At 39.9% G+C, this 144,179-nt stretch overlaps 2 protein-coding genes across 8 annotated transcripts; one reads left to right on the top strand and one right to left on the bottom strand.

The window, feature by feature from the left end:
- Nucleotides 1–3,023: 3,023 nt before the first annotated feature.
- LOC141511026 (uncharacterized) lies at nucleotides 3,024–77,078 on the top strand. 3 transcript variants are annotated; one of them, XM_074220370.1, is made up of 5 exons: nucleotides 3,024–3,208; nucleotides 8,979–9,134; nucleotides 13,964–14,090; nucleotides 14,999–15,091; nucleotides 22,506–24,946. In XM_074220370.1, exons 2-5 carry the CDS (start codon nucleotides 9,102–9,104, stop codon nucleotides 24,743–24,745), a joined length of 2,493 nt encoding a protein of 830 aa, XP_074076471.1. In that variant the 5' UTR covers nucleotides 3,024–3,208; nucleotides 8,979–9,101; the 3' UTR covers nucleotides 24,746–24,946. The 3 variants fall into 3 exon arrangements, with proteins under 3 accessions (XP_074076471.1, XP_074076474.1, XP_074076467.1); XM_074220373.1 differs by having other exon boundaries at nucleotides 9,046–9,134; XM_074220366.1 differs by lacking the exons at nucleotides 3,024–3,208; nucleotides 22,506–24,946 and adding exons at nucleotides 68,683–68,778; nucleotides 70,947–77,078 and having other exon boundaries at nucleotides 3,819–9,134.
- A 13,846-nt stretch (nucleotides 77,079–90,924) lies between these two features.
- LOC141511181 (uncharacterized) lies at nucleotides 90,925–138,063 on the bottom strand. 5 transcript variants are annotated; one of them, XR_012475287.1, is made up of 7 exons: nucleotides 137,987–138,063; nucleotides 130,049–130,136; nucleotides 129,211–129,371; nucleotides 128,777–128,909; nucleotides 117,374–117,500; nucleotides 108,208–109,948; nucleotides 90,925–105,880 (listed from the first exon to the last, which is right to left on the bottom strand). XR_012475287.1 is itself a non-coding variant. In XM_074220436.1 (6 exons), the coding sequence occupies exons 4-6, from the start codon at nucleotides 128,858–128,860 to the stop codon at nucleotides 108,453–108,455; spliced, it is 1,707 nt and encodes a 568-aa protein (XP_074076537.1). In that variant the 5' UTR covers nucleotides 128,861–128,909; nucleotides 129,211–129,371; nucleotides 130,049–130,136; nucleotides 137,987–138,063; the 3' UTR covers nucleotides 90,925–108,452. The 5 variants fall into 5 exon arrangements, 3 of the variants coding, with proteins under 3 accessions (XP_074076537.1, XP_074076543.1, XP_074076550.1); XR_012475286.1 differs by having other exon boundaries at nucleotides 90,925–102,380; nucleotides 105,091–109,948; XM_074220436.1 differs by having other exon boundaries at nucleotides 90,925–109,948.
- Nucleotides 138,064–144,179: the final 6,116 nt, after the last annotated feature.

A 144,179-nucleotide genomic window follows, 5' to 3' on the forward strand; every position in this document is an offset into this window, starting at 1 on the left:
ATGGTTTGATAAGCTGGAGGAGGATCCAGAGGAGGAGGAGTCAGGGGTAGGAGGAGAAGTAGGAGAGGCTGCTTCCCCAAACCCTGAAAGGACATGGCGGAGAAGTCAGTCAGAGAAATCTTCCTTTGGGGCGGTCAGATGGGGACTGTGCAGCAGAGTCAGAAAACAAGGAAGCTTCAGAGGCAGAAATCCTCGAGGCCAGGTTTCTGTCCAATATGACCTTTTGGAAAGGATGGCCTAGATTGGACCAGCCCTCAGAGGGGTTTAGCATTGCAAAACATGCCAATCCATAGGAGGCCACCTGAACGCTGGGGGTCTCAGAGCTGCTGTGACTAGCTGGAGTTAACTTTCGTGATGTGAGGATTCCAGGCAAGGGGGGTATTTTGGAGAGGAGGAGGAGGGCTGGAGTCCTCGAGCAGGGTAAGGGAATAAAGGTGAGGAGGAGATCTCAGAGGTAATAAAGCTGGTAGGTGTGGCCCAGGTGGCATTCTAGCTCTGGGATGGAGTCTGGAGACTTGGGAAGAGGCCAGAGGGAAAGAAGGGGCCATTCTAGTGACCAAGACATTCCACGTGATGGAGCACATTCTCTTGGGAAGGAGAAGCAGGCAGGGTCCTGAGAGCTTGAGTATAGTTGGAAGGAAAGGGCCCATTATGAGGGTGGGGTCTTTGGGACTAGGAGGACCTCCCTGAGTGTGGAGGCTGGAAGCAGGAAGTTTTGAATATGTCACTGTGCCTTCTTCCCCTGAAGCTGAGAGCTGGGTCTTGTCTTCTGGAAGTTAGCTTTGCAGGTGCAGGTAGGTGTGAGAACCCTTGCTCCCTCCCCACTCCCTTTTCCTGGCTGCCCTTTGCATTAAATCCCACGTTCCCCTGGCTGATCTTGGGGAGTATCTGCCAGGGATGTAAGGAGCAGCCCTCCCTTCCAGGTCTGACACCCAGGGTTGCTTCCTGTGCCCGTTCTGTGTCAAGGCTCCCAAAGGTGCTACTATCCCCAGATTTACTCTTGGGAGCTGCCCCATCTTCATCTATCACCCATAGCATTATTTGGAGAGAGAGTTCTGGGTCCAGGGTCATTGAGGTTCTGCCTGATCTCCTCCCGTGTGGGATCCCAGAGCCCTTCTGCCCCTGGCTCTCTCTCTCTCTCTCTCTTTTTAAGGTTTTTTTGGCAAGGTAAATGGGGTTAAGTGGCTTGCCCAAGGCCACACAGCTAGGTAATTATTAAGTGTCTGAGACTGGATTTGAACCCAGGTACTCCTGACTCCAGGGTCGGTGCTTTATCCACTACACCACCTAGCCGCCCTGCCTGGCTCTCTTTAGAAGGGCACTAGAGAAGGAGGTAGAAGAGTGTGGCAAGTTCTCTTCCAGTTCAGAACAAGTGCCCTTCCAAGCCTGACTCTCCTTGCTGCCCTTCTCCTATGTGGGGGTCTCTCCCTCTGAGACCTCACCCTCTGTAATCCTGAGCAGGTCAGCCTCTACTCCAGGAAGAGAAGGCAAAGACAAAGTCTCCCTGACTCTGCAATCCTTCTCCCTCCCCAGGTCAGCTTGCAGAGGGCCAAAGTCTGGAGCCAGGGACAATGGCTCCAGGGATCCAGAGATCTCCATTTCAGGGGAGTGACCCACTTCAGCAAAAGTGGAATCCCAGAGAGCCAGAGAGGCTTCCAACCATCAGATGCAGGTCGTCCTTGGCAGGGCTGTCAGTGGAGCAGAGGTTGTCCTCCCCATTCTGCTCTTGTCCTTCTGCCTCAGTTTACACACCTCTTCCCAGGTGTCTTGGAATGCCTCTCATTGGCCATTTCTTAGGTCAGGTCAGCAAGCATCTGGAAAGTGGCTCCTTGCTTCCCAGCCCTGTTCTTCTGACAGATTAAAAAAAAGTCCAGTTTTTCACCACTAGAAAGAACCACCAGGCCCAGGTCTCCCAGAATGAGCCCCAGTGCCTGTCTCGGGGAGACGACAGGTCGGCAGCTGGGTCCAGACCAGCTGGAGACTGATCAGACGGGGACACACTCAGAGGTTTGGGGGACAATTTGTTCGCAGAAGGGAAGGATTTAGGTGACATGAGAAGGAAGCCAGGAGACCCTGGGGAGGAGGGAGAGATGGTCCTTGGAAAGGCTGTCAGGGTGGAAGGGGTCTTGATCAGGAGTCAGCCTGGATCAGAGGGAAGAAGAGGACACCGGGGTTGGACAGGAGGGTTTGGGGCAGGTCCTATGGCGTCTGCTGTGGGCCAGGAGCCCAAGGATGGGTGTCGCCTGGGCCCCTGTGAGACTCATGAGGGTCCTTGCCAGGGACCACCAGAAAGGGCAGTGCAGCCAGATCTGCAGGGCTGGGCCCAGGATTCTCTCCCCCCGGGCACCAGGTTCCTCTAGTAGGGATGGGTTCTCCGCCTTAGGGTGCCCCCCCCTGCTCCCCCCAAAGGAAAGGGTCTTTGGAGAATTTCCTGAAAGGCCCAAGAGGGACCTGAGAAGGGATCCTATGCCTTCGGGGGTCCGCTGTGAGCCGCTGCCTCAGTTTCCTTCTCTGGGAAGGTGTCTGTCCTTGGGTCTGGAAGACGGCGACATCAGGCAGGTGGCCCTGGGACAAGCACTGGACTGGATTTGGGGGGGGCTGTGCTATGTCCCCAGCCCCACCTGCTCCTCCCGAGCCACCTGCGTCCAGTGGCCAGACAGGAGTCAGGAGGACCGGAGAGGGCCCGACGGGAGGCCGTCTGGGCGACGTGCCGGGGCGCACAGCTAGTGAGTGGCGAGTGTCTGGGGCTGGATTCGAACTCCGGTCCTGCCTGGTGCAGCCGCCCCACCTGGGCCCCCTAGCTGCCCTTCTCCGAGGGAGTGGGAGGAAAGCAGCGCCCCCTGGGGGAGGGGTGGAGGAGCCAGGGGGCACCTAAAGAAGCCCCGCCCCCAGCCGGAAGCAGAAAAGTGGGGCTGGGGCGGGGCAGGCGGAGGATGACGTCACCGCAGCCTCCGCCCCTCCTCCGGCGGCCGCCGCAGAACCGCAGGGCATGCCGGGAAGCTCGAGCCGCGCAGGCGCAGCTCCTCCGGCGCGCCCCGGCGGTGGAGCGGGCTCTTTGTTCCTGGGCCCCGCTGGGGGGTGGGGGAGGGGAGGGAGGCGGTGCGGAGGGGCGTCAGTGCGCAGGCGCGGCCGCAGCGCCGCCGCAGGGGAGCCCCTCCTCCTCGCCACCCCCGCGGGCAGCCCGAAGACGCCCGCGGCCCCGGCTCGGGTTAGTGGGCGTGGGGGGCGTCCGCGCGGGTCCGGCCGCGGCCCGCGGGGGGGCGGGGGCCTGGCCGGGCCCGAGGGGGAGGGGCGGGGGGCGGCACGTGCGTGGGCGCCGGACGCCGAGGGGGGAGGGGCCGCCGAGTGGCGCCACTGCGCGTGCGTGGGCGCGGGGCGGTTGTGCCGGGGGGAGGGGCGCCCACGGGGTGCGGGGGGGGCCCCGGGGGGCCGCGGGGGCCGGGAAGGAAGGCGGAGGAAGGGCCCGAGCGTGGGACCCACGGGGGGCCCCCGTGCGCCCCGACCTCCAAGGGGGCTGTTGGGCCGGTTCCGGACGGCCGAGGAGGCCCGGGAAAGGCCTGCGGTGACCGCGGGGGCCCCACAAGTGACCGCGGGGCCCCACAAGTGTCCGCGGGGCAGAAGCGATAGTGCATGAACTGCCCCGATCTGGGGTCAAGGGACTTGCCCAGGGGCCCCCAGCCAGGAAACCCCTAAACGTCCAAGGGCAGATTTGAACCCACGCCTCCGGCGCCCCGGCCGCCCCCCACTCATTGTCGTCGGCGGTGTTAGCGGGAATCTCGTCGTCGCCCCGGCCCCCCCGAGCCCCCCGACCCCGGCCCCGGCCCTTCCCCCCGAGCCCCCCGACCCTGGCCCTTCCCTCCCCTCCGAGCCCTTCTGGGCCTTGCAGTCAGCTGACTCAGCTCGGGGTGCGGGGTGCGGGCCGCTCTCGTAAACCAAGGAGCCCCCATTTTCTGAGAGGTGGGGGGCGGCCCCATGTGGCTGTAGAACAGCCAGTCACGCCGCCCTGCTCCCACATACTGCCTGGACCCTGACACCAGTGACTCCTTCCCCATTAGGCAACTCCAGGAGGCTGGACCCTGCCTCGGCTTGTGGTCGTCAAGAGACCATTGCTGCAATTGCTTGCGAACTAGTCACCTAAGGAATAAATTGATCATGCTAAGACAATTGTCTTAATTTACCTTAATTTTCAAACATAGAACATAAGTTCAGGTCCCAATGAGTGAAAGAAATCTTCCCATCCCATTGAGTGGAAAGTCAAGCGATGTTTGGGTCCTGAGACTTTCCCAAGTCAAAGGTCCAGAAGTGCCCATCAGGCCTGCAGAGCCTTTGGAGGGGAAAGGCTTGGGCTTTACCTCTTAGCTTTTGCATTCCCTTTCCTCAGGACTTCAGGTTGCTGAAATTCTTCCCACCAAAGTTACCAGCAACTTCTCTTTTCTCAGAGCTTTTAAGGGCTCCATACATGCTGCCAGTATTAAGTGGAGTTAACTCTGTCAGATACCGTATCCATCACGTTGCATGAACATTTTTGGGTCCTCTGTAGCTGCTATGTGATTAAGCTGCTTATACAGATAGCCAGGTCTAGACCCTCAGGAGCATCACACTCCATCAGTAGGTAATGGCCATGTGCCTTAAATTTCCCTAGATGATACAGAGGAGACTTCTCCGGAGCTACATGACCCATAATTTGGGTAGGATCAGTGAGGCCTTGTAGGCAGGCTTACAAAATATAGGGGCTTCTCTTCTCCAGAGCTACATGACCTATAATTTGGGTCAGATCAGTTAGGCCTTGTAGGCGGGCTTAACAAAGAAGTTTGGGTAAGATCAGGTTAGGCACTTAGATGGCAAAAGAAAAAGGATATGGATTCAGAGTTAGGGTTACAAAGGTCTGTTACAAAGTAAAGCTATTTTGATTGGTCTGGAAGTTAGTAGCTGCTAAGCCCTTTGTACCTTATTACACAGAATAACAGGATATAAGTGAATCCCATGAGTTTTCTTAAAGTGATTGGAGGAAGGGGACAATCAGCATATTAATAGAACAGCCAACAGAGCATCAACTTTTCACAACCATTTCCCACTTGCTTATGAAAGCCTTAGTGCTAGGTGGTGAGGGATATGATTGAAAAAGATGTGCTTCTGCTTTCCAGAGTTAAAGGAAAGTGGGAAGGGATGGTGTAAAGAGTTAAGAGAGTAGCAGTTGGGGGAAAAGGATTGAACTGATTGAGAACTCTCCCCATTCAGGAGAGCAGTGCCTCTAGACGGGAGCTTAGAGGGCTGAGTGAAACAGGAAGCAGAGTGTGAAGCTGCCATCAAAACCACTCCTCTGTTCTTCCCTTTAGAGGGAAGGGAGGCCATTCTCACCTCTCTGACTTCCTGGCTCAGGACCTACCCGAAACCTGCAAGCACAGGGTTTCTAGGAGATAGTTATAGCAATGGCTTTCCACCCAGGACATCTGCCAGGAGGAAAAGTCCAAGGCAGAGCTTGCCTAGAAAGGTGGACAGTGTGGGAAACAGAGGAGGCTGTAGGAGCTTCAGTGGGTCAAGCCATATCTGGGAGGATCTGTCTATGGCCTGAGGCCATGCCTTTTCTCCATCTATACTCAGAACCAGGAGCTCATACCCATCTTCTCTGCCCTTACTGCTACAATGCCTTGGCCATGGAAATAATCCCTCTTCTGGCTCGGCCTTCTAGCCTACCTTTTAAATCCGATTTAAATGGAAAATTCTTTGGAAGAATTTACCAGGGTCCTTGAGACCTTTTTTAAAAGGTTGAGGTCAAAATCATGTCAGCTTGGGAAAGACATTGCTATGTAAGGAGTAATATAGTGATTTGTAAAAATTATAAAACTCAACATAGAAAATCATGTATTGCAATTATATGTTTGAGATATATATATATATATATATATATATATGTATAAAATTAAGTTCTGCCTTAGGGCTTAAATTCCACATGAGCCATCATCTACTACTCTTTCTTTTTTCATTCTACTCTGGGACTCAGACTCTCTTCTATTTGAACAGAAAGACTGCCACAACAGCACTTTGGCAGTAGACTAACCCAAAGTAGTGGGCCCAATAATTTGAACTCTTGGCAGCAAATGACCCTAAGGGAAAGTTGAGATTCTGTTCAATACATTTGAACTGTAAATCCAGTTCTGACTAGGACTGAGTTTGTCCTAAATTGAATTATAATTTAATGATATAAATTATAAATGAGTAATTATAATTTTAAATTATAATTTAGTCTCATTTAAAATTCCATTTATTCTCCTTTTAGGACATGTGATATTTGACCCTCTATAGGTAGATCATACCTTTGTGCAAAATACAATTAAAACTTGTTATTAAGGCAATATGTTTAGAACAGATAAAAGAATTAAAAACATCAATGGATAAAAATTATTCTAGACTGATATCTGAATGCAACTAATTTACAGTGTCAAATTGATAAATGGATAAAGCAGTTTTCTAGGTAAGATAATTCAGAAATGTATTCAACTTAACTGATGTTATTTAATTAAGAATAAGCTTTGTTTCAAATCTGTTTTGACAGACCATTGAGATTCATTTTAAATCTATAGCATTGTTATTATGTTTCTAATTTTTCTTTTATCATGATTTTGGAGAATTTATATAAGAAATTCTGTCTATTTTAAACATTCCTAGAGGCTGATCCATTTGTTTAAGAAATTAGCTCTTCTTTTGACCTAAATGTGTTGAAATGATGAATTAAGCTGTTAGAAAATGTAGTAATAATGGTTAAAGATTGTTAGGTATGCACTTAGGGCTATTTTGCTTTAAAAATACAAATAATAATACCACCAACTCTCCATTTGGGAAAAAAAGGCAGAAAAGACCTTTTAAATCCAATTCATGTGGAAAATTCTTTGGAAGAACTTACCAGGTTCTTTGCATCCTTCTTTTTAAAAGGTCAATCATTTATATGTTTGAGCCAGCTCAATCTCAACAGACCTTAACCTTGAAACAAAATCTAACCACTTCCCGGCAGCTAGGTGGCGCAGTGTATAGAGCACCAGCCCTGGAGTCAGGAGGACCTGAGTTCAAAATCGACCTCAGACACTTAATAATTACCTAGCTGTGTAGCTTTGGGCAAATCACCTAACCCCATTGCCTTGCAAACCCCCCCCCCCAAAATCCCCCAAAACAAACTAAAAATCTAACCACTTCCCTTGAATATAGTTGATATTGTCAGATCTTAGAATTCATAAAAGAGATTTCCTCCAATCCCCATGATCTGGAGACTCATTTATTTAGCACAATACTAAGAGCTGAGTATGTAAAGCAAGGTGAAACAACCCCTGCCCTTAAATTCCAATGGTTTAGACAAGTAAACAAGTCAGTGAGTTTTTATTAAGCATCTGGTTGGGAAGCTAGGTGGTACAGTGGATAGAACTGGGAAATCCAACCTCAGACAATTGACACTTACTAGATGTAAGACCTTGGGCAAGTCACTTAACCCTGATTGCCTCTCCTCTAGGGTATCTCCAGACATCCTGATTCATATCTGGTCAGTGGATCCAGATGGCTCTGGAGGAGAAAGTGAGGCTGGTACCTTAGCACAGCATCCCCTCACTCAAATCCAATTTACTTGCTTGTCATGGCATCACCTCCCTAATGTCTTGGTCTTTGAGAGTGAAGGACAAACATCATTAAGCCTCTGGTATGGACCAACCAACTCAGAGGTTCTTGGGATTCCAAAAATGGAAAAGAAAAGGGAGGCAATCTGTAAATTGCAGCAGTGGGACCTACAGATAAGATAATATTTGCACATAGTAGGACCTTAATGAATGTTTATTTCCTACTAACAAAATATACATATGGAAAATCTCAGGGAAATCAAATAGAGAAGGTAGACCAAAATGTAGAAGACGCAAAGGATATTAGTGATATCAGGAGGCAGAGACAAGGGAGGACAGAGTGGGAGGATCTAGTGAAAAGGCAGTCAGGAGATGAGAGAATCACCTTTAGGAACAGCAAGATGACCAGTGTCACTGGATGCCAGAACATGGAAGGGAATAAGGAAGCGAGAGGGAAGAATGGGGAGGGGGAGCTCTAGGAATGACCAGCTTTGGGCATGGTAGCCAGTAGAATTCAAGCCTTGAACTGGAGTTTGGCAGCTTTAGAAGAGTCCAGCACAGAAGAGGGATCATTCCAGTGGCAATGGCATTCCAGATGATGGTGAACAGGGTTCTGAGGTCCTAACCTTGGGGGTCTTTGGAGGAAAGGGGATGGTAGAAGCAGGGCAGAGTAGAGCGGCGATCTTGGGATGAGGAGGACTAACTCCAAACTGGAGCCCTTAAAGTTGAGATCCCTTGACCCCCTTTCCTTGGAGTGGGATTCACTCTGCCTTCCCTTGGAGATGAGATCTCTTTTTGCCTTCCCTTTGGGTTGAGATCTCCCTGCCTTCTGAGAATCAAGTCTGCATGTGCAGATCCCAGGTAGACCATATTAAGGAACCCTCCGAGCTCCTGCAGCTCTTCTTTTCACTGGATCTCATCTTCTCTGTCTCTGATGGACCTCTTACTGAGGGGTTTTTCCAGATATTCCAAGAGCAGATCTCCCTCCCAGCTCCCTGCCCCTGCTGTTTACCCAGGTTCCTTGTCACATCTCAAAGATCCTGGGTTGCTCTCCCCAACCTTACAATTGGTTGCTATTAAGTGACTTTTCCTAGAGCAGCCCTACCATCCATGGAGGGAGAGTCTGATTTATGGATCATTGAGGCACTTGACAGTTCTCATGCCATCTGGAATACTAAGTCTTTTCTACCTCTTGGGTTTCTGTAGGAGAATGGGGCATGAGGGTGGGACAGAAGGGAAGGAAGGAAAGACAGAGAGTAAAAAAGCATCTTTGTTTTGAGACCTAACTATCCTAGCCTGACCCTTCCTGCTGTCCTCCCCTGAGGGCAGGGACAGGGCCTCTAACTCCTCTGAAACCTCCCCCTCTGTAAATCCCTGTAGGCCAGCCTCCTGCCCAGGAAGAGAAGGGAAAGACATCTCCCTCTCTGTGATCCTTGTTCCTTCCCAGCCCAGCCTGCAGAGGACCAAGACCTGGCCCCAGCAGGGAGCTTGGAGGCAGAAGGAATGGCCCCTGGAACTCAGAGACCCCCACCCCAGGTGAGTGCGGTCCATGCCCAGACCTTACCATCATCATCCAACAGGACCATTTCCATTGACATACTGTCGTTAAGGTTGGCCATCTCTCTTATCTATAGATCATTTCTTCACAAAAATTGATATAAAATTGAATGGTGTAGCATCCTACTCTCTTCTTCTGTTTTTTTATATGTATAAGTGGCACTTTTTTATGTGGAGCACTAACTTTTCTTCCTACCCCCCATCCCCCAATTGCTGCCCTCTGTGTGCTTTTTAGGTTCTTCTCCATTACATGTGACTCACAAGGATGATCACTTATTCATTAATTCCTATCCAAAAGCATCATGGCTTTACTTTTTTTTTTTTTTGGTCAAATATGACACTTCCCAAAGAATTGGTCTCACTTTTCTCTACTGTAAAATGGCGGCCTGGCCTTTCTCCCCTCACATGCAAGTTCTCCCCCTTCCTCTGATTCTTGTGGTCAAGGTCTCCCTGTAACAACTGAAGGTCTAGGTGAATTCCCTCCACCTTGGAGTCTTGTCTGGACAGTCCTGGAACAGAGCCCTGAAGGCTTCCCCAGCTCTTGTCCTTGTCTGTGTTGTCCTCAGAGCAGAGATTGTCCTCCTGGTGCTGCTCATATCCTTCTACCTCAGTTCACACATGTCTTCCCAAATCTCTCTGAATCCCTTTCCTCGATCATTTCTTTGGGTAGGTCAATAAGCATTCGACAGTGGCTCCTCTGGGCCAGTCACTGTCCTGGGTATTGAGAATCAGCCATTGTTATGTGTCAAGACTCTTTGGTTTTGTTGATTTCCTAGACACGAGTGTGTTGGTCATGACGAACACCCTTCAATGTGTGTTGTGCTTGCACTTGTTTCTTCTCAGAAAACTGGCTGTTTGGTCTTTACTAGCACCTTCTGCCTGGTTCCCTCCCGCCTTATGTTTCTGTGCTCTAGGGAGGCCAGTAGACCCCCTTCCTTTCTCTTATGTGATGATCTCAGGAAAGCTGCTAATCCCTTGTGACCCAGACAAGAGGGAATGGGAGCAGTGCACGGAAGAAGTTGAGAGAAGAAAACTGATAGCTCCCTAGTGGAAGCAAAAGAGGGATGGGGTAAATGGGGGAACTGGTAAGAGAGAATGGCCACATACAGATCTAGGCCCCAAGGCCAAGGTCAACATTTGAGAATTAAGAATGGGAAATGAGGAAACAGTTTAGAAAAATGACCCAGTCAGTCATCCAGTGTTTCTGTTGGGGCTACTCTGTGCCAGACATTGTATTCATTATGAAGGAAAAAGCAACAAGTCAGGAGTGATGCTCCTACCCCATGCTGTCTTCTCCAACAGTTAGCATTGTCAATCATCCTTACCTCCCCAAACCCCTAGCTTAACTCAAATTGTTGACCTTTCTATATCAGCTGGTCCTTTCCTATTGAGTTCAAATATTCCTGCCTCCTCCATTCTTGTTTGTTTTTACAAGGCAGTGGGGTTAGGTGACTTGGCCAAAGTCACACAGCTAGTAAGCATTAAGTGCCTGAGACCAGAGTTGAACTCAGGTCCTCCTGACCCCAGGACTGGTGTGCTCTATCCACTGTGCCACCTAGCTGCCCCTGTCTCCCCCATTCTTTTTTTAGGTTTTTGCTAGGCAATGGGGTTAAGTTGCTTGCCCAAGACCACACAGCTAAGTAATTATTAAGTGTCTGAGACCGGATTTGAACCCAGGTACTCCTGACTCCAGGGCCGGTGCTTTATCCACTGCACCACCTAGCTGCCCCTGTCTCCCCCATTCTTAAGGAAACCTTCACTTAACCTTCCCATCCACTCAGCTATCATTCTGTCTTACCTCCTTTTCTTAGCCAAACTCCTTGAAATATCTGTCTTAGCGTTTGTATTTTGAGTTAAGATAGGGGTTTGGGGGAGGTAATAATGACTGACTATGCTAACTGTTGGAGAAGACATGAGGTAGGGGCATCACATGCTCTTCTAAATGATTGGCCTTTACAAAGACCAGGGCTCCCATCTTCTTTGAGAATGGATGAAAGAAGCCTCTGTCAGATCACATCAAGAGAATGAGGAGAGAATTGAGGCAGTTATTCAGTAGACATATGTAAAATCCCTCTTGTGTGCCAGTCACTCCTTAGTGATCATTTAGTAATCTACAAAAAAGAGGCAAACAGAAGCCTCTGCCCTCAGGGAGCTTCCAGTCTAATGGGGAGACAACAGGCATGCAAACTTCTTTCCACAAGCTATGGACAGGTCACCAGAATGAAGAGGAGCTAAGAAAGGCTTCTTGTAGAAGCTAGGGTTTTAGTTAAGACTTGAAGGAACCCAGGAGATCAAAATGAGGAGGCAGAGAATTCCAGGTATTTGGGAAGCTAGAAAAAATGCCTGGAGCCTCAAGATGGAAGGTCTTATTCCTGGCATATGAAGGGGTCTGGTGTCATTGGACCAAATAGTAGATGGTGCGAAGTAAGATGCAAGAAAACTGAAAAAGTTGGGAATGACTAGGTCGTGGTGAGCTTTCAAAGGAAAGGAAGAGGCAAAATGCACAGAGGAGAGTGTTTAGATAGTCAGTAGTCTGCAAGTCTTTATTATGCACCTACGGTATATCTAGCACTGTGCTGAGGCCTGGGGAATTCAACTTCTCCCCCTCCCCCCCAAAAGCTCCTTGACCTCAAGGAGCTTATACATTCAAGGGGGAAGACAACATTACCTCCCCCCCTTGGAGGCAAACGTGAAGTATGTTGAATGATGGAGAAGGAAAGAGGTTTGGAAGAACTCTTCTGAGCAAGTTTAGGGTTCAGTTACAGATGAAATCTCAATAAAAGATTGGCCTTTCTGTAGACATTGCTCACACTGAGTAAATACCATGTAATGAATGATACAGGAAACTATTGAAAAGGAAAGTTCTTGGAAATCTCAAAAAGTAAGAAAATTGTAATAAGTTCATTAATTGTTCAGAAGCTCAATAATAAGAGTAAAAGAAGCTAGGGTGAAATTTGGATTAAAAATAGAGGAAATCGGATGTCTTAAGGAAAAAATCAAAATGATAAAAACATGAAGATTTTATCTGCAGGAAAGGGGGTTACTCCAAAACAATAAAACATCTGACAAAATAAATCATATCATTCTTCTAGAAATGAAAAAAACCTAAAGTACCAAGTACATTGGCCAAACATGAGTTCTTCATGTAACAGTTTGGCAAAATAGATGTCCCCCTCTCAAATAGCTTGATCTGGCCATTCTCTTGTATAACATCCATTAGTCTACCTCTTACCTCATTCTTTTTACACTTTTTCTTTAATATTTTTAAATTTTTTTCCATTACAACAAAAGGTAGTTTTCAACATTCATCTATTTGCAAATTTAGGAGGTTCACATTTTTCTACCACCCTCCCTTCCCTTCCCCCTCCCCATGACAATGAACAGTCTGATATAAATTGTATATGAACAGTCATGTTTAACGCATTTCCATATTAGTCATGTTGTAGGAGAGGAATTAGGACTAAGGGGAGAAAAGACCATGAGGAAGAAAGAAAAACCAAAAAAGAAGTTTTAAAAAAGTGAAATCAGTAGGCTTTGCTCTGCATTCAGACTCTATGGGTTTTTCTCTGCATGTGGATGACATTTTCTATAACAGGACTCTCAGGATTGTCTTTGATCACTGAAATGCTGGGAGGAGCTGCATCCATCCTAGATGATGCATCTTACTTTATTTCTTTTAATATGTACAATGTTTTGGTTTTGCTCACTTCACTCAGTATCAGTTCATGCAAGTCTTTCCAGGCTTTGATAGGCATTCCCTCAATTCCCAATTCTTTATTAGTCCAAAAAGAGCTGCTATAAATATTTTTGTGCATGTGGATCATTTCCTCTTCATTGTCTTGACTCTTGATCCCCTATGTCCTAAGGTGTTTTTTTTTGCAAGTGACTTGCCCAAGGACACACAGCTAAGTAATTATTAAGTGTCTGAGGCTGGATTTGAACTCAGGGCCTCCTGGGCCGGTGCTCTTTTTACTGTGCCACCTAGCTGCCCTGATATTTTATTTTTTAATTAAAAAAAGTCGATGCTTTATGAATTAGCCATTCTCTAAGCCCAATTAATAAAAAAAATTGCATTTTTCATAAATGAACCATCCCTTCCCATCACAGTTACTCTTATTTCTAAGTAAAAATTAACTAATGAATATATTTCATTAGCAAGTGAAAACATTCATAAAGCCAAGATATAAGTGATCTCTGATAATGTTCTTTTCCCAGAATACACACAACTTGCTTGTTTCTCACACACTCTTCATAGAATTTTCACAGCATATCACTTCTGACACTTTTTTATATTTTAAAGATTTTATTTATTTTGAGTTTTAGTTTTTCCCCCATTCTTACTTCCCTCCCCCCACCCCCCACAGAATGATTTAGAGCAATTTTTCATATGACTATGGATTGCTTTGATCTCCTCATCTGTAAATTGCTTTTGTATATCCTTTGACCATTTGTCAATTGGGGAATGGCTTTTTTTTTTTTAATTTGACTCAGTTCTCTGAAATGAGTCCTTTGCACTTCTGACACTTCTAATGAGGAGACATTTCCCATCACCTTCTCTTATCTTCACAGATTCTCATACCTCATTGATAAAGCAATTGCCTTCTCCCTGATTTGGTAGGGAGAAGTATTTCTTACAAAGACATTTTCCTAACCTTTATTATTCCAATATGATACTTCTCTAAACAGGTTATGAGTTTAGGGTAGATCTCTTCAGTGCTTCACTTTCTTTCTGTAAATGGATGCAAGTTGAACTAGATGAATTCTGGATTCTCTTTCAGCTCTAAATCTTGTGATGTTTGATGATTTAGGAGTTGGTGACATTCCAGGATGTGGCTGTGGACTTCACCCTGGAGGAGTGGGGCCTCTTGGACCATTCTCAGAAAGAGCTGTACAAGGAAGTCATGCTGGAGACCTCTCAGAACCTGCTTTTCCTGGGTAAGAACTACTTCCTCTGGTAATTCAGAATCTACCATTAAAGGAATGTCTTCATTCTTACCTTTTTTTGCTATCTATGTGTTATGTGTTGAATAATTATTCAAAAAACCTGAAGTGTCTCCACATCAGCCTCCTGGTACCTGGTTTTCCTAGGAAAGATCTTTGAATGACATGATATCCATTGTTGCTCCTGAAATTCCTATTACAGACAGCTTCAGTTCAAAACTCAAACCAGGTTCCCAGTCTTAGAGCTAATTTCCGAGTTATCCAGTCTAACTTTTGACTGGAAAGGAATTTTTCTGCAAAATCCTAAAAAAACTTTCCCTTGAAGAGGGCAGTCAGGGGCTGAAGAAGGTCTTTGGGATAGGTCTAGTCATTTGAATATTCTTATATAAACATTTATATAAACTTTTTCTATGTCTCAAACTGGGCAAAGTGCTTTATGATTATTTTCATTTGACGCTTCCAGCTCTTCTGTGAGTTTGGCTCTGTTGCTATCCCTTTTTATAGTTGATGGACCTGAGCATGCAGAGGCTACATAACCATCCCGGGGTGGGGTGGGGTTCCCAGCTACCATGTGTCTGAGACTGGTTTGGACCCTTCTCTCTCACTCCAGATTCATACCTTTACCATGTAGTAAGAGCATCCTCTAATATCTAGATATAAAGAGCAGTGAATTGTGTCCATCCTTTTATGAAAGACGAATAAAGATGGAATTTTCTGACTCCAAGTGGACCATGTGATCTCTACCCTATTTCAAAGATCCCAAACCTGAATGTCATAGGAACTGTCCCAGAGGCATCCTGGGAACCATCCTGTGGTCTTTCCTTGCATGTCCTGTTTCCCTAAAAAGGACTAAATTGTGTATTTTTCTTTCTCTTCATCTCTTCCCTATTCTGTATTTTTAGGGCTTCCAGTTGTTAGAGAAGATTTGATCTCTCCTATGAAGCAAGGGGAAGCACCAGGGATGCTAGAGCAGAAAGGCCCAAGGACCTGTCCAGGTGAGTGAAATGAAAGCAGGTATTTGAGGGCTGTTACGGCAGTGGTCTCTATGTATGTAATGAAGGGTGTGCTAGACCTGGGGACAGACAGACCTGACTTGGGATTTGTTTTTAGATATATTCCAGCATTGTGATCCTATGAACCTCTGAGCCCCAGTATTCTCTTCTTTTACATGGTGAGAAAGCTATGATCCTTTAAGAAGTCATTGTTTAGAGCATGGAGTTCTCCTGAAAGCATCAAAGAGGGGCTGAGACTGGCCAATAGGAATTCTTTCCTTGGATTTTTTTTTGCAAGTGACTTGCCCAGTGTCACACAGCTAGATAATTATCAATTGTCTGAGGCCACATTTGAACCCAGGTCCTCCTGACTCCAGCTTTAGTGCTCTATCCATTGTACCACTTAACTGCCCCCTTTCTAGGCTTTTGTTCAAGTCTGTAAGCACCTTCTGCATTCTAAATCCTGTGCTGAGCACCAAGGCTACAAAGAAAGGCAAGGGGACAATTCCTGCTCCCAAGGATTTCACAGTCTAGTGGGGAAGACAACAGGAAAACATCTTTGTATTAACCCACTTCATCCAGGATCAGTTGGAGCTAATCGATAGAGGGAGGCACTAAGGTTAAGGAGGACTGGAGTAGATTGTAGAATGAGGGGTTTGAGGTGGGACTTCAGGGAAGCCAAAGAGACTGAGAGGGGCAGCCACAGAAAACATGGAATTGGGAGGTGGAGTTTCCTTGTTAAGGAACAAAGAGGAGGCCTGTACCCCTGATTATTAATATGTAGAAAGGGAGTAAGGTGAAAGAAGCCTGGGAGATATGAAAGGGATAGATGATGCAGGAATTTAAGAGCCAAGCATAGAATTCCATATTTGATCCTGGGGATAGGGAGCCAAGAGAGTTTATGGAGTATGCAGGGACATGATCAGGAGTGCATTTCAGGAAAGATGAATTTGATAACTGGGTGGAGGTTTGAGTGGACTAGAAAGAGACTTGAGGCAACAAAGACAACCAGCAGGTGCTTGAAATACTCCACATATGAGACGACTGGGGCTTGATCCAAGAAAATGGCAGGAGTGGGGGCAGCTAGGTGGCATAGTGGATAAAGCACCAGCCCTGGAGTCAGGAGTACCTGGCTTCAAATCCGGTCTCAGACACTTAATAATTACCTAGCTGTGTGGCCTTGGGCAAGCCACTTAACCCCGTTTGCCTTGCAAAAACCTAAAAAAAAAAAAAATGGCAGGAGACCAGGGTATATATGGGAGAGATGTTAAAAAAAGGAGAATGTTTAATATGAGTGGATGTGAATGTGTGAGAGATGATGACATGTGGGTGACACTTAGGTTATGAGCCTGGAATTCGAAGGTGGTGCCCTGGGTAACAGTAAGAAAAAAAGAAGTCAGGAGGGTTGGGAGAAAGGTAATGAATTTTGTTTTGAACCTTGGTGGAGGAGAACCAGGGAAAAACCTGGAGAGGGAAAGGAGAAGATTGGCTTTGTTAAAGGTTGCAGAAAGGCCAAGAAGGATGAGGATTGAGAAAAGCAATGAGGAGAATATTGGTAACTTTTCAGAAAGCAAGTTCAGTTGAACAATGAAGTTGAAGCCTGGAATATATGGCATTTGAAAGAGAGGAAGACAAAAGGACTTGTCCTCTCTAGGGAGATATTTACTACCTGAAAGGAAGGAAAGATATAGGCCAATATCTAATAGGGATGAATGGACAATGTGAGGCTTTTTCAAAACTGGGGACACATCATTTTATTTATGGCAGTTGAGTAGCAGTCACTAAACAAGGAGAGACTGGACATTTGTGAAAAGGTTGGGATGGTACCAGAGGGACTATGTTGGCTGGGATATGAGATAGATTGGGCTCATCTATGCATGTCTTGGGGTTTGCCTGGCAACCATAATGGTCATCTTTTCATAGAAGACCAGGGCTATTGAGGAAAATGAAGACATCTGATTTATGTGAGATGAGGAATTAAGAACTTTTGGTAAGTGTACAGCTTTTTCTTTCTTATGTAAAATATGAGGCTAAGGGTTCAGCTTAGAGTATTAGGGGAAGGAAACCAAGTTAGAGAATTAGGGAGGAATAGAAAAATTTGGAAAAGCTTCTGTGGTGAAGGAGATAAGGAGTAAGTTGGGGAGTTTGTCCAAGGATTGCCTTGGTACAGTGAGAGCCCACCAGAGGTCATGTAATCAAAAATTTATAGCTGACCCAGACAGCCCAGTTTTATGATTTTCTTTATTTCCATTCAGTACCTTGTAGGTAGCAAGGAAAACCACTGGCTTACTGGGAGTAGTCATCCAAGGCTGCCATTGTTGCAAGTCATCAGCCCAAGGTTCCTTCCCTGATCTCTGTGGCCCAATTTGTATCTCCATGCTCAGTAAATAAAGTGAGATATGTAGGTGACCATCCTAAGTTTAGGGAGTTGAACCATAATAGAGACTTCCAATCATCCCATAGAATCAGACCTTCTGGGACCTTAGAAACCTTTGTGACCTCCAGTTTTGATCCAGTCAGGTCCCATCAGGTTTGGAAGCAGATAACTCCTTGTAGGTGATAAAGGGATAAGAAAAAGACAGTAGAATTGAGGCCAAAACCTGCTTTTGAATACTAAGGAGACAGTGTCCAGGAAATAAATTCAAGGTTGGGGCCCCAAGGGGTTGTCACCTCTGGGCCCAATCAATCAATGTATAGATAATATATAAATGTCTATTGTGTTCTAGGCACTTTTCAAAACCTTGGAGTAGAAAGGAAGGCAAACCATGGTCCCTACTGTTGAGGAGCTCACCGTCTGGTATAAAACATTTCGGTAATTTTGGAAGATGCAAGTGATCTGTTAGCTAAGCCAGGCAAAAGAGAGTGTTTTGGAACAGAAATGAATAATTGCAAGAAACAAATAAGTAAAAAGGAGAGAAAAGAATAGTTGTTTAAGAAAGAAACTTTGGTGAGGATATAGTCAAAATTACAACAATAATGATATCTATATATTATCTCATTTAATCCTCACAACAAGCCTGGGAGGTAGATGTAAGGGACTGTTGTGTGTGGGAGTACTGTAAACTCTTACCATCTGGTGTCCTCTAGCATCAGAGCCTTGTTTTACTGGTTGATTGTAGAGTGTCACTGGAGTGGGAGTGGACCAGGAACTGGGGAGGATATTTAAGCACTTGTATTTGGGTTTAATAAACAGAGATCTTGGAGAACTTTCCATCCTTGTCTCCTGCCCCTTCAGCGTTTGCCTGGGTAAGGATAAGCTAGCCAGCAGGAACCTAACACTTACTGAGCAGCTAGTCTAATAGAAATGTAATAGGTAGATGCTATTATTGTCCTTCTTTTAAATATAAGGAAACTGAGGCAGAATGTGACTTGCTTAGTATCACTCAAGTAGGAAATATTGGAGTCAGGATTTGAACTCAGGTCTTCCTGATTCCAGGTGTAGTGTTCTGTTCTTCATGCCAACTGACTACCTCAAGGATGAAAATGACTGCACCTTAAAGGAAGTTTCAAATAAGGGGAATAATAGGATAGGAGATTTTTAAGATAGGGTTGCAACCAGTCATCTGGGACTGGGATGGATGAAAGGTAAGGTGGGGTGATGGGTGGGCAGCAGGCCACTTAAAAAATGAATTTCTAATATTGATCCCTTTCCCTTCCCCCCAAATTTTTTTTCTCTTTTTTTAAAAGGATTGAGGCAAGTTAAGAAAAAAAATAATAAAAGGATATCTTGGAGAAAATAAAATTGTCATAATTTGCATGCGATGAATCTACCCATAAAATTCAAGAGGAGTGGAATGCATTAGAAAGCAGAACCAGACAACATTAGGCATATAAGAAAGAGCCATGTCACAAAGATTCACAAAGTATTATAATGAAAGTTTGGCACTCTGTAATATCTTGGGATTCTGTAATATCTTGGAATTATGCTCCTATACTCACTTCCCTTTGTGCCTTTTGATCTAGTGATAACTGCTAGTCTTATAAAGGAATCACAGAAAGAGGAAAAAGATCCATATACACAGTGCGAAATGACAGATGCTGTTTTTTTGGTAATGCAAAGATCTGGAGACAAAGATGATGTCCTTATATAGGAAAATGACTGAACAAACGATGGTTTAAGAATATAATGGAATGTTATGGCATTACCATAAGAAATGATGAAAGACACAATGTCAGAGAAGCCTGGAAAGAGTTGTCTGAACTGATGTAGAGAGAAGTGAGCAGAACCAGGAGACAGGTTTATACTAAAATACATGAATCAACCATGACTCCAGACTCCAGAGCAGTAGTTCCCAAAATCTTGTGATCTTAGATCTTATTTAAAAAACCCAAATAGAGTGTGTCATAATGCTCCCCTCTCGTCCTCCCTCCACCCCCACAGTCATTTATTCCACTCACAATATTTCAAATTTATACATCAGGTCATTATAATGACTTAGAAAACTTTTACGTCACAAAGATCCAAATCAATCCTTTCATCCCCCTTTATAATTATGAAATATAAAATTTTATTCTACTTTAAATTAAGGAAATTTACTGGGTGGGTGGGGGCTTCTGTAAGAATTTTTTTAAAATCCTATAAGACCTTACGTCTCCTATTACCTATAAGTCTTCAATTCAAATTCACCTAATGGATTTTGTTGAATAGGAATAACATTTTTAACCAAATGTTGAACATAATAAATGAAATTAATTACAAAGTCATACCTTTTTCACTGAGCAAAAGTTTGTAATACTTGGTTCAAGACCTGGAAAATTCAATCTTCACTTTGGTTCTGCATCAGGTTAAATAATAATAATAATAATAATAATAATAATAATAATGATAATAATATCTAACACTAATATTATGCCTGCTGGTTATTGTGCTAATATCTCATTTGATCTTCACAACTGTGTTGAGGAAATAAGAGATAGGTTAAGTGATTTTCTCAGGGACATAGTGCTAGTATGTTTCTGAGGCAGGATTTGAACTGGGCTCTTCCACACCGTTAGGCCCAACTCTGTATCTACTGTGTTACCAGATGTACAGATAGTCCTTGTTTTATACAAATTTGACTCCCCATGGGTTGTAGGACCCTTTGTTGCCCTGAGACAGACAGGGGACCCTCTAATCTAGGCACTGGAGCCCCTCCCCCCCAGCTTGGGGGCTGCAGAGTAGCAGAGTCCTTCAAGTGGAGGGGAAAGTCTTCAGAATAGTCCACCTATGTTAAGTGAGAGCTGGCTGTATTTTATTTCATAGCTTGATTACAGTATCAAATGTTTCCCTTCGCGTAAATGAGATGAAAATAGCTGCAGAATTTTATAAGCTCTGTAGTGAGATAGAAATTCTTGTCTGTTTTGTTTCATTTTGTTTTTAGACCAGCCAACAAAATGAATGACTAGATTCTATATAAAAGATAATTTTCTATTGGCTAATGACAAATGGTATACTAAATGGTAACTTTAGTTGAAGTTGAATTGGTTTTTGTTGTTGTTTTGGGGTCATTTCAGTTGTCTGACTCTTCGTGATACTGGTTGGGGTTTTCTTGGCAAATGTGCTAGAGTGGCATGCCATTTCCTTCTCTAGTTCATTTTACAGATGAGAAAACTGTTGTACATAATGTTAAGTGACTTTCTCAAAGTCATACAGCTTACTAAGTATCTGAGGCCATATTTGAACTCCTGAAGATGAATCTTCCTGACTCCAGGAATATTTTATGTACAGTACCGCCTAAGCTGTCATTTGGTACAAACATACATATACATACAAGCATAAAAATATACAGACATATGAACAGCCATATAAACACACCCTTTGTTTGGAAAGAACATAACTTTTATTTTTTTGTTTTTGCAAGGCAATGAGGTCAAATGACTTGTCCAAGGTCACAAAGCTAGTGATTATTATGTGTCTGAGGCCAGCTTTGAACTCAGGTCCTCCTGACTCCAGAGTCAGTGCTGTATCCACTGCGCCACCTAGCCGCCCCAAGAACGTAAATTTTAGACATAACTTTCTTCTTTCTGCCACTGGTACACTGGCTCCCCTCTCACAGAAACTATAGAATGGCTGACCTGGGTTGCCAAGCTATTCCCTTGAAAATCTGTCAGATAAATGAACAGCAACATAAGCTGGAAATAAGTTCAAATTATAAATCCTTGACACTCAGTGAGAGGTAATGTAAGGAATGTTTCTGTAGAATGTGTGTGATGGTTTATGATGGTTTCAAGGTGGCAATGATTACATTGCTAAGACAATGAAATTACAAGGTGGCCTTTGGAAGGAGGCAGCTACTCTTTTGCAGCATACAGAAAATAAATAAGGATCTGTGTATACCTGTGACCATCCACTGGGAGTTAATTTGTGCTTATATATCAGACTCCTATGACAGTGTAGAAGCAATTTGAGGACAGTTAGAGAAACCAAAACTTAGTTAGAAGTGCCCAGTGATTGATCATGAACACCAAGCACCAAAGTTATTTTATGCCCCTCCATGATGATTTGGAATCACTGCACAAAGAAACCTATTATGCCTCAGACATGCATAAGATTGTTGTCCAGGGGACAACAAAACTGGACAATTCTTAGCTGCATAAGGTGCCATCAGAGAATTTTTAACTAAAACCTCTTGGATATCATCGTGAACTTCCCAAAGTTTTCATGAACTACTAAAAGGGCCATGTGCTAGAGGAACAATAGGAACAATAGCATGCCCTTCACTTCCTGACCAAAGGATCATGGACTCAAGATACCGTATGAGATAAAATATAATTGATAACTCATATTAATATTTACTATATGTGCATCAAGTGGCATAATATCTTTGGATCTGAATAGAAAAGAAGAAAAGTTGAATGTAATACTTTTGACAATTATTACATGAGAGTTAAGAAGAGTAAACTTATTTCTCCACGTAGCATATAAAATTGACCAAGAATAACCATGTGGTAGTTCATCCAAACAGAACAGTACAGAATAGCAGGAAGATGACCTGAGGCTGACAAAACAAAGTACAAGTATAATCAACAAGATGCCATTTTAAAAAAGGCAGAAAGTGCAAAGGAGAAAGGCCTTCTGGTACTGTGGACAGAGCATGCTCAGTCACAGGGTTGGAGTTCTAGTTTCAGTTGCAGGGAGACTGGTCAGTTCACTCAGGAAGTTGTGGCCTATTTGTGAAGGGTAATGAGAATGCTGAGTCTGCCTTTGCTATAGGTTTGTTATAATGATCCAATATTGTATGTGAAGCTCTTTCTAAAATAAACCATCCAGGGATGTGAGCAAATGTTGTTTCCAAAGATTAATTCTGCCTGTTTAAGTTTTAAAACTTTTTTTTGACTACGGAAATAGAAATAAATCAGTTTATTTTTTGCCTTCAGAGAAAAGAACATATATTTATATGTATATGTCTTTCTATATATGATTGTTTGTTTTCTTTAGATGTAGAGACCAGGTTTGAAGTAAATGAGATGACTACAAAACTGGGAATTTTTGTGGAAGAATCTCGCCAGCAAAGATTCATGAATGATGGTGCCTGTGACTTGAACTTGAGAGAAATCTGTGACTCTAATATTATGGAAAATAAAAATCCAAAGAATGACTGTGAATTTGATGAAGTTGGAAAGAAATTCAGACAGTCTTCAGTCCTAAATCACTGTAACAAAATGACCTCAGGGAATGACTGTTTTCAGGATAGTGAATATAGCAAATGTTTTACTCAACAGGTAGACCATTTTCAGTCTCCTCCCAAGGAGCCTTCTGGAATGCAATTATATCCAGGTAATCAACAGGAAACAGCCTTGAGCTGCAGTTCAAACCTCATTAGAAATCAGAAAATGTTTTCTGAAAGTTGTAAAGGTGGCAAGGCCTTCAAGCAGAAGTCTAAGCTCATTAATCATCAGAAAATTCACATTTTAAAGGTGCCTTATGAAAATAGCAAATATGAACCAACCTTATTCTATCACTCATCTCTTCCTTATCATCCTAAATTTCATACTGGAATGAAAACACATGCATGTAATCAATGTGGGAAAACCTTTGGTCAGAACTCAGATCTTATTGAACACCAGAATATTAATACTGGAGAGAAGTTTTATAAATGTTATGAATGTGAGAAGAGTTTCTGCTCTAGATCACTCCCTACAGGACATCAAAAAATTTACACTGGAGAGAAACCTTTTGAATACAATGAATGTGGAAAGATTTCCAATTCAGTTTTACTTCAGAGAATCCATAGTGAAGAGAAAATGTATAAATGCAATCTGTGTGGAAGGGCTTTCAGATATAGCTCCAGTCTTGTTTTACATGAGGTAATCCATAATGGAAAGAAACCTTTTGAAAATAATCAATATGGACTGACTTTTACAGAGAGAGTCAGTTTTGCTCAACATCAGAGAATCCACACTGGAGAGAAATCTTTTAAATGTAATCAGTGTGGAAATGCTTTCACACATAAGGACTATCTTAATTTACATCAAAGAATACACCTCAGAGAGGAACCTTATGAATGTAATGAATTTGAAAAGGTTTTCACACCAAGTGTCCATCTTGCTTTACATAGAAGAATCCACACTGAAAAGAAACTTTATGAATGTAAACAATGTGGAAAGACTTTCAGATGCCGCTCCCGTCTTACTGATCATGAGAAAACTCATACTGGAGAGAAACCTTATGAATGTATTCAGTGTGGAAAGGCTTTTACACAGAGCTCTAATCTTGCTGTACATCAGAGAATCCACACTGGAGAGAAACCTTTTGAATGTAAGCAATGTGGAAAGACTTTCAGATACAGTTCCAGTCTTGCTAAACATCAGGGAATTCATACCGGGGAGAAACCTCATGAATGCCATCAATGTGGAAAGACTTTCAGAATCAGCTCCAGTCTTGCAACCCATCAGAGAATCCATACTGGAGAGAAACCTTATGAATGCTGTCATTGTGGAAAGACTTTTCGAATCAGTTCCAGTCTTGCTAAGCATCAGAGAATCCATACTGGAGAGAAAGTTTATGAATGTAATCAGTGTGGAAAGACTTTCACACAGAACTCACATCTTGCTGCACATCAGAGAATTCACACTGGAGAGAAACCTTATGAATGTAAACTATGTGGAAAGGCTTTCAGATCCAACTCCAGTCTTACTGATCATCAAAAAATCCATAGTAAGGATAAACTTTATGAATGTAATCAATGTGGAAAGCCTTTCACAAAGAGCTCCACTCTTGCTGTACATCAGAGAATTCACACTGGAGAAAAACCTTTTGAATGTAATCAGTGTGGAAAGGCTTTCACACAGAGAAACCATCTTTCTGTACATCAGAGAATCCACACTGGAGAGAAACCTTATGAATGTAATCAGTGTGGAAAGGCTTTCAGAATCAGCTGTAGTCTTGCTAAACATCTAAGAATCCATACGGGGGAGAAACCTTATGAATGTGATCAATGTGGAAAGGCTTTCACGCAGAGGGCCAATTTTGCTAAGCATCAGAGAGTCCACACTGGAGAGAAACCTTATGAATGCAGTCAATGTGGGAAGGCTTTTGCAAAGAACTCCAGTCTTGCTATACATCAAATAATCCATACTGGAGGGAAACCCTATAAATGCAATCAGTGTGGAAAGGCTTTTACAAAAAACTCCAGTCTTGTTGCACATCAAAGAATCCACTTTAGAGAGAAAACTTAGGAATTTAATTAATTTTAGTAATGTCTTCAGACAACAATCATCTTTTATTTCCCCTTGGGGAATTCATATGAAATAGAGGTCTTATCACTGTCATGAATGAGTATTAGAAATCAGTATTAGAAAATTCATTCTGAGAAGCAACTACATAAGGATTCCATGTGTAAAGGATTTCAAGCAGAAAACATCTCTCTTATATCATAGGATTCATTGTGGAGAGAAGTCATATGAATATACTCAAGGGGGAATGTGCTTTTCTCTGGAGGAAGGTGATCAGTATAGAGAAAAATATCCATAATGGAATGACACAGCATATAAAAGGAGAGGTTATGGAAAGGGTTTCACCTAGAGGTCATACTTGATTGTGTATTGGAGAACTAACACTAGACGTGGATTTTGTTGCAGAACAGGCTTAATTAGATTTCTCAACAGAAGAGACTTCATTAAACATAACAGATTTCATGCTATGCATAAAATCCTAAAAATGCAGTGAATTTTCTCTGAAATCCTAATATTTGTTATTCTCAATATTTCCTGGTATTCATATACTCTAATTTCTTTAGCCATTCCCTAATTAATTGGTATTCATTTTGTTCCTATTGTTTGCTGGCATGAAAAGTTCTTGTATTAATGTTTTAGTAACTGTTGGACATTTATTTCTCTCATTCTTTTCTTTTGGGTTTTGGTTTTGTGGGGCAGTGAGGTAAGTGACTTGCCCAAGGTCACATAGCTAGTAAATATCAGGTTGTCCTCCTGCCTCCAGAGTCGGTGCTCTATTCACAGTATCATCTACCTGCCCAATTCTCTCATGCTTTCTTTAAGAAATGAGGTAGCCTAATGGATGAAGTACTGTGCTTCAAGCCATAAGACCTGAGTTCATTTTTTTGGTCCCTGGAACTTACTAGAGGTATGTCCTTGGGCAAGTCAAGTAACCTTTTCCTTATTGAGTTTTCCCATCTGTATAATTGGGTGGGGGGAGAATTTCTACTTCCCAAGGTTGAGGTGAGGACTAAATTAGGCAATATTTCTAAATGTTTTGCAAGCTTTAAATCATCATGGAAATACTAATTTTATGATGATCATTCCTTGGATCATTAGTCTCATAGTAAAGTCAATTGACTAGAACATGGACAATTCAAATGGACATTCAAGAACAGTAGAAAATATTAATTGCAATGGATAGGGCATTTAGAACTTGGGAAAATGGGTTCAAATCCTGACTCAGATACTTCCTAGTTCTATAAATCTGGGCAAGAAACTACCTCTCTGCCTCATTTTACTCATCTTTAAAATGAGATTGGATTCAGTGGTTTCCATGGTTCCTTGCAAGTCTAAATAGGTCTTCTTGTAAAAGGATTACCATATGTCTCTTTCCCCCAGCCTCTTCCAGTATTCCAGGAAGGAGATTTGGCAGAACCAAATCTGAATCCGTATCAGAAAACAAGTCATCAAAAAATATTTTGTCCTACTTAAAAGTAAAGATTTTGAGAAACTGAAGAGATCAGGTGTGTAATATATAAAAGAAAATTAGTATAGTTACCTTGTGTACAATCAATTCAGAGATCTTCACCATGTGCTTAGTACTTGCTAACTATTACAAAATCCTAGAAACAGTGGAAAGTAAGTTACCAGAAAATAAATATGAACCAGTATCTCACACTGTACATCAAGGTTACCTTCCAATGAATACTTGACTTAGATAGAAAAGGTCATCTCAAATAAATGAAAGGAACTATGAGTAAGATGATTATGGATCATTAAAGAGTTCCTCCCAGACATGAGACAGAGAGAATCAAGAAAATAAAATGGTCAATGTTCAGCACATAAAAAAGGCATCAAAAATTTAAAGGGGAACAACTATGATGCAGCTTTGAGGCAAGTTGCTCTCATAAAGACCTCATATCCAAGGTATACAAAGGATAGGTGTTGATTATATACAGACATATAAAGAATGGATATGATAAACATTGGTTGATTGGTTGTCCTTTGATCTCAAAGAGGATCAAAATGACAGTTAAAGTGTGTCTGACTGGCTGAACAGACCAATATGAGCTCAGAATGCTCTACCACATATCAGGAAAAAATAGTCCATATGAACATTTAGGGTGGCTTCTCTAAATTTGTGCATCTCACATTTTTTCTGCTTTGCTTATCAAACATAGTACCACCTTTGCTGTGAGCAGATCATACTGGGTGGTTCTTTTCTGGTGTCTACCATATCATGCAATCAGTTCCTTAGTTTTTTATAATAAGCATATAGTCAAAAGCTGAGAACTGACATTCTTTTGATTTTTTTTGTTACTTTGTTATTTTAAAATTTTGCCCCAGTTACATGCAAAAACAAGTTTCAACATTTACTACCAAAACCTTGAGTGACAAATTCTCTCTTTTCCTCCCACCCTACTCTCCCCATTGAGAAGGTAAGTTACTTGATGTAGCCATAAAATACGTATCCGTGAAAAACATTGCTACAGTAGTCATGGTGTAAAAGTAAATACAACCCTCCCCACCCAAAGAAAAAAGAGAAACATCATGAAAAATAAAGGGGGGGGAGTATGTTTCAGTCTGTCTTCAGATACCATCAGCGCTCTCTTTAGGGTGGATAGCATTGTTTATTGTAAGTTGATTAGAGAAATCACTTCAACATTTCCCCCCCCACAGTTGTTGTTAGCTGTATTTCCCTCAATCCTATTTGCCCCCACCCCCATTCTAGTCTCTCTCGCCTTTCACCTGTTCCCTGCTTAAATGTGTGTTGTATCTGACTGTTCTCTCCCATAATCCCTCCCCCCTTATCACTTACACCTCCCTCCCCTCTCCCTGTCCTCCCCTCCCATCCTTTTCTCTCCTATTTTCCTCTAGGCTAAGATAGATTTCTATACTCAATTGAATGTGTATGTTATTACTTCTCTGAACCACTTGTGATGAGAGTAAAGCTTCACTTGTTCCCCCTCACCTTCCCCCTCTTCCATTCCACTGCAAAAGCTTTTCCTTGCCTCTTTTATGTGAAATAATCTACCCCAATCTACCTCTCCTTTCCCCATTTCCTAGTACATTCTTCTCTCACTCTTCCCATACAGGAATACAAGTTCAACCTCATTAAGTTCCTTATAATTTGCCCTTCCTGTCCACCCTGAATCCTGTACTTGAAGATCAGATTTTCTGTTTAGCTCTGGTTGTTTCATCAGGAAAATTTGAAATTCTCCCATTTCCTTGAATGTCCATCTTTTCCCCTGAAAGAGCTGGGTAGTTGAATCTTGGTTGTAATTCAAGTTCCCTTGCCTTCCAGAATGTCATATTCCAAGCCCTATGAGCTGTTAATGTAGAAGTTGCTAAATCTTGTGTTATCCTGACTGTGGCTCCATGATATTTGAATTGTTTCTTTATGGCTGCTTGTAATATTTTTTCCTTGACTTGGGAGTGCTGAAATTTGGCTTAATATTTCTGGCAATTTTCATTTTGGGATACCTTTCAGGAGGTGATTGATGAATTCTTTCAATTTCTATTTTACCTTCTGCTTCAAGGATATCAGGGCAGTTTTCTTGGAATTTTTTTTTTGAAAAATGAAGTCTAGGCTTTTTTTGCGGTGGGGCTCATGACTTTCAGGTAGTCCAATTTTTGAATTATCTCTTCTGGATCTATTTTCCAAGGAGTTGTTTTTCCAGTGAGATATTTCACATTTTCTTCTAGTTTTTTATTCATTTGCTTTGTTTTATTATTTCTTGATTTCTCACAAAGTCATCAGTTCCCCTTAGCTCCATTCTACATTTGAAAGAATTATTTTTTTAGAAAGCTTTTGTATCTCCTTTTCCATCTGACCAATTCTTTTTAAGGTATTCCCCTTGTTGGCCTTTTGGATTGCTTTTTTCCATTTGATCCAAATTAGTTTTTAAGATGTTATTTTTTTCAGAAATTTTTTTTGTGTCTCTTTTAGTCTGGCTGCTGCCTCGGTTTTCATGATTTTCTCACATTGCTCCCATTTCTCTTTCAATTTTCGAATTTTTCCTCTACCTCCCTTAATTGACATTCTTAATCTTTTTTGAACTCTTCCATAGCCTAAGACCAATATATGTTTTTCTTGGAGGCTTTGGATTCAGAATCTTCGACTTCGTTATGTTCTGAGTGTATTTTGATCTTCCATTGATCAAAATAATTTTTTTGGATTTTTTCCTTCTGTCGTTTGCTCATTTCCCCAGCCTATTTTAACTCTTTGTTAAGGTGGGGCTCTGCTTCTAGGGTGGAGGAAGCATTGTCCCAAACTTTTTAGGGTTTTTGAAGCTGTTTTCACGGATACCCCCAGGGACCTCAATTCCTCCAAGGATTTCTAAGAGATTCTGACTGCTCTTCTGGTCTGTGTTCTGATCTGTGCAGGACCACAAGCTCTCCTTTATGTCCTGGAACTGTGAGGAGAGTCTCTACTCATCTTTAAGCCATGAGGACTGGAAAATTGTTAAATTCAGTCTTTCTGTGGATTCTGCCACTCTAGAATTTGATTAGAATCATTGTTTAAAGGCATTTGGAGTGCTTTGGAGGGAAACTCTAGCAAGTTCCTGCCTTTACTCTGCTATCTTCAAATTGACATTTTTGAAAGAAAGAAATACATATTGTCAATCACTATATGGTAAAAAGTTATTCATTTATAATCACTAATTCAAATCACTACTAATTAGAAAGATTTAGAGGCATCTAGGTTGCTCAGTAAATAGAGCAGTGATTCTAGAGCCAAAAGGACCTGTGTTTAAGTCTAGCTTCAGACATTTAATAGTTGTGTGACCCTGGGCAAATCACTTAACCCCAATTGTCTCAAAAAAAAAAGGTTTTCAGATTGTTAAAGGTGATTAGAAAATGAGCATTAGAAAGAATGTAAGGAATTTGTTTTCCTCAATTGTGTTTTTGTTACCAGAGGTTTCTATTTTTTTCTTTTTTTACTTGGGAGAGGACAGATCAGTAGGAGAGAAACTAATTTTTAAAAACAATTCAGTCTTAAGCAGAAATACTTCAAACCAGTAATTAGATAAATGCAAATCAAATCAATTCTCAAGCTCTACCTCAGCTGCATGAAGTTGACAAAGATGGCAAAAGGAAAAAAAAATTAGGAGTGTTGGAAGGACTGAGGGAAAATGAACACATTAGTTAATTTACTGTTAATAAAGTTGTAAAGCCATCCATTGGATGTGCCCTTTGATTCATTTGTAATACTAGATATTACATTCCCTTAAAGAAAGGAAAAAGACTGAGGTATACAGGAATAGTGTGATCAGCTTCTTTTGTTATGACTTAGTGAGATATAGTACCTAATAATAGGGCAACAGCTGAATCCATTTTATATTTCAGTGTTATAGAGCAATAATAGGCCATAAAGTACAGGCAATTTCTATGAATCCTGGGAAGATGGGAATGGATTAAGGCATACTATAGCAAGTAATTGGAAATAGCAATTCTGAAGGTCAACAACATGGCAAGATGTCACACCTCTTATTATTGTATACTATTTCACAGACATCAGAATATGTGCTACCTGCCTCCTTACCAGGAGGGATAGATACAAGATACAGAATAAAAGTACATTTTGGGAAATGGACATTGTAGGAATTTGTTTTTCTTCTCTATGTGATTTAATTAGAAATATTTTAATTGTTGATTTTTTTCAGTTTTGGATAGGAGAGGATAGCAGTATGAAGGGAACTAAGACTAGAACCACCCTTCCTACACCTTTCACACACCAAAATAATAAGGAAGAAGAGTGATGGATTATAATATTACAGACAGTAGAGCAGAAGGAAGACCAGATGGAATGTGAACAGATTTGAAAGGGCCATGCTGAACTTTTTATCACTCAAAAATAGTTAAGCTGCACATATTATAATTTGCTTCATGTATAATCTTTTTTATTTTTCCTCTTTCATGGTATATATAAGATGTTCCTTTACTATGATATTCATGAATTTCAAAATTTTTAAAAATTCAAATATTGATGGTTGCCTTTCTTCCTTGTCACCAATTTTGAGGGAATAACATGAATTGGCATAATTATTTTCATACGACTTTTTTTCCAGTGCTTTGGAACTTTGTCATTTTTAGATATCAAGACTTAGAAAATTTCCAGCATTCATTTATTGCCTATGGCTCCTGGTACGCTTGAATGTCAGTTTTCTACTTATCTTGAATATAAATCACTATTTTTCATTTTTTCATGTAGTTTTTACATATTCTCCATTCTATAATCTCCTTTCTAATTTGACTTTCATTTATTTTATTCAAACATTTAAATTTTATGCAGTTATTTTTAAAAATTTTTTAAAAAATTAGTTAATTTAAAAAAAACTATATTTTAGATTAGGAATTCTTTTAGCCAAGTTGTTAAAAGTCCTTGAATGTTTAATTTATTAAAAATTCAATGTGCTTCTCCTACTTACAACTCCTATTACAAACATATATATATATATATATATATATATATATATATATATATATATATAATTAAGAACAACATTCTTACACTTTCCTTTCCCAAAAATTTATATATTTGTAAAATTTCTATGTGGTGCTGAGAAATACATATATTCTTGAACAATTCTCATTTAGACACTGCTGTAAGTTTTTGTTCTAGGCTCACTGGCATATTGTTCAGGTCTAGTTTGTTTTTCCACTTAACTTTCTGTGAGATTTCTCTAAAATTGAGATAAGGACATTGAAATATTGTCATTTTGCTACTAAGTCTTCTTACATCTCAGCTGTTTACTTTATTAAATGAAATGTTAAAACATTTTGGTATTGCTATTAGTTGGATATTTCTGGTTCTTTGTAGAATGATCTAACTTCCTTGCTTATCTCTTTACGTGTTTTTAATGATTATTTCTACTTAGCTTGATAGCATTATTGCAACTCCTGCTTTTTGGATTCACCTAATGATGCTTCCTCTCCACCTCCCCAACCCAGACCATGATCTTTAATCTATGTCTTAAAAAACTTTTCATGTAAGCAGCAGACTATAGGATTTTGTTTTGTCTTTGTACTTAGTAGTATTTTGATCCTGCCCCCCCCATTGCATGTAAAGAAAGTTTTCAAAATTCATTTTTGTTAGATTTGAGTTCCAAATTTTTCTCCTTTCCTCTTTTCTTCCCCCTTCCCCAAGACAACAGTAATCTTATATATGTTATACATGGACAATCATGTGAAACATAATTTCCATATTAGTCATATTATGAAAGAAGAATTAAGACAAGAAAGAAAAAATGAAAAACAAAATTGAAAAATTGAAAATGTGCTTTGATCTGCATTCAGACTCCATAGTTCTTTCTCTGAATGTGGATGACGTTTTCCATCACAAGTCTTTTAGAATTATCTTTGATCACTGTATTACTGAGAAGACCCAAGGCTAGTTGATCATCACATAGTGTTGCTATTAATATGAACAATATTCTGGTTCTGCTCACTTTACTCAGCATCAGTTCATGTAAGTCTGTCTTTGTTTTTCAGAAATCTGCCTGCACATCATTTCTTATAGAACAATAATATTACGTTCCATTCACATATCACAACTTGTTCAGCCATTCCACAATGGATGTGAATCCCCACAGTTTATAATTTTTTTGCCAGAGGTTTTTTTCTGATTTAGTCACTGTATTTTTAATTATACTTTCATGAGTTGGGGGTTATATCTCCCTCCCTTTCCCACTTGTTAAACCTTTCTCTAGATCCAGATATTTGTTTATTCATCCCTTTTTATTTTTTACTCTTATATAGGTATTTAATTCTTCCCCTTTTGTTTTCAGTTAACAGTCAAGAAGAATCTCCCATTCAAATTATTTTTTAAAAATTATTTTATTTTTTTAAAAGTTATTTTCATTTTCTGTGCTTTTTCCTTGAAATGAATTTTCCCTATTTCTCTATTTTTCAGACTTTTCCAATCTTTTGTTTTTGGATTCATTACCTACTGAGTTGGTCCTTATTTTCTTTATTCCTTATATATACCCCCAAATTTTGAGGTATCTATTTGGATTTCTTTCTTCTAAAGAGATTTTGCTATTGCCTTGGAGATGTTTTTCTTGGCTCCTATTTTTCTGTTATATCTCACTCTTAGCAATAGGAATTCTTTTTTTTTTTTTCAGGTTTTTGCAAGGCAATGGAGTTAAGTGGCTTGCCCAAGGCCACACAGCTAGGTAATTATTAAGTGTCTGAGGCCGGATTTGAACTCAGGTCCTCCTGATTCCAGGGCTGGTGCTCTATCCACTGTGCAACCTAAATGCCCCAGCAATAGGAATTCTTGATGAGCTAATAATTCCCCATTGTAGGAATCCTCCTGTCCTTAAGTGTTCAGTTCATTATTGACTATTTCCCTCCTCCTGGTCATCTTTTCCATTTGCCTTGACATTTTTCCCTGAAACTAAACCTTTTGACTATGTCTAGGTCAAAGCTCTAATTTTCCTTTCCTTTAGACAAGAGGAGTGACCACTTTAAGCAGCAAATCCCTGAAGAGAATAGATTTTATAACTTCACAGTTTCCCTTTAGAAGATATCACGCATCCCATAGATGCATTTATCATTGGTACTCCCTCCAAACACTGAAACAAGATTTCCCCTTTCTCCCATTTCAGTCTCCCTCCCCCTCTTTTCCTCATCACCTATTCTTCTGTAGACTCTCTTATTCCTGGAAGACTACAGGGGCAAATTTCCTTTTATCATAATAAAAGGATTGACTTGATTTGATTAAGGTACATTACACATTCCCCTCTATGAACTTCTTTCCCCTATTTTTAAACCTCCTCCCATTTTGCAATTTAGTTCCACAGAAACTTTCAATTCATCTGAAGGATGATGTGAGGTTTTTAGTCCATGATCTTCCAAGTCGATTTTTCCCACTTTCACTTCTTTTTTTGATTTTTACTTTCACCTTTATCTCCATATTTACCATTCTCTAATCATTTTTTGTTGTTAAGTCATGTCCAACTTTTTGTGATTCCCATCTGGGGTTTTCTTGGTAAAGATATTAAATTGGTCTGCCATTTCCTTCTCCAGCTCATTCACAGATGAAGGAACTGAGGCAAACTGAGTTAAGTTGCCCAAAGTCACACAGTAGTATGTGCTGTTGGATTTGAAGTCATGTTTTACTGACTCCAAGCCTGGCACTTTATCCACTGTACCACCTAACTACCCTCTAATCGTTACTTTGGTTTTTTTTTTCTTATTTTTGTTGTCCTTGGTTGCTTTGTGTGATGTAATTCTGTTACCTCATTGGTTTGAGAAGCACATAATTTCTCCCATTATGGTTTTCTTTTTAGAAATGTTTCTGAATGCTCCCTTCAATCAATAGATTGTCCATCTTTTTTCACTTATAGTTTGACTTTCACTTATAGAATAGGTCATCTTGGGGTTCACTTGCTTCATTGTAGTATATGTAATGATCACCTGAATTTAAATTCACCCATTCCCATCCATTTATATTCACTGACATCCAAGATATCGAAATTTAATCTTTGACCATTCTTTTAATGTACCATTGAGTGAAAAAAAAGAATTTGAGGGTATTAATTACTTGTATGTTAGTATTTTAAAGGAAGCCTAATCTCACTGGTATGGGCATACCCTATTACACCCATGTATTTTGCCACCTCTCTTCATCCTGTGAATTTTTTTTATCCGAGTCTTTGAATAAGTCCTCCATAGAGATGCTATCCAATTCGTAGAAGATATCCATTTAATTTTAAAAGAGTATTAGTGAATCTAGTCTAAGACCTGCTTCCTTAGCCAGTCCTTATTATTCCTATTTTAAGGAGTATTAAGATAAAATTTGTTGATAAAACTTTATTTTGACATGTAAAATGAAACTGTCTTTCCTTTTTGAAATAGAAAGTCAGATCAGTTGCTACTAATGTCACTTCAAATGATGGAAAGCTAGTCAATGGGAGTCCCATCCAGCTCTAAGGTAGAGAGTGAACCTTCCATTACAAACTCCTTTTCTCTTTAGAATACATTATTTTATTCTTACTTGTGATTTCTTTTGGGTTACAAAATAAGCTTGTGTTATTGAGTTTATTTTCTTTTATATGTGATGGTATTTGTTTTGGTCATTTTCAGAATTTGGTGTCAGTGGAATTGTTACATTAAGCTAAGGTGTTTTGAAGTTTACAGTTTTCTTTGAACAATTTTGAGATCTGAATTCTCTTCCTCCTTGCTGTGTTACAAAAAAAACTAAGGAAAATAAAGTGAGTGAAAAAAATTATACTTCAGTCTGTACTTAGAGGGTATCAAGTTTCTTTCTGGAGGTCACTAGCATTTTTTCCTTATGAGGTCTGTGGAATTATCTTAGATCATTACATTGATGAAAATCTTCAAGTCCTTCACAGTTGAACATTATTTGAACATTATTCAGTATTGCTGTTGTTGTGTTACAATGACTGTCTGATTTTGCTTATTCACTTTGTGTCATTGTTCAAATGAGTCTTCCTGGGTTTTCCTGAAATCACCTACTTGTAGCATAATAGTATTCCATCACAAGCATATATCATTCCCCCAATGATGGATAGCCCCTTAATTTCCAATTCTTTGCCACTGCAAAAAGAGCTGCTATAAATATTTGTACATATAGACCCTTTTCTTTTTTCCTTTGATCTCTTTGGGATATAAACCTGTTAATTGTATTAATGAATGAAAATGTGTCCATAGTTTGATAATCCTTTGGGTATACTTCCAGATTCTACTCCAAAATGGTTGAATCAATTCACAATCAATTCATAATTAACTAACAGTACCTCAGTGTTCCAGTTTTTCTACATCCTCTCCACATTTGTTGTTTTCCTTTTCTGTCAAATTAGCCAATCTGATGGGTATGAGGTGATACCTCAGAGTTGACTTAATTTGTATTTCTCCAATCACTCATGATTTTTAGAGCATTTTTAACATGACTATTGATAACTTTGATTTCTTCTTCTGAAAACTACCTGTTCATCTCCTCCAACATTTGTCAGTGAAGAATGACACATACCTTGATGCAGTTCCCTATGTACTTGGGAAATGAAGAAAGGAAAAGACTAATTTCCTGCCTCAACCAATAAACCAAGGAAAATGAGTGAAGCACTGGAGAAGGTGGCCTGGGAGGTGAGACGTAAGGGAAAGCCATGTTTCAGTGAGGCCTGATATGTTGAAAAAGTAGGTGAGGAATAGATTTAAGGTAAAGGGAAGCTTATTATGGAACAGGCATTGAAGGAGGTACAATCAAAAAACTGGGTGGGGTTAGGATGAAACTTTCTTGTGGATTGAAGAATCTGGTTGGTAGGGAATAGGGAATGGAAATAGAGTTCTTTTATTGTATGGAAATCATTTATCAAGTGTTTCCTTGTTTTTAATCCTGTGCTAAGGAAGATACAAATACCTAGAGGACAGAAATCCAAAAGATAAGATATTCTCTGTGCTTCTGGAGATTATCTTTCAAAGAAACATGGAGGGCAAGGATGGGTCCTTTGAGTGGAAAAGTTATTGATCTCATGAGTGGGGCCTTAGGGCATAGACTGGCATCCTCTAGGAAGAAGAGCTCATTTGCTCTTGGTTCTTGTTAACTGAATTGGAGACAGAAAGGAAAAGTTTTGGATGAAAAACAAAGTCAAACAAAGAGTGATCAGGCCAGGTTGAGTGGAAAAATATGTCTTGAGAGTGGAGATGCTTTGGAACTGAGGCTTTCCTTTACCATTAGTCAACACTAGTGAGAGTACAAGGGAGCTACATGGGAAGACCTTCACCTTCTACCTCTTAATGGCTGGACCACCCTCCTTTCCCAGCACTTTTTTTTTTTTAGATTTTTGCAAGGCAAATGGAGTTAAGTGGCTTGCCCAAGGCCACACAGCTAGGTAATTATTTGAATCCAGGTACTCCTGACTTCCAAGGCCGGTGCTTTATCCACTATGCCACCTAGCCGCCCCTCCCAGCACTTTCTTATGTGGCTTCAGATCTCTCTGTTTGATTGAAATTGCTTTCAAAAGTTACCAGTGACTTTTCCTTTTATAAAACATTTAAGGGTCTCATAAATTCTCACTATTATTAAATGATACATCAACATTGATACCACATATATCATGCTGCAAGAATTTTCTGGGTCCTTACTAGCCAATGCAGGAATAAGCTAATATAATTATAGATAGAGAAACTGCAGTTTATTTACCCACTCATGAGTGTGACACATACAATCAGTTGGTGATGTATCTCACAATTCTACAGGTAACATAGATAATCTCTCCTGCTGAGAATCTTGACACAGGTTTGGAGTAGGATCAAGTAAGTCATGCAGGCTGGTTTATAAAGCAGTTTTGAGTAAAATTAGATTTTATTAAAATTAGATTAGGGCACATAAGGTAGAGAAGAGTATGTTTGTGAGGGGAAGGATGCTTAAACTGTTACTAAGACCTTTAGCATAGCCATTTATACCAGTCCAAAGAGTTGAGTAGTTAATCATCATTTGTTAAGGTCTTACTCTGTGTCTTATAAGACTGAATAAAGGGAAGTGGGTGAGTTTCTGTAACTACAAAGTCCTATGTGATTTATTTTTTGTTTGTTTTTTGCAACCTTAAAGTGATTGGGAGAAAGGAGTACTGAAAGACATTATCTACATTTATATAATGGCAAACAGCACAAAATGGAATCAGGCATATTATCTCAAAAATTCGCTTTTTACACCATTATTGACTTGCTATTGTGTAAAATTAGTCATTGATATGGACTGCGTTAGGGTTCTGGGGAAACTGGATATGGTCAAAGATTAAATTTTGATATCTTGGATGTCAGTGAATGTAAATGGATGGGAATGGTTGAATTTAATTCAGGTGGTCATTATATATATATACTACAATGGGCAAGAAGTGTAGTAGCTCTCATAGTCAATAAAAGACTGAAGAAAACAGTCTTGGGGTATAAACCTAAAATGCAGAATGATATCTGTTTAATTCCAAGGCAAACTATTCAACATCACAGTAATACAATTCTATTCTACAACCATTCATGCTGAAAAGAGGTCAAAGTTGATTGATTCTATGGAGATCGAAGCATCTTCTAGAAATAATAATAAAAAATGTTACATTTATCATAAGGGATTGGGATGTTAAAGTAAGAAATCAAAACATAGTTGGAATAATAGGTAAGTTTGACTTTGGAGAACAAAAGGAAACAGAACAGAAAATCATAGTGTTCTGTCAAGATAATTCATTTGTCATAGCTAGCATGTTTTCAGCAACCCAAAATGGGACTGTACATATGGACAATAACAGATTGTCAATATATAAACCAGGTTGATTCGATACTTTGTGGCCAAAGGTGGGGAATCTGTATATACAGTCAGTTAAAACAAAACTTAGAATTGTATGTGACTCAGATCCTGAACTTCTATTGCAAAATTCAAACTTAAAGTAGGAAACCCCATAGAGGGCCATATAGGGATGACATCTAACTAAGATCCATTATGAATGTGAAGTGAAAGTGATTAATAGATTTAAGGGATTTGATCTGGTAGAGTTCCTGAAGAAATGTGGCCAGAGGTGAACCATATTGTACAGGAGGCAGCAACAAAAAGCATTTGAAAGAAAAAGAAGTGCAAGAAAGCAAAATGCCTGATGAGGCTTTACAAATAATGCCTGAGAAAAGAAGGAACACAAAAGGTAAAGGAGTATTGGAAAGATACACTTATCTGGATGCAGAATTACAGAGGATAGCAAGGAGAAAGAAAGTTTTCTTAAATGAAAAATGCAAAAAAATAGACGAAAACAATAGAATGGTTTTATCCATGGGATCAGGAAGATTCGAATAGGACTGAATGACTGAACAACAAGGCTTTTGAACTGTGGAACCCTCCTCTTTTCTTTTTCTTTTTTATCCCTTTTATTTGCTAAAGCCTTTGTTTTCTGTGTATCTTTTTGTTTCAAATGTGTTTCATGTGAACACCATATTGTAGGATTCTGGTTTTTAATCCACTCTGCTATCTGTTCCATTTTATGAAAGAGTTCATCACATTCACATTCAGTTATGATTACTAACTCTCTATTTTCCACTAGCCTATTTTTCCCCATTTTTTACTTTTCTCTCCCTTTTCACCTATCCTTCCTTGCCAGTATTTTGCTTTTGACCACTATCTCTCTCAAACTGCCCTCTCTTCTATCAATCCCCCATTTTTCCTTCCTCTTTTCCCTCCTACTTCTTCCTTCCCTTCTGCCCTCTTCTGTGAGCCCCTCCTTCTCTTCTTTCCTTCCCCCCCTCCCAATGGGGTTGTATATTATTCCCTCTTTTAATCAAATCTATTGAGATTAAGATTCAATCAGTACTCTTCCCTTTTTTCCCTCTACTTTAAAAGGGCCTTTGTAACTTGTCATTAGATGATATTTATTCTAGTCTACCTCCCTCTTCTCCCAAATCAATTCTTTTTTTCATGTCTTGTTTTTTAAATATTTCATCAGAATCAACTTATACCCACACCCTCTGTCTAAATATACTCCTAACTGTCCTAATAGAAGTACAGTTCTCAGGAATTACAAAGTATTATCTTCCTGTGTAGGGATGTAAAACAGTTTAATCTTAATGCATAACATGTTTTTTTTTTCTTTCATGTTTAACTTTTTATGCATCTCTTGAGTTTTGTATTTGAAGATCAAATTTTCTGTTCAGCTCTGCTCTTTTTAACAGAAAAATTTGAAAGTTCCCTATTTCATTGAAAGTCCATCTTTTCCCCTGAAAGATTATATTCAGTTTTTCAGATGGTTGATTCTTGATGGTAATCCAAGCTCCTTAGCCCTCCAGAAAATCCTATTCTGGGCCCTCTTATCCTTTAATGTTTCTAAATCCTGTGTAATCCTGACTTTGGTCCTTTGGTATTTGAATTGTTTCTTTCTGGCTGTTTATAGTATATTCTCCTTGAACTGATAATTCTGGAATTTGACTACAATATTCCTTGGAATTTTCATTTTGGAATCTCTTTCAGGAGGTGATTGGTAAATTCTTTAAAGGAATATTTTACTTTCTTGTTTTAGGATATTAGGGCAAGTTTTCCTTTATAATTTCTGGAAGGATATTGTCCAGGGACTTTTTTTTTTAGGATTAGGCTATTTTCTTTTTTGTCTTTAACATAGTAATGTCCTTTTTTGTTTATTTTATATTATTACAATAATCTTTTTCTGAGAATAGTCATAAAACCCCCTCCCCCCACAAAAAAGATGAGAAACTTCAAGAATAATGAGAAAAAAAGTGTATTTCAGTCTGTGTTCAGATTCCAATGGCTCTGTCCCTGGGATGAGTTGCCTTCTGCATCATAGCCACCAGAGAAGTTGCTTTAATATTTTTCCCTTAGTTGTATTGCTAGCTGTATTTCGCTCCACTCTATTCCTTCCCACTCTCATCTATTCCATTCTCTCCTTTCATCCTGTCCCTGTTTAGAAGTGTGTTGTATCTGAGTACCCTCTTCTAAGATCTTCCCTCTCTTCTATCACCTATTCCCCCTTTCCCTCCCCCATTCCCCCTTATCCTGTTCCTTCTCTCATTTTTCTCTAGGGTAAAATAGATTTCTATACCCTATTAAGATTTCTATACCCTATTAAGCGTTTATGTTATTTCCTTTCTGAGCCATTTCTGATGAGAATGAAGGCTCACTCATTCCCCTTCACCTTCCCCTGATTTACTCCATTGAGAAAGCTTTTTCTTGACTCTTATGTGAAATATCTTAGCCCCTTCTTCCTCTCCTTTCTCTTCCTCCCAGTACTGTCCTTTATCACCCATTGACTCCATCTTTTATTATTATATATAATGATATTATATTCAGCTCCTTCCTGTGCCATGTCTATATGTGCTCCTTCTGAATGCTCTTATGAATGAGAAAGTTTATATGAGTTATCAGTGTCTTCTTCCAGGGACCTTTTTTGATCATAGCTTAAAGGTACTTCAATTATTCTTAAATAATCTTTCCTGAATCTATTTTCCAGGTTAATTGTTTTTCTTGTGAGGTCCTTTACATTTTCTTCAATTTTTCTGGTTTTTTCTTTGTTGGATTTTTGATGTCTCATAGAATCATTGACTTCCACTTGCCTAATTCTAGTTTTTAAGGTTTTATTTTCTTCAGTTAGGTTTTGAACTTCTCTTTCCATTTGGCCAATTCTGCTTTTAAAGGTATTGTTTTCATCAGTGGATTTTTCTCCCTCTTGATTAGTTCTGTTTTTTAAGGAGTTGTTTTCTTCAATCAATTTTTATGCTTCCTTTTCCCAAGCTGTTGTCTTTTTTTTCATAATTCTGCATAATCCTCATTTATTTTTCCAATTTTTCTTCTACTTCTCTTGGATTTTTAAAATCCTTTTTGAGCTCTTCCAAGAGAACTTTTTATACTTAAGACCAATTCATAATCTTCTTTGAGACTTGACACGTGGGCATTTTACCATTGCATTCCTTTTCTGAGATGGTGTTTTGATCTTCCTGTTGCCATAGCTTTTTGTAATTAGAGCATTCTTTTGGCTTTTTGCTCATTTTTAAAAATTGAGCTCTCCTCTTGGGGCACAATAGGCACAGGTCCAAGCTTCTTGTGCTGAGGACCAGGGGTTTAGTCACTGGCTTTCTGTACTGGGGCCCCAGTGCTGACGGGGTTGTTTGCTCACTGTGCTGGGGTAGCCTGTGGCTTTGGTGTTCCTGGGCTCGCGATATGCCGTCTGTCCTGGCTCAGGCCCTCACTGCTGGCCTGCTAATCTTCAGTCTCTCCCTGCCTGTTGACTTCTTCTTAGTATGTAGCTTAGTATGTAGTATATACAGAATTGGATAGTTCTTGTCCTAACTTCTTGAAGCAGACCAAAATGACATCACTTTATGGGAGTCAAGGAACAGTGTGTCTTGTCTGGTTGATTAGACCAATACAAACTTGGAACACTCTGCCACAGGTTGGAAAATTGTACATATCAACATTGGCAGTAGAGATGTCTCTGAATTTGCTCAGCACATTTGAGCTCCTGCAATCCTACTTCACTTTTGAAGCATAGTGCCTTCTTTGAAGCAGACATGCCATGTGTCTGCCATGACAAACAATCATTACCAGAATTTTTCAGAGCAACCTGAGCATGTCCTTGCATTATTTCTTCTGAGCTTCATCTGAATACAACAGCTTGGTAGACCTTGAGCTTGATAAGCAACTAAATATATCTTCTCTGCCACCATTTCTTTTGGAGCCTCTCACAGTGACCTAGTTCTGGAAAAGCATGTGTCAACTTCATCATTTGTGTGTACATATCTGGAAAATACACTGCCTAGGTAAGTGAACTTGTCTACAGTGCTCAAAACTTCTCCATTTGTTGTAACTGACGGTTCCATATATGGATGATGAGGTGCAGGCTGGTGGAGCACCTGTGTTTTCTTGGTGCTAATTGTTAGACCAAAATTAGTCCAAGAAGCACTTCTACCACTTTATCCTTGGCTTTGTAGCCTTTTCAAGTTAAACAAATTACCATCAGTGAAGTAGCTGATCTGGATGCCATTTTCATTCTTGTTGAGGGCAACATCCCAGAAAATGTTTAGAAGCTTGGGAGTAAGCACACAGTCCTGCTTCACTCCATTGGTGACTGAGAAAATGTGAGAGCATCTTCCAGAACCTGGAGTTGTTGAATATCACATCGACTATTTCTCAGCCCTTTCTGAAGCCACCATGCCTCCCAGTTAGATAACTCTCACATTCTGTCTCTTCTCCTCAAAAAATCCTCAAAATCATATGGTCTAATAGATGTCAAGGTTTGCTGTGAGGGTACATCCACGAATTTTAATTGTATTTAGGTAAATGGAAGACAGTGTTGGTGATGAGAAGGTCATGAGATGCACAAGCCTTCAGTAGTAAGTGACCATGCTGATGCTGTTCAGGAGTCCTCATAGTATGTGTCAGCAGGAATGTTGATTTGGTGATCATGAAAAGTCACTAGGTCCATTCTCTATTTAAATTAGGCAGCCCATGGTCAGGACACTCCTATGGTTAGGCTGGCTCCGTAGCAGTCTCCCAACTTCATAGGATGAGTAAGTGTTGTATCAGCATCCCGTAAATAAGGCAAATCAAAGGTGGGGCCTTCTAGGTATCAGAAATAAACTCAAGTCTAACACTTTCCCACAATCATTTCATTTATTTTTCCAGTAACTTTTATCTAATATAAAAATGGCATTGTTGGTTATATATTTTTCCAAATCCACTAATCTTGTTGGAATTCTCTCCCATATAAATTATATGATGTTTAGTAAAATTCCTGCTTTGGGGGTAAAGGCCTACCAATGTTCCTTCCCTTTGTTTGTTTAATTGGTGTCTTTGTCTTTATGCCAACACCGTTTTAGAGGGAAAACAAGCCCACTTTCTTCCTCCAGATTTAATTCTATCTTGTGACAAAAAGGAAAAATAATTGGTAAGGGAATTCAGTTTCCTGGACACTTTTACGTTTATTCATTCATTCATTCATTCATTCATTCATTCATTCATTCATTTATTTGTTTATTTTTAGTTTTTGCAAGGCAATGGGGTTAAGTGGCTTGCCCAAGGCCACACAGCTAGGTAATTATTAAGTGTCTGAGACAGGATTTGAACCCAGGTACTCCTGACTCCAGGGCCGGTGCTCTATCCACTTTGCCACCTAGCCACCCCCTGGGTACTTTTACAAGTGGACATACCCTTCCATCCTAGTAGGGAATCCCAGGGACTCTTGGGGAAGAGGGAAGTCTCTTTCATTATCTGATCCTAGAGATTTCCACTATCACATAACCATTTCCACTACCACATAGCATCTTTTAGATTCTAAGCTGAGAAATATCTTTACTCTTTTTAACTGTCATGAATTAATATTCAGTTATATCCAACTTTTCTTATAATCTATTAAGACCTCTAGATAGTTTGCATTTACTGCATATATATACTGAATGTTTATTTTATTTCATTATTAAATCACTAAGCATAATAATTAATCTCATAAATCCTTTTAATCTTTTTTCTGTTTCTGTGCCTAGGACCACAACACAACTGCCAACCAGTTTTTTTTTTCTATTTTTCAGGGGGAATAACAGATTTTCTTTTGGCCCATCACTTTTTTAGAATAGCCATTATCCATATTTTTTTTTAGGTTTTTGGAGGGCAGTGGAGTTAAATGACTTGCCCAAGGTCACACAGCTAGGTAATTAATAGGTATCTGAATCCAGATTTGAACTCAGGACCTCCTGACTCCAGGGCCAGTGCTCTATTTATTATACATATATTTTTAAAAAATTTCTATCCTCATTCTAACATGTCATGATTAGTCATATAAAGTGTATGATTTAGGGGATTCAGACAATGATGACAGCATACTCTCTGCTTCTAAATGCAACAGAATCTTTCTGTTTAATCAAACTGATGGCATGTTTCTATGCCATCAAATTGTTTCCAGATTTGCCAGAAAGATTTGACACATAAATGCATTAGTATGCCCATGCTGCCCGTACTCTCTGGACCACTACCAGATTGCCTGCCTTGTTCCAAGGTCCCATTGCAGTCTCATCTCCTTGGTGCTCTTGAACACATTGGGATGTTACCAGTGTTGGTTTTCTGTTGGTTAGTGTGCATAGCGGGATCTTTGGAAATGGTTTCTAGGAATACTCATTGTAAGTCACCTTGAACCCATCATGGATCATCACCTACATTTTACAGTCAGACCTGACATCGCCTCTCATTGCAGGGCTAAGGCTGACCTTCTGAGTGGAATTTATTTTCTGTATATGTTACTGTTTTACTATCTAGAGGATTTTCTCTTGGGTAGCACAGTAGCACAGATTTCATTCCATATTTTTTTCTGAGAGTGTGTAGCCAGTGGTGAAAAAAGATCAGTCAGAAGAGGTCTTTCCTTACAGAGGTTGTTTTATCCACTTAATATACTGCTAGTCATTAGCCAGTAGGAAAAATACATCTTTTTTATAGCAACTTGTCATTCAATTTGTTGGCTGATGTGGCAGATAAAAAAAGGAAAAAAAAGAATTTTCATTTTTCACCAGGAGAGCTGTAAAATTCTTCCCTCATTTTCTGCTTTGCTTGTGGGTAAGGAGTATTTTCTTTCTTTTTTTTTTAAGGTTTTTTTTTGCAAGGCAATGGGGTTAAGTGGCTTGCCCAAGGCCACAGGGCTAGGTAAATTATTAAGTGTCTGAGACTGGATTTGAACTCAGGTCCTCCTGACTCCAGGGCTGGTGCTCTATCCACTGTGCCACCTATCTGCCCCGTAGGGAGTATTTTCACTGTATTCTGGTTATCAATGAAAAAACAGTTGCTAGCACATTGAATAGAGTTGGACTTAGGAGTCAAGAAGACATGAGTCCAAGTTCTAACTCAATTACTTGCTAGCATAGGGACTCTGGACAAGTAAAAACTACTGCCATTTGCTGTTTCCTCAATTATATGAAAACATCTATGTTGTGAAGATCAAATGAGGTAATGTCTGTAAAGTACTTAGCCCAGTTTTGTTCAAGCTATTCCAAGTTGTAAATTATGTTTGACTTAAATGTTTTTCCTATTCAACAAAATGTAGAGGGTTTTATTTTGTTCTTGAAAGGAATTCTAAAAGCTAAAGATTTAGAGTACCGTTGGTCTGGAGTTATGATTGCTCACTGCATCAGTCTCTGTTGCTACAGAATAAACTACTTCTGGCTCACTTCTCTACCTCAGTTCAGACTATTCACAGGTTTTCCTCCTTTATGTAATACCTTTAGTGTATAGATCTATTGGCTCTCAGGGACTCAAAGGACCCAGAGTGGAGTGATTTAGGGGCATAGTTGCAAAAGGTATCACAGAATGCCATCCTTTCATTTTAATGCTTTATGAGTCTTTTGTATCTGAGGTGTTTCTTCTATGCAGCATGGGGTGGGGTGTGCTTTCTAATGCATTCTGCTACCCTCCTCTGTTTTTACAGGTGAATTTTCCCCATGTATGTTTTATTATGAGAATGAGTGAGATTTTCTTTGTGATATCAACTGACCTTTCTTCTTTAACCCTGCCTCAATGCATAGAAACAAAAATAGGGAAGGAAATGGAATCAATACCAGTATTTGAAATGTTCTTATTTCCCCCTCTTCAACCCACCTTGTTTCCCATCTACTCTAATCCCGGATGACTTGCAGTGGGGTTAAGTGACTTGTCCAAGGCCATACAGCTAGGTATTTTTAAAGTGTCTGAGGCCAGATTTGGACTCAGGTACTCCTGACTCCAGGGCTGGTGCTCTGTCCACTGCACCACCTAGCTGCCCCTTTAACACTATCTTAAAAGTCTCTTATCCTTTTATCTCCCCTCTTTGAAGTTTCCTTAGTGGAGTGGTTATTTTCCACCATGAGACAGTGAGGCAAATGTGATGGACAGAACCCCTCAATTTGAGTCCAAATCCAGGCTTAGACACTTGTTACCTGTGGGATGCTAAGCAAGTACCTCTGTCTGCCTCAGTTTCCTTATCTGTAAAATGAGGATAACAATAGTAGCTTCCTCCTGACCTTGTTGTCAGGATCAAATGAGATATTTGTAAATTGCTTGGAGCATAGTATCCCTATATGAATGGTAGCTCTTGTTATTGTGGTTTTGACTGTTTCTTCATCAACTTTATTCTCTGTAAACTACTGTTCTCTCTCCTTTTATTCACTCATTTCCCTCTTGAACTTAATATCTTCTGATAACAAAACATTCTTTTGGGTCTGGTCAAGCTAAGAGTGAGGTTTATGATCTCTAACATCTTCCTAAGTTTCCTCCATGTTATTTTATAGATGGTGAGCTCCTTTTGTCTTCCTTTGAATCCCAGGGTTTCCTGCCTAGTAGTCCTAGAACCTACAGCTGCTTGATTAATGTTGATTGACTGACTGATTGGCTGAGGGCTGATACCACACCCCAAGCATTACCTCATTCCCCAGATTCTGGTCTCTTTTCTAGTTTTCAAATGCAAGTTCTGGCCACATCCCTATTTTTATCTATTTTTTTCAATACCTTATCAATTACGAGGAGTTACCTTTGTCCTGTTCCAATCCCAATGAGATATGACCAAAATAAATTCTGGCAATCACCTAGGCTTCCAAATAGTCTGATTCCAGGGGATGCCTGGGAGCCTCTACCAACAAACTAGAGTGTGCACCTACAGGAATATGACCAACAATTTTTTGAGAAAGGAGACAGAGATTGAGCCAGAGAGATCAGGAAAGGGACCTTGGGATGATGACTTGTCCAAGTCTCAGCCTTGGATTGCTACTTCCAAGTAGGGCAGTAGAATTCATTCCTATCCACATAGTACTGAATGGAGACAGAGAAAATCAAGAAACTGGACTGTTAGCATTCACTACAAATTCAGGTTACACAGTCTCCTCTGGGTCCTCATTGTGAGAATGACATCTCACTAACTGACTCCCACTCCCACTCTTCATTTCTCCTCAAACCTCTTATTTTTGTTTCTACCCATTTACCCAGCTGAATACCTGACCTCATATTTTACTTAAAAAATTGGATACTTAGCAAGAGTTTTCTCATCTTACCTCACATAAATTAGAAATCTTTTTTGTTTTTCTTTGTCCTGGTCACATACAAAAGGTGGCCTTTCTAGTTGCCCTTTCAATGCATAAACGAGCCCATTCCATCCCATCTTCTCCCTCAGCAAATTCTTTTTTGTATCATCTTCACTTTTTCTCTAATTTTCAGGCCCTTCATATTTAGTGACTCTGGCACTACTGCCATAAATAATTGTCTTCCCTGTCCTGGAAAAAAGCTTCATGTGAACTGTTCATTCCAATTACATATTGTCCTTGATTTTTTCCCATTCATGGTTAAATTTCTAGGAAGGGTCTTCTAGAATTGGTGTTTCTAACTTCTTTTCTCTTCCTTTCTTCAGAACTTTTATTCCAGGTTCCAAATTCATTGTTCAGTTGAAATTGCTGAAATTCAAGGATCTTTTCTCAATCTTCATCCCTCTTGGCATCTCTGCAACCTTCAATGCAGTCAATCACAGCTTTTCCTTGAAGTTCTCCCTAGGCTTTGATGACAGTACTTTTTTCCTGGTTCCCTTCCTGAGGTGTCCAAATCTAAACTCATTATCTTTCCCCCAATCTTCCCATCTTCTTCCTTTCCTATCACTATCCTCCCCATTGTCCAGACTCAAAACCTAGAAGCCACCTATTCCTCATTATCTCTCCCACACTCAACTCGTCACACCCCATTTCAACCTTATGGAAAGTCCTAATGATTTTGCCTTTGTAGCATCTCTCCCACACATCCCCTTGTCTTCCAACACTGAAACTTTCTTAGTTCAGTCCTCAGTTACCCCACACCTGATGATATTTGTTCTTTTTTCTCAAAGAGGACTATGACATTAGGGTGATGATGCCATGAGAAACACATGAATTGAATTTGAGTGAGGGGGATGCTGTGCTAAGTCACCAGCTTCCCTTTCTCCTCCAGAATCATCTGGGTCCAATGGCCAGATATGAATCAGGAGATGTTATTGCAAGAATATTTTGGTTGGCTTTACTGCATTAATTCTTCCCCCATATCCTCAATCCTCTACCTAGTTGTCCAGTTAGTTCATCTTCCTAAAATGGACTTCTCTTAAAGTCATTAGCTATTCCCTAAATTCCCTTGACTCTGAATCCAAGATCCAATAGAAAATTCCCTCCTTGACTCTGTGAGCCCTTTATCATCTGCTGCTCTCCTACCTCCCCAGTCTTTTTTTCACCTTATTCCACATGTGTAGGCCTCCTCTTTGTTCCTTGCCCAGGATGCCCCACCTTCAGTGGCTGCCCCCATGCTCACTCTGGCTTCCCTGAAGTCCTCATTCTACAGTAAGTCTCCTCCAGTCCTCCAAGCCTTGGTGCCTCCCTCTTGATTGGCTCCAATTGATCCTGGATGTAATGGGATGTTTGTACAGAGATGTTGCCTGTAGTCTTCCCCATTAATCTGTGAAGCCTTCAGAGCAGGGCTTGTAACCCCTTGCCTTTCTTTGTATTTATTTCTGGTGCTCAGTACAGGGTCTGGAATGCAGGAGGTGCTTAATAAACAAGCTTGAATGAAGCCTAGGAAAGAGTTTGTGTTGGATGGCCTCAGCCGTTGCTGAATGATTTCAGGAGTTCCATGTTCCATGCCCCAAACTTGTAAACAATGACTTTTTATAGGATCATAGATATCACTGGAAGGAAACTGAAAGACAGTGTCAGACACCTCACTTTATTTTGTTTTATTTTTTTAATTTCTCTTAATAGTATTGTATTTTCCCCCAATTACATAAAGTTTTCAATATGGATTTTTGTAAAATTTTGAGGTCTAAATATTTCTCCCCCCCCATGTCATTTTACAGATGGGTAAACTGAGGTTCCAAGGTTCAGTTACTTACCCAGGATCATATTGCTTAAGTATGTAAAAAGAAATTCCAGGTCAGGTCTTCTTGTCCCCAAAGCTAACAACCCTTTCCTTTCAGCTCATAAATGCACTGTGATAACTGCCTTCAGACATCTCTTTTTGGCTCCAGAACCTAAGATGCTCCCCTTCCTAAAAATAGGAGGTCAGATATTCTCTGGAAATTCTAGGCATGGGGAAATCTGCACAGGATGATGACTGAGAGAAATTTATGATTTGGTTCTCTTTAGGGAAGGGGAACATGCAAACAAGAACCCTGGGATGATACCCAGGATTCGCCAAGGGGTCTCCATGGCATGGATTGTTGGGTTCTTTGCAGAGGGGATCATGGGATCAGAAAATCCCATGTGTTCACCTCCTCATAGAAAGAGGGGCAAACTCCCTTGGCTTCCACTCTTTAGACATTAGAGGCAGCTGATAGTAATAAGAGAACTGGACCTGGAGTCAGGAAGCCTCAGTGCCTTGGTGGCCGTGCACCCCCAGGCACATCCGAGAAAACATTAGTTCCCTAGCATAGTACTCACCAGTGGAAGTTTGTCCCGATGCCTCTGGCCTTCCCTTCTTTCCATCACCTGTGCTGAAGGAAGACTTAGGATAAGCTTGCTCCATTGCCAAGATAGTTAAATTGACTCCGGCTCATTTTTCTTGGTCCCATCCGCAATTACTTGATGCTTCTTTCTCCCAGAACTTCAGCTGGCCTGGAATGGGTTGACTGTGAAAATACAGCTCCCTTGCCTCAGTGCATCTAGCTGTCCTTTAGGGATATGTGTGAATTCAAGAGTGTTGGGCTGAATATGTTTAAGCCACCAAGTCACCTGTTTGCTGTCTCTAAGACCCTGCAAATGCTCTAAAACAGTGACCACTTCCTAGTCACAAGGACAAAGATGGGTTTACTGCTAGCCCCTCCTTCCCAGACCTCTACCTGTGTCTCAGCTTGGTTACCAGTCCATGATGTCATCTCCCCGTTACATTGTTTGTTCTGGGTGGCCCAAGCCCATAGAGTGGGAGCTGCTCAGGGACAGGCCTGAAGCAGAGCCAGGGACCCTTTTGTTGGCCCAGGCCCTGCTAGTGAAGGTCACCTTGCTCAGAGAAGGGCCTCATTTTATTGTTTGATTTCACATGTGACACTGGGCAGGATTAGGAGGCAGTGAGCCCCAAAGGTAGGATGGTCTAAAGTCTGGAGCCCCCCTAGAGAGGAAAGGGCATCCTTAGCAGGTGAAGAGCCCCTTCCGTGCCCGTCTGAAGGGAACGCTACATGGGCAGTGTTAAGAAACTTTAGCAGACAAAATTTCCCTCCAGTTAGATATTAGACTAGATATGAACTCTTAAGGATAATACAGGATAGATGTTTGACCTGAAGCTACCAAAATAAAAAGGAAACCATTTGTGGAGTAACAGGAATGTCCCAGCATCCTATCCCATAATTCAAAGAACCTTCTCAGGAAAACTCCACATAAGAAGTCCCTGTGGAAAGACCAACACTTTGACCTTTTGACAATTCATCTATGCTCAAACACCGCCCCAGAGGTAGGGAGGGAAGCCCTTGCTCTTGGGCTGATTCTGAGTTACTAGAGGACATGGCCTTTGCCCAGGGCATGACCTCCTTGTCCAGCTCTTTCTGAGAATGGTGGTCCAAGAGGCCCCACTCCTCTTGGGTGAAGTCCACAACCACATCCTGAAATGTCACCAACTCCTACACCATCAAGAGTCACCTGTTCTAGAGGTGGAGGAGACTCCAGAATTCATCTGGTGCAACCCTCACCAAAGTGGAGGAAACTGAAGCCAGAAGGGACTTGCCCAAAACTCATGAGTCGGATCCAACATGTGATGCCATCATCATCAAAGCCCCAGGGGAATAATGGGGAAAGCATTTTCTATTTGAAGTGAGAATGGTGGATTAATAAAAACAGGGAATGTCTTACTATGAAATGCGTGTTTTGATGGAATCAGGGAGAAGTTTTGTGTGCGCTCTGTTAGGGAGTTGTGTGTGGAGGAGCAAGAGGGGATGGGAAATTCCTCTGCTCCAGGAGGGTCTTAAGTGATGGGGTGAGACACTCCATAAAGAGTTTGTGAGAAGCTGGCAAAGAAGAGGATTCTGAAGAGTGGTCTGGGCTGACCTGGGCAATATGGTGAAGAAGGGTTATCTGTTGTTTTATCTAGGGTTCAAGGTAGCAATGGGGTGATGGATCATGAACAAAACTGCGTCTTTCTTTGCTTTAAGATGGTTTTCACTTATTAATGGCACCTATTCCTTACCTTTCATATTTATATGGAAATGAGGACCTGAGTGTATGGGGGTGGGTCGGGTGCAGGTCTACATTGATTGTGGCTGGAGATCGGGGTAATTTGCAAGAATGAAATTGGCAGCATCTTTATGAGGAATAAATAATGTCCCTAGATCTCTAAAAGATTGGGAATGAGAGTCAAGGAGGCGGGCTGATGGCTACAAGAGCATGTCCACCTCTGCAGAGCCTTGATACTTGGGAGGGGTCATCTATTTTTCATGTAGACCTTGGCCCCAAACCCATTTCCTGCCTTCTTTGACCTTACTCCCTTCCTCATCCTCTCTGACCCACTCAGGACACTGGCCTCCTGGCTGATCCCTGACCAAGACCCTCCATCCCCAGCTCTTGAGTCTTTCCAATGACCATCTCTTCGGCTAGGAAGGTCCCCCCTCCTACCCTGGGCCTTCTAGCTTCCTTCCTGTCTCAGCTAGAACCTCAGCAGGGTTTCCTGGGCCCTGAACCTGCTGGAGCCTTCCCTCTCGGGAGGCTCCCATCTACACTAGAAAGCTGGGAGCTCTTGGAGGGCAGGGACTGGTTTTTCTTTACCTTCCTTTGTAAGCCACTTTCTAGATCTCATTGATTTGGCCTAAGAATTGGCAAACGAGAGGAATTCAGAGAGACCTGGGAAGATATGTGAGCTGAGGTCGGGAACAGACCTAGGTGGACAACTCTGCTCTGATAACAGCACTGCCAAGGATGACCTACATACATCTAACAGGAGGGGGCTTCCTTGACTCTCCTGGATTCCATATGTGCTGATACTGGTCAGGTCTAGGGATGTACTGCACTTATGGGAGGAGGGTCTCCTGGTCCTGGGGGCCAGCCTGTCTGGCTCCTCTTTGATCCACTGCACAGAGATGAGGAGGGACTTTTGTTTTCTATTTCTAGACTGGATGCTGACCTCCAGATTTTAGAAGGTGAGGGCTCAGAAAAGCTACAAGAATCTACCCTTTTGAGAGTCCCCACCACAGGAGAAGGGTAGCAGAAAGATTAGACTTGGAAGTGAACTTGATCTGAACAGGAAGAAGACTTAACACCCTCTCTTTCTCCTTCTCTTTGACCCCATGCCCCTTCCCCATACCCTTACAGACACTCAGGTGGGAGAAGGGTCTGAAGATCTCAGATAGACCAGGCTGACTGCAGACCCAGAGCCCTCCCTCCATCTGACACAGCAGGAAAATTGGGTTTGGCACCTTAGGACCTTTCACTGTGAGAGGGACTTCAATATGAAGCAGCAGAAGAGAGCAGAGCTGAGAGCCAGGCCTGGGGTGGGGGGGAAGGTTTGCTAGATGGGGAGGATGAGGCCCAAGGGAAAGGGCAGCCAGTAGAAGCGAGGTACAGAGAGGAGCTCCTGCAGAGTTGGTTTACAGCAGCCTGAAAGATCTCAATTCCGAGGGAAGAAAGCAGAGCTGTCTCACCAGTTCCTGTTTTCAGCCTGCTATCCCAAAGGCCTCACCCTGCCCAGCCCCCAGGCCAGGCCCTTTCCTCCAATTACACCCCGGACCCCAGGACACAGCAGCTTCTCCCCAAGCTCTGCCTCCTTCACGTGTCATGTCCTGGCCACTGGAATGACCCCTTCTCCTCCACTCCACCCAGGACTTGGATTCCACCTGGGCTACCTCCACCTGCCCCCAGGCTGGGCATCTCCAAGATCTCCTCTTCCCCATCCCTCCCCCACCATTCCCTCTCCTTCCCTTACCCTTCTTGGGGTCTTAGACACCCCCCCTCAGCAGAATCTCTCGGCCTGCTTCCAGCTCTGTTCCATCCACCTTCCTCACAAGAATGTGCCCAACCCTCCAGCCCTCCTAAAGTTCCCAGATGATCCTCCCTCCCTTGGGGAGGTTTCATGTCCTCTCTGCAGCTTGGACCCCAGCCCTGTGCTCCAACCTTCTTTTTCACCACTCTGGATACATTTACCATCCTGTCCAGTCTCCATTCTTGACCTGCCACATCCCACTGTGAATACTAAAGGTCCTTTATCACATTATTCTTCTCAGAGAGATACTCTCTTACTGGAAATCAGCTGAGACCAAGAAGTCAACACATCTGGAGCCCAGGACGTAAACCTTCTCTCCTCTTCCCACCTTCGCAGCCCTTCACCCCTCTAAGAGCAGGGCTTGCTTCCCTCCCCCCCCCCCGAAAAAAATCTGGGTCCCCATGGGAAGTGGAGAGGGCAGGACGCTGAGCATCTTGGTCCTGGGCCACAAGGGTGGTAGGATCCAAGATGAGGCTGTTGTTGGTGGTGGAGGGAGCTCAAAATCCCAGAACAGTATTGTTATTGATCTTTCTTGCAGTTTTTACATGATTAAATACAATCTTACTCTCTTAGACCTTATCTTGTAAAGGGAAGTGGTGGGCAGGAGGGGACATTTTGGTTGAAAAAATTACTGGACTGGGGAGTGGGCCCAGACTGACATACATTATCCAGTTTTCTGGTGTTTTTTTGTTTTCTTTTTTGATTTTTATTAGCTGAATTGGACAGATAAGGAAAAGTTTGGGGATGAAAAATGAAACCAAAATAATGAGTATGCATTTATCAACATATATGGATGTATATAAATAAACATATATATATATATATATATATATATACACAACACACATAGGCATAAATTATATATGTGTGTGTGTGTGTGTGTGTGTGTGTGTAGTTTCTATTCTCTTCAGAGAAATGTTGTTAAAAGATTTTTTTTCCATTTGACCACTTCATCCTTCTCTTAGATCCTTTATTATTTTCTATTATCATCTTTTTTAATTTCAAGTAAGAATGTGAAGGAAATGGAGTCTGTGTAGGCATTGTGATCACAAGGGAAACAGCACTTATTCCTGTTTAAAAAAAAACCTCTTGGAAGCAATGTGGCTGAAACTTGGTGTAGACCAACATCTCATACTGTAAACCAAGATACAGTCAAAATGGGTGGGTGGTTTAGAAATGGTTGCTAATATCATAAGCAGATTAGCATGGAATACTTTACCTGATAGATCTCTGAATAAGGGAAGAATCTATGACCAAACAAGAGAGAGTACATTGCAAGATTTAAAATGCATAATTTTGACCATATTAAAATAAAAAGGTTTTGCACAAACAAAACCAATGCAGCCAAGATTAGAGGGAAAGCAGAAAATGGGGAAACAATTTTTATAACCAGTTTCTGACAAAGGCCTCATTTCTCAAATACATAGAAAAATGAGTCAAATTATAAGAATATATGATATGATATGATATAAGATATGAATCATTCCCCAGTTGATAAGAGGTCAAAAGTTGTGAACAGTTTTCAGAAGAAATCAAATCTTTCTATAGCCATATGGAAAAATGCTCCCAATTGCAATTAAATAGAGAAATGCAAATTAAAATTAATCTTTTCTTGAGAAGATTTAGAGAAATGCCTTCTACTAGGAATTGGGTCCAGGATACAGATGGCCTGCCAGATACAAGTGGCATAGTGGGTAGAGCACTGGCCTTGGAGTTAGAAGATGGGAGTTCAAATTCAACCTCAGACACTTGTCACTAGCTGTGTGACTTTGGGCAAGTCACTTCACCCATCTCCAGTTGTCCTGATTCATCTATGGACTCAGATGATTCTGGAGGAGGAAGTGGGGCTGGGAACCTATCCAATTCATGTCCTTGTCATGACCTCACTTCCCTCATGTCAGGTTCTTCTTTGAGAATGAAGGACAAAACAACAGCTTTACACAATGCAAAAATTATAAAGCTAAAAACCCTGGTTCTTATCTAAGATTCAGGCATAGCCATAAGAAAACATGAATCATCATGAGGATTCTCACAAAGCTTTTTTTTTTTTAACAATGAAAAGAACAGAAATTCTTTGTTTAAATATTGCAGTCTGACATTTCTCTTAGTCATAAAATTTGATGAGAAGATAGATCCACAATCCCTTACTTTCCTTCAGTGTCATAAAAGTGGAATAAATTTATTTAAAAAGTCATAATCTCATAATTACCTAAAGAAATAAACCTGTCAAACCATAGGTAAACTAAGACAGGTTAAAGATGAACCAACATTTAGAAGGCCCCAAAGAAGCTAATTAATGAGGATTTACATGTAGCCAAGGAGTCAGGGACAGTTGAGATTTATGTGGATAATTTTGATACCCCCTACTCAAATTAATCAGCATTTACTCAGTTGGCTGGACATGAGTGATTGTATTAGTGAATTGTTAGATATGTAAATGCTTTCAGGACAAGATTTATGCGCACACACACACACACACACACACATATATGTTAGAACCAATTAGGCTCTTATTAGTGATACTGATATTATGTGTTAATGGTATTCTTATAGATTGTAGGATATAATCTTAGGACTGTTTGTTATAGAAAAGCACATTTCCTTTACCCCTGAAGGGTAAATGCTGATTGTGGCATCCACACCCCTCACTCCTATGAATCGCTGTCACCACTCCATCGTCACCCTTCCTTTTTTTCCTACCATTTCCTTATGTCCTAGAATATCACTGACCAAAACTCTATATTGGATTAACTTTGGTGAGATTGGTGCTTGTTGGACCTGCAGTTCATGACTCTAAAGTCTGCTGAGAAAGTGGTGTGATTATTGACAAGCCCCTCGACCAATCATTTTCCCTACTTCTATTTTTGTTTTTAGTTCTCCCAAATTTATAGAAGTAGCTAGCACTCAAGGATATGGGTTCCTGATCTCAAGAAAGATCTTGAGCTCAAGTTATTGGGTACCCCTGTGGATTCCCCAATAAACTGGAAATGCCTCGAGTGCCTTTGTGTCCTTGTGTTGCCTATTAGTTTAGAATTTTGGGGTCACAGTCCAGAATCTCAGAAGGGTCTCCAAGTATGGACCCTGGCTGCCTTTAGGCTGCCTCTCCCCACTCCTCAGATGAATTTTCCCCCCTGGCTGCCCAGAGATGGCTCTCCTGGGAGGTTGAACTTCCCTGTGATCTTTCACCACCCAGATCTCTGAGCCACCAGAAGTTTCTCTAAACTGCAGGTGGCAAGTTTCCTCCTGCTTCTAAATTTGTGAGTTTTGAAAGGGGTCTCTTATTTGACTTGAAATGGACTAGCCACCTTTGTCTTAAATTTGGAGTTACCATGCTAGATTCTTTTAGTTCAAAAAGTTCTATTGCAGGCAGGTGAATTTGTAATTAGGCAAAATGGAAAAACTCTAGAAACAGTCATCAATATTAAAGTTAAATGCCAGATGGATTCCCCTCCCCCTTTTCTCTCTTTGGAAAAGAGGGGCTAGAAAAACTCTACTAGTTCTTCTGTAATAGCCTTTACTTCCCCTTTTCTGCCAGTCAATTATCTCAGGTGACTGACAGGAAGAACTGGGAAACTAGTCTGACTAGTAAGCCTGCCAACTCTAGTAGTCTGTGGGGATTCCCTCTTTTTCTCTTACAGGTTTGGCTATAGGGGCTTGCAAAAAAATTGATTCTAATCTGAAGCTTTCTCTCCACAAGCCCCCTCCCCCATCTAATAATCTTCCTTAATTCAGAAGTTGTCTCTGAGTCTCTGTATAAAAACGCCATTTAAACTTTAGTTAAAACTGGGGCACCAGGACTAGGACCTAGCCTGCTGGTCACCTCAGTTATCAAGGGATCCTGTGTCCCCTTCAGGAGACTCCCCAGCTCCAGAAGTTGATGCTCAGGATTGAAAAGTTAGGTCCATGAACCAGGAGTTCTACCTGAGCATAAGCCAAATCCTATCCATGGACCACCTGTTCAGGACATCAGGGGTCTCCTTTGCACTTAGGAACCAGGATCTGTGACCAGACTTCTAGAGGTATCTGCCATTGTAAAAGGGTATACTGTTGGCTTGGCCACAAAATGATTGGGACCCCTGGGTTGGGCAGGCCTCCTGGTCTGATTACAGGCTAGTCCATTAGCCTACTGGCAGCAACCAGAGGTTGAAGTACCCCTAGAAAAACTAGAAGGGATTGGAAGAGAGGATGGAGTTTCACTGAGACCTCCTGGAGCCTGCCAAAGCTCCCAAAATAACTCTGACATCTTTTAAATGGGAGAGTCCCAAAAGCCAGGGGACTGCAACAAAGAGGAGAGAAATGAGGGCAATAGGACAGCCCCTTTTAGACAAAGAAAGAGAACTCTATCTTCTACAAAAGAGAGAATCTCTCTCAGGAGAAAAGTGACATTTTAGTCTCCTAGAGAGAAGTTTTTCTGAAGGCTATTTTTTTTTTTAGGTTTTTGCAAGGCAAACAGAGTTAAGTGGCTTGCCCAAGGCCACACAGATAGGTAATTATTAAGTGTCTGAGACCAGATTTGAACCCAGGTACTCCTGACTCCAGGGCCAGTGCTTTATCCCCTATGCCACCTAGCCACCCTGAGAGAAGTTTTTAACAAAATTTAACAAATGGTAATTAATTGATTGATAAAAGGATTTTTTCTGATATAAGTAGTTAATACTAAATAATTAGTAATTTAGAAAATGTAAAGGCATTTTGACTTTTTGGAGTAATTCAAAGAAATAAGCAGTAATGTTTGGGAATACCACCATGAATTCTTTGAATATAAGCCAAGTAAAAAACAATGAACCTATGTGAAAAATGAGGTTGAGTTAGTGCCATGAGTAAACAAAAGCCAAGAATTGATTGGGTAGAAAATGTTATAATTGCAGTTAATTAGAGAATTTAATCAGTCTTTGTAAATACAAGGAGATAAATATTTGTATCCACTTTCCAGAGTTGTTGGGATAGTGTAGAAGTATTAACTTATTACTTGGCCTGTATAAAGAATCAATGCTCTAATGCTCAGACCTTGTAGAAAGTGGACAAAAAATGCTCTCCCCCTTAAAAGTACTTTTTCCAACTTATTAGAGAAACAAATTTAGTGTTACATTTTAGAAATTCAAATTATAACTGAAAATTTAAAATATTTTAAAATACAATCAAAGACAGACCTTTGAAATTCCTTATACCAATTTTTAAGACCTGGAAAAGCCTGACATGTGGAGAACATTATATAAACTATGAAGAAATGACTTTCTGTTAATTGATACATTTGAAATACATTTGATTAGATTAATATCACCTATGAGTGATATTTTAAATCCATGGTATCTGATGGGCAAAATTTTGATGAAATTTAAGAAATTGTTTTTTGACCCAACTATATTCACTGCATATGTAGACTTGTATGAATACAAGTCCCCAAACTCAATAAGACAATAGTATCTGTAATGCTGAAATGAAGAAGTAGAAAAAACAGTACAAGGTCCCTTGGGTCTGGGTGACTGAAGAAGCTAAGTCGCTCCTGCCCTAGGTTTTCTGTCACCACATTTATCTTTGTAAAGGGAGCCATGGCACATGAGGAGAGGAATCACTTAAGCAAGGATTTGGTTGCTCTTGGAATCATCCTGGTGGCAGTCTACATAACAGCCACTTAGCCAACTTGCCCAACTTTTAATCAGCTTGCTTTCAGAGTTGCCTCCACCGGGGACCATCTGTTCCATTACACCCCTTTTGAGCCCTTACAGAGAAATAGTATTAATATGGCTAAGGCAAGTCATGCTGGGCAGGGTCTGTTGACTAAGGTTGAAGCGTTCCCTGGTTCTAAAGCCACAGCTTCGTTTATTATCAAAGCTCTCCCCAAGGAAATTGTGCCCAGGTTTGGCCCACCTGCACTCCCAGAGTCTGAAAGAGGGCCTCATCTCATTGATTCTTTTCTTTCCAAGGGTATTCTAACCCTGGGATAAAATTCCTCACCCCCATACCACCCTCAAGTTCTGGTCAAGTTGAACTTACCTGAAGACTATGGTTGGTAGATTATGCTTTGAAACCCATTTGAAATGGCCAGATGTTCTCCATTTGACTTTTTCCTATCTGTGTAGCAGACCAAGTAGTGTGAATAGATGAACTTTGAGAAGTTTGATGCTATGTGAAATTTTTCCAAGTTATACTTGAGTTATTGTGATAGTCTTTGAAAAATTATAATGTGAAGTGCCTATTGTCTTAAAATGTAGAATTCTTATGATTTAATAAGAGGTCTAAGGACTAAGTCTGTTTTCCTGGTATGCTCACTAAGAAATATTATTGAGCCAATGATCTATGAGGCCAGCAGCCAATGGAAAGACATCTGTAAACTACTTCAAATGGAATTTTGTCTCAGTTTTGGCATGGACTGAGGGAGGGCTCCTGATTTCCTCGGTGTAGAGTTTCCTCTTGAATGGAAAATTTTGTGATATTTTGTAGGTATAATTGGCTACCTATTATGATTATTTCCTGGAATTGACTTTAAGTTAGGGGAACATTTTTTCCTTACTACAGCTATGTCCTTTTTCTTTCTATGGCAGGTGGTCAGTAGATTAAATCTTTTATATCATAGTCTTATACATCTTAATTACCATAAGAGAGGCTGGCTAGGTGGCGCAGTGGATAGAGCACTGGCTCTGCAGTCAGGATACTTGAGTTCAAATCTGGCCTCAGATGCTTAATAATTACCTAGTTGTGTGGCCTTGGGCAAGTCACTTAACCTGTTGTCTTGCTAGAACACCGAAAAAAGCAAAGCACATTACTTTTAACCTTGAAGTTTGCTGATTGCAGCATCATCACCCTTCATCTTCATGATGTTAGCTATCCAATGAAAACCTCTCCTGAGGTGGCAGGTAGAATTCCTTTCCTGGGTCAGACTACTCAAAAGCCTGTGGAGAAAGTGATAGTGACTGACCCAAGAGTCTTCTCTGTTTCTGTTTTTGGTGCTCTCCCAGGTATATAAAAGTCGCTCACACCCAAGGGGAAGGGTCCCTGATCTTGGGGAAGACCTTGGACCCAATTAATTTGAGACTCACAAAACTCCTTAATAAACTGAAAATGCTAATGCAGGTCGGAGGGCAGATTTAAACTCGGGTCTTACTCGCTCCAGGCCAGGTGCTCTACCCACTGGGTCACCTCGATACTCCTCAGTAGATGAAAAGGACAAGGGGGGGGGGGATATTTCCAGACCTTAAACTACACTGCAAAGCATCAGTCATTAGAACCATCTGGAATGCGTTAGAAAACCCCAGATAAATGTAAAAGACTAGACAAGAAAGATTTGGTGTTTGATAAGAAAAAACAGATTTCCTAGGGAAAAATTCCTGATTTTGATCAAATCTTTGGGAAAGTAGGAAAGCACTCAGTTCCAAAGTGAGCTCAGCAGAACATGCAAGTGGATGGGCAACCTTAATATTAAAGATTCTCCTATAAAATGAGAGGAACTGATCCTCACCCTCTCCCAGCTGGGGGAAGGAGGCAACTTGTTAGCCAGATGAGACCCAGGCAGTGGCAACAGATAAAAGGTGCCTCTGTTGACCTGACCCTGGAGAGCTTCTGAATAGAAAACATTAAGGGATCTAGTTAACAAATGGCAAAATTTCTCCCAAAAGGGTTTGTCAGTTCAAGATACAGAAAGAATTGAAATACATAAATATATAGAGGTATGTATAGGCATGTTAACATGCACTGCTACATACATGTGTTTGTGGGTGGTGAGATATCTATCTATCCTCATTATTTTGGCTTCATTTTTCTTCCCCAAAGTTTCCTTTCTTCCCAGTTGAGGATCAAGCTCTTGGGCCCCTACCCCTTTGGAGCCCCTCCCTGATGGCTAGATATGGTCTCGGAGGGTGGGGACTATCTTTACTTTTGTTCATTCTTTAAGGATACTGGCCTTGGGTGGTGAGCTGCCTCCACCTTCAGCCCTCCTCTGGCCTCCTTCCTGCCCCAGGACCCACTGGACTGTTTCCTGCTCCTCGCCCCTTCCTTAGAAGCTGGGTTTTGGGAGGTGGAGAAAGAAACAGGGACCTCCCAGGGGACAGATTGCAGTGGCTCCATCAGGTAGCAGCCCTTAGATATAGGAAGAGGAGAAGTTGATATGGGGAGCTGGCAGTCCCCGGGGGCAGCCCCCCCCCCCCAGCTCTTCCAATGAGAGAATGTGTCTTAGGGAAGAATAACTTCCTGTTGAGGTGAGGAGGGCAAGTCAGGGTAGCTGGTGGACAGAGTGTCAGGCCTGAAATCAGGATAACAACCGTGGGTACCTCAGTTTCCTCCTCTGTAAAATAAACTGGAGAAGGAAATGGCCAACCATTCCAGTGTCTCTGCCAAGAAAAAGCCCAAATGGGGGACACGATCGGCATGGCTAGGCAAGAAGGAGGAGAGGGCCAAGCTACCACATGTTTCCAGGTTGGAGGAGAGTTCGCTTGGGGGGGTGGGCAAGTCCTGGGGTCCCGGCTGGAGGGAGGCCAGGGACAACTACCTGAGGGCAGCAGGGGGAGGGAGGCTGAGGAAGAAGATGGATGGAGCAGGGGCAGAGCTGGAAGCAGGCCAGGCCAGGCCAGGCTGCAGAGAAGGAGGGTCTGAGTCCCAGAGCAGGCCAAGGGAAGGAGGGGGGAGAAGTGGGGGGAGGGATGGCCCAGCTGGAATATGAGCCCCGGGGTGGAGTTTGGAAGCCTGGGGGGGGAGGGCAGAGGGGAAGAAGGGTCATTCCAGTGGCCAGGGCTCTTCACGTGATGGAGGGCAGGGCTTGGGGAGGAGAGGTAGACGGGCTCCTGTGGTCCTGGCCCAGGGTATGATTGGAGGAAAGGGCCCTGCCTGGGGGGCCAAAGGGCTGAGGGGGGTGGGGCTGGCTGGAAGCAGGAATTCTTGGACCTGAGAAGTCTCTGCCTTCTTGTCTGGGAGCTCGCAACTCCCTTCCTTATCTGCAGCTGAGATTCTCTCTCTCTCTCTCTCTCTCTCTCTCTCTCTCTCTCTCTCTCTCTCTCACTGTCTCTTCCTCTCCCTTTCTCTTCCCCCTCTCTCTCTCCCCTTGAAAGTTAGATCACACGGTCTCATCTTGGAGCTAGCACATTCAGGACCCAAGGAGGGCCCCCCTGCTTCTGCTGGCTTCCTTTTCCATCGGGCCTCATCTTCCCCTCTTGGTGAGTGTTGGCCAGGTAGGCTTATGAGTGTGCCTCCTGGAACTGCCTGTGACCCCTCCTTCTTCTCAAAGCTCCCATCACATCCCCACCATCCTGGGGTGCCATCCCCACCTTTACTGAGGGTCAGGTCAGAAGAAGGAGAGCCCTAGTCAGGGGTCACTGAGGCTCTGCCTGCGCCTTCTGCCTCTCGCTTTCTCTTCTGTTCCTCCCAAGTTCATTTCTTTCCCGCCCCTTCCTGCTTGCCTCCTGGCCTGGAAGACAGAGCAGGTAACTCCTCTGAGACCTCACTCTTCATTCCAGCCAGGTCCACAGCCAGTCTCGGAAGAGGAAGCAAAGACAGAGTCTCCCCCCTTCGCCATCCTTGTCTTGTCCCTCCTCAGCTCAGTCTCTGGAGGAGCCAAGCCTGGAGCCAGAGCAAATGGCCCCTGAGACCCAGAGCCCCCTGCTCCAGGTGAGTGCAGTCCATCCCCAGACCTGACCAGTATCTGCAAAGGTGGAACCCAAGAGAGCCAAGGAGACTCCTTCCTGTTAGACATTGGTCGTCCTTGGCAGTGATGTCAGTGGAGCAGAGATTATCCTCCTGGTTCTGCTCTTCTCTTTCTGCCTCAGGTCACACAAAGTCTTCCCAGGTCTCTTGGAATCCCTCTCATCTGCTGTTTCTTAGGTCAAGTCTAATTGTGCCGACCTATTGGAAATACAAAGAAAGGCTTAACAAAATACCAGTCCCTGCCCCCTAGGAGCTCACAGTCTGTTGGGGAGAAGACTTCTCTTTCCTGCCATTTCCGAAAAACTCTACAGTGGAGTGGGGCTAGGGGGTGTGTGGCTCGGGCAGTTTTGGGCATGAGAAGAAGCTAATTTTCAGTAGGTGAGATTTTATCTAAGATGGAAAGGAAGCCAGGAGGCCCAGGGGAGGGGAGGAGGACCCTCCATGCAGGAAAGACAGTCATTGGAAAGACTCAGAGTCAGGGGCTGGAGGGTCTTGGTCAAGGATTGGCCAGGAGGCCAGTGTCCTTGGGTCAGAGAGAAGAGGATCCAGGGGGAAGAAGACTGGAAGGGTTCAGAGCTGGTCCTATGCTATCCACTGTTTCTAGTGTCCTTCTGGGTCTGGGTGAGAATTGTCAGTCCTTACTAGGGACAGTCAGAATAAGGAGGCACAGGTTACAGATGGACACTCCAGAGTGTGAGCCCCCCCCCCCCCATGGGTGGGTGCTGGACACTAGGCTTCTACAGTTGTAGAGATCACATATGCATGGAAGTGGGTATTTATGTCTGATACGTGTGTGTGTGTGTGTGTGTGTGTCTGTCTGTCAGTAGATTCAATCTTTTGGAGCTTACTGAACCAGAAAGACTACAGCAGAGTTTGGGGGAACATTCTGTAGGTCCTTAAGCAAGAAAAACTTGGAAAGGGGACATTTTTGGAGAAAAAGAAGAGAAAAGAGAGAGGCCTTTAGCATACCACTTTGCACCAGCCTGAAGAAGTGGAGATCTCCTTTATCCATTAGTTGCTTGTTTAGCATTTGTTAAGCTGCTCCTCCTTGCCTTATTTCAGAGGATAAAGAGAAGCAGGTGAGTTCCTGGAACTCTTCCTACTCCTGAATTTTATTTTTGTAGTTGGGGTTGGGGGAGGCTGTGAAGGAGATATTTGGTTCCTTTCAAAGGGGCAACCAACCAGTTTTAAGACCTAGGATTACCTTGAGAATATAAATAGAATGGGTTTGTGTTCCTCAGGTTCCACTATGGACCTATGAAATGATTGCCCTTATTTTATTTCACAGTTGAGGAAACTGAGGCAAACAATGGCTAAGGGTCTTGTGCAGAATCACACAGCTAGAAAATGTCTGAGGCCGTATTTGGTCATGCAGCTTCCTGATTCCATCCCAGATTTCTATCCCCCAAGTCACTAGATTTCTCTAACTAGGGATAGATTTTGCCCCTTCTTCCTTTGAGGGAATGAGAATTGTTAAGGATTTTTCAAAATACCTAGAAGGGTCAAAAGGACTTTTAGAAAACTAAGCAAACTTGAATATCTTTGAAAGGAAAAAGTTGAAATTATATACGTTTAAAAATTAATTGTTAACCTCTGTCTCAGTTTCCTTTTCTGTAAGATTTTTTTTTTGAGATGGATCACTATTCGTTAAGAGCTTACTTTGTGCCAATCACTGTACTAACCTCTGGCCATGGGAGAAAAAGCAAAAGACAGTCCCCTCCTCAAGGAGCTTACAGTCCGATGGGGTTGACAACATGTAAACCAATATATAGAAAGTAATGAATACACGGGATAAATAAGAAATCATTAAGGATGACAGAAGAATTAAGAGGGAAGGCTTCCTTTAGGAGGTGGGGTTTGAGTTGTGACTTGAAGTCATCCAGGAGACGTCTGTCCTTGGATCAGAGACCCAATGGTGGAAAGTAAGGTAAGAAGATTGAAAAAAACAGGTGATGTGTAGGGCATGATGGGTGTTGAATTCAGGAGGTTTTGTGTTTGATGAGGTGATAGAGAGCTGCTGGAGTTTACAGAGTAGGAGTAACTGTAGTTTGGACACTAAACACTGTTGGCTAAATGGATGCATTGGAGAGGGGAGGATCTTGAAGCAGGCAGACCCATCTGTTGGCTGATGTCATAGCCCAAGGGTAAAGTGATAAGGGCCTGCTCCTAGGTGGTTTCAGTATCAACAGAGAAGGGGATGTGGTAGAGAGAGAGATTGCGAAGGTGACATGGGCAGTATTAGCAATAGATTGGATAAAGAAAGGGGAATGAGAAAAAGGAGTCAAGGATGACACCTCAGTTATGAGCTTGAGGGATTGGGGGATTGGTGTTGCCCTCTACAGTAAATGGGGAAGGTGGGTGGGGGGAGGTTTTAGGGGGAAACATAATGAGTTCCATTTAAGATATATTGGGTTTAAGAGATCTATTAGAGATCCATTTTAGATATCTTTGAGGAGAGGGGTTGCTTAATTTTCATGGCCTCAATTTTCAAAGCCAAATAAGAGGCAAGATGAATGTTTGGGTCATCAATGGTCAGGAGGCATTTCAGCACCCATTTTGTGTCAACCATTTTCCTAAACACTGGAAATTCAAATTAAAAAAAGGTCCATCCCTGCCTTCTTGGAAGTTAAACTGTAAATGAGGAAGACTAACAGAACAGGAAGTTTGAAAAGGGGCTAGGATGGGGATGAGGTTAGGGGACAAAGAAAACACCAGGCCCTGGGTCATAGTGGAGGATTGGATCAGAGGTTCTTAGAGCAGTGCTCTCATCAGTCAAGCTTACAGATGAGGTCAAGTGTCACGACTGAAGAGATGTTATGAAGGATGAAGAGGTTATCCTAGCAATAAACTTCTTGAGGAATTATGGAGAAGTAAATGGGGGAAGTTCCAAGATTGTGGAACCAGGCAAGAAATGAGATGTGTGATCTAAACTCTTTGCTTAAATGGACATTTGGAGTTCGTAGCGTCATCCCATGGAAGTTAGAAACTCAATGGATCAATTATTACTCAATGAAAAGAAGGTCTTACCATGCTTGTCCTCGCTAAGAATAAACATTATGCAATAAAGAATCATAACTCATGAGACTTTAAAGACAAGGAATAGTTTGTAACTAATGAGAAATTCAAAAGTGTGTGTGGGGGACCCAAATTCTTTGATCATTCAAACATCCTTGATAGTAATAAAGGAAGTTACCATATAAATCTGGCACCCTAGTAAGTGCTTAAATGTTCACTGGAACAGCTTAGTGTCACAGTGGATAGAACACCTGCTCTAGTAGCAGGAGGACCTGAGTTTAAGTCTGGTTGCCCTGACTAGCTATGAGACTCTGGGCAAGGCACTTAATTTGGTTTGATTTAGTTCCTTGTGTATAAAGTGAACTGGAGAAGGAAACAGCATACCAGGCCAGTATCTTTGCCAAGAAAGACTCAAGTGTGCTAATGAAGAGTCAGATACCACTGAAACAGCTGAACAACAAATATCATAAACAGATATTTAAAAGAAAAAAGCCAAATGATGAAAAAGTGAAAGGAGAACTCAAGCTACATGATAGAGAATATTAAAAATAGAACTGAATAGTAAAATTTTTGGAGAATGGCAAGGGATGAAAAAGGATTGACAACTAGGTTCTAAGTTTGAGAGATTCTAAAATAGTAGAATCTCTGAAAAAGTGAACCTTATTATTCTATTAGAAATAGAAGAAGAGCATTAGAGATCAAGTACATTGGCCAAACACATAGTCTACATGTTTCAGGTTGGAAAAATGGATGACTCTAACCAAGTATCAAAGGATTTGCAGATGTGACCATCAGGCTGCCCATTATTCTCTCTTGACTCTTGATCAGTGTTCTCAAGATTCAGGGATCTATTTAGATAATTTATTCCTCATAAACATATTCTGGCTCTTTCATACTTCCTTGTTTCTATGTAACTAAATATGAAAATTAAGGAATAGGTGCCATTAATAAGGGAAAGCAATCATTATGCAAAGATAGAAAATGCTTTGTCAATGATACATTGTACCTGGTGTCCCTCGAGCCCTCAGTAAAACAAACTCTTCTTCACTTGACTAGAAATAGTCCCATACCACCTGGATGAGCCCAAGTTGTGAGTATTATCTCTTAAAAATCTTCTTCATACTTTCATCTAGATAAGACTACTTCAGTCTTTTAGGCTAGATAATTTTCTTTCTTCAGTGATCACAGATAACATTTTCTCCACAGAATACACAGTGCCAGCTTCTCACAAACTCTTCATTGAACTTTCTTATCACATCACTTATGATGAGGAGGAGTTTCACATCACCTTCTCTCTTTCTCCTTCACAGATTCTTTTACCTCACTGATAAAGCACAAGTCTTCTCCTCAAATCCATATGGAGAACATTTCATATTAAGACAATTCTACAGCTTTTATTAATCCAGTATGATTCTTCATTCAGATATAAAATGCTTATCTTGGTATTCATTGGGTTCTTAGTGACTGTAGTCTCAAGAATGGTCTCTGACACTCAAAGGTATGTGAGTTTGGGGCAAATCTTTTCTGTGCTTCAGTTTCCTCCTTGAAGATGATGAGAGTTGGACCAGGTGCATTCTGGAGTCTCTTTCAGCTCTAAATCTTGTGACATTTGATGGTTTAGGAGTTGGTGACATTTAAGGATGTGGCTGTGGACTTCACCCAGGAGGAGTGGTGCCTCTTGGACCATTCTCAGAAAGAGCTGTACAAGGAGGTCATGCTGGAGAATGTCCAGAACCTGCTGTTCCTGGGTAAGGACCATGTCCTCTGGTAATTCTGAATCTACCATCAAAGAATGTCTTTATTTCCCATCTAGTGTGCAGGATGTGAGCATTTATTATTTACTCCAAAGTCAAAAGTGCTCATCTCTCCCCAGCGTCCTCCTGTTGCCTGGCTTTTCTATGAAAGTCTTTAAATTATGTGATGCTTAGTTCAAATTTTCCTTTGTTGCTCCTGAAATTCTTTTCCCTATTTTATATAATTTCAGGTCAAAACTCAAGCCAGTGAGAAAAAGAAGTCAGTTATGAATTTGAGGGATTGGGGGGGGGTGCTGCCCTCTACAGTAAATGGAGATTTTTCAAATTCTTGGTCTTGTCATCAGTCTCAGAAGTTATCTAGTTTAACTTCTAGCTGGACATGAATTTTACCTGCAAAATCTCTGAAAAGCACTCAGGTAGCTTTTCCTTGAAGATGGACAGGGAAGGGAACCCTGAGTTTGCCAAGGCAACACCATTCCTCTTTGGAATGGGTCTTGTATTTAGAAAGGTCTTCTTGTTAACGAGTACAAATTGGTAGCTCCCTGCTCCTGCTCCGGCCTGGTATAGCAAATTTATCCTTTTCTTCCCTTATTCTTCCCTTAAATTCCAGACCAGATGATGGGAAAGGATGGAGAAGAATAAGCATATGCATACTCTGTGTTGGTTATTGTGCTAAGAATTTATAAATATTTTCACATTTAATCCTTGGAATTTCTAGTTTGGTAGCATTATTATCCCCATTTTAAAACTGAGGGACACACAGGTAAAGTAATTTGTCCAGAAACACATAGCTACTAAGGGTCTGAGGCTGAATCTCTAATCAAGTCTTCCCAACTCCAGGCCCGGGGCTTTTAGGACTGCACTACTAGCTGCCTCTAATTTCTAAGTAATGACAGTTATGGAGTGTGCCCATCCTTCTATGAAAGAAGGAAACAAAACCAGAATTTTTTCATTCCCAATTGGTTGCAAGACCCAATGATCCACTTCCCAAGAGTCCAATAATTAATTCCATGGAAACCATTTTTGAAGAATCCTGAGCACCCATCCTGTGGTCCTAGTTTGCATGTCCCTTTACCTGAAAGAGGATCAAATTATAAATTTTTCTCTATCCTCATCCTTTTCTTATTCCCCTTGCCTAGGACTTCCAGTTTCCAGAGAAGATATGACCTCCCATTTTCAGGAGGGGGAAACACCATGGATTCTGGAGCCAAAAGGCCCAGAGGACTTTTGTCCAGGTGAGTAAGATGAAAACAAGTATGTGAAGTCTTTTATCATGATGCATTTATGTGTTCTAGTGAAAAGCATGTTAACCTTGGGGACAGGAAGACCTAACTTGGAACTCCTTTTTAGATGCTTTTTAGCAAAGGGACTTAGCATAGCACCCACTCATTCAAATCCAATTCATGTGCTTGTCAGGGTGTCACCTCCCTGATCTCCTGGTCTTCTTCCAGGATGAAGGACAAACATCACTGTCTCTAGATATTTAGCCATGAATGGAAGAAAAAGTAAAAGCCATTATCTGGTGAAGATGAATGGGCCAAGTGTAGCTTTTTTGATGGTCAGAGAAAAATGGTTTTATTTATGTCAGTAGGTAAGGAGTCAGTAAACAAGGAGTGATCAAAAATTAGAGAAAAAATGGAGATGGCACATAAATATAATAAACTGGAATAGATTGGAATCATTTGGGTGTGTAAAGGTGTTTACTATGGCAACCAGAAGGGCCACCTCTTCATAGGAGACCAAGGTAATGGAGGACAAGAAGGCCTCTGATTTAGGTAAGATGAGGAGACAAGGGGGCTCTTGGTCAGTGTCCAATTTTTTTCAGCAAAATAAAAAGCCAAGTGTTCAACTGAGAGGGTGCAGGGAAAGCAATCAAATGAGAGAGTTTGGGAGGAATGAAAAGATCTGTTTTTATAGAATGTGTGTGATGGTCCAAGATGGTTTACACTGTCTAGTGATCATGTTTTTCAAAGAGCCTGCTACCCGCACTGCATTTGTAACATCTTGATGTGGTCACTATAGCACTGAAGAGTCGAAATCTCCAGAGAACCTTGGAAGGAGACAGGCAATCTGGTAATGGGTACAGAAAGTACCAGTGACCATTCATTGGGAATTGATTTGCACTTGTATGTCAGACCTTTCTGGCAGTTTGAAAACAATATGATGACAGGTTGAGAAGTGGAAAGACTTTGTTGCACAGTCAGAAGCAGAAAGTTTGATGTCATCATTGTGTGAAAACTGAAATCATACATTATAGGCCTGATCATGACATGTTAGAATCTGAAGATTAATTTTTAAAAATATATACGAATAAATGACTATCCTAAAGAAGTGATAGACCAAAAGGAAATGTTATACCTTAGGAAAAATAGAAAAAAAAAATGGTTAGTAGTTAAGTTGTAGCCCTAGATATGAAAGCAGAAAAAAATAAGTTTAAAATGGTTTCCCAATTTAATTATTATGCTTAATGATTTCATAGATAATGATATAACTGACCTCAGACGCTTAATACTTACTTAGTTGTGTGACCTGGGGCAAGTCCAGTAATGCCATTGCCTTGCCAAAAAAAGAGATAATGAAATAAGGTGAACATTTAGTAAATGTGAAGCAAATGCAATATCTCTTCTGATTTTACTAGATTATAAGAAAAGTTGGATATAACAATATTATTATATGACGAAATAGATCCATTTCTCAGCTTAGCATATAAAACTTATGAAGAATGACTGATCAGTGTAGAAGAGCAGAAAGCTTATCTGAGATTGACAAAATAAAAAGTTTTTTAAAAAGGCATTTGAGGACAATTTTGAAAGTTCAGTGGAGAAAATAAGTCCTGCATCACATGCTTAAGGATTGGATCAGGTCATTCGACCATTCTCAGCTCATTTCCTGGAATGTGATGTTGGGATGCACAGGTCATAATGATACCAGGGAAACTGGTAATGACTGCAAGGAAAGTAAGGGACTTCCTCTTTGTTCCTTTGTTTGAATGATTTGGGGCCTGTCACTCAGTTATCCTGAGCTTATGGTCTGAGTTGTGAAGTATAATGAGAATCCTCTCCTGCTTATATTGTAGGTTATTGTGAAAATCCAGTGTTATTTTATGTGAACCCCCTTGTAAATTAAATCATACTGCAGATGAGAGCTAATGGCATTTTCAAATGATTTCTGCATATGCAAGTTTGAAAACTCTTCTTTTTTAGCTGACAAAAGAGGAAAAATCAGTTTCTTTTCTATTATCTGAAGAGAGAAAACATAATTATATTTGTGTCTGTCTGTACCTGTGTGTATATATATATATATGTATGTATATATATATATATGTCTATATCTATCTATCTATCTATCTATCTATCTATATATATATGTCTACATATGTATCTTTCTTTGTTTTTTTCTTCAGATTCAGTGACCAGCTTTGAAGTGAATGAGATTGCTGCAAACCTGAGCATCTCTGTGGAAGAATCTTGCCAACAGAGATTCATGAATGTTGATGCCTGTGACTTCAATTTTATAGAAATCTGTGACTCTGATCTCAAAGTAGATAAAAATCCAAAGAATTCCTATGAAGTTGATGAAGTCAGAAAGAGCTTGACAGAATTTTCAGTCTTAAATCATTGTAGGGCAATGACCCCATGGAATGACTGTTTCCAGTATGATAAATTTCCTGAACAGGTAGAACTTATTCAGTCTCATGAGAATCTTCCTGAAATGCAAATATATCAAGGTAGTACATGGAAAAAGGCCTTTAACTTGAGTTCAGACCTCACTAGACATCAGAAAAGTTATACGGGCAAAAAACTTCATATAGGTAATGATGGAAGAAAGACCTTCAGTCAGAATTCTAAGATCAGTAGCCATCAGAAAATTCACATTCGAAAGAATGTGATGAAAGAATGTAATGAAGATGCAGCAACCTACTCCTCTCTTCCTTACCATCCTAAATTTCATACTGGAATGAAAACATATGCTTGTAATCAGTGTGGGAAGACCTTTTATTGGAAGCCAGATCTTGTTAGACATCAGAAGATTCATACTGAGGAGAAACCTTATAAATGCAATGAATGTGGTAAGGGCTTCTGCTATAGATCACTCCTTATCGGCCATCAGAGAGTTCATACTGGAGAGAAACCTTATAAATGTAATCAGTGTGGGAAGGCCTTCTGCTACAGATCACTCCTTGTTGGTCATCTGAGAATTCACAGTGGAGAGAGACCCTATAAATGTATTCATTGTGGAAAAGCTTTCCAAAGCAGCTCCCGTCTTTCTTCCCATCAGAGAATCCACACAGGAGAGAAACCATATGAATGTAATCAATGTGGAAAGGCTTTCACACAGAGCTCTCATCTTGGTGCACATCAGAGAATCCACACTGGAGAGAAACCTTATGAATGTACTCAGTGTAGAAAGTCTTTTAGATTCTGTTCTGGTCTTGCTTCCCATCAGAGAATCCATACTGGAGAGAAACCTTTTGAATGTAATCAGTGTGGCAAGGCTTTCCAAAGCAGCTCCCGTCTTGCATCCCATCAGAGAATTCACACAGGAGAGAAACCTTATGAATGTAATCAATGTGGAAAGGCTTTCACTCAGAGTTCACATCTTGGTACACATCAGAGAATCCACAGTGGAGAGAAACCTTATGAATGCAATCAGTGTGGAAAAGCTTTCAGATTTCGCTCTGGACTTGCTACTCATCAGAGAATGCACACTGGAGAGAAACCTTATAAATGCAATCAATGTGGAAAGGCTTTCCAATGCAGCTCTAGTCTTGCTAAACATCTGAGAGTTCACACTGGAGAGAGACCTTATAAATGTAATCAATGTGGAAAGGCTTTCAGATGCAGCTCCAGTCTTGCTGCACATCAGAGAATCCATACTGTAGCAAAACCTTATGAATGTAATCAATGTGGAAAGGCTTTCAGAAAGAGTTCCAAACTTGTTATCCATCAGAGGACCCACACTGGAGAGAAACCTTATGAATGTAATCAATGTGGAAAATCTTTTAAGTACAGCTCCCATCTTGCTGCACATCAGAGAATTCACACAGGAGAGAAACCTTTTGAATGTAATCAGTGTGGAAAGGCTTTCCAAAGCAGTTCCAGTCTTACTATACATCAGAGAATCCACACAGGAGAGAAACCTTATGAATGTAATCAGTGTGGAAAGGCTTTCCAATGTAACTCCAATCTTGCTGCCCATCTGAGAATCCATACTGGAGAGAAACCTTATAAATGCAATCAGTGTGAAAAAGCTTTCAGATACCGCTCTGGTCTTTCTGTCCATCAGAGAATCCACATTAGAGAGAAACCTTAATGTAATCATTATGAAAAGACTTTTAAGCTGAGCTCCAGTCTTGCTTAGCATCAGAGAATTTAAACTGAAGAGAAATTTTAGAAATATCATCAATGTTGCAAAGCCTTCAGGCAATAGTCATTCTAAATTTCCCATCAGCAAATTCATAATATAAATCTTATCACTCTAATAAATGAGGATAGGCATTGAAATGAAATACAAAGCTTGTTCAAACTTAAGAAAAAATCATTCAGAGAAGCTCTGTATGGAGACTGGAGATCAGAGGATTCCTAATGGAGAGAGACTTAAGAATGTTGTCAGAGGAGGCAGGCTTTTCTCTGGAAAATCAGTAGAGCACAGAATATTTTTATTGCAATGAAAATATATAAAAGCAATGATTGTGGAAAGGGCTTTCTTCGCTTAGAGTTCATACTTGATAGGACTTTGGAAAAATCATGCTAAAGATGATCTAATTACCAAGTGAAGATTTCTTACTGCAGCACAGACTTCATCAAATCTCCCCAAACAAGAGGCCTCATTAAACATACCAAATTTCATACTATGAATAGAGTCCTATAAATGTAATGCATTTTTTTCTGAAATCCTGATGTTTATCTCTACATCTCAGTAGTCCCTGGCATTCCTGTACTGTAACTTTTTCAGCCATTTCCCAATTGGTATTTACAATATTTCCTGCTTTTTGATGGCTCAAAACATCCTCTTACAAATATTTTGGTGACTGTTGGACGTTTGTTTCCATCATGCTTTCTTTAAGCAGCTAGACAGCACAGTGGATAGATTATAGTGCCTGGAACCACTTGTCCTGATTTCAGATTCATTCTCTGAGAATTCCTGTGTGAACCTGGGCAAGGCACTCAATCTCTTCCTTCCCGAATTTCCCCATCTGTAGAATGGCAATACTAAAAGCATATTCTTCCCATGGTTGATGGGAGGATTGAATGAGACACTATTTGTAAAACTCTTTGTGAGACAAATTGCTATGGGAATGTGATTATTAGTACTTGTATCATAAGTCTCCCAGTAGAGTCAGTAGGCTAAAATATGGACAGTTTGGTCACTTTTCCTTTAATGCAAATTGATATTCAGATTAGAAAAGATGAAGACATTAATTGTAATGCATAGGTCACTAGTTTTAGAAGCAGCTCTCTCTAGGACTCTGAGCAAAGGAACAACTTTTCTGTGCTTGAATCATTTCTAAAATGAGGAGGTTGGATTCAATGGTTTGGATTTTCCCTTTTAGCTCTAAATGTGTATTTTCGTCAATAGTACATTCATAAGTCTCTTTCCCTCAGCCTCTTCCTATATTCTAGGAAGGAGGCCAGATCTGAAAGTATGCAAAAAAGCAGTAGTGATTTAAACTATTTTTTTACTTTAAAAAGAAAAAAAATCTTGAGAAATTGATCAGATTTGTACTATACAAAAGATGAGTAGTGTAACCTTATGTCCACTCAAAGACTTCTGCTCTGGGGCTTGTACTTAGTAATCACTCCAAAGTACTAGACTGACTCAAAAGTAGTCTGGCAGAAAATAGATACGGAGAAGGAATGAGGACAGCTTTGAAAATATGATGAATTTTTGAATTACTCTTAGCAAATCAAGATAACCATATTAGTAACTGATTCATGTGCAGTCCTCTTTTTATTGGATGGTGTATATAAAATGTTCATTTTATTTCATGTTTGTGAATTTCAAAAATTAAAAAGATCAAATATTGATGGTTTCCTTTTTGTCATTTTCATCAATTTTGAAGGCATGCCAAGAAATGGCAAAATTATTTTTACTATTTTCTCTTAACAGTGCTTTAGAGTATGTTTTCATGTGTCATTTATTGTCATTCATGTATCAGGACTTTGGAAAATTTCCTTTCCTTTTAGCCTCAGAGCAATAGTTCTGGATCCACCATTGTCACTTCTCTTCATAGCTTAGATATAAATGACTTGGTCATTTTTGTGTAATGTTTGATACATTCGGCATGCTCCAATTTCTCACCTATTTTGAGCTTCACTATTTTAATTCAGACTTTAAAATTTTTCTAATTAGAATTATCTGTTCCTTAAATTGATATCTCCTAGCCACAGTTGTGAAAACTACCTGTGTTTCTGTTTTAATTTTTTGGATAAGCAAAAATTTTCTCTGCCTTCCATCTACCTTGGATTGAGAAAGGAAAATAAAACCCTATTACAAGGACAATATTCCTGCATAGCCCAAAAAATATTTTGCTCTGCACTCTTGAGTTTGTCATCTCTTAACTGGTGGTGGGTAGCATGTTTCATCACTTATTCTCAGAAGTTGTGGTTTACTATTGTAAACTAGGAGTTTTTTCTTTTTTTTTTTTAACAATATTTTTGCTTACATAAATTCTACTCATTCTGCTCATTGTACTTTATCAGTTAACACAAGTCTTCCCAAGTTTCAGGGAAGCTATTCCTTCTAATCTCGGTTTCATTGATTTTGCTTGTGCAAAGTCTTTAATTTAATAGAAGGAAAATTATCCATTTTACATTTTATAATGCTCTTTCTCTTGTTTGGTCATAAATTCTTCCCTATTTCTTAGATCTGACAGGTAAACTAGTTGCTCTCCTAATTTGCTCCTAGTATCTCCCTTTAATGTCTCAATCATGTATCCATTTTGACCATATCTTGGTATAGGATGTGATTATATTGGTCCATACCTAGCCACTCTCATACTATTTTCCAGTTTTCCCAACAGTTTTTTGTTAAAATAGTGGGTTCTTATCTGAGAATCTGAATCTGGAGTCTTTGGGTTTCTCAAACAATAGATTACTATGCTCATTTACTACTGTGTCTTATGTACCTAATTCCACTGACCTACTGATCTATCATTCAGTTAACCAGTGCCAAATAATTTTGATGATTGCCACTTTGTGATATAGTTTAGACCTAGTATGGTTAGGCTACCTTCCTTTGCATTTTTTTCCCATTAATTTACTTGGTATTCTTGAATTTTCTTTTCAGATGAATTTTGTTATCACTTTTCTGAGTTCTATAAAATAATTTTGGTAGTTTGATTGGTCTGACACTGAATAAGTAAATTAATTTAGATAGAATTGTCATTATATTAGCGCAACTTATTCATGAGCAGTTTAAATTTTTTCAGTTGTTTAGACCTGACTTTATTTGTGTGAAAAATGTTTTGTAATTGTGTTCATATAACCCTGGGTTTGTCTTGTCAGGTAGATTCCCAAGTATTTGATGTTATCTACAGTTAGTTTGAATGAAATTTCTTTTTCTATCTCTTGCTGCTGGATATCATGCTCATTTTATAGATGAGGAAACTGAGGCATGCAGAGGTTATAAGTATATTCTGCAATAGTCTATCTCTGCTGGCCCTTTGCTCTTTCTCCAACATTTCCAGACATAGAAATTCTTAAGTGATACAATGTGCAATAATCTCCCACAATTGTCCAATTCCAGTCAGTTAATAGTAAGTAACAGAGACAGTTAACAGTAAGCAACTTGTCCTCATGTAATCCCTATTACCCTTAATTTCCTAAACTGTCATTTCAAAAACTCAATCTCTACTAAGCCATTAACTGAATCTTAAGCTAACAGCCATCTTATGGAACTGCCCTCTTCTGATCTCCAGATCCTTCAGACTGTCTAAATGAAAGCTTTAGTTGATGACAGGGGTCTTGGCTCCTTCCATTGACATCTTCAGTAGTTTTCATGGCCTTTCTGCCGGGCAGATTTCTCTCTCCATTAAGATATATTGTAAATCTCCCTATTTGACAGACAAATTATTTCTATCCGCTTGTGGTCTTTTTGTCTCTTCTTGCCTCCCTCAGAGAGCTTGTTGTTGAAAAATATTTGAATTATCATTTAGTGTCCATTGGTTTATGATGTGTCTTGAATATGTCAGCTTTCTTGCTGAAGAGGTCACAAAGTAGATGCCCTGGAATCTGCCTACCTGGACAGTTGCTTGGACAGGAGTGGGTCCTTGGTGTTCACAGGAGATTAATTGTCTGATTGAATACAGTGCTGACTAAATAGATCATCCTGATTTCCTTCTAACAGGACAACAATTAGACCCTAGCTCCTCACAAAAAAAAATGTTTTGGCTTCTTCAAATCCTTCCCCAAGTGATTCAGAATCTCCTGGAGTGTGTCCTCTTGGTAAAAAGAAGACTGATTTTCTAACAAAAATTTAAAGGCTAAACCTCAGCACTCTAACCAAAGAGATTCAGGTGATCAGAATTTCCTCGGTGCCCTTTTTTGTGGGGGTGGGGTGGGGGAGGGATGGAGAATTAAGTTATATTATTTCCAAAACTTCAAGGAAGAGTTTATTGAGTGGTGGTCAATAGGAGGCAGTCATGGAAGTGGCAAGGAATGTTTCCATCTTCCCCACCTTGTCCAGTGAATAAGCCAAGCAGAATTACTGAAGGTGCAACAATTACTGGAAATAATGTCCAAAGGACTGTCATTGGCTGGGAGTCAAGGTTTTTTGTTGACTGCTAGAAGATGAATGGGAAGAAAATGTGTTTAGCATGAAGGAAAGTTGGATAGACATGCCCAAGAGTTAGTGTTTGGTTGGGGTTTTGGGGAGGAAGGATTTAGGGAAGTCAAAATAAAAAATAGAGTGGGTGGAGGGGGGAAAGGGGTTTGGGTGCTGAATCACCAGAATATGTAAGGGCCTGAGCAAGTAAGGGAAGGTTTTCTTCTATGGTAGGTATCATTCATCTTCCTGGAGGAGGCTAGAGATCAAACAGGAGACAGGCATTTTCAGTTCCCATTGAAATTCTTCCTCTTCCCTCAAGGAACAGGCTCAACAGTATATAGAAAGCCCTAGATCTATGAAAAGATTGCTCTCTTTACATGTTGAGGGGAGATCAGGCTGGTAGAAGAAGGGAGAACTTGCCTTGGGGTGATACAAATGGAAGAAATGCTACAAGCAGGAGATGGAATCGAATCTTACTGTGTTGTAAGAAATTGGAAATGGGATTAATATAAAAGAAGCATGAGAAGACCCATGTGAACTGATGCAGAATGAACAAGAGGCTCCCCCTCCTCCAATGCACAAAGACCACATCACTGTACATGGAAAAAGCAGCCACACTTGCCAACATTGCAAGAAAATATTGCAGCAAAGTTACCAGTTCCAAAATAAACCCATACAAATGACCAACATTTCTGTATATTATCAACATAATTCTACAGGTCAAGAGAGAAACTGAAAGTTCATTTAAAGTAACCACACAAGAGAGAAAATGTTTGGAATACACTCTACACAAATAAAGACAGATCTAAAGATATCTGCTCACGAACAAACCAAGCCAACATCATCATAGATTTCCTTTGCTTACATTTATTTCCCTATTACAAGCTTCCATCTAGTGCAGGGCAGACTTATGAAGAATGAAAAGTCATCACAAAGGAAAAGAAAAAGCATGGAAGCATTTCATACCACAAAATATCAAGACTGTAGCTTCTACACTTCCTTTTTCAAATTGGGTATGCTCATAATTTAGACATTTGTAAAATTGAGCAAAAATTCAAAAGTCTTTTTAATGTTAAGCAAAAATATCCAAGAGCCACTTTATTTCATTGGTTTGCTGAGGCAATGAAACAAGACCATGCTAGAAGTCACCATCACATAGCCAGCCTACCAGTGAGCTTGTCTTGTCCTAGCCTGATCGTTCTAAGCCACAATCCTTTGGGAGCTGGATCACCCTTCAAGCTCTTCCATATAAATAGTCCCTGCCAGGGTTGATGCTTCAGAGACACATGGAAGGAAAGTAGAAGCAAAGATCATAGACAAAGGATACTATGTGCAATGAATATGAGGGATCCTCCAGGGTCTGAGATCACTGAAGGAAGTCTCCCAATGTACAAATGGCTTCTATTATAGATCCAGTAATGGATCATCTATTCTTTGATCAACAAATTCCTTTGACAGGAACCCACTATCAGTCCATTTTGGATAGTTCTAGGTTTCACAAAATTTTAGCTTAAACTCTTGTTCCTTCCGACATAATCATAACTGGTTAAATCTTTCTCTCACCCAATACAACCCATCAAATACTTGAAGGTAGGAATTGTGTCCTAAAACATCTTTCTTCAGACTAAACGTATCCTTTTGCTTTAATCAATGTTCTTATGTCAATCCAAATATCCTTCAATATGCTATACAACCTCATATCCAATTATTCTAAGTGTGGACTTCCATGATCATCATATCCTAATCAAAGGTAGGATACTTCGTAACAGAATCAATAAGAAATCAAAAAGCCTGCCAACTCCTTAAATCAATTGAAAGTATTGCAACAGAGACTTGGTTATCCCCTAAGGAACCTGTATAATATGGAGGTTCTATCTCAGAATCAGATAAATATTAGAAGGATCTGCAAATAGGTTGAAAGAAGTATGATCATATATACCAGAAGTGAAAAGAACAAAGAGAAGGTAGGATTGAATTAACATAGAGAAGTGAAGTATCTAAGAGACCCATCAGCCCACTAGATATCCCAGAGCAGAAGACTAAGGCTGATATCACTTGTAGCCACTTAATTCGAACAATGAAGGATTTTCCCCCAGAGGACCTCCCTTTCTCCAAATTTCCCTCCTAGTGTTCTTTTTATTTTTATTTTATTTTATTTTATTTTTTTTGCAAGGCAATGGGGTTAAGTGGCTTGCCCAAGACCACACAGCTAGGTAATTATTAAATGTCTGAGGCCAGATTTGAACTCAGGTACTCCTGACTCCAGGGCCAATGCTGTATCCACTGTGCCGCCTAGCTGCCTCCCACCCCCAGTGTTTTATCTATTTACAGATACTATAAAATAAACTCATTTCATTCTCCCAAAGTTTCTGAAAATCCAAAACTTGCTTCAATCACAAAGAGGCAAAGGATTAAGTATAGAAATCAAGCCTCTTCCTAAAAGTTAGTCTCTTTCTATATTATGGGTCTGGAGCAGTTATTCTGCTCATAACCTGTCTGCTGGAATAAACTCAAAACCAGAGAGGAGGGAACCTTTGGGACATGAAGGAACATTGTATTATCCCAGGGCTAAAAATTAGTAAAACATTTTCCTAAAATTTTGCACTGGCACAAGGGTCTGAATATAAAACATGATATCATCAGATCCTGATGTATACTACTCCATTCCTAATTGCAGACATGCATAATTAGTCACTAAAAATCAAGTACACAGACTTTGAAATAGATTATGAATTTAGTATATTAAATAAAATGAGCATATCAATTTACTGACTAAACATCTATTATGGATCCCTCACTTTCCCTTTAAAGTACATGATGATTTTAATATGGAGCAAGCTTGTCTTGCTTGTCAGCATTTCCTTGTACCTATTCTCTTCTGTTTATTCTTTTTTCCCAAATTAACCTTATTATGTTAATATTATTTTTCTCCTATGCCTCATTTGTTAGCATATATGCATAATAAACAAATTTCTACACTGAATATCCTGATCAAATCTGACATATGAATAATATAGTTATACGCACATGTTAACATACTATGCATAAATATATATATATATATATATATCATTTCAGTTGGGCTATGCATAGCATGTTTTATCTTAGACTCTTTGGGATTAGATTTGGTGTTTTCAGTGATCAGAATTCTTATATTTTCAAAGATGTTTTTTACAATGTTGTTTTAGTAAATATTCTCGTGTTTCTACTCACTTCACCCGGCATCATTTTATATGATTTTTTTCCAGGTTTCTCTGAAACCATCCCTTAAATCAGTTCTTAGGGATCAATGATATTATGTTATACCCATATATCACAATATGTTTATCCCATTATGCTCATATATCACAATATGTTTATGCTTATCCTAATTTATAAATATCTCCTGAGATTCCAATTCTTTGGTATAAGAAACAGTTGCTGTGAATATTTTTATACTTATGCAGCTTTTCTGCCTTCCTTTTTCCTCTTTGGGATCCAGGACCAGTAGGGTGGTATTGCTAGGTCAAAGGCATGCATAGTATAGTCCAAATTGCTTTCCAGAATGTACTCAGCACAATTAGTAGTGGATCAGGAAGTGGATCCATTCAGTGTCTAGGATTGGAATCATAAGCTCAGTAGAACAAGCCATTGTGCTTAATTAGCAAACCTTCAAGAAACCAATCTCACCCTTAAGGCACAAGAAAGAATCAGAATTCAACAATTTGGCAAGGTGATTGCAGACAAGAGATAGGGCCATCAGCCAAGTTCAATGGAAAGATGACCAAGCAGCAATGATAATCCTGTGACGGTTAGGCATCATAAACAGATGCATAAAACCATCAGCAATACATCGGTTTTTCCAGGGACCATAAGCAACTTTAAAAAGAATATACTGTGGCGGCTAGGTAGTGCACTGGATAGAGCACCAGCCCTGGAGTCAGGAGTAACTGGGTTCAAATCCGGTCTCAGACACTTAATAATTACCTAGCTGTGTGGTCTTGGGCAAGCCACTTAACCCCATTTGCCTTGCAAAAAAAAATAAAAATAAAAAACAAAGCAATAAAAATATCAGTTAGTATAGGGTTGACAAACTAAAGACACAAAACCAAATGGAGAAATGCTAAATAACTAAATGGGTCAAAGAACAATCATAGAAAAAATAATATAAAAGAAAGTGATAATAAAACAAACTACCAAGATTTCTAGCATGTAACTCAAGATGTCCACAACAGGAAAACATTTTAACAAAAATAAATTAGCAAAATAGAAAAAAGTTTTATAAATTGAATTAATATTATTTGAATTAATTTATAAATTGAATATACTTAACAAGTAGAAATCCAACAAAGAAATAAACTCAAAACAAACACAAAGAGGCAGCTAGGTGGCACAGTGGATAGAGCACCAATCCTGGAGTCAGAAGACCTGACTTCAAATCCAGCCTCAGACAATAAATAATTACCTAGCTGTGTGACCTTAGACAAGTTACTTAACCTCATTCATTGCCTTGCAAAAACAAAAGCAAATAAGCACAAAGAAAGAGATATTAACAATCAGAGAAGAATAGAAGAAATTTATAAATAAATTTAAATCCTGATTTTTTTGAAAAGACTAACAAAATTGATAAAGCTTTATTCAATCTGATTAAAAAGAGGAAGACAAAAAAATCAAATCGAGAAAATAGCAAATGAGCAAGGTGAAATCACCACAAAACAAAATAAAAATAGCCATAATCTATTAAACACAATTATTTGCTAATGAAACAGAAAGAGGAAATAACTTCAAATATATAAAACATGCAACCTGATAATACTCTTTTCAGATACCTTAAATAATCTAGTTTCAGAAAAGCAATTAGAACTTTAAAAGTGCTGTTAATGGAAAAACATCTCCTGATCTTAATGGATCAACAGTAGAATTTTATCAGATTTTTAAAGAAACAACTAGGGGCATAGTGGATAGAATACTAGACCTGGAGTCAAGAGGACCTGAGTTCAAATGTGACCTCAGATACATGTCACACTCTAGCGTTTGACCTTGGGCAAGTCACTTAACCATGACTGCATTACAGAAAAAGAAAAAGAAAAAAAGAAACTATTAGAATAATGCTCATAATACATGTTATTCTAAAAAAGGGTGAGAGAATAGTACCCTACCAGAATTACTCCAAGACATTTCATGTCTAGAGACAGTATTTATACAAAAACCAGGGAAGGATAAAACCTAGAAAAAGAATGGTAAAGTAACATGATTAATGAATATTTTTATGAATATTCAAAAATTTTGATAAAATCCTATTGAACAGAGTCCAGATTCTTAGACAAGAAATTATTCATCAGACCAAACTGATTTAATATAAGTGATGTAAGGGTGGTTCAACATTAAGGAGATAATCAATGTAACATTAAAAACAAAAAACATGACAATTAACATGATTATCTCAATAGATTTAGAAAATGCCATTGACTCACTATAAATCTCATTTCTGCTATTTTAAAACCTACAAAGTATCATCATAGATATTTTAATATTTTGAGATACTTTAACCTTTTGAATATTATGAAGATCATCAATAGCCAAAATAAAAAAATAAGTAATAAGGACTCATAAACATTTTGAAATAAGTATTTTATTTAAGCAAAGATGCCCATTCTCCACACTATTACTATATTAGTTCTGGAAAAGGTAACAACAGTAATAAAATGAGAAAGAGAATTTAAAGTTGCAAAGATAAATAAAAGATGTTAAACTGTCCCTCATTGTGGACATGATGGCAGATTTGGAAATCTTAGGGATACTGATGCTTAGAATTTCAACTAAGTGGCAGGTTACACAATAAATTCTCAAAAATCAACTGCATTTCTGTACAATAATAACAATATCCAAGAGGCAATAGCAGAAAAGGAAATGTCATTTGGCAAAATTACAAAATGCATAAAGTATCTGGGATCAATTTACCCAAGCTTACAAAAGATTCACATAATTTCAATTTGCCAAAGTCTTCCTAAAAGAAGTAATCAGTGAATTAAATAGAGTAATATTCAGGATTCATGATTGGAGCAGGCCAATTTTATAGAAGTGACAATAATACCAAATGGAATTTCCACTTTTCATACATTATCAATCAAATTATAAGCATCTTTATAGAATTTGATCATAAAATTCATTAAAAAGTAAAATATCTAGAATAATGGTAATGATCAAAAGGGATGAAGGGGGTAAAATCTTCCTAGAGTTCAGATGACATTGAAAAATAATCTTTATCAAAACTGTAAAGGCAGATCAATGGAACAGACAATATAAGAAAGAATAAGAAACAATGGAACTAATAACCCAGTGTCTGATAAACACTGTGGAAAACACAGATTACTTAGGAAAAAATTCCATATTTTTTTTTTTAGGTTTTTGCAAGGCAATGGGGTTAAATGGCTTGCCTAAGGCCACAGCACTAGGGAATTATGAAGTGTCTGAGGCTGGATTTGAATTCAGGTACTCCTGACTCCAGGGCAGGTGCTCTATCCCCTAAAAATTCCATATTTGATGGACACTAACAGAAAAAAAAATTGGATAGCTGTCTTGCAAAAATCAAATTTTGATCAATATGTCACAATATGTGACTTTAATATTAAAGATACATAAAATACTTATGAGGGCAACAGATTATAACTTCTCACAGTCATGGATAGGAAATATATATTTTTTATTTTTGACTTTTTTGCAAGACAATGGAGTTAAGTGACTTGCCCAAAGTCACACAGCTAGGTAATTATTAAGTGTCTGAGTTTGGGTTTGAACTCAGGTTCTCCTGTCTGCAGGATGGGTGCTCTATTCACTGCTCCATCTAGCTACCCCCTAAGAAATGTATTCTTAACCAAAGAGGGGATAGAGGCAATTGCAAAGGATAGAATAAATGGGAATTATATCTCTGAGGTTTCATCTCTCATCTTGCAAATTGGCAAAGATTATAAACAAAAGATTAGCAAAAGTCAATGTTTGAGAGATTTTGGAAGAATATGCATACTTATGCATTGCTGGTGTAGCTGTGAGTCAATACAACTACTTTGGAAGGCATTTTAGAATTATGCAAATAAAATTCCAAAGAGGTTTACATTCTTTTACCCAGAGATTTCGCAATTGAGCTTATACCACAAGATGCTATTGATAAGAAGACAGATCTTATATATTCCAAAATTCTTGTAGAAGCATTTTTATAATATAATTAGTTTTCCAATTATATTTCTACCTATCACTTTTTTGGTAAGGTTTTGAATTTTATAATTTTTCCCCCACCCTCCCTTCCCTCCTTCATCCCCCCCCCAACAGAAGGCAGTCTGATCATTTTTACATTGTTTCCATGCTATGCATTGATCAAAATTGAATGTATTGAGAGAAAAAACATAACCTTGAGGAAGAAATAAAATATTAGAGATAACAAAATTATGTTGTACATAAGATAACCTTTTTTTTTTAAATTGAAGGTAATACTCTTTGGTCTTTGTTTAAACTCCACAGCTCTTTCTCAGGATACAGATGGTATTCTCCAACACAGATATCCTAAAATTGTCCCTGATTGTTGCACTAATGGAATGAGCGAGTCCATCAAGGTTGATCCTCACCCCCATGTTGCTGTTAGGGGGTACAGTGTTTTTCTGGTTCTTCTCATCTCACTCAGTCATCAACTCATGCAATCTAGAAGCACTTTTTTGGTGAGAAAGCATTGGAAATGAATAAATATGGATTCATTTGGGAATGGCTAAATGAATTGTGGTACATGAAAGCAGGGGAATATTACTGTGCTATAGGACATGACAAATGTAACAAATTTGGAAACTCAAGGAAAAACTTACATGAACTAATGCAGAGTAAACCAAGGAAAGTCAAAATAAGAATATAGACTATGGTTGTTATTTTCATCCTTTGTTCTGATGCTGTGACAAACACTTGAATTGGGTTTGAGTGAGGGGGGCTGAACAATGTCACCAGTCTCACATTCCCCTCCAGATCCATCTGGGTCCAGTGGCCAGATTTGGATTAGGATGACTGGAGATGGCCCTGGATGCTGGGCAATCAGAGTTAAATGACTTGCCCAAGGTCACACAGCTAGTAAGAGTCAAGTGTCTGAGGCTAGATTTGAACTCTGGCATGATAACAATGTAAGTGCAAAGAACAGAAAAGAGAAATCAAAAGAAGAGATTGCAAATTTATCAGAAATAAGCATGACTTGAAAGAATTTGAAAGTGAGGAGATACTGCCATTGCATGCCTTTTCAGAGGTAGGAGTTCCAAAAATGATGTACAATGTACATATCATCAATTTTTTACAAAGTATTGATCAGTTTACAAATTTTTACACTTCTTTTGTCTTAAAAATTGTCTTTGTTCTGTTCAGTCATTCAAGTCATGTTTGACTCTTTATGACCCTATTTGGAATTTTCTTGACAAAAATACTAGAATGGTTTGCCAGGAGAAGAGCAGGTTCTAAGACCAAAAGGAAGTCTACAATTTTATCTATCTGAACCAACAAAGCTTTCCAGATGACTGCAATCTATTCCAGTGCCTGAGCCTATTCTTGTTCAGGTCCAAGCAGAGATCAAAACCTGGTAACACTTAGATGAGGGAAGGTTGGTGGGGAGTGAAAAAATTCGAACAAGATCAAACCAATTTGGGAGCATGGAAAGCTTTCAGTTTCCTAGTTTGAGCTGCCCTAGAATAAAAATATCTTGGAATAACAATATCCCCTGGACAACGTCCTCAACAAAGTAGCAAGATGACCGCCTAAGACCCTTCCCTACAGAAATGTGCAGAAAACATGTAGGCTGGAAAAATAAGCAAACAACAAAAACAACATTACAGCGTTAAAAACTAAAGGTGCTCTGTACACAAGTCAAGACTCTAAGATACCTAAAACCCTCAAAGAATAAAATAGCTTGGGCACAGATTTCAATGACAATTCTTTTGAAGACATGAAGCAATATTTTTTAAGTGTTGAAAATGGTTTTATAAATACAATAAGAACATGGGGTGATGATCAACCTTAATGGACTCACTCATTCCATCAGTGCAATAATCAGGGACAATTCTGGGGTATTTGGAGAATACTATCTGCACCCAGAGAAAGAACTGTGGAGTTTAAACAGAGACCAAAGTCTATTACTTTCAATTAAAAAAAAAGTTGTCTTATGTACTACATAATTTTTCTGTCTTTAATATTTTATTTTTTCCTCAATGATATGTTTTTTTCTCTCATCACATTCAATTTTGATCAATGTATAGCATGGAAACAATGTAAAGATGATCAGACTGCCTTCTTTGGGGGGGGCTGGGGGAAGAGAAGGGAGGGTGGGAGAAAAATTGTAAAATTCAAAACCTTACCAAAAAATGGTGGGTAGAAAACTACCATTGTATTTAATTGGAAAACAAATAAGATAATTATATAATTACAAAATAAAAAAAGAAAAAAAGAAATTGGAATAGAAATCAGATCATCTATTTTCTGCTTTTTTTTTTTAGGTTTTTGCAAGGCAAATGGGGTTAAGTGTCTTGCTCAAGGCTACACAGCTAGGTCATTATTAAGTGTCTGAGGTTGAATTTGAACTCAGGTACTCTTGACTCCAGGGCCAGTGCTCTATCCATTGCGCTGCCTAGCCACCCCCACCCCCGATCATCTATTTTCTGTCAGGATCTTTTTTATCTTATTTATTGGCCCTCAACAGTTCTTTGAATATAATATATATATTTTCAAATATATTTTACAAATAAAATGTATCTTCTAAAGTTTAAAAATAAATAAATAGATGCAATAAGAACAAGTAAAATGTGAAATAAATGAAAGCTATGAAAAGAGAACTGGAAAGAGAATTAATAGCTCAATGCAAGAAGTTAAAAAGCATCTGTTCTAACAAACTTCCTGAAAATTAGACTGGATAAAATTGAAGTCAATGACTCAAAGAGATGACATGAAATATTAAAACATAAAATATTAAAAAAATCAAAATGTTGAAAACAAAAGAAAAACATATAAGATTATCTCATATAAAGCATCAACAGACTTGGAAAACAGAATGAGGAAAAATAATGAAGAATCATTAAACTTCTTGGGCACTATAATAAAAAAATTTTAAAAATAGCAAAGTGATGCTATTTCAAGAATCATAAAAGAACTCTGTTCAAATCTCTTAGGACTAGAGGGCAAAGTGGAAATAGAAAGAATCTATTGTTCACCTCCTGAAAAAAAGCTCCCAAATGAAAACTCCCAGGAATATTATAATCAAAATCCAAAGCTTCCAGGTCAAAGAAAACATTCTGCAAGTAGTCAGAAAGAAATAATTCAAATACCAAAAAGCCACAGTCAGGAATACATATGATTTAGGAACTACCACTATAAAGGAGTGGATATCTTGTAACACAATATTCCAGAAGGCAGTTAATAGGCTTCCAGCCAAGAATGACTCACCCAGAAAAACGGTAAAATCCTTCAGGGGGAAAATGGATCTTTTATGAAATAGAGGATTTCCAAAGATTACTCTTTTAAAATAATAGTAAAACACAAAAAAAGCTTTATGATAATTTGAATTTAAAATATAGGATTTCAAAGACACATAAAAAGGTAATCACAAATGATAATAAATCACTAAATGAGAAGAAACTTTGCATTCTAATATGGAGAGATTATGCATGTGAATAATATTTTATGGTGTTTCACAGTTTTCTTTCTTACAATGTGCTTTTCCTACAATCTTAGCTAAACTTGCTTTTTCTGCTTTCTTCTTCAGTGCCATAGTTTGATCCCCAGTTATTGAAGAGAAGTGGGATTCATATTCATATTTTGTCTCTGCATGTGATTAGCAGAAATTCTTCTTATCAAGGAAATCCAATTTATAAATTTGATTAGAAAAGTATCTATGCATTAAATTATTTTAAATTTTAAAGTATGCAATAAAACAAATATTTCTGTAATATAGCACAATCAAAAGATGATTGGACATGCAACTGCACATCTATCATGAACAATTTGCTATTCCTTTCATATATAAAACAAAATTATCATGAATTTTTTCTTCTCTTCCCTACCCCTCATTCTAGAGATGACTGCTATTACACACAAATAGTTATGTATGTGTAAAATTATTCTATACATACTTCTATTTATTATTCTCTATATATTCTATACATACTTCTATTTATTATATATATATATATATATATATATATAATTCTATACACACTTCTATATCAGTTTTTTTCTTTGGATGCAGATAGTGTCTTTCTTCATCTGTCCTTTATAGTTAATTTGGCTATTTATAATAGATAAAATAAAATCATTCTTAAAATAATATTGCTGTTACTGTATAAAGTGTTCTCTTGATTTGGCTCTTTTCACTCTTCATTATTTCATGCAAGTCTTTCCATGTTTTTTCCTAAAAATCACTGAGCTTGCCATTTCTTATAACACAACAGTATTCTATCACAATCATAGACCATAACTTGCTCAGTCATTTCCCAATTGATGGGCATCCCTGCAATTTCCAGTTCTTTGCCACCACAAAGAGAGCTGTTATAAGCGTTTTAGAACATTTAAGTTCTTTTCCTTTTAACTTGTTTATCTTTGGAAATAGACTAAGTAGTGGTATTGCTGGGTCAGAGGGTATAGATGGTTTAATAATTCTCTGGACATAATTTCAAGTTGCTCTCTGAAATGAGTGATCAGTTTACAATTTCACAAACAATGAATTGGTGTCCTGACTTCTTTACATCTCCAACATTTGTCACTTTCCCCTTTATCATCTTATTCAACCTGGCAAAATGATCTCTCAAGGTTATTTTAATGTGTATTTCTCTAATCAATAATGATTTAGGCCACTTTTCATATATTATAAATTATAATTTCATTGCAAAACTGCCTATTCATATCCTTTTGGATATGACTCATATTCTTATAGCTTTGACAAAATTCTAATTACTATTTGTGAATTTTCCTCCATCTTATTTTTACTATTTTCTTTTTTCAGTCTCTCTCCTTTTACCCTGTTCCTGTTACCTTCTTCCCCCCACCCTCTTGTTCCTTAGTTTACTCAACCCTATAAAATTCCTTTCTTTTTCTTCTCCCCCATCCTCCTAACCATATCCTATACATCCCTTTAAGTCTCTTTCTATCCTATATCCCAGCTTCTTTACCTCTGTAGGAGTTCAGAAGCCTTCTAAACCTCTTCAACCCAAATTAGAATAAGGTTCCAATATTATCAACCCTCTACAACCACCAGTATGAATTTCCAGCCTCTGTTGGAAGAATTTCAGTGAAGGAGAATCTGCTACCTCCCATGGCAACCCATTCTCCTTTTGGAAACCTATAAGGAACTTTTTTGTTTTTGGCTTTCTGACATAACATCTGAATTTACTTCCTTACAGCTTCCATTCACTGCAACTGGTTCTACTCTTAGATCCCAAACACAACTAATAGAGGCCTGCTTCCATAACTCAGTTCTTGATATACTTTGTTATTTTTTGCAAGGCAATGGGGTTAAGTGGCTTGCCCAAGGCCACACAGCTAGGTCATTATTAAGTGTCTGAGACTGGATTTGAACTCAGGTACTCTTGACTCCAGGGCCAGTGCTCTATCCACTGTGCAACCTAGCCACCCCTTGATGTACTTTAAAATGACTGCCATATTTTACCTGGTCAATCTCTTCAGAACAGTCCTCTTCAGACATGGTCAAGGTATTTCATCTTCTTGGTGGTCCTCTCGATTTGCTTCAGTTTATCTATATCTTCCCCAAGAGGTGGTACCCAGAAATCAGCCCAAGAAATGATATGAATAGATTTGAGATCTGAACTCATATTCCCTCTCTGACTACATTCCTTATCTTTTCTCTCTCTCTACTCCTTCAATCACCCTTAACATTTTCATGGTTCTCATAATTATGTCCTTTCCCAGGATGGGGATTATCTCACAGTCCACTTCACCTCAGACTGACTTCCCTTGCTTCAATGTGAGAATTGACTATGATGTCTATCAGAATGGTTCATCGACATCACTAATTCCTCATCTATCACCTGCTGTTCCCATTCATCACAATCTGATTCTTGCTCTCCTCTTCCAAAGGTCCTCATGGTCTTGGTATAAAGTCCAAGAATAATGATGATTACACATCCTAAATATTTATGGTGTTGAACTGTCATTAGTACATGGAAAACTTCCCATTCCCACTTCTGGACATCCCTATTTTATTTAACTCATATTCCTCCTTCATTTCCCCAGCCTTGCTTTCATCAGAAGCCATACTCCTCCTCCTCCTCCTCCTCCTCCTCCTCCTCCTCCTCCTACTTTGAGGTTGGAGACATTCCAATTGAGCCTTCTCATCACCTAACATCCCTACTTCCAGACCTCTGTCCTCTCCTGTGCTCATTTCAGAGGTTTAGATGTATCTCCTGTTCCCGCATGATCGCCTTATACTCCCTTTACTTTTTTTCTCATTCTTCTTTGGTGGCTCATCTTTTTTTTTTTTTGTTTCTGCTGGCGACTCAGTGGATAGAGTGACTTCCCTGGGAGTTAGAAAGATCTAGTTCAAATCTGATCCTAGACAACTTCTGCCTGTTTCATTTTCCTATAAAATGCAGATCATAAAAGCACCTTCTCAGGTTTGTTTTAAGGATCAAATAAGAAAGCTCAGCAGAGTGGATATTCAATAAATTGTTCTTTTTCCCTTTTTCTTCCCTCCTCCTTCCTGTAGACTGCTCTCTTAATTTTTCCTCCAAGCTCAGCCCTTGGTCCTCTTCTATTTTTCTCTCTTTGCTCACTCCTATATTTTTACTCACTCCTATTTCTCTTTACTCACTCCTACTAACTGAGAATTTGCAATGTGGGAGACCGTTGTTTGTGGAAAATAACTTTGAAATCAAATGCTACATAAGCGAGGGGGGGAGTATCTCCTCTTATTCTTAGGCATATATGCAGGGCCATGTCACTTTGGCCAAGGGTTTCAAGGAGACCTGGACCCTTCTAATCACCTGCCTTCATCAGCGAAGGTCCTTCCTTCTGATACTCTGCCTGGATCCAATCTCCAAGGTTTAGCATCGTTCTTTCCTTATCTCAGTTTACAGTCTTGCCATTTGTTTCTTCCCTACAACCGCCAACATGTGCAAATCTCCAACATTAAATAACTTTCATTTAGTATCTTCCTGTATCTCTCTCCTCATTCCACCTCCTAAACACTTGAAGGAAGTCATCTCCACTCAGTTCCTTCATTTAGTCTGATCTCAGTATTTTTAAATAAACATTTAGAGGCAATCAAGGTTAAATGACTTGCCCAGGGTCATATGCTATTAAGTGTCTCAGACCATATTTGAACTCAGGACCTCTTGACTCCAGAACTTGGGCTCTGTCCATTACTCCATGTAGCTGCCCACTATTTGGTGTTTTGACAAAACTTCCAATGTCATCATCCAACTGAAACTGCTCTTTTTTTTTTTTTAAGTTTTTGCAAGGCAATGGGGTTAAGTGGCTTGCCCAAGGCCACACAGCTAGGTAATTATTAAGTGTCTGGGGCTGGATTTGAACTCAGGTACTCCTGACTCCAAGGTCAGTGCTCTATCCACTGCGCCACTTAGACACCCCAAAACTGCTCTTTCTAAACTAACTAATTGCTCAAAGTCACAGTTAGTAAATGTGTGAAGCTGGATTCGAACTCCCATCCTCCAGATTCAAGTCCAGTGTCTATCTACTGCACCACATAGCTGCCCCTTCTATACAGAATAAATAGGAAATAATTAACGGAGGGAAGATACCAGAATTCAGAGGGATTGGGAAAGACTTCATGGAAAAGATGGAATTTCAATTGCCAAATCTTTTTCCTGCATTCTGAATTTCTGGACAATCTTTCCTTTTGACTTTTTACCTAGATCACTACTCAGTCTTTAGCAATGAGTCTTTATTCTGCTAATGTTCAGATAGGTGGTGCAGTGAATAGAGACACTTGCCTCAGACTAACTGTGTGACCTTGGGCAAGTCACTTAACCCTGATTGCCTCACATCCAGGGCCATCTCCAGTTGTCCTAATTCCCATCTGGCCACTGGACCCAAATGGTTCTGCAAAAGAAAGTGAGGCTGGTGACTTAGCACAGCACCCCGCCCCCACCGCCACACACAAATTTAATTCATATGCTTGTCATAGCATCATCACCTTCCTGATGTTACATTTTTGTTTCAAGAATGAAGGGCAAACATCATCATCATCATCATCATCATCATCATCATCATCATCAAATAATGAGTGTGCTCCACGGCTCTTTCCCTGATTACTTAGGTTTTTCTCTGTAGATATTCTCCGTGGTTCTGAGTCAGTTCTAACTCATTCCAATTCAGTCTAGAATATGAGTCACTTAAGGACTATAAAATGCAATAATATCAACTTTACTATTGAAAAGGATAGAAAATATAATTAGTATTTTTTATAGATATGTATACTTTTATGTACATATATATCTAATCAGAAAAAGAGGATTCTAAATGAAATAACTTCTATTATTTATTGCTTGATTTTCTTTTTGAGATATTAACAAATTCAATATGGCATTTCAAATCTGTCCTGGTTCCCTCTGGTTTTCCTCATGTTAGTCATTTTTCATATCTTTTTCAATCGTAAATCAATCAAGTTGCTGACTATTAGGGAACTTGATCGTATGTGTTTCAGCTTTTTTTATTTAAATTTTGAATTCACATTCATTTTCTCCACCTCTGACCCGATCGACTCCAGATTTTTGAAACTTATATGTACTCAAGGAAAAGAAATTCTTCCAAATAGTTGTCATTTGAAAAAGAAAAAAATGCAATTTCTATAGATAAGCAGATACTTATTAAGAAAATGATTACTCTAAAATTAACCAATGAAAAGGACAAAAAAGTAAAATTCATAAGGTTGAATAGATAACATGTACGATATCTTCTCAACTCCACATTCAAAAGATCATCTGGTTATGCCAGGGGAAAAGGAACTCAGAATGTCCAATAGCAACTGGCCACAGGCTGAGTCTTTTGTACCAAACATGAATCCAGCTTACAGTTAAAAACAGTATTTCTCCTCTCATATTGCTTACAACATGAATTCTTTGATCGAGTGAAAGTGACCTCCTGGCTGTTCCATGAACGAGACTCTCCATGTCTCTCAGTTCTGGGCATTTTCTCCTGCTGTTTCCCATGCCTGGTATTCTCCATTCTCTCCAAGTTCCACTCTACCCACTGACCTCCCCAGCTTCCTTTAAGTACCAATTGAAATCCCATCTTTTCCATGAAGCCTTTCCCAACCCCTCTGAATTCTGGTGCCTTCCCTCTGGTAATTATTTCCTATTTATTTTGTATAGAAGGGGCAGCTCTGTGGCACCATTGATAAAGACTGGCCTTGGAATCAGGAGAATAGGAGTTCAAATTCAGCCTCAGACAATTCTGGCCATGTGACCTTGGGCGAATCACTTAACCTTGTTTGCCTTGCATCCAGGACTATCTTTCATCATCCTGATTCATATTTGGACCCAGTGGCTCTGGAGGAGAAAGTGAAGTTGGGGACTTTGCATAACACCCCCCCCCCCACTCAAATCCAATCCACTTGCTTGTCATGGCATCACCTCCCCTGATGTCATGGTTTTCTTTGAGAATGAAGGATAAAAAACATCATCCTGTTTAGAGCTTGCTTTGCTTACATTTGTGTTTACTTCCCCCATTAGACTCTCAAATTTCTTGAACTTAGGTTCTATTTTGGTTTTGTATCCTCAATGATTAGCACAGTGCTTAGCATATAGGAAATGCTTACTAAACTGTTATTGATTGATTGTTGACACGATCACAGTTAGCAAAACCTAAAACATTTTCTAATCGTTGTCTTCCATGATGATAATATTATTTTAACTCAAGAAACACTGGAAGAGGAACATAATGCATTTTTTAAAAATTCCTAAAACAAATAAAAATATATTTAAGAGTACAAATCATACAGTATGGTTAATGTCACAGGACAGTCCAGGATATATCTCAAGATGTAAAAATAACAATGTAAATTGGGCCCACAACCCAGTGGATGATAGATACCTCAGCACTCTTATTTAGCCTAGTTTTTTTTTTTTAGTTTGTTTTGTTTTGGTTTTTTTTGCAAGGCAAATGGGGTTAAGTGGCTTGCCCAAGGCCACACAGCTAGGTCATTATTAAGTGTCTGAGCCTGGATTTGAACTCAGGTACTCCTGACTCCAGGGCCAGTGCTCTATCCATTGAGCCACCTAGCCACCCTTAAAATGAAGATTTCTAGTACATTATTGAACAATAATGAAGACAATGGACTCCCTTACTTTTCCCAAATTTTATGGACAATATTTCTTATTAAGGAAATTAGGTGGCAAGAAAACTCATCTTTCTGAACTCAAATCTAGCTTCAGATACTTAGTAGCTGTAACCCTGGATCTTGTTTGCCTCACTTTCCTGATCTTTAAAATGATCTGGAAAAGGAAATGGTAAACCCCTACAATTTCTTTGCCAAGAAAATACAAATGGGATCACGAAGAGTGAGACACAACTGAACAACAATAACAAAAACTGGACAACTCGGTGACACGGTAAATAGTGCTGGCCCTGGAGTCAAGAAGATTCATCTCATGAGTTCAAATCTGGTCTCAGACACTTAGCCATTTCATGGCCCTGAGCAGGTCACTTAACTGTTCGCCTTAGTTCTCATATGTGAAATAAGCTGGAGAAAAATATGGCAAACTGCTCCAGTATGTTTGCCAAGAAAACCTCAAATAGAGTCATGAAGAATCAAACTTAACTGAACGACAAAATAAATTTATTCACTTCATAGAAAAATGCTTCTCTTGATTTTAAATACATTTAAAATGTATCATTTTAGCAAAGCTCCATTTAATTCCTATTCTTTCTAGTGTTTTTTTTAAATAGGAATGGTTATTAGATTTCTTCAAAAGGGTTTGCATCTATTGATATAACCATATGGTTTTTGTTGGGGTTTTTTATTGATATGCTTAATCATGCTGGTAGTTTTCCTAATAGTGAACCAAACCTGTGTTCCTGCTATAAATCTCAACTGGTCAAAGTATAATATTTGTGGTATTTTGCTGTAATCTCTTTGTTTTAATTGAATTTTTGCATTGATATTTATTAATTCTATAATTTTCTTTCTGTGTTTTTGTTCTTTCTAGTTTAGGTATCAAAATCATATTTGTCATAGAAGGAATCTGATAGGAGTCATTTACTTTTTTTTCAAAGTTTAAAAATAATGGAATGAATTGTTCTCTAAATAGAAGGTAGTATTCATTTGTATATTCATTTGGTCTTGGATTTTTTTCCTTAGGGAGCTCATTTATGGCTTGTTCATTTTTTTTTCTTTGATAGTTATTTAAGTAGTCTAGTTCCTCATTTATTAATCTGTGCAATTTATATTTGCAATGGAAACTGCAATATTCTTTGTATTTTACAACAGATTGAGTTGTTAGAAGTGTTTGAGTTATGAAGCTTTAATTATTTTATGGGACCTGTGGAATAGACAGGCATCAGGAAAGACAACTAAGGCAAGAAAAATCCTTTTTTTTTTTTTTGGCAGGGACTAGTAGAGTTCCCTCATATTTAAGTAGATAAGTTTAACCTAAGGTATTTTACCTGAGACCTCATACTGAGGCACCTGGAGGCCTTTAGTCTCTTCTCCAGCCTCCCTTTCTCTGCCTTCCTTTGCAGCTGCCTCTGGACTGCTAAGGACTTCCAACTTTCTATGACTCCATATCTTACTCTACATTTCCAGACCCTTACAATTCCAATCTATGAGTGGAAGGGAGGTCTTGCATAAGAAGATTTTGTTTGTTTGGAAGAAGTACAAAGGCCTGGTTGACAATCATTCTGATTCCTCTATTCAACCAAGAATTGTTCTTGCCTAATAACAAAGATAATTATTTTAAATGGCTTGAGATAGACATAGACGATTGATCACCCTTATAATTATTTAAATGAAAGTTTCCAATGCAGTATGACCAATGTGCGTATGAGTCGCAACGTCTTGACCTACATATATCGATCAAATAGAGGAACTGAACATGTTTATTCTGAAGAAGAGGTGAGACAAAGGGTCTTCCAGTATCTTGAGCTATGGGTTCAGCCAATCATGGAAATTTCAGAGAGAAAATGAAGTAAGATCAAACTTGCTAGAATTGAAACTATCCAAAAGGAGTTGACAGTGAGTTCCCTTTCAATGGAAACTTTGAGCAAAGATTGATGACCAATTTCTGGGAATGTTGTGGGAGGCATTCATGCTCAGGTTTGGGCTGAACTCAATGGTCACTGAGGATTCTTTTAACTCTGACAATGAGCTATTCTGTCTGTCGTAATTTTCCTGTAGTTTCCTTTAGTCCTCATATGATATGAGCTAGATGCACTTCCTTATTTTGGTCAATCCCCTCTCAAGGCTCTCTCCATTGCCAATGAACCATTTACTATGTGGTATGTTACCATACACTCTCACTGCCACATGACTGCCTCCCTTGGGTTGGATATCAAAGCATTCTCAATGCAGTCTAAAATCAGAGTGATTTGTTGCATATACCTTCAGATACAATTGAGTTATAATGAGACTTTGTCACTTACTAGGCTGAGGAGGGGAAGACAATAAAAGATCAAAAAAACAAAAGAAGGCATCATTGAGGATAGGAGGATAGTCATACCTTCTCTTGTGGCCTAAGACCACATTTGCCTTTTGTTTTGCAAGGCAATAGTGTTAAGTGCTTTGCCCAAGGTCATACAGCTAGGTAACTATTAATTGTCTGAAGCTAGATCTGAACTCAGATCCTCCTGACTCCAGGGCCAGTACTCTATCCACTGCACCACCTAGCTGCCCCTAAACATTTTTTTTTGGAAAAAATAAGTCTGATGATCAGTAGCAGCACCAGAAAACTCACTTCCATGGAATGAATGACCATATCTAGTATTGTCATTGATCTGAATAACTAAGAGACCATAAGCTTTTTTTTTTTCACCACAAACTATCATAATGCCTAAGTTGATACCAGAATTCAGTCATCTCACCATCCTTTCATTACAGCCGAAAACACCAGTCAAACCTTCCCCTGCTATAGAGTCCCATGGGGGGGGGGGTATATAGTACCTTAACTTTTGACTAGAGCATTTTATATTCTTCCATGGGAATTGACTGAACACTTCCCTTGTTTTTATTAAGGGACATAAAGAAGAGACTGGAGGTTCCCCAATTTTAAAAGTAAACTCCCTGCCACCTTGATTATAAATAATTTTATTTTTCCTATCTAAGTACAAAGCAAAGCTTTTCTTTTATCTGCCAAGCACTTTCTCTAAATGATTAGTCCAAATCATTTTGACAAGGGACAGGAATCTTGTCAATTAAAGAAGACCTGAATGATTTCCCTAATTTACAGAGATTTTCCTAAGTGGAAGAAAATTCAGTCCCAAATGTCCTTGCCATGCTTTTTTTTTTTTTTTTTTTTTGATGTTATGTCCTTTGTTCTTGAAGAAGATTGTGACATCAGGGAGGTGATGCCATGACATATATATGAATTGGATCTGAGTGAAGGGGTGCTGTGATATGATAAATTACCAGCCTCACTTTATCCTCCAGAGATGTCTGGGCCCAGTGGCCAGATATAAATCAGGAAAACTGGAGATGGTCCTGGATGTGAGGCTATCAGGGTTAAGTGACGTGTCCAGCACCCTGTCCTTGTAGAGTACTGACTAAAAATAAGACTGGAGAGGATCAACTGTGATGATGGTCAAATGAAAGTCATTCTTGCCAAACCCATCAATTTGAAGGGTCTAACCAAGAAACCGTGGAAGTAGAGTTCTACTTTCCTTAGAGTTCTATTTTCCTTAACCTATGGTTTATCAAAATTATAGATTAAGGAAAATAGAACACCTAACCTTGATAATCAAGGGTGTGATCAGGCAGCTGTTGCTTTCAAAGTCAATTGTACCCCTTCATGGTTCCAGCAGCAAGGAAAAAAAATGAGAATCCATTTAGTACAGTACTAGTAGGCACAATCAAGAACTTCCTTTGCAGTAAAAGGATCCTGATCAATAGCAATAGTGTGAATAAGGCCATTAGAAAACAGACTGTCTGCCGTAAGGATCTTTATTTTTGACTGTAGCAGTCACAAAAATAACTGACACTGCAATCCCCAAACTCAAACTGGTTTTGACTGGAATGTCAGCAAATCATTTGCCCTTTGTTAGTTGTATCACTCATGTCAGGTATTCATAACTCTATTTGGGGCTTTCTTGGCTGAGAAACTGAAGCAGTTTGCCATTTCCTTCTCCAGCTCATTTTACAGAAACTGAGGTAAAAGTGACTTGTCACAAGTTAACAAGTGTCTAACATATGAGATGAGCCAGGTCCTGCACTCTATCCACTGCACCACCAAGCCGCCCTAAGAGAAGATCAATGTAATCCATTTGTCAATCAGAAGCAGGTCCAGAAATATGAGATTATGCCACCCTGTGCTTCCAAGTAGACCCTCTTGGACAGAGGAGTAGGTAGAAGGTGAAAAAGGAGAGAAGAAATGGGAGAGATAGGACAGAGGCAGTGAGATCTGATCTAGGCACACACAAAATCCAAAGAAAAAGGAATATTTTCATATCTAACTCAAAATATGATGGGTCATGGCAGAAAGAATTAAGTTCCTCCACTTTCCTGGAAGTCTGGTTAGATGATGTTTGTCAGGAAGGAATTTTTCAGGTAGAGCTACTGCTTATTAAATGTGCAAAGCATTGGTGGTGATACCAGGAAAGGAAAAACAGCCTCTATCCTCAAAGATCTTACAGTATAAGTTGGGGGGAGGAGGGAGGGACAAAACTTTAATAACTACATACAAAAGAAATTGGAGATGATCAACAGAAGAGATGCACTGGATTCAAGAAGTATTAGGAAAGGTTTCTTATCAAAGGATTTTAGTCTGATCTTAAAGGAAATCAGAGAAGCCAGAGGTGAAGAATGAAAGAATTCCAGTCGGTGAAAAAGCAGATGAAAATGCCATTGTGGGTCCAACAGCAAGAAGGTCAGTGTCCATATGTCATGGAGCATTTGAGGAATGTAAGGTTAAGCAAAAAGACTGGAAATGTGATTTTTTTGTGGGGGGAGCAAGATTTTTAAACAGCTTTAATAGCAAAACAGAATTTTATAATTGATCCTGGAGATGACAGAGAGGTCATCTGGAATTTACTGAATTGGAGTTGGGATGAAAGGTTCTACTCATTGTATTTGTGCTTTGGAAGATTACTTCAACAGCTGAGTAGAGAATGAGCTGGAGTGTAGAGGGGCCAGGGAATCTCCCCTGGCAGCTACTGGGAAAGTTCAGACATGAAGGAATGAAAACCTACTTCAGGGCTCAGCAGGTTAGAAGATTTGCGATATATTTACAAAAGTAAAATAGACAACTCTTGGCAACGTACTGGATATGGAAGGGTATGAAAGTGAAGAATTAAAGATGGCACCAGGTTTGGAACCTGGGTGACTGGAACAGTATAATCCTCCAAAGTCATTAGCTGATATAGAAGGGGGAGTGGAGAACAGACTGAATTACTGGCTAGGGACAGTGGGGTTCTGTGGAAGACATTAAGATTCACAACTCAACTTAAAAGACCTGCAACATGGATTAAGGTTTCTTTTCTAAACTCTTGTCTGAACCATGACCTTATGATGACTCCACAATGGTCTTGATCAATTAAATCTAATTCAGTTCTGTGTCCACCCACAGGGCAAAAGTGAAAGTTATTACAGTTCCAATAACAATAAAAGTGAGTATGCATTTATATTTTCTAAGGGCTACACTTGCTACTATTTTCTCGGCTTCTTTGTGGGATATTGTAAATCAATCTGATCATTGTCAGAAATCTCTTTATTCCTGTGATCTGTTGACCCACTTGTCCCTATATCAGTGCGAGTTGATTTTAAACCTCACCAGAACTTCCTAGACTTAAACTTGTCTAGGATCTGGGCCACTTCACAGTGTTATTAGTTCTTGAGGTGTATTATGTAAGGTCTTCTTGATTAAAAATATGCATTTATGAATTATTGTCTGGGCCAGGAGGAATTTGTATGATTGGTCGGCTGTTTAGTTGACTTGGAGTCTACCAAAATGAATGTCCATCAATCTCAACTTATTTTTCAGAGAATCTAAATACTTCATCTCTTGCAAGAAGTGTTTGTAGTGAATAATCTTTGCAGGTCCCTCACTTGTCTCTGAGACTATTTTGTAAATAGAGGGTTAGCTGTTTTCTCTACTATCAGTTAATTCACTTTAATAAACAGTAAGTGCCTACTTTGTATCTGACACTGTGCTAAGTGCTGAGTACACACGCACACACACACACACACACAGACATATATATATATATGAAGACAGTCCCTGCCCTCCAGGAGTTTACAATCTAGAAGATGAAGAGAAGATGCAAAAAGAAGTTGGAAAGTGGGAGGAGGGAAGATGACATGAGGAGGTACCTGGTGTGTGGACAACTTGCTTCAAGGTCTATAGGCGCAAAGTGGTGTAAGTATTTGACTATTTTTCATTGAATCTCCTGTGTGTCCTAACAACAGCAAGACTTTCTAGTAAAATGCCACCATTGATGAAGGTCTTAAGATCAAGTGTCATACCATTATTTCTTTATGATAATTCTGGAATGAAATTGGAGTTGTGATAAGCTTACTTTTGTTTTTTTTTCTTAGCCGAGAGTTGTATTTATTAATATTGATTAATATCTGGTCCATCTTTAGAGGCTCCAAAACACAAATCAGTGGGAGAGGATTCAATGCTGAACATAGAAGAGGTTGAGAGTTTGGTTCTGGAAAATCCATGATGATGGATTATGGAAGCAAATACCTTGCTGCAATTGAGTGCTATATTTCCCCATGTATAAGATGCACCTTAATTTGGGGGCCCGAAATTTGAAAAAAAAGTATTACATGAAGTTATTGAACTCAAGTTTTATTCATTATAAAATTCATACAACTCCTCATCACTGTCAAAACTTCCATCCATTAGCTTGTCCTCATCTGTGTTTGATGATGAATCACGTCTTAGAAGTTCTGACTGCTGTCCTGTCTGATCCTGTCTCTGGTTGTCTGCAAGCACTCTCTGGGCAAGTCTGGTGCATGGACACATGCTTAGTCCATTCCACTTCATGAACCTGAAGCACCAATTTCGTCCTCCCTGGAATTCGGTCACTTCTTTTTCATCAGCAATTCTTCTGGCCTCAAGCTGAACCATCTTTGTGGACACAGGAATTCCAATTGCCCTTGGGTCTACAATCCATCTCTTCAATTCCTTAAATTAGGCCAGTTTGCTGACTTGCCTCTCATGGGCCTTCTTCTACTGGAGCATTTTAAGTAAGGTTTCTTCTTCCCCTTTTTCCCCAATCTTCTCAGATTGTTTTCTCAGGAGTAAACTGACATTCAGCAGTACGATTTAAATTCATACTTTGAACTTGAATTCAGCACTGTATGAAAAGCTTTTCTGAGCCATAAATGTGAAATAATGAGCACAAAGACAGCAAGCCCCCCAAAGCAGGAAATGCAAGTAAAAAAAAATCTACAAGCACTGTATAAGAAGCTCCCAGTTTTTAGACCCCAAATTTTTTTTTAAAAAAGTGCATCTTATACATAGGGTAATATGGTTATGTGTAGGCATTCTATAACTGTTTCAGTCTGCTCATTATGTGGTGAAGAGGATATCTTGAAAGACTTACTAATCAGAACCAATGCTCCTGGTGAGAAGCACACATCACCAAAGTCAGTCTCTTAGTAAAGCACAGATCACCAAAGTCAGTCTCTTAGTAAAGCACAGATCACCAAAGTCAGTCTCTTAGTAAAGCACACATCACCAAAGTCTGTCTCTTAGTAAAGATTCTTTCCAGGTATTTTGGCATCAGAGGAGGATGAGTTGCTGAGGGTCCTAGAGGTAGAAGAGTCCTTGTAACTATCACTTGGATTTTGCATGAAACTGAGAGTACATCACCCTGCTGTGACTTCCTTTTGTTGTGTCCTTTACTCCATTTTGAAGTGGAGTTTGGAGATAGCTATGACCCTGGCAAACTGTAAGTCAAGAAAACAAGTCACCATCGTTTTAGGCTTAAAAGGCAAACCAGTTGAGCAATTGTGCACTAAGAAACTTCCTTTCCATACCAACCTAGCTGTAGTTGAGATTCAAACACAAAGTAACTAAATTCAAAATCATCCTCTGCCATGGCTCAGTTCTACCTTCTCAATCACTTTTTCATGATTCCCTTTAGACTCAGCTCTGTGTGACACCCTCCAATTTCTTAACTTGGATCTGAAATAACTTTTTCCTTTTATGTAGTTGAAAACAAGTTTCCTAGGGAATGATTTCATCATATAGGACATGATTAATTTCCTCACCCTATGAATTTGGTTAATTAAAAATAGGCCCTATTCACACTCAGTTCTCCTTGACTTATTCATGCAAGTGACAAATGCAATAACAAAGAATTCTTTTTTTTTTAAGGTTTTTGCAAGGTAAATGGGGTTAAGTGGCTTGTCCAAGGCTACACAGCTAGGTAATTATTAAGTGTCTGAGACTGGATTTGAACCCAGGTACTCCTGACTCCAGGGCTAGTGCTTTATCCACTGTGCCACCTAGCTGCCCAACAAAGAATTCTTTAAAGGGTCTAAAATAATCAATGGGGAGTCCCATCCTCCTGTTTCCTTCATTGTATGTGCTCATTCATGGGTGCAAATATTTGTATGCATGCGGGTGCATGTATGTTAGTTCCTTTATACTAGTCTAAATTTCCCTTTCATCACTGTATCCTTTATAAAATACCTCACATATAGCACTCATATTTTGATGGGTTACAAATGAATGTTATATTTGTGTATATCTATATCTACATGAATACACATTCATTTTGATATATTTATAGAGAAATATGAGTTATTCATTAAAATGTAGTATTTTAATCATTTGGTGATGGAGATGGAGCAAATGCATAGAAAAGACTTGACAGTTAATTCATGAAAAAACATTATGAAAAATGCTGTGAGAACACCAGAAGACTGAGATCTGAAGTAAAGAGAGTAAGTCAAGAGGCAGATTGTTGGATAAGATACAAGAGAAGGGACACTTCTGCAAATACTTTGACATTTGGAAGAGGAGGGTCATCTATTTTTCAACCCTGCTACATGTAGAACATATATTTGGCCAAAGGACCTGGCATTTGATGTTCTGTTTTGAGCAGAATGATATGAATCATTTTTTAGAATTTCTATTATTCTGGATCAATTCTCTTTCTTGAACATAAAAATCTCTTTTCACTTTTTTTGTCATTTTAATTTGTTAAAAACATCTGATATGTAGTCTGTCTACAATATATATTTCACTTTGAGATTTATTATTGGACTTCTGAGCAATTCAAGGATTTATTACTTTTTTCTAATTTTTTAGATTCCTAAGAATTAAAAAAAGCCTTTTCCTTTTCATGGCATCCACTGAGTCATTATTCTTTTTTTTGCATTCCATTTATTCATAGTGTGAACTGTCACTATGGGAAGGTCATGCTTTAACTGACTTCATAGTTATCCTCTCTACATCAAAATGGTTAGAGATGCATTACCCTAGAATTTGGAAAATGTGACTAAAATTTTTGGCTTTTCCTTTGTACCAGGGAAGTCTGAATTTATTCATTTTCTTTTATTAGATGTTTACAGTACCTTAAAATGTGGCTTAAGTATTGGAACAAAGACTCTGTTGCTGGCTGGTCTTTGAATATTGTCTGCAGTTTCTACAAAGCTCCTCCAATATTCCCATTTAATTTCTTAGGCTGACCTGTTATGTATTGAAACTGTAATGGAGGAAATTGTGATTGGAAAGGATAACTGATGTAACTAGTGAATCCTTAACTTACTCTTTTCAGCTTTTCTACATCTCTTTCCTTCTCCACCTTCCCACATTCTTTTTTCACTACCATGGGATGAGGTCACGCACTCCAAATCTCCACATAAAGAGGGTTCAGCTCCCACATCTCTCCAGTTTGCACCTGGCAACACTACTTTGGAACTTTTGATGGCCTTTGCCCCCTGTCCCAGTGACTAGAGTTTTCTTCCCAAATCTCTTCCTTTTGTTTTTTTCCTTTTATTTTTGCAAGGCAATGGGGTTAAGTGACTTGCCTAAGGTCACATAGCTAAGCAAGTATTAGGTATCTGAGATGGGATTTGAACTCAGGTTCTTCTGACTCCAGAACCAGTACTTCATCCTTTGAGCCACCTAGCTGCTCATTTCTTCCTTTTGGATTTTATCTTCCCCTTAAAAGTGAAAATTTCTTGAAAACAGAACAGTCTTTTTTCTTTTGCATTTTAATCCCCAGGTCTTAACCCAGGACCTGGCAGTTAGAAGGTGTTTTATTTTTGTCCCTTGTTCCTGATGAAGACCATGGCATTAAGAGATGATGCCATGATGGGCAAGTCAGCTAGATTTAAGTGGGGGGACCTCCTTGGGAGCTGAGTCCAGTGGACAGGTATAAATCAGGATGACTGGAGAAATGGTGGGAGACTGTGGCCTTTTAAAGCCAGGTCCTTCTCAGGTCATATTTTGATTGAGGCAATATCCATTTAGTCATTAAGTTTAGGGAAAGAGATGAGGGGAAAGTAGTCAAGAATGACCATTTTCAAAAAAAAAAATCCATCTGGGAGGGAAAGACCTTCGGGGTTTCAGACCAAAACAGAAACAATGGCTATTTACATTCACTCTGAACCAATCAGGGCCCAACTAAAGATGTGGTGGGCTTACCTTGAGACCCACTGTTGGTCAATCAAAGAAAACCATAGTGATTTGACTAAGTAATCATGAGAGACCTCTCAGTGGAAGCAGCTTCTTAGTTGAACAAAGATGATTGCTAGGCATTCTGAGGCACAGGGAAGCCAGGCAGCACCTTGGATACAAAGACAGCCAGGGTTGTGGCACTAAACATAAAGTGTGACAGAAGAGGGAGGAGGCCAGTGTGAAGCCTGAAAAAGAAAGGCTACTATGGAGGCTGATGGTGGCCCAAAATAGGAGAGTATAATTTTTTTCTCCTGACTGCCAGGAACTGAAGTCAGAGAGGGATGGGATGGGGGGTTAAGGGATGGGGAGAGATGGAAGAAATCAGTGGAGTAAGGAGATTGGAGAAGCATCAATGAGGAGCTCAACCCTTCTTTGGAGCAATTCTCCCAAAAATGGTACTAGGCACTTTCTGAACAAAAATTTCACGATTCTAGGTCTTTGGAGGGACCTCTGGTACCTTTTGATCAACAAAATGGGAGAACATAGACCAGAAAATAGAATATCTTCTGATCTGGACACTGCTAGACAATTTGCCACCCTACCCCTCACCTTTGGCTGTCTGATCTTCCTTTGTTGACAGACTTTCTATCTCACTGGTCCTATTTGGTAGAATCATCATCGATTTCCAACTTCCTAATTGAGGAGTTTCCCAAAGAATTTCGGGGACTTCTATTTTTCTCTTTCTATATGCTCTCAATGGTCTCATGAGATCTCATGGATTCAACAATCCCTTTTATGAATTTATTTTCTCCCCTACCTGTGAGGCAAAAAAGAAAAAAAAATCAAAACTTGTATCAAATACACAATGAAGGAAAACAATTCCTATAATACTGGTGATGCTCATTTTTCTTAGCACCTTGACCAATCTGAAAGTCTTTCTAAATATTAGTGTTTCAGAATACTGATTATTGATGAGGAATTTTTTCTTCCTTATAATCTCTGAAACTAGCTTTTCATAGCTTTAGTCATTCTTCATGCTTATACAGAACAAGTATCTGCTTTTTATAGATCTCAGACCCGAGATCTTTATGACAATAATTTGGGGCAAATATGTTTCCCAGTTAATTGCTTCCCCTTAAATTTTAGAGCATTGTTGGATTTTTATGTGATGAAAATTGTCCTTTTAACTTTTTTGTGATCCTTTCTATCCCTTGTGTGGAGATGAGCTCTTCTACTACCTATGAATGTGTTTCCCTCAAGATTCCTGTAATTTCTTTGAGGCAACCTTTTCTAAGTCATGTATTCATCAGAAGTTAATCTAGGTCAACAATGTGATCACTATCTACAGTGGTCTATGTCTGTTCTCTGCCTATTTTGCAGTATTTTCATCATTTTGTGGTGCTTAGTAGGTATTGGCAAAGAGAGGTCTTTGGATTAAGTGAACAAAAGGTTACTGTACTTATTTCATTTTGGATATTACAGGCTTGATTTGTTCAGTTTCTCAAAACCTGCATTTCTAAGTAGTCTGGTTTGATTGCAGTTTTGATCCTGCTAGGCCTCCCTCCTGAAAATAGGGAGAAGCTATGGGAAAGAAACATATGAACATCTTGTTGATGAGAATACATATTTAGAGTTGGAATGGACCATCAAAGCCACTGAGCACGTCTTCCTCATTTTAGAAATGAATAAAGTGAGGCACAAAGAGATTGTTCCTTGCCCAGACTTATACAACTAGGGAGTGTTTGAGTTAGGATTCAAACTCAAGTTTTTTTCTGATTTTAAACTCATTACAAGTAATGGGTTCCTCTAACACTGTTCTGAATATCAATTTGAATGAAATGTGATTAAACTGTCCATATGTCTTAGTGTAGTGACTTTACTATAAGACTAATAATTAAATGTTTGCAAGGCATTTTACAAATGTTGTTGAATGTAATCCTCACCTTCCTCCTGAAAAGTAGATGCCATTATTCTCATTCTTTAATCGGGCAAACTCAGGCAGGATTAAGTTACATGACTTGCCCAGAGACCTACAGCTAGGAAGTGCCAGAAACTGAACTGGAATTCAGCCATTGTGAGTTCAAAACACAGTACTTCATCCACTGTGCCAAACAGGCCTAAAGGAATCATTAAAAAGATTTAATGTACAATAGGAATAGCAAAACTGTGTGATCATCATCTTTGTAGCAATGCAGTGATCAAAGACAATTCCAAAAGACTTGTGTTGTAAAATTTCATCCACTTCCAGAGAAAGAACCTTGGGAGTCTGAATGTAGCTCAAAGCACACTTTTTCACTTTTTAAAGTGTTTTTTGTTTTTTTCTTTCTTGTGGCTTTTCCTTTGGGTTCTGATTCCTTTTTTGCAGCATGATTAATATGGAAATATGTTTAACATGATAGTTCATGTATAACCTATATCAGATAATTTGCTGTCATAGAGTGGGGAGGGAGAAAATTTTACAAAAATGAATGTTGAAAACCATCTTTACATAATTGGAAAAATAAGAGAGTTAATAAAAAGAAATTAATGTACACAAACATTTACACAAGGACTTTTTGTGCTAGCAAACAAGAGAATACAAAGTACCAATTCACTGGGGAATGACTGAAGAAATGGTTGTATATAAAGGCCATGAAATACTGAGGAGTGATGACAGATGTTAGGATTTCAGTGAAAAAATGCATTACATTTAAAGGGTTTTATGCATAGGAGATCCAGTGAAGTCAGTGCTGCAGAAAGAGGCCTCCCCTTGTTATAGATTCCATAATTTTATGTCTAGTATGATTTCTCCAAAGTACAGCCAAATATGAGCTCTAGGGAAAGCCCTTCCATTGTCTTTATCCAATTTCATTACAGTAGGAATAAGGTTGTCTAATGATCACCCTCCTCCAGAGAAAAATACAGCTTTTCCATGAGCACATTTGTAAAGCTTCCCTCCACAATGACTGCTCTGATAGAAAGTAAGAGATGATCTCTAACTGAAAGCCTACCCACACTGAGTCCATAAGAACTGCTTCTCAGATTGATTTTTCTAATGCTCAAGTTCATTAAATGTCTTTACTTATTCATGACAATGATCAGATTTCTATCTAATATGAATTCTGAGATGGGAAATAAGAGATGATTGTGGCTTGATGGCATTACCTCCCATAATATGCAAAAGATTTTTCTCAAGTATGGAACCTCTTCTATTAAACATGCTCAGCCATGTTCATGACATTCTTGAGGTTTTTCTCCAGGGTGGAATCTCAGCTATTTAGAACATTTGTAGCTCAGTGTGAAATTATTCCACATTGATAACATTCGTAAGTGTTCTCTTCAGTGTCGATTTTTGGATAACCAATAATACTGGAGTTCTCTCTGACACCCTTTCCACTTTAATTATTTCACTAGTGTTTCTCCCCATTGTGAATTCTCTTATGTAAAGCAAGATGGGAGCTGAATCTGAAAGCCTTTCCACATAAATTACATTCATATGGTTTCTCTCCAGTATGGATTTTGTGATGTGCAGTAAGATGGGCCTTCTGTGTGAAAGCCTTTCCACACTGATTACATTCAAAAGGCTTCTCTCCAGTGTGGATTCTCTGATGTGCAGCAAGACTGTAGCGGAATATGAAAGCTTTTCCACACTGAATACATTCAAAAGGTTTTTCTCCAGTGTGGATCCTCTGATGAGCAGCTAGATTTGAACTCTTTGTGAAAGCTTTTCCACACTGATTACATCCATACCGTTTCTCTCCATTGTGGATTCTTTGATGTGCAGCCAGATTGAAGCTCTGTGTGAAACCTTTTCCACATTGACTACATTCAAAAGGCTTCTCTCCAGTGTGGATTCTCTGATGGGCAGCAAGACTAGAGCTGAACCTTAAAGCTTTTCCACATTGATTACACTCATAAGGTTTTTCTCCAGTGTGGATTTTCTGGTGTCTAGCAAGATGGGCCCTCTGGGTAAAAGCTTTCCCACATTGATTACATGTAAAAGGTTTCTCTCCAGTATGGATTCTCTGATGTGTAGCAAGATGCGAGCTGCATCTAAAAGTCTTTCCACACTGATTACATTCAAAAGGTTTTTCTCCAGTGTGAATTCTCTGATGTGCAGTTAGATTGAAGCTCTGTGTGAAAGCTTTTCCACACTGATTACATTCAAAAGGTTTCTCTCCAGCGTGGATTCTTTGATGTGCAGAAAGCCTTGAGGTTTCTGCAAAAGCTTTTCCACATTCGTTACATTTATAAAACTTTTCTCCAGCATGATTCTTCTGAGGTCTATCAAGATCTGGGTGCCAAACAAAGGCCTTCCCATACTGAGTACAATCATATCTTTCCATTCCAGGGTGAAATCTAGGATGGTAAGGAAGAGATAAGTGATGGGATGAGGTTGCTTCACATTCATTATATTCAGAAGGTTCTTTTCTAATGAGAACTTGCTGATGAGTAAAGAGTCTAGAGCTCCTCCCTTTATTATTTTCAGAAAGCATTTGTCCAGTATCATTTTTCTGATGACTAATGAGGTCTGAACTCCAGCTGAAAGTCATTTCCCATTGATCACCTGGATACACTGGCATTTCAGCAGGCTTCTCAGGGGACTGAAAAATCCCTACATGTTCAGTAAAGCATTTGCTATATTCACTATCTTGAAAACAGTCATCCATTGAAGTCATTTTATGAAAGAGGTTTAGGATTGAAGACTGTCTAAATCTCCTTCCACTTTCATCAAATTCATAGTTACTCCTTGGATTTCTAGCTATCTTCATATTAGATTCATGGATTTCTCTCAAATTGAAGTCACAGGGCCCATCATCACTCATGAATCTTTGCAGGTCAGCTATTTCCACAAAAATTCCCATGCTTCTAGTCCTTTCATTTACTTCAAACCTGGTCTCTATATCTGAAGAAAACAAGCAATCAAATATAAACATACAAAAGATACACACACATATGTAAAATCAACAGCAATAACTATTTAAGATTTATGCAATTCGGGACCTTCTCATCACCAACCTAAATGCTATAAAACTCAGTGGTTATACTCTTGCAGCAGACACTGGCATTAAATGAATTACGTCATTGTAAAAAGAGATGACAATCAGACTGTGAACATGACAAAGGAGAGGTGCACCACAGAATGATGGACCCATCACTCCGAGTTAAACATTCACTCTCAACCAAAGCAGCAGTCACAAGGCAAAATGAAGACCAGACTGAATGTCGACAGATTAGAGGGCTCTCCATGGGAGATCAACTTGATGGTTTCTAACCCAGAAGGAAAGCTCTGCCAATACAGTTTTCAACATCTGAGCAGAAAAGAAGTGGGCAGCTTTCAGAGATCTGTTGTACAGCCTCACCTTTACTCACCTGGGCCAGAACTCTTGTAGACATCCAAAGTGGTTTGATGAAGCTGACAACAGATGGAAACTACATCCAATTCTAAGAAGTCAACATCCAATTCCAAAAATGTTAAGAGCTAGCAAAGTTGAGAGAAATTCAGGATTCTGGGCCCAGGAAGAAGGCAGATGAAATCCAGTTTGGTGCTGAGAGTATCAATTCAAAATACTTTCAAGATGCCCTCAAGGCTATATATGGGTCACATATCTATGGTGCATCTCAGCTACTCAGTACTGAAGGAATCACATTGATTAGAGAATAGGAAATGATCCTGGAGAGATGGACTGAATAGTTCTGCAGTGCTCTCAACAGACCATATGTATGGCTGCTGAAGCCACTGACCATTTCCCTCAGGTTGTACTCAATTCCTCTTTAACCATTCCCTAATTGATGGGCATCTCCATAATATCCAGTTCTTTATCACCAAAAGGAGAGTTGCTATACATATTTCAGAATATATAAGTTCTTTTCCTTTTTTTCTAACCATCCTAGAAACCAAACTTAATAGTGGTATTGATGGATCAAAGCATATATACAGTTTTACCACTTATCAAGTATAAGTTCAGATTTTTCTCCATAATGGCTGCATCAGTTCACAGTTCCATCAATAATGAATTTGTATCCTAAAAATTATCTCTCAAGATTGTTTTAATTTGAATTTTGCTAATCAATAATGATTTAGAGCATTTTTTTACATGACTATAAATTTTTTTGGATTTCTTCATTGGAAAACTGTTTCAATCTTTTGAACATTATCAAGAGGAGGGGGATGACTTGTATTCTTATAAATTTGACAAAGTCCTTTATGTATTCGAGACATAAGGCCTTTACCCGAGAAACTGTCTATAAAATGTTTTCCCAATTTCTGGCTTTCCTTCTGATCTTGGCTACATTTTTTTTAAAATACAAAATATTTTTAACTTAATATATTTGAAATTATCTATTTCACTTTTCACCATGTTCTTCATCTCCTGTTTAATGATAAATTATTTACTTATCCCCTAAGTCTGACAGGTAATGTGTTCCATGTTCTTTTTCATTTCTTAAAATGTCTCTTTTTACATCTTGATCATGTGTCCATTTTTATCTTATCTTAGTAAAATGTGTAAGATATTGCTTTTTTGCCCAATTTCTGCCAGACAGCTTTTCAGCCTTTTCCCAAAATTTGTACCAAATAATGAATACTTATCATAAAAACTTAAGTCTTTATAGATAATTTTCAAACACTATAAAGTTACTATAATAATTTTCTACAATGTATATGTCTGCTCTGTTCTATTGATCTACCTTTCTATCTCATAACCAGAATCAGATAGGTTTTTCATTATTATCATTAATTTGTTAGACTTTTTATTTATTTTAATTTTAATTCATGGAATAAAATAAGCATTTCCATAATACATTAGCATAATAAAAAAAAGATTCCACATGAAAAAGCATATCAATAATGAATGATGTTTGTATTAAATATATGATAAAGTTATTAGGTAAATTTCTTTTTATTTTCCTTTTTTTCTCTTCCTTGCCCAAGAGATGGTTACCATAAGATACTCATATGTTGTTCTTAAAACAATATGGCTTTTACTGTATTTATTTAGAGTATTATTCCCTTGGTTCTGGCTCATTTCATTAAATTATTTTGTGCTAGTCTTTCCATGTCCTTCTCAAATCATTGAGCTCATCATTTCTTACAATGATATACTACAACTTGTTTAACCATACCCTAATTGAGGACATCCTTGAAATTTCCAGTTCTTTGCCCCCCAGAAAAAAGAGTGACATATATATTAGAACATATAGGTTCTTTTCCTTTTTCCCTAATCAACTTGGGAAATAGACCTAGTGTGGTACTGGGTTAAAGGGTAGGTAGTTTAATAACTCTTCGAACATATTTCCAGTTTGCTCTCCAAAATGATAGGAACAGATCACAAATCTAGGAAAGAAGGTCCAGATTTTTCTATCATCTCCAACATATGGCATATTGCCCTTCAAACATTTTAGCCAATCTGAAAGAGTTAAAATATCTCAAGTTTGTTTTAATGGAAATTTCTCTAATCAATAATGATTAAAAGTATCTTTTTAAATGATTATAAATTGTTAGGATTTCTCTATTAGAAAACTGCCTTTTCTTATCCTTTGACCATTTATCAAAAGGGAATGATTTTTATTCTTATCAATTTTACAAATCTCTTTGAGATATGAAATCTTTATCTGAGAAATTGTCTATAACTTCCCAACCCCTCCGTCCCCCCACCATTTGATGCTTTCCTTCTAGATTTTGACTAAATTTCTTTTATTTGTATAAAACATTTTAAAGTATTCAAATTTCCATTTGACATGTCACTCTGTTCTAATCTCATTTATTCTTCAATTATTCTCCCCATAAGTCCAATAATCACTATGTTTTATTGTCCTTCAAATAGTGTAAGATATTGGACTATGCCCAATTTCTGTCATATTCCTTTCCAGATTTCTAACATTTTCCCCAAACAATGAATTCTGATTCCCCAAATCTTGTCTTTAAACCTGCCCAAAACAAGGTTATTATATTTATTTACAACTGCAAATTGCATTCCTACTCCTTTCCATTGTTTGATTTATTTCTTATCCAGAAACAGATAGTTTTGATAATAACTGCCTTAGGACAGAGTTTAACATCTAGTACCTCTAAGCATTCTTCATTTACATTTTTGTGTTCTTGGCTACTTTCATATTCTTCTGCCTTTCTGCATCTGATTCTAAGGTTTTTATGTCCTAATATATGGTCAGTTTGTGTAGGTGCCATGCACCACAGGAAAAAAAAAAAGTATATTCCTTTCCTCTCCCCATTCAATTTTCTCCAGGTCAATCATATCTAAATTTTCTAACATTCTAATTATTTTATGGTTAAATTTATCTAATTATGAGAGAGTGAGGTTGAGGTTCCCACCAATAGTTTGCTGATTCTGTCTTCCTGTAATTCGTTTAGCTTCTTCTCTAAGGACCTGAATGCTAGACTGCTGGTACATAAGCGTTTCATATTGAAATTTCTTCATTGTCTATGGTACCTTTGATGGAGGATGTAGTTTTCTTCCTTAACCCTTTTAATGAGATCTATTTTTGCTTTTGCTTTGTCTGGGATAAGGATTGCTACCCCCTGCTTTTTTTCACTTCAGCTGAAGCATAATATATTCTGTTCCAGTCTTTTACCTTTACTCTGTATGTATCTCTCTGCTTCAGATGTGTTTCTTGTGAACAACATATTATAAGATTCTGGTTTTTAATCCACTCTGTTATCTGCTTCTGTTTTATGGAAGAGTTCATCCCATTCACATTCTCAGTTATAATCATTCCTCCATGCTATCTCCCCTCCTTTTGCCTTATCTCTCCTCCCTGTATCCTTTGAATACCACTTCCCTCAATGTGTTTCTTTCTATATACCATCCTCCCCTTTTTTTCCCCTTTCCCTTTTCTGCCTTCATTTTCCTCTTTTAATACTTGACAGATAAGATAAAATTTCTAAAATCAATTCAGTGGGTATGTTAAGCCCTTGTCAAGGCAAATCCAATGAGAGTAAGATTCAGGTGGTTCTCACCTCTTTTCTTCTTTCTCTCTATTGCAATAGATCCTTTGTACCTCTTTGTACCTCTTCATGTGATGTCGTTTATCCCATTCTACCTCCCCCTTCCTCCTATCTCTTTACACTTTTAATATCCTAATTTTAGAAAAAAATCATTCCACCATACCTTGATATTATTGAACTTTTGTTCTTCCAAAGAGAATTTTATTATTTTTTTTTTAGTTTAGTAAAATAATTACTTGGTAGTTTAACTGGAATGCCACTGAATCTATAAATTAATTAAGGTAAAATTGTGGATTTTATTCTATTGGCTCTAACTAGCCATGAACAATTGATATTTCTCAATTTTTATTTAAACCTGTTTTTATTTCTATACAAGTTTTCATATTAATGATCATGTTCTTCTTGGATTTGTTTTAGCAGCTATGCTCCCAGAAATTTTAAACTGTCTAAAGGTACTTTGAATCTCTTACTATTTCTTCTTGTATGATTATGTTGGTGAAATATAGGAATGCTGGTGATTTATGTTGGTTTAGTTTATATTCTGATGATGTTAAAATTATAGGTGAATCTTTTCAGTATTCCAAACATATCATCTGCAAAAAGAGATGGTGTTTATTACCATTCCCTATTCTTATCTCTTCTATTTTTTCTATTATTGTTATTACTAAGATTTCCAATATAATATGGAATCATATTTGTGAAAGTGGGAATCCTAGTGGAACAAAGGATCTTAGTTTATTCCCGTTACAAATAATGCTTGCTGGTGGTTTCAGATAATTTTTTTTAATCAATTGAAGAAAAAATCAATTTATATTTATACCTTCAATTGTTTTTTAATAGAAATGAGTGTTGTATTTTAACAAAAGTTTTTTTCTTGGGGTGGCTAGGTGGCACAGTGGATAGAGCACCAGCCCTGGAGTCAGGAGTACCTGAGTTGGGCAAGCCACTTAACCCCATTGCCTTGACAAAAGAAAGCCTAAAAAAAAAGTTCTTTCTTCATTGATTGTAATCAAGTTTTTTGGTTACTTTTGTTATTGACATAATCAATTATATGAATAATTTTCCATATTAAACCATTCCAGCATTCTTTGTATAAATTCCAATTGGTCACAATGTATAATCTTTGTAATGTAATGTAATCTCCTAACTAGTATTTTATTTAGAATTTTTATATTCATATCCATTAATGATATTGTTTATAATCCTCTTTTTCACTCTTTCTGGTTTAGGTATCAATACAATGTTTGCTTCATAAAAGGAGTTTGGTAGTATAAACATTAAATGTTTGGCAGAATTCCATTATAAATCAATGGGGTCATGGGCTTTGTCCTTAAGAAGCTCATTTATAGTCTGTTTAATTTATTTTTCTAAAATAGATTAATATAGATATTGTATTTCCTCTTCTGTTAATCCCTTGAGATTGAGGTTCCAGCACCATCAGTCTCACACTTTCATCTGCTTCCTGTTTTAGTTCTCCCTTTCAGGACTTGTTCGTATGTGATCATTACTCCTTTTTACCTCTCCCTATCCAAGCTTTCAAACTACCCAAGTAATGATGACATTTTAAAAAGTACAGATAACATTTTCATATATAAAAAAGCAAACAGCATGACCTGAGTCCCTTATAACTAGTGTTTAATGTTTCCCCTTTTTTTGGACTGGTGTTTCTATGTCCAATTTTCCACTGAGTTCTGAACTTTTTTTTTTGTAAATTCTATTGTCTTTTAATGTAGAAACTTTTGGGTATTATGTTATCCTAATTGTAGCTCCACGGTATTTCAATTGTTTTTTTCTTGTTGTTTCTAACATTTTCTCCTTAACCTGGGAGACCTTGAAACTTGTCTATGATGTTCCTTTAAATTTTCACCTTGAGATTTCTTTTAGAGGGTGTACAGAAGCTTTTACTTTTCTATTTCTATTTTTGCTCTTATTCTAGAACTTCAGAGCAATTTTCCTTAATAATTTCTTGAAATATTGTATCTAGACTTTTTTTTATCATAACTTTCAAGTAGTCCAACAATTCTTATGTTGTCTTCACTATCATTTGTTCTTCTAATGAGAGGCTTCATATTGTATTCTGTTTTTATTCTGTAGGTTTTGTTTTAGTATTTCTTCATGTGTCATAATATCATTAACTTTCTTTTGCCTGATTCTTTGTTGTGAAGTTGTTAAGAATTTATTTTTCTCTTCTTTTAAAACTGGTTGATTTTTTTTCGCTTTTTTCTTGATTATCTTGATGATTCCTTTTTCCCTCTAATTTTTCCTCAATCTCTTTTTGGGCTTCAAACCAATTGACATTTCTCTTTGAAGTAGGAGTGGCTTTTAAAAAGTCACTTTCTTCTTCTGAGTATAACCCAGATTGTCTCTATCCCTATAGTAACTATCTACGGTCAGGTTATGTTTACTTTGCTAACTTAATTTTATTTTTACTTTATTTGAAGCCACTTATTATTCCTGCCACGTTCTAGTCCTGAGATGTGTGTTATTTACATAGCTCTGTCTGGAGCCTGAATCTTGGACACATCTTTCTACTTCTGAGTCAAGACCAGGGTTCCAAGTCGCTCTCTTAAAACAAACTATCTGTGGTCTGCAGCCAAAAACTTCAATTCATTCCTGTGCCCAGAAAATGAAACCAGGGGCCCTACTCTTTTGCAAATACCCACAGCCAGTAAGATCTCTGTACTCCTACTACATTATACACCACGTATGGACTCAGAGCTTCTTGGTCACAGTCAATTTGGGACGATGTCTGGTTAGCACAACAGTCTTATGTCAAGGCAAACATGGCAAAGGGTCCTTCCATCTTTCCCTTATCTGTCTGAACCTCACAACTGTCCTGAGGTGAAAGCTCTTGAGGCCACAGAGCTCAATGTTTGCTGATTTAGCAGATCTTATTATAGGTGTTTCTACTTTAATTGGGTCCAACCTCCACCCAGAGAAGTCAAGTCCTTCCCCAAAGTAGTCAAATTGTCTTAGGTTGTCCTAAACCAACCACTTCTGCTGCACAAAATTCAATTTGAGGAGACTTTTTTTCTTGATTGTGGGGAGATTCTTGCATAGTCAAATATTTCTTGTTCTAGTCTACCATTTTACCAGAATCTTCTTCCACTCTTTTAGCATGAGGTTTTCAATGACTTTGTCAGACACTTGGCCCAGATATGGACATGGCAGCAAGGTCAGTTATCTATCTAACTGATAGAAAATTACTTATATTGAAAAGGTTATAAGCCAAGACCAAAGTGAATGGAGAATTGGGTGCATACAGATAACTGAACATTCAATGTAGCTTCTGAGGCTGAGATACAACAGAATATGAATCTATTCTTTGAAAATTAACACCAAGCAAAGGGAGGAAATGGTCCTTACCAAGGGAGAGAAGATTCTGAACATTCTCCAGTGTAACTTCCTTGTACATCTCTTTTTGAGAATGGTCCAAGAGGCACCACTCCTCTTCTGTGAAGTCCACAACCACATCTTTGAATGTCACCAACTCCTAAGCCATCAAAAGTCAAAAGATTTAGAGGGATTCCAGAATTCATCTAGTCTAATCCTCATCAGAAGAAATTAAACCTCAGAAGGGACTTGCCTGAAACTCATATAATCTTTATAAGTGCCAGAGCCAACCAACACTTGAAACCAGTCATTAAAGAGCCTGGTCAAATACTGAGAAAAGCATTTTACATTTGATGGTAGAATCACATTGGAGTAATATAAAATGGAAAAATGTTTTACTATGAAATGCCTGTATGTAATTAAGGAGGTCATATGAAATTTCGTACCACAGTGTCATAAATGATAAATTAAGAAAACTCAGGGGACAGAGTCAAGATGGTGGTGTGAAGGCAGGAGTTCCCCGAAACTTGTTCCCTCCAAAATACCAAAAGTCATCAAATTATGACTAGTCAAAATTTAGAGGGGCAGAACCCACAGAAAGACTGAGTGATACGATTTCCCAGTCTAAGACAACTTAGAAGTCCCATGGGAAAGTTCTGTTTCACCAGGAACAGGGGTTGGAAAAAGCTCTAAGAGTATAGCCTCAGCCACAGCCATAGCCTCAGTGTAGTATAGCCAGCCGAGTACCTAGATCCCTGGGGGCACCTGGATCCATGGCAGAGGGGGCAGTTTCCAGACTCCTGGCCTTGGGATCACCAAGAACAGCTTGAAGGGGTGGTGAGAGAACTCTGCCCCACCAGAGTGAGTGCAGAGTGAGTGCCAGCCTCAGAGCATCCCTGTGGTGAGAACCTATAGTGGGAATTGGGGAAATCAGCCTGCACTTCCAGAGTGCAGCCCACAAATGGTAAGGGAGTCAGGGGTGACTGCAGAGGTCCCTCTGCTCTCCCTGGGGCAGGACTCAGCTGTTAGCCCACACCCAAATCCAGGTTGCAGTTTGGGTTTCCACACTACCATAGCCGAGCAGGGACTCTCCTCACATCTCCAGGGCAGAGTGGAGGGCCTGTGGCCATCCGTATATCAAAGCACAGGCAAGAAAGCAGTCAAAGCCTCTCATATGACCTTGGAGGAATTAAAGTCCCAGTGGGGTGACCTGAAAATGTCACAAAACCTTGGAAGTGAGGTAAATCAAACATAGGCTGAGGAAATGAGCAAACAAAAGAAAAAGAAGAATCTGACTACAGAAAATTATTTTGATCCCACGTAAGACTCAGAAGATGACAAAATCAAAGATTCTGTATCCAAAACCTCCAAGAAAAATAGAAAATGGTTTCTGGCTATGGATGAGCTCAAAAAATACTTTGAAAAGTAATTAAGGGAGATAGAGGAAAAACTGGGAGGAGAAATAAGAGAGATGCAGATGAATCATGAAAACCAAATCAGCAGCTTGGTGAAAGAAATACAAAAAATACTGAAGAAAATAATATGGTAAAAACCTGTTTAGGCCAAATGGAAAAAAAAGCAACCCAAAAGACAAATGAGGAAAAGAATGCCTTAAAAAACAGAATTGGCCAGCTGGAAAAGGAGATTAAAAAATCTCTCTGCAGAAAATAACTCCTTCAAATGCAGAACAGAACTAAAGGATGACTTTGCGAGAAATCAGGAAAAAATAAAACTATTCCAAATAAAAAAATTAGAAGAAAATGTGAAATACCTCATTGGAAAAAAAAGCTGACCTTGAAAACAGATCCAGGAGAGATAATTTTAAAACTTCATTTTTCAATAAATAATACAGCAAAATTGCCTTGAGATCCTAAAAGCAGAGGGTAAACATAGAAACTGAGGCAAGTCACTGATCACTCCCTAAAAGAGATCCCAAAAGAAAAACTTCCAGGAATATTATACCCAAATTCCAAAACTTCCAAGTCAAAGAGAAAAAACTAAAAGCTGCCAGAAACAAACAATACCGTGGCTCTATAGTCAGGATTACACAGGATAAGGCAACATCTACATTAAAGTCTCGTAGGGATTGGAATATGATATTTCAGAAGGCAAAAGATCTTGGTTTACAACTGAGAATCAACTACCTAGCAAAACTGAACTTCCTCTTTCAGGGAAAAAGATGGACTTTCAATGAAACAGGGAATTTTCAAACTTTTCTATGGAAATAACTAGAGTTAATGTCTGATCTCCAAGTAAAGGACTCGGGTGAACCATAGAGGGAATGGAAGAGAAGGACTAACTTTGAGGAACTTATGATGTTGAACTGTTTGTATTCCTGCATGGAAAGAAAATACTGATAGCTCATATGAACTTTTTCATTTATAAGAGCTGTTAGAAGGAGTATATATAGACAGGACACAGGAAGGAGTTCAATATAATGGTATACTATAGTAAAAGGATGGAGTTAATGGGAGATAAAGAAAAGTACTGGGAGGAAGAGAAAAGAGAGGAAGAAGGGGCTAAGATGTTTCACATAAGAGTCAAGGAAAAAGCTTTTTAAATGGAGTGGAACAGGAGAAGGCAAGGGGGGGGATGAATGAGCCTTCATTCTCATCAGAAATGGCTCAGAGAGGAGATAACATTCACACTCAATAGGGTACAGAAATCTATCTTACCCTAGAGAAAAATGAGAAGAAAGGGATGAGATAAGGGAATTGGAGGAGTAGATGATAGGAGAGGGAAGATCATGGGAGAGAGATACAATACACATTTGAACAGGGACAGGGTGAAAGGAGAGAGAGAACAGAATAAATGAGAGTGGGGAGGAATACAGTGGAGGGAAAGATACCTAGTAATAGCAACTGTAGGAAAAATATTAAGCAATTTCTTTAGCAGACTTATGATAAAGACAACTCATGCCAGAGACAGAGCCATTGGAATCTGAACGACAAAAAAAATAAATAAATAAAATGGGGTGGCTAGGTGGCACAGTGGATAGAGCACTGGCCTGGAGTCAGGAGTACCTAAGTTCAAATCCGGCCTCAGGCACTTAATAATTACCTAGCTGTGTGGCCTTCGGCAAGTCACTTAACCCCATTTGCCTTGCAAGAACCTAAAAATAAAAATAAAACAAAAACTCTATGAAAGGTTTGTAAGAAATTGGTAAATATTGTATATTCTGGGGAGGAAAACATTACCATTTATCACTAAGGAGAAAGCAAAGAAATTATTTGGTAAATTTCCTAAAAGTCTGAAATAAAATCTTAAGTAGATGAAAGCATGAAAAGAATTCTGAAGAGCTATTCATAATCTGACCTCAAATGAGTGGCATGAGACTGTTTCCAGCCAAGTGAAGAAGTGTTCTCTATTCTTATAAATTATTTAAACTTGCTTCTGGAACATTGGAGATCAGCAGTTAAGAGAATAATTAGCAGACTAATTGATGAAGTACAGGAGAGTGGCAACATCTGCAAATCCTTTGATCCTTGGGAGGGGCTATCTATTTTTCAACCCTGCTACATTTAGAATATATATTTGTCCAAAGGACTTGATAGTTGAGGTTCATCTATTTCTGGAAGATTGATATGAATCACTTTTTCAGAAGTTCTATTATTTTGGACCAATTCTTTTTCTTTTGATAAAAACCTTTTTTCTTTTTTGTCATTTTGATTTCTTATTAAAAACATCTGATTTATGTTCCATTTACAATTTATATTTCACTTATAACTTTATTTCTATTATTCTGAGCAATTCATGAATTTATTAATCTTTTTCTAAGTTTCTAGATTCCCAAAAATCAAATAAAAATTTTCCTTTTCATGGCATCAAATAAGTCATTCTTTATTGCATTCTACTTGTTCATAGTGTGAACACAATCCCAATATGAAGGTCATTATTTTAATGATTTATAGTTATAGTTATCCCCTCCACAGCATAATGGTTAGGGTTGTCATGCTGGAATCTGGAAAATCTTACTAAAATTTTTTGGCCCTCCTTTTGTATCAGAAAAGAAGTCTGGATTTTTTTCATTTTTTCGTTTTTTTAGGTTCTTGCAAGGCAAATGGGGTTAAGTGGCTTGCCCAAGGCCACACAGCTAGGTAATTATTAAGTGTCTGAGACTGGATTTGAACCCAGGTACTCCTGACTCCAGGGCCGGTGCTTTATCCACTGCGCCACCTAGCCACCCCTTTTTTCATCTTCTTTTGTTGCATATTTATAGAAACTCATTGTAAAATTTGGCTCCAGTATTTGGTCATAGGTGCTGTGTCATTGGCTGGTTTTTGTATATTGTCTGCAGTTTCCACAAAGTTCCCCCAAAATTCCCATTTAATTTTTATGCTGATTTATATATATTGAAACTGTGATGGAGGGTTGTGATATGGAGTGATCACTGTAATCTATTATATCCCTAACTGGTTCTTCTTTTCCTTTTTAAAAATTTTTTATTTAAGGCAATGGGGTTAAGTGACTTGCCAAGGTCACAATTATAGGCAATTATGAAGTGTCTGAGGCTGGATTTGAACACAGGTCCCCCTGACTCCAGGACCAGTGCTCTATCCACTGTGCCACCTAGCTGCTCGCCCTAACTGGTTCTTAACAGAATCACTTCCACATCTTTCCTGCTCCATCTTCCCACATTCTCTCCTCACCATCAAGGGGTGGTGAGGTTATGTTCTCCAAACCTCCACATAAAGAAGGGCTTAGCTTCCTTATCTTTCCATTTGCTCTGACTGCCCTACTTTGGGACTTGACATTTGTTGCCCTGATGTCCCAAGGTCTAGTGTCTTCTCTCTGAAGCTCTTCCTTTTGGTGTGGTTTTCACCTTAAAAGTGTTACCTCCCTGAGGACAGAATAGTCTTTTTTCTTTTCTATTTTAATCCCCAGGCCCTAACACATTGCCCGTCACATAGTTGATTAATAAATGCAATTGACTATTAACTACTCAAATACTCTTATCTCATTTTCCTTTAAAAGCCCCATGACTTATTTCTCTGGTCTTCTTCCACCTTCCTACCACCTGTTCTTTGATCTGATATCACTGGCCTTCTTACACCATCTCGCTACTTCAGGCTTTTTTCTCTGGCTCCTCATTTTGGCTTTCTGGATTCCTTTAGGTCTCTACAAAATCCCATCTTTCCACAGGAAGCCTTTCTCAGCTCCTCCTCATTGTAGAACTTTCCTTCTTTAATTCTTGGGTGTTTGCTGTCTCCTCCTTAGACTGTAAGTTCCTTGAGGATACATACTGCTTTTAGACTCTTTTTTCATGACCTCAACTAAGCCCAGCATTCTCTACACAGCAGGGACTTAATAAATGCTTATTTGAAAAACTGCTTTGTGTTCTCTCCTCAAAACCACTTTGTGTAATCTTCCTGTGGCTTCCGTCCTGTTTTTTATTTCTCTTTTCATTCTTTGAGACCCCAGTTGGGTTTTCTTGGCAAAGACACTGGAGTAGTTTGCCATTTCCTTCTTCAGCTCATTGTACAGAGGAGGAAACAAAGTACAGTGACTTTTCCAGGGTCAAACAGCTAGTAAGTACAGATGAGTCTTCCTGATCCTGATCCCAATGCTCTCTCCACTGGGCAGCACCCCCCCCTCACTGCTTAGCCCTTTACAGACTGGTTTTCATCCTCACTCTCCTGAAAGCATCCTCTCCAAACTTATCCCTGAACTCTCTTAATTGGTAAATTGGTCTTTTCTCAGTCCTCATCCTATTTGACTTCTCTTCCTCTTTCAACACTCTTGACCACTATCTTTTATAAGATTTTCTTGGTCCACTTTCTCCCTTTGATTTCCTGAATTTTTTCTTATACATATTTTTAAAGAGGAAACAAGGAGGGGCAGCTAGGTGGTGCAGTTATTAGAGTAGGGGCATTTGAGTCAGGAGGACCCGAGTTTAAATTTGACTTTAGATACTTGAGACTCACTAGCTGTGTGACTCTGGACAAATCACTTAACCCTTATTTTTTCACCAAAAAAAAGGGGAAAAAACATTTCTTAAGTGCCTAACAAGTGCTAACCCCAAGGACTTTATAATCTCATTAACTGTTACAAAGTCTATCTGTCACCATTTTATAGTGGAGAAAATGGAGTTCAGGTCTCTAGGAAGTGCCTGAGGCCAGATTGACACACAGGTCATCCTGAATGCAGGCCAAGAACTCGACCCACTGTACTTCCTGGCATTGGAACGTGTATACATGAGTATAGACAAGAATGCATGCATTTATGTATTGTACTGTGTTTATGTGTATGTGGGCATATGCGCATTGTGTACATATGTGTATTCTCTGTGTGTATGTGTACAGACTTATTTACAGATTGTCTTTTTTTCTTTTAATTCTTAGAATCCCTACAGCCTCTGAGTTGATTCACACCAGATGCCTAATAAAATCTGTTGACTTGAGAATTTGATGAAATCCATTAGAATGTGACCTGGTTGAGGGCAGGGGTTTTTACCCACACTGGCAGTCACATAACTAGTGCTTAAGAAAAGCTGGTTGAATAACTATGATTGAGCTTCTAGATCCTGGGGATTGGAGTTCTTTTTGATTTTCTGAAATCCAAGCTCTGACCTTGTCAACTGTATTTAAGGAAGGGGCCCCATTCTGATTCAAGACTGGGTTCTGTTGAGACTGAGTTGGTTCAAGCCTATAATTGACATAAATTATATTCCAGGAGGAATTTTCTAATTTTCTTAAATGATTTCAATACCTTTTAAGGCAATTTCTTTCCAAGCCTACTAAGATTTTATGACTTTGCCGAAAAGAAAGCCCCCAAATACCTACTTGTTAAGGCCCCAAACAACTTTACAGATAAGAAGAATTTAATCCAACAAAGTTATTATGATAATTATTATTGATTTTAAAGCAAAATAAACCTAATTGAATACATGTCTTTAAAGCTCTATTATAAAACAATTATTAGAATAAAATAATATAAATAACATAAACTTCTTGCCAATAACATCAATTTAGGTGAATTCAATTCTGAATTATCTTTCATAGAACATCACTTTATTCATTTTTCAGTTTGACAATCTAGCCTGATTGCCTTCAGATACAGGACAGTCATTCTGATCCAATGATACTCCCAATTCTTTTCTTCATCATTTGTAAACATATTGTTGAAATGCCAAATTTGAAGAGTATATGTAAGATATATTCAACTAGAATTGATAAGCCTTCTAAGAACTAGAAGTGGTCTTTGAAGCCCCCCCACTTCCTGCCATAAATCTGGCTTCTTTCAGCTCTCCAGGATCCTGACCCCTCAAACTTTTCTCCTCAACTGCTACTCTCAAGCCCGCCCCCATCTATTTCTTCCTTTGACTCTGAGAAGCACAATTGCATTATCTGCAATAGTAACCCCAACTTTACCACTGAGATTTTCATAGAGCTAATGGGGAACAGTTACCAAAAGTGAATTTGTGGGAGGTGGAGTCAAGATAGCAATGAGAAAGGATCCAGTCTTAGGCACTCTCTGATGAACCTCATAAGCTAAGGACTCTAACTAAACTTTTGAGAGACAGAACCCACAAAGGGACCCAGAGAAGCAGTTCTCCTACTCAAGGTAACCTGGAAAAGAGCAGAAAGGCTCTGCTCCCCGGGATCGGAGGGGCGGCCTGCCAGAGGGGCAGCCCGCCAGAGGGAAAGAACTTCAGGCTCCTGGAGGCAGCCCAAGGGCGCTGGGAGCCCCAGCTCACAGCAGTGGGGTAGTCTCCTGAGCTACACCCCATGGAGCACCAGGTACAAAGTGGGGAAACAGTGGGGGACCTCTGCCAGAGCCCAGCCCCCAGGGCACACAGGCACACAGCTAGCAGCATGGTCTTTCAGCAGCCCAGATCCAGGAACAGAAGCAGGCGGAGCCATTAAGCAGGAGCCTCCAGGGCATGAGCCCATTGAGGTGAGGGAGGGTAGTGAAGAGAGAGAGCCTGCAGAGCTCTGTACTCTGCCCCTGGAACAGGACTCTGGGGCTCTGAACACATTCAGATACTGATCACAGTCTAGGCCCCCCACACAGAACAGCAGCGGCCCCCTCCACCTCAGGCCCATGGCAGATGGGAGGGCATATGGTTATTCACAGACCAGGAGGGAGGACAGAGCCTCACACACTGAGACCCTTGTGGGAGTGCCCCAAAAGCTCAGGAAGCACCCCCAAAACAGGCTTAGGCTAGGAAAATGAGCAAGCAGAGAAAAAAGAGGAACACCATTGAGAAATATATTATCTATGATCCCAAGAAGGATCAATATACTCAGTCTGAAGATGAGGAAAGACAAGCTCCTGCATCTAAAGACTCCCAGAAAAACAGAAACTGGGATCAGGCTATGACAGAGCTCAAAAAAGACTCTGAAAATCAAATGAGGGAGTTAGAAGAAAAACTTGGAAAAGAAATGAGAGAGATGCAGGAAAAACATGAAAATGAAGTCAGCAGCCTAGTCAAGGAAATCCAAAAAAAAAAGGCTGAAAAAAATAGCATGCTAAAAACCAGCTTAGGTCAAATGGATAAAACAGTTCAAAAAAGTTATTGAGGAGAAGAATGCTTTAAAAAGCAAAACTGGCCAGATGGAAAAAGAGATAAGAAAACTCTCTGAGGAGAACAAATCCTTCAGACAAAGAATAGAATTCAGGGAGATTGATGAATTTACCAGAAATCAGGAATCAATACTTCAAAACCAAAAAAAATGAAAAATTAGAAGAAAATGTGAAATATCTCATTGAAAAAATAACTGATATGGAAAACAGACTTAGGAAAGATTAATTTAAAAATTATTGGAATACCTGAAAGTCATAATCAGGAAAAGAGCCTTGACATCATTTTCAAAGAATTACTACAGGAAAATTGCCCTGATATTCTAGAAGCAGAGGGCAAAATAGAAATGGAGAGAATCCACCGATCCTCCCGAGAAAGAGATCCCAAAAAACCAACCCCTAGGAATATTATAGCCAAGTTCCAGAACTCCCAAATCAGAGAAAATATTACAAGCAGCCAGAAGGACACAGTTCAAATATCGTGGAGCTGCAGTCAGGATCACACGGGACTTAGCAGCAACTACACTGGAAGCTCGTAGGGCTTGGAATAGAATATACTGGAAGGCAAAAGAGTTTAGAATGCAGCCAAGAATGAACTACCCAGCAAGGCTGAATGTCCTCTTCCAGGGAAAAAGATGGACTTTCAATGAACCAGGGGAATTTCAAATGTTCCTGTTAGAATGGCCAGAGCTGAACAGAAGGTTTGATCTTCAGATACAGGACTCAGGTGAAGCATGGAGACTGAAGGAGAGGGGGGAAATATGAGGGACTTGATGATGAACTGCATGTATTCCTGCATAGAAAAATGACACTGATAATGCTCATATGAACCTTCTCAGTTAATAGAGCAGGTAGAGGGAGCTTTTATAGATGAAGCACAGGAGAAAGCTGAATTTGAAGATAAAATATGGTGTAAAAATGGAGTCAATAGAAAAAATGGGAAATGTAATGGGAGAAAGAAAAAGGAGAGGGGGAATAGGCCAAGATATTTCATATAATAAGTTTTTTCTTTATTACAATGAGCTATTGCAATGATATGGAAGGGGGGAGGCAAGGGGGAATGAGGGAACCTTTGATCTCATCAGAGGTGGCTAGGACAGGAAACAACATATATATTCAATGGGGTATAGCCATCTGGAGTAAGAAGGAGGGGGGGGGAGCAGAGGGAAGGGGTGGGGATATGAATAAAGGAGGAGAGGATGGACCATAGGGGGTAGAGTGGTCAGATATAACACATTTTATTTTTTACTTCTTGCAAGGGGCTGGGATTGGAAGGCCTGTCCAGGACCATAGGGCCAGGTGGATTCTGGGCCTAAGGGGTGGTATGGGGGCTCAGGGCTTCTTGGCCCCAGGACCAGGGATCTGTCTGCTGCACCACTCAGCGACCCTACAGCAGAGTCAGAGTGAAAGGAGAGAGAAAATATAGTACATGGTAGTGGAGAAATAAGAAAGGAGGGAGTTGCAATCAGCAATGGCAACGTTGGAAAAATATGGAAGTAACTTTTGCGATGGACTTACCATAAAGAATGTGATCCATCCATGACAGAGTTGTTGGTGTTGGAACAAAGACTGAAGCACATTTTTTGTTATTATTATTTGGGGGAGGGTGCAGGGCAAATGGGCCTGGGGCCACAATAGCAGGGTGGTCTTTGGGTGTCTGAGGCCAGATTTGGACCCGGGTGCTCCTGGCTCAAGGGCCAATGCTCTGTCTGCCACCCAGCCACCCCTACTATTGTTACTATTTTATTTTATTTTGGGTCTTTTTTTTCCTTCTTTTTGGTTTTTGCAGGGCAGTGGGGTTGGGGTGGCTTGCATGTCACACGACTGGGTGATTGTTGGGTCTACAGGGCTGGATGTGGGCTCAGGTGCTCATGGCTCTAGGGCTGGTGCTTTGTCCATTGCGCCACCTGGCCATACCTACAATTATTACTATTTTTTTATTTTAATTTTTTTTCTCTCCCTTTTACTTTATCGATCAAACAAGTCTATATATTCATGGGGGGAGGGGGGTATTTCGTTTACTCTTAAACAAGAATATTTTATTAATGTAAAAAAATTTGTACAAAATGAGAATTAAAAAAATAAAATAAATTTATTCTCACAGAAAAAAAGTGAATTTGTGAGAAAACACCACTGACTCCAATTAATGTACACTGGACATCTTCATGTGCTCAGCATCCCCTTCTTTCTGTACTTGCTTTCCCCCATCACTTGAGAAACTCATGAACTCACATCCTATTCTGTTGTTCTAAGAAGCACAAGGGCTCTGCAAATGTCGATCAACTGTCTGACTAATCAAGGATATAGTTTTCTTTGGACTGGTGTCAGTAGCTCTGTTAACAGCCTTTCTGACAGACTTTTCTAACTCTAAATTCACATCTTTTTTCTTTCCCTAACAATGTACCTTTTCCTATCCATGGCCCCTACCCTGATCTTAACAAAACTTTTTAAAAGTCTGTATATAAGCCCTAATGTATCCTACCCAAGTGCAAGTCATGGAGTTCAGGAGGAGAGATTCTATCTGTTATCTGGGGAACTGGGAGATATGTGTGTCCATCACCCACTTATGGAGCTTGTCACATTCTTCGGTGGATAAATAAACCAGTTTACTATCAGTCTGAAATCTGGGCTGTCTTATTTTGGTTGTCCCTGGCAAGGACCCTGACAATACTCTTAACAGGAACAAATGAGACACTATTTCTTTGACTCCTAGCCCACAACAGACACCACAGGACCAACCCCAGACCCTTTCCAGGCTTTTCCCCCTTGGTTCTCTTCTCCTGTCTGAACCTGCTACATTGGCCTGCTTGACCAAGACCTTCCAGCCTGACTCCAATGATGGCCTCTCCTGCTTGGAAGGTGTTCTCTCCTCACCTGGGTTTCTTGGCTTCCTTCACATCTTAGAAATCTCACCTTCTGAAAACAAGCTTTTCTTCCTCCCCCAAACTGCTGGAGTCTTTCCTCTCTGGTGCCTCTTGTCCTCACTGTAGAGAGCATGTTTGGATACAGCGAGTGAGATGTTCTCTTCCAACTGGACTGTGAGCTCCTGGGGGGCAAGGAGCAGCATTTTCTAAACCTTCCTTTGTATTCCCAGTAGGCTGGAGCAGGGCTGGGTCCACAGGAGACACTTTCTAAATGCTCATTGAACTGACCTGGTAATTAAGAGGGATACAGGGAGACCTGGGAAGACATGTATGACCTGAGGTAAAAGGACAAGAGCAGAACCTAGAGGGTAATCTCTGCTCTGCTGACATCACTGCCAAGAATGACCTTTGTCTTAATGGGGAAACCTCCTTGGCTCTCTTGGAATACTGGTCAGATCTGTGAATGGAATGGACTGCACTCACCTGGGAGGGGGTTCTCTGAATCCCAGGGGCCATTCTCTCTGTTTATAGGCTCTCTTCTTGGAACAGGCTTTGATCTTCTGCAAGCTGACTTAGGGAGGAAGAAGGATCTCAGTGTTGGGGAGACACTGTCGTTGTCTTTTCTTCTTAGGCTGGATACTGATCTACATGGAATGATAGAGGTTGAGATCTCAGAGTGGTTATAAAATCTACCTGCAGGGGAGAGACCCCCATCCACAGCAGAAGGGTCAGTTGGGAAGTGAACTTGGTCTGTACAGGAAGAGGACTTGCCCCCCTCCTCTCTTACTTCCCCTCTTTGTCCTCATGTCCCTTGCCAATCCTCCTACTGCAAATCAGGAGGCAGAAGAGGTTTGGGATCCCACGCTGGAGGAAACCAGGCAGAGTGTCGAAGATCCCAGACTCAAGGGTCTCTCATCTGATGCTAGGGGTGAGATACATTAGGTCAGTTCACCATGACCCAATGGTAAATCTGGAGGTCCCCTCCAAGGACCTTTGGGATGTGACAGGAAGCCTGGACAAAGGAGGGAGCCTGGAGGACACAAGAGGTCAAAGGGAAAGCTGAGGCCCCTGGAGAGGGCAGCCAAAAGATGAAAAATGGAGGGAAAGCTACCAATCTCCTGCATGTGTAGTGCTAGCTCCCAGAAGGCAGAACGATCTCAGCTCCAGATGCTTAATTTCCACCAACCTGGAAAGTCCCACCCTGCCCTGCCCTCCAATCTATACACTAGGAACAGAATTCCACCTGGGCCACACTCATTTGGCTGGTCATCTCCAAAATCTCCCCTCCCCATTGCTCTACTACTTCTGTCTCCCTCCTTACCCTGATCTGAGACTCCAATCCTCCTCAACAGAATCTGGCAAAAGAGGCAGCAACCCCAAATGGAAAGAGGTTCTTTTTGAGTCTGGACCTGTTGGAATAAATATGTATTAACTTTTCCAGAGTTTTTCCTACTCAAAAACAAAAGTGACCACATTTTTTGTCCTTAAGAAAGAGCAGAACAGAATGAGGCTAACAAGCACATTTACTGATATTTCTGTATACAGAGGGGAGGATGGGTTGCCTAGCTAGAGAGCTAAACTCCTCAAGATGGAGGCCTAGGATCTACCTTAAATGGCCTTGACCATCAAAAGGCAAGATTGAACATTCACCTCCCCACATCTGAACTAAGAAGGTGGGGTGGTCCCCATCCTCAGATGGGAAGGGGACAAGGGAGGAAGAGACAGAGGGAGGAGGGGAAGCAAAGATTAGCCAGGACTCTAGGTGGAAGAAGACAAGCCATTTTTCTGTTTACAATTTTGGCTTGGATTAAACTGGGCCTCTTGGCCCCTAATCTTCTGGCCTCCCAATTCTTCTCAGGTCAGACTCTTTTTCCTCTGAAGGATATATCCAGTCTACCTCTTCCTGGTTCTTCCAGCCATTCCCCTCTTGGCTCTGGACTTGTCCATCCATACTTAACTCACCTCCAACTTGAAAACATTTACACTGTGACCAATTCTCAACCTTCTACACCCCAATTCTAACAGTGAGGGGGTATTTCCTTCAGTCTGTTTTTTATTTCCCAAGAGATGTTCTTTCACTTGAAGACAATGTGATTGTCCTAAGGAGCTGAGGTCAAGATCTCAGGACACCTGAGTCCCAAGACATACGTTACAGCTCATGTTTGTCTAAGTCTGAATCTCTTAGATCCTATAGTGGGCTCTCAGTCTCTAATCAGGGTTTGTAAGTCTGACTGGTAGCCTCTGGCTTCAAGGTCTGTGTTTCTCCAGTTATATAAAGGCAGCTCTGTCTGTGTAGAACTACCTGGAAATTGCATCTGCAAGTTTAGGCTTTCACTGTTATAATCATCCTGCTCTGTTATCTCTAGAAAAGCCAGAATAAATTCTTATACTTATGACATTTTTTTTTTAGGTTTTTGCAAGGCAAATGAGGTTAAGTGGCTTGCCCAAGGCCACACAGCTAGGTAATTATTAAATGTCTGAGACCGGATTTGAACCCAGGTACTCCTGACTCCAGGGCTGGTGCCTTATCCACTGTGCCACCTAGCCGCCCCTACTTATGACATTTTGAAAAAGAAGAAATCCCAATGTTTTGTAAATCTATATCCTATCTGATAATAACATATGAAGTCAGACACAGGAGTCCTGTTGTTAATTGGATCTTTGCCAAATCTGACAAAGAACAGATCTTATGGATGGGTTAGAGAGTCATAAAATAATCAAAAACACCTCTATGTACTAATGTGTAACCTGATTGGTTGGTTGCCAAAATTTTATGATCCTTTGTGAGATTTCTATAAATATTGCTTCCTCATTAAGCTGTTCATTAGTCTCTTTAAAGATACCATCCACCCATGGGTTTGATAAAATCCTAGACCTAGAGAATAAAACTTTATGGATAAAACTTTTTGTTATTTTGTTTCTAACCTAAAGAAAATTATAAACTTTCTCCATAGGGGCAGTTAGGTGGCACTGTGGATAGAGCACCAGCCCTGGAGTCAGGAGTACCTGGGTTCAAATTCAGGCTCAGACACTTAATAATTACCTAGCTATGTGGCCTTGGGCCAAGCCACCTAACCCCATTGCCTTGCAAAGAAAAAAAAAATCGTTCTCCGTGTACTTACACAAACCATGACATCTCTCTCTAAATCTCCAGGTTTGGCTGCTGCTGCTGTTTGTCCATGTATTGGTGGGGGGGGCTGTGCTAAGTCCCCAGTCTCACTTTCTCCTCTAGAGTCATCTGGGTCTAGTGACCAAATGTGAATATAGATGACTGGAGATCATCCGGGATGTGAGGCAATCAGGGTTAAATGCCCAAGGTCACACAGCTAGTACCTGTGTGAGACCAGATTTGAACTCCCATCATCTTGACTTCAAGGACAGTACTTTATATTCACTGTGCCATTGAGCTGCCTGGTTAAACAAATGAAACCTATCCACTGGAAGGTCCTACCTGGGTTCTAAAGGGAATGGGAGGGGTGCAGAAAGCAGGACCAGTTGGTCCAGGGTATCAAGGATGGGGTAGGAAATTAGAAGGGAGACCAGAGGAGGACTGAAGGTGGGATGACAGTTGAGAAGTGGGGTGGAGCTTAATGTCCCAGCACAGAATCCTTAAGGAGCCTTCTGGCATTAACGAATATAAATATAGTGCCCACTTTCTAGGACCTTATCTTGCAAAGGAAAGCTGCTGTCTGCTAGTCAACTGCCAGTCACCTGCCAATCACCCCCCACTCCCCATGCACACAGGGAGGACTCCAAGACTGAAAAGTTCCTGGGCTGGGGAATGGGGTCTTAGGCCTAGATTGACACTAGAACAGTGGGGTTTCACGTTGGTTCTTTTAACCTCTATTCGAGAAGAAAGGCAAAAATCTGAGGATAAAAAATAAGATCAAAAGAAGAGGTTTTTAAATAGCAAACAGAGACATCTGCAATTGCTCATAGATACTATGGGAAGCTACTGGAAATGACAGAGTTGAAGTGCTATGGGGAGGACTGAACTTTAGATCTGAAGAAGTAGTGGCAGTTTAAATTGCTTTTTTTTTTTGAACAAAGTATATTAAGTTTAAGTCAATACAGTTAATTTCCTGGATAGATCTGATGAGTAGAGGTGGCTCATATGGAGAGTTCTGTTTACTTGACTCCATAAAAGCTATTATTTTCTGCAGCCAGTATTCCAGTGTGGTGAATCGATCCATACTTTACTATCTTTCAGCTTCAGATTAACTGTACAATCACCTGCAAACAAAAAAATTATTCACCAACACTCAGTTGCTCTTCTTGGCTGTAGCCTCCAAGTTGTGGCAGCTGATCATGAGGCCTCCTTGCTCATCTCATTGAAGGCATCTGATCCCATCATAAAGCTTGAGAACAAGTAGGCAGCCTTGTAGAGTCCAATGTTGAGTGGGAAGGTGTGAAAGCATCCTGCATTATCCAGAACCAGGCAAATCTTCATGAAATCCAGCATAAAAATGAACACCAAGAAACACAGCTACTCCATCAGCCAGCACCACACCATCCAGGCATGGAACCATCCTTCCAGCAACTGAAGTAGTTTTGGAAAAGATGGATAAATAGAGAAGTGGAGAAGTTCACTTACCTTGGCATGTCCTTTCCATGGACGTAAACATTTACAATGAGGTTAATCCAGGAACTGCTGAAGCTGGCTCAGGGTTGAGGAGGTTTCAAAGGAAAGTGTGGGAGAGAAGGGTATTAGATGACAAAACTCTAATACTCTAGAGAGTTGTTGTGCAGACCTCACTGTGTTATTATGCCTGTGAGACCTGGACAGTCTGCCAGCACCATGGCAAGAAACAGAATAGCTTCCATTTAAATTGTCTCAGGAAGATTCTGAACTTCATCTGGTAGGAGGAGATTGCAGACCCTGAGGTTCATTCTCAAACTAAACTGCCAAGCATTCCAACTTCACTTCAGAGTGCACCTTGAAGGGGCTGGCCACGCTGTTCAAATGCCAAATGTACACTTGCCTAAAAGATTATTTAATGGGTAACTAAGGCAAGGCATGCACTCACTCGTGTGGGGTTAAGGAACAAAGATACAAGGACCCCCTCAAGTTCTCTCTGGAGTTGATGGACCACCAAAGAAGGTGCTGTGTAGCATCTGAGCAAAGCAGAATTGAAGACCCACAAATTGATAGAATCCAACCCAGATGTTCAGGACTATTTGTGCTGGACCTGGGGTAGAGCTCTTAGTGGGTTGATCAGCCTCTGATCTGATTACCATAGTGATATCACTATGATACTCTTTGAAAGTCAAGGTCAACTACCATCCCAAAGGGCTTCAGGAAAAAAGGTGGAGGGGAAGGGTATAGATGGGACTAGAAAGAAACTGTTGGGGTTGATTGAGGTGGATCTGAGGTCATGCCTGCCAGACCCAGAGCTTCATGCACTGAAGGGCCACCAAATGACAGATACTAGTGGCTTTACTGTCCTGGTCATGCAGGCTGAAACTGACACCATCTTCAAATTCTCCTCTACTTTCTCAGTACCTTCAAAAATACCACCTAAGTTCATCTCTCACTGGCATCTCCCCTCCACCTTGTCTTCTCCTTTCCCACTGCTGTCACCTATGATCAGGTACTGCACCCTCACACTTAGCTATTATGAGACTCCTAAGGTCTCCTGATCTTTATTCTCGCATTTTTCAACTTGTGCTATCCATGACTTCAGAAAATCTGAGAATACTTGTCATAAATTATTCATTTTGGGGGGGGGTTTCCTGCAAGGCAATGGGTGCCCAAAGGTCACACAGTTAGGTAATATTAAGTGTCTGAAGCTGGAAACATAAATTATTCTTAAAAATATTCAATAAATACACAAATCATGATGTAATCCAAGGCTCTGTACATTACCATTCCAGAAGCTCCTACAATGTTACTGGTTCCACATAAAGACATACTTTCACTGTGCACTTAGGAGACTTGGGATGGCTACTTAGGGACTCGTGACCCAGCTGTTCTACCTGTTTACCACCTGTGGCCCCTTTCCTCCCATCCTTAGTGCCACCCCTTCCCCCCCAGTTAATCACCTGACCATAAAGGGCATGGTGGTCTCTCTCCTATGGTGAGGAGAGAGGATTCAGTTTGCTGACTCTATGAAGCACCCACTTTGGGGTGAAGAACACTGTGGGGCGGTGCAATGAAGGCCCATCTTGGAGTATTGTGTTGATTCAAGTCCTGATCTGACCCAAGCTGGCTCTATGAACAGGGTCAAGTTTCATCTCCAGCTGAGGGGCTGGATTGTGTCAATGGGAAGAGTTAACATTCAACCAGTTCCCTCCGGCAATGAAATCCCAGGTCCTGCCCCCCCCCCCCAGCCCACATCTAACTTGGGGGAGGTAAATGAGATATGTGTGTAAGTGATTGGGGTGGGGGGGGAGAGAAAGAGAGAAAGAACTGGGGAACCACAAGAGGCCTTGCTGAAGATAGAAAGAAGCTAGACATTCTGAGAGGTAGAGGAGAATATGGGCAGCATGTTGGGCACAAGGACAGGCCGGGGGGTGGCACCAAGCATAAAGAATGGCTTTTGGGAAGGAGAAGAGGGTGAGGTCAGTATGGCTGGAGCACAAGCCTGGAAACAAAGGCATGGGGGCTTAAAGCATATGAAATCTTTGCTGACCTTAAAAGTGCACTTTAAATGGCTGAACCAACTTGGCAAATTAGATTGTTTTTTAACTTTAATTTATTTTTCCAATATATGTAAAGATAGTTTTTAACATTCATTTTTGTAAGGTTTTCTCCCTTTCATTCTGCTCCCCAGCACTAAGATAATAAGCTGATATAGGTTCTTCATGCACAATCATGTTACACATATTTCCACAGTAGTCATGTTGTAAAAGAAGTCAGAACAAGATGGGGAAAACCTCAAGGAAAAAAATTCAAAAATGTGACAATAGTATGCTTTGATCTGTATTCAGACTTCATAGTTCTGTTTCTGAATGTGGATGGCATTTTTCCATCACACATCTCTGACCACTGTGTTGACTAGAAGAGTTGATTTCCATCACAGTTGATCATCATGCAATATGGCTGTTAAAGTGTGCAGTGTTCTCTTGCTTCTCCTCACTCCACTCAGCATCAGATCATGTAAGTCTTTCCAGGTTTTTCTGAAATCTGCCCTGCTCATACTTTCTTATAGAGCAATAATATTCCATAATACTTATATACCATAACTTGTTCAGTCGTTCTCCAATTGGTGGGCCTTCCCTCAAGTTCCAAGTCTTGGTCAACACAAAAAAAGCTGCTATAAATATTTTTGTCCTCCTTGGTCCTTTTTCTTAGTAGTGGTATGGCTGGATCAAAGGGTAGGCACAGTATTTTTGCCCAATGGGCAGAGTTCCAAATTGTTCTCCAGAAAGGTTGGATCAATTCACAAGTCCACCAATAATACATCAATGTCCCAGTTTTCCCATATCCCCTCCAACATTTACCATTTCCCTTTTCTGTTGTCTTAGCCAATCTGGTATGTGTGAGATAGGATCTCAGAGTTGATTTAATTTAAATTTTTCTAAGTGATTTAGCACATTTTTATGTGACTATAAATAGCTTTAATTTCATCTTTAATTTCTCTTCATGTCCTTTGAGCATTTATCAAATGAGAAATGACTTGTATTCATATGAATTTGCCTCAGTTCTCTAACATTTTACAAATGAGGTCTTAATCAGAAAAACTGGCTTTAGTTTGCTACATTTCTCCTAATCTTGCTCCCATTGTTTGTTTGTACCAAACCTTTTAAATTTAATGTAATCAAATTATCTAATGTGCATTTCATAATGTCTTCTCTTTTATGTCATAAATTCTCCTTTCCATAGATCCAACAAATAAACAATTCTTTGTTCTGGTAAGTGGCTTATGGTAGCACCCTTTATATCTAAATCATGTATCTATTTTACAATTTTCTCCCAATAATTCCCTTGATATAGTTTTTTGTTCTTCCAGGTAAATTGTTATTTTTTTCCCTGGCTCTATAAAATAATTTTTGGTAGTCTGACTGGTAAGGCACTGAATAAGTAATATAATTTACGCAAAACTGTACTTTTTATAATACGAACTCTGCCTATGTTGACATATTTTTCCATTTGTTTATATCTGCCTTTATTTGTGTGAAGTGTTTTGTAATTACGGTCATGTGGTTTCTGAGTTTGTTTTTGGCCAGACACTCCCAAGTATTTTTTGTGGTCTACAATTACTTTAAATAGAACTTTCTTTCTAGCTCTTATTGCTGGGCTTTGTAGGTAATATGTAGACATGCTGGTGATTTGGGTGGGCTTATTTCATATCTTGCATCTAGAGTTGTTTTTCTAGGATTCTCTGAAGTATACCGTCATTTGCTCTGCCAACAGTCAGTTTTGTTTCCTCGACACCGTTCATTTGTCTTCTCTGGTTGCTAAAGATATGACATCTAATCTTGAAGAACAGTGGTGAGAGGAGGCATCCTGGCTTCCCCTGATGTCAAGCTGCATGACCCATGATGCTGATGGTTTCCACCAGATACTGCTTCTGGTTTCAGGCACTGCTGTGGAGCCCGGTGCTGGTCACGGCAGGTTCTCACCTTCCCACTTTGCTTCCCCTTCTGTTCAGGTTTCCCTTCAGGTCGTGACTGATGGGGAGGGAAGCCTCACAGGCCCGGCCCTATTATGGGGGGGGGGGGTAACTCAAAATCTTACCAAAACGAATGTGGAAAAACTATCATTAAATGGAATTGGAAACCGCCAGGGCTGAGATTTTCGCTTCGGGGGCTCTCTGGGGAAGGGGCACAGGGGCCCGGGCCCTAGGCCTTCTCTTCCACATGGAGCCCCGAGGCTCGACACGTGACGCCACCCAGGAGGCGGGAAAGCCTTCGCTTCCGGCTTCGCCCTCCCCTCCTCCTGCCACGGCCCTGTGACCCTGTGACCCAGTGACCCCCGGAGCTCCGCCCACACCGCGCCCCCTCAGATGCCCCCAGGAGCCTCCTCCCCGCCCCCCTGTGCGCCGGGTCCTCTCAGAACTGGGGGGCTCCCCCACTGCCCCCCGGGGGCACGCTGCCGCGCACGTGGCACCCACCGGCCCCTCCCCCACGGGGCACGCCCCTCTCCTGGCACTGGCACCCGGACACGCCCACACATTCGCACAGACGCACACGGGCACGGGGCCGACACACACGTGGGGGCCACGCCTGGGCTCCCCCTTACTTCCCCCCGAACCCCCTTCGCGCCCCCCACCGCGCCTGCGCCTTGCCTGCGCCCCTCCCCCCTGCCCCAGCTCACCCAGGGCGGCCCAAGCACAACCGGGAAGCGGCGGATCCCGCCCGGAAGCTGCGCCTGCGCGCCTCAGCTTCCCAGCATGCCCCGGGGCCGGAGCGCGCCGAGCCCTGTGACGTCATCGCGGGACGGGCGTGGCCCCGGAAAGCCCGAGCCTTAAAGGGGCCGAGGCCCGACCTCGAGGTCCCGGAGAAGGACAAAGTCCAAGGCCAACACCCCCGGGGGGCCGGGCGCGCTGGGCCGTGCGTCTGCCAGGGCCGCCGCGCGCACTTCCGCGGTGGGCGGGGTTGGCTCACCGCGCCCCCCCCAGTTCTGGGACCCCTCCCCGGGTGAAGGCCCCCCGGGGAGCTTGAAAGAGTTCCAGGACCCCCCCACACTAATCACGCTGATCGATCGGGCCGAGGGGCCCCTCGTTATCTTTACTGTTAGCGTGTACCCGTTTGTGCCCCCGATGCTGCCCCCCAAGCCCCCAGGCTCCCTCGGGGTCGGGGAGCCCAGAGGACCCGGGGCCCCTCTCTGGAATGGGCCACGTCCCAGGGGCCACTTGCCCATCTGACCAGGGTGGGCCCGAGACACCCTCCCTGGGAGGCCTTGGGCCCCCCTCATGGTGGGGTTCTGGGTTCCTGGGCGAAGGGGCTCCAAGTGGATCAGAAGCCCGGGGGGCAGGGGGCCTCCACGACCCCCTGCTGCTGGCCCAAGCCATACGCTTTGCCAGGGGATGAGATCACCCGCACGAGGGATTGTTGCCGTGCCAAGCTCAGAGGCCTCAGCCCTGGGGAAAAATGGTATTTCCAAAATACGTGGCCATTTCCCCCTTTTGGCCAAAGGGCGGGAGTCTGAAGGAACCAGTAAAGAAGAGGCCAGCTGGCCAGCATGAGCTATTGCCAGCTGTTGTGTTCCTGAAGGGGACCCTTGGGGACGCGGGACCAGAGATCGTGGCCAGCTAGTGTTTGAAAAGAGAGGGAGGCCAAGAATGTCAGTGAGAAAATGCCAAACACCTTCGAATCAGGGCCTTGGTGCTTGGGCTGGCAGCACAGGGATGGCAGCCTCCGTCATGTCCAGAATCTTGGGACTGCTGTCTCGTCTGGGTGTTGGCGGCTTCTGGGTCAGAACTGGAGGAACCTGGAGGTCCCAGGGGGCTCTGCTGTCCAGCAAGAGCAGGGTCTTCCTTCAGAAGATCCAAGAGTCCTCCTCCACATGTTTGGCAGCTGTGGCTGAGGTCAGAAGGACCCTATTGGGGTCCTCGGAGCAAATTTCCCCCCTTTTAATCTGAGTTTCTGGTCAGCATGACTTAGGTCCTTAGTTGAGAGACTCTAAAGGACACAGGTGATGATCCAATTTCTTGGCAAGGTTTTTCTCCCAATTCCTATAATTGTATTATCACATCAAGCCAGGGATAGATCAGAGAGATTCTGAGAAGGGAGATTTACCTTATAGGTTGACCAATAAAACTTAAACATTAACTTCGTCTCAACTGACCGAAGTCAGAGCTAGGGAAACTACTTCTGCTACTCGCATTATCAAAGATGACCACACCAAGCAACCAAGTGATTTCTGGTGTGAGTTGCACAATTTTGTTTATTATAGCGATGTGCAAAGCATCCTTCTCACTTGCCAGAATTTTACCGAAATTGTTCCACCACTCGACCTGACTTGGACTACTGAAGGCGGTCTGGCTGCCAGGGGAGTCTCTTGGTCTTCAATTGACTTCATTTCCTTCTATAGCAGCAATAGCGCTTCATCAACACTGGGCAAGCTCTAGCATGTGACATTTGTTAACAGAAGGAGACAACATCTGAAATCCAAACCAGTCGCTTAATGGACTAGTTGTCAGTACTTTCCTCTCATACCTTCCATACTCTCTTGATTAAGTAGACAGAGAAACCAGGACCTGCTGGTTAAAGGAACAAAATCTGCAGAGTCCCACAGGGCAACTCTAAAAGGAACTTCTTTGGTTACAAAGCTTCCTAGATAATTCTACAATTAAATCTCATTGTCCAATTCTGAAACTTTAGAGAATTTCCATTTATATCTATTTGCCATTTCTATCCTTACCTAAATCCCGTACCTGACATAATGTTTGACAGACTTCCCTTGTAAGTCGATCTGGTCCTTGGGCTTTTTCTTAGGAAGTTCATTTATGGCCTATTCTGTCTTTTAGAATTATCAGATAAATCACTTAAAAAGGGAAAATAACTTCCTTTTCTTTACCACTGTCAATACAATTTGTGTGTAAAATCCAATCAATCCTTAATAAAACCTTAGAAGTTTTATCAAAATATCCTTAGAGCCAGAATTTCCATGATAAATTTGGAAGTCCATCTTATATATCTGTATATAGGGTGTCCAGACTCTCCAAATGAGGGTCTTATTAATCACAGAGGTCATATTTGAACTCAAAACTTCTTGACTCCTGAGTCCAATGTATCACCCAGCTGCCTCAGTGAATAGATATAAAGAACCTGGCAAATCTTAAAATAAATAAATGTTGTTCTTCAAATAGTACTTCCAGGTTTAAAGCACTGTGTCTACGACCATTGAAAGATACAGGGATGACAAAAGGTCCAACAAGACTGGATAAAGACCAATGTCATGGCTACCCAACAAGGGAGGAGAATGGAATCTGTCAAGTCTTAAGCCAAGGACCTTGACTCTGGTTTCCAACAAAACTCCCAAGGCCTTCACAATCTGTCTCTGACTTCCCGTTCTGGACTGAATTCACATTCCTTCCCTTCCCATGCCCCTGAGACTTATCTGCAGATTCCCATCATTGGTCTTGGAAACCTCCACCCGCATGTCCTTACTAATGGGGCCCCTGTCTAAGCTGTGTTAAGCCCTTTACACTCTTATTTGATAATCTTAATAACCCTGTGAGAGGGGCAGCTAGGTGGTGCAGTGGATAGAGCACTGGCTCTGGAGTCAGGAGTACCTCAGTTCAAATCTGGCCTCAGACACAATAATTACCTAGCTGTGTGGCCTTGGGCAAGTCACTTAACCCCAGTACCTTGCAAAAACCTGAAAAAAAAAATAACCTGTGAGATAGGTGCCATTATTCTGCAAATTTTACAGCTGAACAACCTGAGACAGAGGGTGAGACACTTGTCTAAGGTCCCACAGCTAGTCACTGTCATCACCCAAATTCAGGCTTTTCTTCCCTCACACCTAGCTATTATAAGTCTCTTAACAGACTTCCTGATCTTCATTCTCCTGTTTTTCAATCTTTGTTATCCAAGACCCAAGAAAATGATTTGAAAATACTTGGCATAAGTTATCCTCCTCCAAAATGGTCAATGGATCATCAGCGTATATATGATACCTAACTCTTGATCTGGTATTCAGATTTCAATACATTACTCCCTCAGCTTTCCCTACAGATGTAATTAATTCCCAATTCAAAGCCTTGGTTCCAAACAAATCTTCTCTTTCTGCCCTCAGTAGACCTGGGATGGCAACAAGTAACTCACATCATAGCTATTCTACTTGTTCCCTAGGAGATAGTCCCTCTCCCCTCCGTGCCGCCCCTTCCCCCACCACTTCCCCTCACCAGACTGTGAAGAGCTTGGTGGTCTCAGGAGTTGGGGGCTCCTATGGAGATGAGTTTGCTATGAAGTACCTACTTTGGGGTGAAGAACATTGTGGGGTAGTACACAGAAGACCCATCTTGGAAAACTGTTTAGTTCAAGTACTGCTCAGGCAAAAGCCAGTGTAGAAACGGCCAAGTTTCTTTTTTTTTCTTTTTGAATTTTACAATTTTCCCCCTAATCTTGCTTCCCCCCCCATCTGTCATAGAAGGCAGTCTTGTTTCCATGCTGTATGTTGATCTAAATTGAATGTGTTGAGAGAGAAATCACATCATTAAGGAAAAAAAATAAGAGATAGCAAAATTACATAATAAGATAATGGATTTTTTTTTTTAAATTTAAGGTAATAGTTGAACTTTCTTTGGATACAGATGGTATTCTTCATCAAAGATACCCAAGAATTTTCCGTGATTGTTGTACTTATGAAATGAGCAAGTCCATTAAGATTGATCATCATCCCATGTTGCTGTTCTGGTGTACAATGTTCTGGTTCTGCTCATCTCACTCAGCATCAGTTTATGCAAATCCCTTCAGGCTTCTCTGAATTTCCATCCCTCCTGGTTCCTAATAGAACAATAGTATTCCATGACATACATATACCACAGTTTATTCAACCATTCCCCAATTGCTGGACCTTCACTTAATTTGCAATTCTTTGCCACCACAAACAGGGCTGCTATGAATATTTTTGAAAGGTTTCTTCACCATGGTGTCCCAGGACTCATTGATCCACTAAGCTAAGTGACAGTTAAGTGGTTTATTTGGATCAATGGAAAGGATACTGGCCCTCCCATCCTCCCAATTGTGCAAGTCATTGTCTTGGACACCAGGGACAAGGAAAGAAGTGAAATTATTTCTGCTCTTAAGGAGCTCACATCTAACCTGGGGAAAACAACCCATGATGAAACAGAAGGGACATATATATGTGTGTATGAAGGGATTGGGCCACATTTGAACCCACTGTCATTTGTCTCAAACATAATGATGCTATTTTGGTCTTCTTCAATAATGAAGAACAAGAACCATTTTCCTCAAGGTTCCTCATGGAGGTGACTTTTTCTATCTAAGTTATATATTCATCAGGAGCTATAAGAGGTTTACAGTGTGATCCTTATCTATTTTCTGCCATACTCTTTTGAAACCTATTTCCAACGTTTTGTACAGTGTTTCCAACATGGCATTGTAATGGAGTTTTTAGATTAATTGAGCACATCGAATAATTAAATGAACTCTACTCATCTTCTTTTGTATATTATATATTGGATCTCTTCAGTTTCTCAAGATCCGTATTTCTAAGTAATTTGGTACTACAGATGTGGTCCTGCTAGGACTCCTTCCTGGAATATAGGAAGAGGCTGTGGTAAAGAGACATATAAATGTACTTTTGATGAGGGCACATAATTTCAGTTGGAAGGGACCATTGAAATTACTGAGTTCAACTTCCTCATTTTAGAGATGCATAAAATGAGGCACAGAGAGAGATGGCTCCTTGCCCAAACTTACCTGAATCAAGATTTGAACTAAGTTTTCCCTGATTCTAAACCCAGAGCTTATCCATTACAAGTTATGGACCCCAGGGGATGCAGCTAAGGTGACACAGTGGATAGGGTACCAATCTTGGAGTCAGGAGGACCTGAGTTCAAATGTGATCTCAAACACTTCATACTTACTAGCCCAAGTTACTTAATCTCCTTGCCTCACCAAATACAAAGAAACAAAAAGAAACCAGATATAGGCTTCCTCTATTCCCTTATGAATATCAATTAGAATGAAAAAAATGTGACTAAACTGTCCATCTATTTTAGCCAACTGACTTTGCTATGAGACTCATGATGAAAGAAATGATGATCAGAAAAAAATACTAGTTCTTCCATAGTGATTTAATGTTTGCATGGCATTTTACAAATACATATTTCAATTTATTCCTCATCCCACTCCTGAAAACTCAGGCCGGATTAGGTTACATGACTTGCCCAGGAACCTAACAGTTAGGAAGTGTCAGAAACTGAATTGGAATTCAGAGTGTTCAAACAAAGCATATCATTCATTTTGCCAACTAGCTGTTTAAAAGAAATCATTAAAGAAATTAATGAGGGGCAGCTAGGTGGTGCAGTGGATAAAGCATCAACCCTGGAGTCAGGGGGACCTGAATTCAAATCCAATCTCAGACACTTGATAATTACCTAACTGTGAGGCCTTAGGCAAGTCACTTGACCTCTTTGCCTTGCAAAACCCCCCAAAAACCCTATTAAAAAAAGATTATTTGCTGCCATGAAGAAGAGGGAAGAAAGGGAGAGTGGTAGAAAAAATGTGAAACTCATAAGCTTGCAAATGGATGAATGCTGAAAACTACCTTTGCATGTAATTGGAAAAAGTTAAAATAAAATATTAAAAAATGAATATTGAAAACAATTTTACATCTAATTGAAAAAATAAGTTAGTTTTTTAAAAAAGAACTTAATGTAAAACAACTAAAAAACCTTTACCCAAGGACTTCTTGTGCCAACAGACTATAGGAAACAAAGTGAGTTCCAATTAATTGGGTTATGCCTGGAGAAATGATAGTCTATGAAGGCCATGAACTATTGAAGAGTGATGAAAAACTTTAGGATTTGAGG

Source organism: Macrotis lagotis, chromosome 1 (assembly GCF_037893015.1).
Source record: "Macrotis lagotis isolate mMagLag1 chromosome 1, bilby.v1.9.chrom.fasta, whole genome shotgun sequence".
Lineage (NCBI taxonomy): Eukaryota > Metazoa > Chordata > Mammalia > Peramelemorphia > Peramelidae > Macrotis > Macrotis lagotis.

Coding starts and splice junctions, on each gene's coding strand:
- LOC141511181 (XM_074220436.1), bottom strand. CDS start 128,860: ATGCTCTCTACAGTGAGGACAAGAGGCACCAGAGAGGAAAGACTCCAG. Junction 117,501..128,776: donor GAAAAGCTTGTTTTCAGAAG/GTGAGATTTCTA, acceptor TTGATGGCTTAG/GAGTTGGTGACATTCAAAGA. Junction 109,949..117,373: donor TCAGAATCTTCTCTCCCTTG/GTAAGGACCATT, acceptor TGTTTTCTTCAG/ATATAGAGACCAGGTTTGAA.
- LOC141511026 (XM_074220370.1), top strand. CDS start 9,102: ATGGCCCCTGGAACTCAGAGACCCCCACCCCAG. Junction 9,135..13,963: donor CTCAGAGACCCCCACCCCAG/GTGAGTGCGGTC, acceptor TTGATGATTTAG/GAGTTGGTGACATTCCAGGA. Junction 14,091..14,998: donor TCAGAACCTGCTTTTCCTGG/GTAAGAACTACT, acceptor CTGTATTTTTAG/GGCTTCCAGTTGTTAGAGAA.